General features: G+C 39.2%; 1 protein-coding gene and 1 long non-coding RNA gene across 4 annotated transcripts; one reads left to right on the forward strand and one right to left on the reverse strand.

The window, feature by feature from the left end:
• Window positions 1-16,555: 16,555 nt before the first annotated feature.
• LOC306835763 lies at window positions 16,556-99,180 on the reverse strand. Of its 3 annotated transcripts, XR_013780688.1 has the most exons (8): window positions 98,827-99,180; window positions 94,626-94,753; window positions 94,305-94,440; window positions 93,975-94,042; window positions 93,080-93,170; window positions 72,999-73,074; window positions 29,471-29,595; window positions 16,556-17,344 (listed from the first exon to the last, which is right to left on the reverse strand). It is a non-coding gene; the product is annotated as an uncharacterized lncRNA (long non-coding RNA). The 3 variants fall into 3 exon arrangements; XR_013780689.1 differs by having other exon boundaries at window positions 93,975-94,440; XR_013780690.1 differs by lacking the exons at window positions 16,556-17,344; window positions 29,471-29,595 and adding an exon at window positions 66,578-67,456 and having other exon boundaries at window positions 93,975-94,440.
• Window positions 99,181-105,598: 6,418 nt separating this feature from the next.
• LOC306836222 (uncharacterized protein) lies at window positions 105,599-109,549 on the forward strand. The gene is made up of 6 exons (XM_079363210.1): window positions 105,599-105,947; window positions 106,277-106,402; window positions 106,612-106,670; window positions 106,767-106,876; window positions 107,360-108,486; window positions 109,122-109,549. The coding sequence occupies exons 1-6, from the start codon at window positions 105,824-105,826 to the stop codon at window positions 109,232-109,234; spliced, it is 1,659 nt and encodes a 552-aa protein (XP_079219336.1). The 5' UTR covers window positions 105,599-105,823; the 3' UTR covers window positions 109,235-109,549.
• The last annotated feature ends 34,630 nt before the right edge of the window (window positions 109,550-144,179 follow it).

Genomic DNA, 144,179 nt, shown 5'->3' on the forward strand with positions numbered 1-144,179 from the left:
AAATTTGAACGCAAATACATTTGGAAATATTAAGAAAAGGGGAATAACAAAGGAGATTATTAAAATATTTTTGGATAAATTACACAGGAGTATTTGCCCAGTTAAGCTATTTGTGATCTAAATCTGTTTAAAAGTGCCTTAGAACTGGCTTAGGCTTATTAATTCAAATTAATGATTTTGTCCACAGATTCTGGGAGCTAAATTTAGCTATCATTGTGGAGATTTCAAAAATTACTTTTGAAATGTTCCTTCTCGGGGGGAAGAAAGATTTTGACTGTGTTAAACGTAGATTTGTTTTGAATTGATTTCCAATATAAGTCAAGGGTTAAAATTTATGGGCATTTTCAATTTGTTCAGGGTTGATGAGGGACCAGAAGTCTTACAGTTCTGCTGCATGGCTCAGCCATTAGCCACAACAAAGCTGTTGTGAATTTAGTAACATTTAAAGCCAAGCTCACATTGTGCTGTATAGAGGGTGGATGGAATGACCATACAATGGTCTACAATCACTTTGAGGCACTGCACTTTGTGTCTGTCTTTAGTTGATTTAAATGTCCAAGAACACTGTGTGCATTAGCGTGTATAGAGGGATTAGTCCTCTCTTCCCTGTCAACACTTACACACTGGTGTCTTTGGGACTTTTGAGGATGTGTGGAGACTCATGCTGTTTTGTCCTTTGCTCCATGTTCGAATGCAAAGCAAACACACTTAATCCTCCTGGATTCAGAGACTTGACACCAATTTGTCCCTGTAGGGGAGGGGCCTCTGTGTGAGTTCTCTCAACCAATAGTCCCCTCTTTGTACCCTGGGCAAGAACTTCCTGCTTCTCTATCTATTTACCTCAAAACATCTGGATGGACCAACTCTGTGGTGTTTTTTGCAGAAGACATTAACACCCAAAATTGCTGCTGAGTGGATAGATTTTGGTTGAAGTGGTTAGTCTACCATAAATGGTGATCTGCCTCGGGTTGATCATCTTGTTCTTCTATGGTTATGAGACTGTTTTGACAAAATCACTGTTTGATCATCTGAGATGTTGCTTTTCTATTGTTCCAAGATCCACGGTGATGAGTGTTCATCTACATTTTTGGAACTTCTTCCAGTGATATAAGAGTTGATTTGACTGGGAATAAAACTAATTCAAGATGAAAGTAATGTGGATATGGAAATGGGACTTGGCGCAGGAGGAAAACAAGTTTTGCCCTCAAACCTTGTTTTGTTCCAAAAGAGCTCTTATCACCTCCTTCAACTGTTTGTCACATTCTCACCACTTGACATGAGATAATGAGGCCAATTTCCATCACGTTTTGGAAAACATCTGGATGTAATGGTCCCATCTTTTCTCACAGTAAAATTCTGAAGAGAAATTAAAAAGATGTACAAATGGGTTACATATGCCAGTCGCCTGATGTTACTTAGAATAATTAATCCAACAGTACGACACTCTACTTCCTGTTTAAATGCAACTAATTTTGTTCGGTTGAAGACACATGAAGCTTTTAAAATCATTGTACAGTTGTTTGACCTGAACTGTCACCACGTTCCCTGAGGAGCCTCAGGAACTAATCTCACACCCTCAGGAGCTAAAAATCCCCATTTCACAATCCTTTTGGAGTTTTAATACTGTAGGTTAGAAAAAAGAAACAACACCTCCATGATATTTCTATATTTTTAACCAAAATGAGGTCTCTTAAGTACTAATGAATTGCACAGACTACACTTACTAAATGTGATATGGTAAAGAAGGCCTAATTCTTCTTCATCACACCGAGGAAGTTGACTAAACATTAACATACACACTACTCTCCAGCACACTATCTTGTGACATCATTATTACGCTTCAAGTAGGGCAATTTCAGGACCAGAGAGAACAGTCAGTATATCACATTTTAGGCCCTAACCTAGTAAAAAAAAAAAAAGTATAAAGAGGAGGCCATAAAACATAACGTAAACACAAAAATCCTCACATTTTTAAGTACTTATATCTCAAATATAGAGATTACATCAATCAAAGACGAACATTTATATATCTTTAAATATCCTTTTGGTATCATTTTTTTCACCAGTCTCATGATAGTCCTTTAACCAAATGCGTTTGTCAAATTCAATACATTTTCCTTATTTTCCTCTTTATCTCTTAAATTCTCCCACTATCCAAATATTGCTCCATTCAGTCTTGTGTGCAATGAATAGTAATAAATTCTTTCAAGGTGCTTTCAGATGGACTGTCGTAACTCATGTCTCCACTGGCGCTGAATCTGAACAAAGCGGACGGCGTGATGCAAGCATGCTGGAGATATATGCAGGGGGATTTATTGTAGTGTATTTCATCTGTGGCAATGCTGGGCCGGATCTGATGTCTGTTTTGCACTTGTGAAGTAGGACGTCCTGCAGAGAGGCAAATGGACAACACTGTTTACTGTCAGTGGGATGATAAACAGTACTAAGAAGCATGGAGTAAGGTTGCTTATTTTGTACCTCTAAAGTTGTGGATTCACGTTAGCTTGAATGCTAAACTCAAAACAGCACACGTTAAAATAAGTGAAGAGGAATGCACAGTTTAAGCAGTTCCCTTTTTTATGATTTACATATTTAATTTATTTCACTTTAATGTTATACAGTTACAGTTAGACAGTGTTCTAAGTTCAGAGAGCTTCATCTGTCAAGTATTATTGGAAGGCGTAACATTGTTTTCTTTATAACATGATCTTTGTTCTAGGAGGTTTGAATTGTATTAAATAAGGACAATAAAAACACTTTTCATTTAATACAAAGTGTATTTTCAGCATATTATTTTCTCAGATGGCGCCCTTTCAAGTTAACTTGACAAGAGGTCACGCCTATTGGTCACATATGTTGATGAAATTTATAAATCTGCTGCATGAGAAGATGAATCAGAGCTTTATGCTGTAACTGGTCACTGAAACACATCTGGGTGAAGTTGAGATCGAGAGAGAGAAAACGAGAGAAAAAGGTCATGGGGAGGCGAAACACATTCAAAAGCTGAATAGTTTGGCTCAAAATGTAGATTTTGGGGTTTGGTTATTAGTTGATCTATTAATGTGCATGCAGATTTAAATTAGATGTGGATGTAAAATTTATTATTTTTCTATTGTTTTCTTATTAAGAAGATGTTGATGATGTTATTTGTTTCCCTGCCGTGTTCGTGCTTTAAGTTCTTTAGCATGACTACATTTGCAACGCTGGCTGAGAGTACATACTGTAAGTAGAATAGTAACTAACTACCTTGCAAGTATTCATGTGGAAAATTTTTAAGATAAAATACGCAGGAACATTTTTTTTTTATCTAACTTACCTTTCTCCACCATTTGTGCTATTAACTTTTCATCTCTTCTTTCCTTAGAAGCAACAGGGAACCCGCGGGGTGATGCAGAGGACACAGTGTCTTGTAAAACATATGCACTTAATATTAGGGTCATAAAACTTGTAAAATTAAAAGCTATTTTTGAAAATAGAAAGAGAAATATTTATGCGTCTGGCTCTGGATAGAGGTCGTTTTATCTTGGGGCATGTGAGGGCCAGTCGGGGCACAGGTAACGACTGTCAACAGGCAAGGGATGGGGGTTGAAAGGTTTTGGGGGACTGCTTGCTCTCCATGTCGTACCAGATGTCCACATGTGCGACTGGGTTTCCCCTTTTCAGTCGGCCAGAGTAGCCAAAGTCAGAGTTTTGAAAGAGAGAGAGAGAGACAGAGAGAGAGCAAAGTCTGCTCTTAATTATGAAAAGAGAAGAAAAAAGTCAAGAATCTCAGAGTTTTAGTCTTTTGCTTACATTTAGACTCGAGTCACAGCGTTGCAGGAGTAGCTACTGACATACAGAGCAGCCTCCCTGATGACAAGGGGGAAAAAATGAGAGGTGAAAAAAAAATAAAAAAAACAATGTCCACCAGGTCGGGTTGATTGAAAAGCTGCAAAAAGCAATTATGATTGTGAGAATGTGCAGACCCCTCGTCTTAGCAGCCAGCAAACATCGTAAATCGTGTGGTGGCCCATGTTTACATTGTGCTGACCTCTACATGCCCTCTGGTGCTGGCTGGGCTCTCCGTGCCCTCAGCACTGCTAACATACATATACATGGAGGTTAGTTTATATTTATCATGAGCTGTATGTATGATTTTTGGGAGTTCCATGACTTTTCCATAAGTTGGCATTCAGCTGATTTTCTACATGTTTAAGACTCCATTCAGCTTTTGTTTAGTGCTCTTTTTATGCACTGCAGGTTTGCACTGGGGGTTAGGGGGGATTGCAATTTCATCTGTGCTGTATGTTTAACATGGAGCATATTTGACAAATAAAGAACCTTGAACCTTGAACCTTGTTTATCTTAAAGATGTAGACATATGATCTTTGGAAATATTTTTATCTTTGACATCTTTTTTTAGGACGTTGCTAACTTTTCATATCTGAGGCATGCAGTAAATACAGGTGTGATCAACTACCACCTTGGTCTTGCCAGAGGGCCATAAAGAAGCTCAGTCATCATTATGTCTTTCTACATTCATAGTGATTCAGAAACAGTGTAATACTGGTGTCTCAGTCTGTGAATCCTCATTGCATTACGATGTTGCAGAAGCACAACGTGAAATGGCAGAAGCTCCACATATACATACTAAGTCAGACATGTACACACCCGTAGCCTTGTTCCCTGCTGGCTCAGCCGATCAGCAGCATAAGTCGCCATGATATACCCATGTAAGAAGTGAACCAACTTTCCAACCCCAAATACTGCTTTGTAGTATTGGTGAAGTCGAGACTTCAGAGGCGAAAATATAATGCCTTTAAAAAGCAGCGTAAATAGGGGTTATGTTGCATTTTATAGCAATTGTATTTTTAATGCATTTGTCCAAATTACAAGTAGCCAGTGGTGTCTGGTTAACATATAGGAACTAAGTCGCTGTCCACCCACTCCACACATTAAGGGTTGGAGCCTTGATCGAATGATAAATCAAAAGCTTGCCCCTCAGTACTACAGTCATCAAGGATGACGAGCTAACTGATCAACATGATTATTGTTCAGTGTTTAAGAACACGTCTGATAGTCTAGGCCTGGGTTTGACCATGTGGGGTGGGATCATAGTATGCAAGAAAAAACATTAGCTGTCATCCACTTCATTGTTTTGTGTCCACTACTGAGGCCCAGCACTTAAGATGGGTGATGTACTGCAGATATGGGTTGACCAATGGATGAACAACCTTCCTTCCTTCAAGTCTCCAGGGCCCATACTCACAAACATACTAAGAATCCTATTAGAACTCCAAAATTAGCTTAAGAATTCCTAGGAAGGAATCCTTGCCGAGTATAGATTTAGGAACATTCTCAGAGCAACTCTGAGCAAGAAATGGACATAAACTTTTATCTTAGTTAAGAGGTGTGGACGTATGACACATTTTGTCAGAAGATAAAAAGACAAAAAGTCAATCATAGAATCTAGTCAGACATTGTGTAATTATAAACACTTCGAAATTAGCATCTGTTTGATAAATTGTAAGGCGTTCTTGAAAAGCTTCTGGCCTACAAGATGTTTGAAATAATATGCCCACTTGTGCAGCTGCCTCTTCACCTGCTGATCGTTACACCGCAGGTAAAGGGCCTTAATGAGTGGTTGGATGTACCTGTAGCGCTGACCACATGTAGAGAAACACAACGTCTCCCTTTGCACTGAAAAAGTCAGTGTTAGCGCAACTCTGAGTCAAAAATATTTTTTCTTCTAGTGTTTGAAGGACATTTCTAAATTTCTCTTCAGCTTGAGAAACTCTTAAGCCTGTTAGAAGTCTTTCTCGCTACTCCAGTCTTCACTTTCGGAGCTCTCTTAGGGCTAAGACATTTTTTTAATGATTTTTATCTTACAAGGAACTAGTTTGAATTTTAAGGTGCATTTCTTGCATTTCCTGATTCTAGACCAACTTTTAGTACTTAGTATGCTTTGTGGATACGGCCCCAGGGTTTCTCTGATGTCTTCAAGAAAGCTAAAAAGGAACATTTCAGGCTGGAATAGTGCAAAATGTGATCAACATCTGGTCATTTTCTGTTTGATAAGATCCCGCCTAATGATCACGTCTATTTTACACTGTAGCTGCTGACATGGTCTGTATCATTTATAAAATATGGAACGTTTATACTTTTAAAACTAACACGTAGAAGGACATGTATACATATGAGGTGGTCCAAGAAACATCAATGATTGTCACTTTCAGACAAGAGGCCTTTTGCCCAACCCTGTAATTTGTAATAAGTAAATGTTTATAACTTTGGTCAATTTTTAGTTGAATGTTGTAAGCTGAAAGTATTGTCTGACCATAACAGCAGAAAAGTGTTCAAGGTCAAGGCTCACTCTTTAAGTAATTAGAAATTCTGGTTTACACTCTGTTATTGAGAGAAATGCTTCTCTCTCTTGCATGGAGCGTGTCAGAGCTGTTTGGGTTCGGTGCCTTGCTCAAGGGCACCTCTTCAGTACTTGTGAAGTGAACTGGCATCTCTCCGGTTACCTGACCAACCCACTTACTTTGGTCTGCGCCAAGACTTGAAACAGCGACCCTCCTGTTCCTTACCCAAGTCCATACAGGCTTTTACATGATATTTGTGTCTCTAATGGAGTCGAGAAGTAAATCATTTGATCAACAGTTTTTCACCATCTCTGCTTTCGAGCCAGCACCCAATATGAAACACTTGGCTAACTAATGATGTTAGTGTTGAACAAAGAGGGAAAGGTGAGTTTTAGATTTTTTGTAAATCAGTGTTACAGAACAACTGCTGGGAAACTTGGTAGAAGCAAACAACCAAAACAATGACGTATCAATTACATTTTCTACTGACTCTGATTCACTAAAATAAGCATCATCATCTGGATTCAATTGAAGAATATTCTATTTGGTAACTAAACAGTTTAAATTACTTCCATATTGCATTATCATTTAGTGTGTTCAGTCTTAGTATTTCAATGATTTGTCTTTGTCTAGCCATCAGCTTAGTCCCATTGAGTTCAGAGATCTCCTTCTCAAGGGAGACCTGGCCAAAACTAGTAGCATCTTAAAAGTTCATATATATATGAATTTAAATTTGAATGTTTCATATATATATAGATAGATAGATAGATAGATAGATAGATAGATAGATAGATAGATAGATAGATAGATAGATAGATAGATAGATAGATAGATAGATAGATAGATAGATAGATAGATAGATAGATAATTTTTTTTGGACTTCACGGACCTAAAGCTTTAGTGGACGCTGCACACTCTAAGTCAGCCTTTGGTTTAAGTGTTTTAGGATAACTAGGCCAGTTTTTACTGGCCAACACATATTTTGACAAATCATTTTAAACTGCTTCATGGACACAAGACGTTTGAGTGTGTAAAGACTTTTTCCAGCCAAAGAGCATTTGAAAGAGTTGGAGCGGCATGTGTGCTGCAGTCATAAAGACACTCATTACTACCAGAAGGTCCAGACAAAAAGAGGACAATGTTTCAATATTTAAAAAGAAAGCAGCAGCTCTTTGAAGAAAATGAGCTAAGGAAAGTAGAATCCATTGTTGTTCTCCAAGAGAGTTGTCGCAGTAACAGCACTATTTTACATCTTCCCTTGGAGAGGGGTATGAACATTTATATCATCAGACTAGAACAGATGTCATAATTTTTTCTCCAGAAAAGCACAATAAATTTGATTAATTATGGCCCATTACTTGAGATTGACTATAATTTGGATATAGAGCTAAAATGCATTGAAATAACAACATATTTTACTTCTGGCTTTTTTGTAATTGACTTGTATTAAATTTGAATGTTTTGATCGATTTGATTCCTGCGTTGATTGAGATTATGTATTAATCGTTCTCATCCTCCAACAACACAATCTGTTATGTCTTTTGTTGACATAAATGCTCAATGTCGACATTGAAAAAGTTTGAACTTAAATTTAGATGTTATTAAAGAATATCATAAAGATCATGAATGAACGCTTTAAAATGTAGACGGGACACATTTGAAAGTGATGACATGTTAAACAGAATACACGCTGACCCAAACAGGATATTTTTTTGCAAGTGCTTCACTAAGCTTCTTAGTGTTTCTATCAAGATTTCTTAATTTATTGCTCTGATACAAACCACTGAAGAACTTTAGCAGCAACACACTGTATAGTCTATCTTTATATGTAGTTTACGGTTTGATATAGTCTTATCTTTCCTGTTAACTTAGTGTTTGTTGTTTGAACAATTAAAGTTTGAAGGAAACAAATAAAGTGTATTGTATGACATCACATCATTCCATACGGTATCTTACCGTATTGTATCTAGCATATCGTATTGTATAATTTATCATACTAGAGCCTTATATGTCGCTGATAGTCTTTGATTGGCCTTTAAAATAGAGTTGGAATAGATCAACTTTTGGTTGTTAAGCCAGAAACATTTATGAAATCATAAAGATAACAGTCCATCCGAACGATCTGAAACGTAATTTACTGTTTTGATGCAAGCAATTGATGAAGCAGCTAAGTAAGAGCACAAATGATAGTTTATCGGGTTATCGAATGAGAATGTGCAGTATAATTTACAATAATTAATTGTTGCATATTTTTAAACGTGTATCTGTGGTTTATAGTACTGTTTGTGCAGCATTTGATTCTTGACACCTCGTCTCAACCCTGGACAACCATTATGTTTTTCAAATATTAAATACATACAGCATTTCTACTTGAACCTCACACACACAAACACACACACACACACGCACACACACACACACACACACACACACACACACACACTCTAATAGAATGTACATGTTCTAAACATACACCTCTGCACACCTCAGCACGGCCAAAATGCACTAAAAATTTACGACCTTAACATTCCAGCAGGGTCAAGCAATTTATCAAATCCTGCACATTCTGGTTTCAATTACACAGCCGATTGTGGAGAGCGGTTGTTTTAGCAGGTTCATTTGGCCCAGTAGGGGAGGTCGAGTCATCCCTTGAACGCAACATGGGCATTACTTTATGGACAGACGCTCGTGCATGCTACAGATGGAGGAGAGAAATTGTTGAGCCGCTAGAATGTGAGCAGATGAGCCGTGGGTGTCATCCCACAACTGTCTCTCTTAATTTCATTTCTCCTCTTGTCTTCTTTCCTTTGTCCTCCTTCCAATCTCGCTCTATCATTCTGCATGTTCCTTCCCTCAGCCCCTCTCATCTGTCTGAAGCTTTACAATGATGAAAAGTCCTCCATCAGGTTTTTTGGCCCTCTCCCCCATTTATCCCTCTGTGAGCTTCTCTTTCTACGCCACCCTACTCTCTTTTCTCCCACGTCACCCTTCTCAATCAGACTTTTAGATCTCTTAGTCCCTTCCTCTGTTTCACACTCTCTCTCCCTCCATATCTGTCCTCTCCTCTCCTCTCCTCTCTTCTCTCTCTCTCTCTGTGGTGGAGTGGTGATAAATCCCTATTTTATTGCCGTAGAATTCCTCTCTCCCTGCAGGGCTGACAGCTCCCCACGTTCTAAGACAGTGCTAGGACCAAACCCAATCCTCCCTCCCTCCATCACTCCTTCTCTGCCTCCATCTGGCCCTGATTACTGAGAGAGTGGAAGGGTGGCGGGGTGGATTGGGGAGGGGGGGGGGGGGGGGTGGAGGGAGGCATCACACCATTACAGAGAGAGGGAAGGTACAAAAGGAAGGAGGGATGGTGGGAATAGAGGAAGAATTTGTTTGTGAGGAGAAGATCGAAGAAAATTGAGACTTGGAGAAGACAACTGAGGTCTTATTGGTTTGGATGACGAACTTTTTTGTTATTTTATGAGGAGATCAAGAAGTGTTAAAATGTGGATGTGTCAAGGACGACACATTTAGTATAGACCAAATTATGGGAGTGAACAGGAAATGTCAAAACAGAACTCAATAGATTATGCACAATGCAACGAGATGACAGCGCACATTGAAGCTGCAGGCTCAGTGCTTCCATGCAGTTTCTTCAAAATTGTTTTTTAAGCCTTTGATCATTAAGGTTTATAGTTTAATTCAGGGGGTGCCATTGTCATTTTGTTGCATTGCTCATCAGGATCATTACAATAAGGCTTTGTATTTACATTCGTATTTGAGATTTCAGAGGTCTCCAAATGATCCACGTCATGATCTGAAGGCCTGGTGGCGTTGAAAGGAGCAGAAGCTGGAGGGACAGAGTCTGAAAACTATTTCAAAACAATACTTGCAGGTTTTTTTTGTGCAGTGGCTTTAAGCAAAGAACTGAAAACGATACACTTTAAAAAAATGTCTTTATATAGTAAACAGATCAATAGAGAGAGGAACAGAGGTAGAAACAGGTGAAGGTGAGAAAGAACCAACGCCGTAAATCACCGGTGACAGCAAGCGGTAACAATTATCACGAGTTCAGCGAATGTCTTCGAAAAGTCAAACTCTCTGTATTCAAAGAGTGTCTCGAGTCCACATGAGATGCAACATATAGGATGATACGAATGCTGAGTGGAATTGTTCTGTTCTTTTCAAAGGTTTAGAATATCACATTGATGTTGAACATGCTTGTTTTTTTTTTTAAAGCCCCCACATGAAACTGTATGACTGATAAAAAAAATGTTTATTGTTCCAGTTGCATACGTCCAAGTTCCACAATAAAACACAGCTCTGAAAGTGCAGCTGAGTCCTGCAAATGTGATTCAAAAGTGATAATGGCCTTCATTTGGGGGAAAGTGGAGAAGAGATTTTGGAAGAGTTGGTGTGTGTGTGTGTGTGTGTGTGTGTGTGTGTGTGTGTGTGTGCGCATGTTGGCAGGCCGACTCGCTGCAGCAGGTGCCAGAGGAGTGTGTAATAAACACAACTGCTTTGGACAAGCTGGCCTCTCACATCAAATAATGTGTTTTGGCGATGTCCACCTCAGCTGCTCTCATGTTCAACACTCAGCAGCAGAGAAGCTCTCAAGAAAACACAACTAATTAATATCACAGTTTCTCACAGTGAGGCAGGGAGAAAGCCAGCAAACACAAGTCCAGGTTTAGTTTTGTGCTGGTTCTTTGGTTTCTGTATGATTTCTGGAAATAGGGAAATCGATTGGAGACTTCTATTGAAAAATGTGAAGTGCTGTCTCATGCCTCCCACAGGTAAAACCGAAGGAAGTTGAAGTTTTGATCCAAGTTTAGGAAGTTTAAAATCTTGATTTCAACACCAATTTCAAAACATAATTGGGTCCGATTATTGACACTACAGACAGGCAATGATGTTCTTTTGTGGAAAATTGAACCATCCATTGAAATTCAGAGATTCAGAGATATCTCCATGACTACAGGGAGGTAAACTTGTCCGCTGTTGCTTTTATTCTGCCATTTGTTACCACGACAGTGCTCCGTGTACCCAACATTACCTGACGCTCAGTGAAAACCAGATTCCAATCATCGTTTTGTTACTTTTGCCTCCAGTTATGAATTATTTGAGGTTGTAGGGTTTAAACAAAAGCAAATGGTGTTCTTCTTTCTGTCACTTCATATTGTTGTGTAGTTGTTGTATTTTGATTTATTGTATTGTATCCAATTGTATTTTATAATACTTCTTATTATAAAACAGTACCATAATGTTTTATATAATAATGTATTGCATCACATGCTTGTCAAAGTCTTTGGTCGTTGAAAATCACACGAGATAAACAAACACTTGATTTTTAAGCAAGGAAGATAAACATGTAATGATCAAATATCCTTCAAATACAACTGTATTAAATTCCCTCATCACAAAGAATCTAAATCATGTTTATGACTTTTAATGTTGACTGATCAATCAATCTAAATAATAATGACAAACACAAAAGTTGTATTTCAAAGCAGTACAATGCTTATGCTAACACCACAAATGAACTCACTAACATTATTGGAAATCCAAAAGACACTGTTGGCTAAGCTTTGAGCTTCATGTCAGATTATGAATCACCCCTACCACATCCACAAAAATAATCAGGATAATTTCTATTCATTATTACACCTCCATTTATCTGTGAGATGAGACGTGGGGAGGATGGGGTATAACTCTGAGGAATAACAATACCATTAAAAAGCCTGTGCGGCAAATATCAATCATTGTTGCCGTTAATGTCCCTGCAGCCTATTCAGATGGCCTCTCTCTTTTCCTAATGTCCACCCATCTGTGTGTGTGTGTGTGTGTGTGTGTGTGTGTGTGTGTGTGTAAAAGTGTGTGTGGTTGTTATATTCAAAGCCCTTTAATCAACAATCGCTGCATCTGGGCCAGATAATGAATGGAATTGTTTATAACCGTACTGCTGTACCGGGTGATAAATGCACAAGCGCCTAATGCTATCATTTGAATAAGAAATGAGATTGTGCTTTATTTTAATATCAAGGAGAGATCAGCTTAATATAAATTTCTTGGTGGAGTCGGGACGATGGTGGTGATGATGTTCCATTTTGTCAATCCGCCAAAAGATGAAGCCATGACAATGAAACTGTAGAGATGGAAAATTTAGTTATGAAGCAATTGTTTTTGATTCATGGCCTGTGACAGTAAGATATAAACATGGGGTGTTAAAAGCAATTCAAGTGGATTTATTAAGTTTTCTTTCTTTTTTTTTTTTTTTTTACAAAAAAACAACAACACAATGCTTAAGAGCATGACTCACACTGTGAAACTGTTCTCTGTTAAGAAAGCCTGGTGTATGTGCAAAAGCTCTCAAGGTGTTTATTTTTCCATTCTGACACATTGAGAGAAGTAGACCTGCTGTGTAACACAGGATCCTCTGTGCCCCTTCACATTTATCGTTGGATGAAAAGCAGGTTGAGCTGAAACATGAGCAACATGATGCAAGAGGTGTTTGAAAAAATATATCAAGTTTGCTTTCGAGGAAATATTGTATATGTTGATAGCAAAGCAAATTAGAAGAGTTTACTTCATGCTTATAGAGGTTTGAGTGCTACAGAAGAAACAGTCGAAATCAGCGCTCTTTGTTAAGGGACATGGCAACTGTTTGGTTGTATTTGTGTGGTAAAAAATAAACACACTTTTTTCTATCTGTGTTTTTAAAGAGCAACTATTCATAAGAATGATCCAGTTGGCCTCAAATTATAACACCAAAATGAATCAATAAAAAGTCAATCAATCTTAAAATGAGTAATGATGATTTTCAGATGCAATAACAATTAAGTTTTAATTTTAATTTTATTTTTTTCAAAACCGTGGGGACATACGCTATTCAAAAACAATGTAATCTGTAAACCTTGCAACAGTGTTCAGTGCCCACTATCTTTTTGGTAAATATTTCATCTGATGTTTAAAAGGTGCAAAAACTTTTTTAGGAAATAGGAATAAAGACCCACTCCTGAACAACTGAATCCATATCATATGGAGTAAAAAAAAAAAAAAAAAAAAAAACCTACTGCAGACAATTTCCTGGCACTATTTCCTCAGTGACATTATCCCTCTGGAATAGCAGAGGCGTAGTGTTACAACCCTCTGGTTTGCCACAGAGGAATACAGATAGAGAACAGCTCCCCGCTCACCACCCAGAGACTTGAGCTGTCCAAATCTTTGACAGTTTCTTTGCAGCTCCCAACACTTAAACTGTGAAAGATTCCAGCAACGGATAAGGATACACCAACCCACCCCCCACATAAACTCCATATCAGGCAGAATCATTGATAAAGACAGCCATTCAGGGATGACACTGATAGCTGCTCCAAAACCATTGGAAAAGTGATTTGCCTGCCATTTTAGCTGCTGTTGCCCTCTTTATGATGCACACGTGTGCAGGGAGGCAACGAGATTACTTATACTGAAGGAATTAGGTGGACTTTAAAGAGCCAGGAAATATTTCTCCATTTATGTTCATGGAATATTAAGTACTATTAATCTTTACATTATTAAGCTTTGAATATGTGTCTGTGAGTCCATTTTAGTCGTTGCATTTTAAGGAGGAAAAAAAAAGCTTTCATATAATGCCTTATCAATTTAAGATTCAAGAGGAAGTAAGAGGAATGACTGTTATCCTAAATCTGCAGAAATTCTTCATCCAACATTTAGTGGATTCGACATAGAGGAACTGATAAATATTGTTCGCTGATCAGGGATCAGATGTGAAATAAATATCTGTATATTGAAAGAGTTTGTTATTTTGTTACAGGCAAGTTAAAATTGACCTGAACATTAACTGGAGGTTAAGTAGACTGATAAAAACGCTGCTGCTGTAAAACATCATACAGAGAATTCTCCATTTTTCTTTTCTTTTTTTTTTTAAATAATAAAACTCTGTTTAAGTCTTCAGGTTTTCAGGGCCAGATCATGTTGTAATGTTGCTTCAATGTAGTAAACCTTACTGAAGTAATTTGTAATCTTATCAATGTAAAGCTAGACAGATTGGTGCACGTAAGGCTTATGAAAGAAGAACTTAAATAGGATTCAGTTTTTATGATTTCTTTGTAAAATGCTAAATATCCAAAAGGCAGTAGTTTGTAGAAAACGGAGGTCCAGAGAACCTTTCAGAAAGCTGCAATATTTCTTTTTTCAACTGCAAAAAGTTCCATGATGTCTTTAATTTACTGCATGTGAAGGCCAAGTCAGACAGAACGTGGAGACACTGCCTCTCCTCCTCAGTCTCCTTATGCTCCTGCATCCCTCCGCCCCACCTCGCCTCCATCCCCATCCTGGGTCTAAATGAGTGACGCCAGCTGGGGTCGGCCGGCTGATGCTGGGCCCTGCTAGGTGGCCTTGACAGCTGAATTATCCCACAGGCCACGGCAGCTGATTATCAGCGGAGAAGTCATCAGGGCCCCCCAACACCTTCAATCCCCAATCTCTCTCAACCCCCAACACCCTGTCCTCTTCCTTGTCCCCCCTCTGTCACCCCTTGTCAGGAAAGGGACGCCTGGGTTCTGGTCCTCTTGACAGGTAATCTCAACAGTAACAATTACAGCCATTACTGGTGTCATAAACAAGTGGGCGACCCCAAGCTGGGGCAATAACAAAGGCTTTATAATTCACCATGCAAGGCCATATAAATACATGCCAACAGGTAACAAGCAATCTAGCAGAGAGGATGAGGACTGCACTGAATGTGTGTGTGTGTTTGTGTGTGTGTGTGAAGGATGAAGGTGCAGGAAAAATCTGCACAGACACATCTGAATATAATCACATAAAGGATTTGAGTGTGTCACTGTATTTGATTGGGTGCAAGTCACCTCAGCTTGGTGTTTAAATGCAGCCATGTGCAGTGAAGCAGTTTTGTCAGTTTTTGATGGGCGCATTTTATCTTCAATGTCATCGATTTAGACCATGTTATTGATTAAGCAATAGAGGCAATACTTCACTGTAAATCTTTAATTATCAGAGAGACAGAGGACACTCAAAATACATTGAATATATGTCTACCTGTCATGAACATTGATGGAGCAGCAACATTTTAATTTAGAAGAAAAGATGTGCTATAATTCAATTGAAATAAAATCCAATCTGACAAAGAAGTAAAATGAAAGGATGTGTCAATATTTTACTGCGAGATTAGGCTTTATATAAAAACATTTGTATTTGTCATTTTAAAAAGTGTGTCTTATTCACATTAATATAATAAGATAATATAGATATCGTTTTTAAATTTAAATTTATTTGACACATCTATTCTTTTTATATATTCTTTTTTTTTTTTTTTTTTTTTTGCGCAAGCCGCTTGAGCTTATCTCACCATCTGAAGTTTGGGCCACATTGCTTCCTCTCCTCAGCAAAGCAAACAAGGCGCTGTGGCCTGGAGCGCTAAAATAATTTGAGAGTTCCTAATGAGGAGAGCTGAGCAGCAATTAACACGTGTCAAAGTCGACATCATCAGATGCCACTCTCATTTTCTCCCCAAGACTCGACGGGTTTTTTTTTTCTTCTCCTCCTCTCCTCCCGTTTCCTCTTGTTTATTCCTCCCCGAAGGCGCTGGTGGAAGCTGGTGGAGGTTTCCATTTCTGACGAGGCGGCTGGACGGTGGCGGGTTTAATGAGCTCACTGAAATTATCATGCCGGCGTCTCGTGTCGACCATTATTCGTTTTCTTTCTTTTCCCTTCTTTATTTAAGCGGCAGTCAGATGAGACAGGCCAGTTAACGGTGCATTTATCCAGCACGAGCGATGGTGCGAGCACAGAAAGGACAGAGGAGAGCACGCGCTGCGGAGAACAACGCCGATGCTGATGTGAATTCTACTCTTTTTAAAAAAAATATATAGTTATTTTTTTTAAAAGACAATAATTAGAAAAGGCGATTTTTTTTTGTTTCAGGGAAAACAAAAAGGGAGTGCTATTTATTTTGCACAAGTCCTGTTTCAGAACACAATTCCGACTAAATTTGATTAGAAACACAGTTTTTTTTCTAAATAATTAGTCATATAGTTTAAGCAATAGATTAATTCTGGCAATATATTCTTTGAAATGACTTGCATTTCGAATAATAAATAAAATTATTCAAAAACAATTGTTTTATTACTGTAACAAAATACATACACAAGACAAGGATGCAAAAAATAACTATTTAAGATACAAAAAGAATGTTCAATACAGCAGGATACTTCAGATTTTAAATCACACAAATGCATAATGTGAGCATCAAAGTGTAAATAACTTCCATTTAAACCTTGTTTTAAAAATGCTGACATGCATTTCATAACACAATTAAACTCACTCTCTTATAACTTGGCTTATTACAAACACTTGTTATTAAAAGCAATGCGTTTTGAGTTTAAATTTACATATGAAGCATCACCTTAAATCACTGTCAAATAATAAAAAAGGGCTCAAATAAAAGGCCACAAATGCTAATAGTTTGCTAAATCAAATTTTCCATATTTACTTTTTCCTAAAGATTTAAGACAATTAAAAGTTTGAATGTAAAAATTTACAGATGTGATACAACTCTAGATTATTTATCAGACAGTGTTTTTACCGAGATGGATTACAGAAAAATAATCTAGTACAAGCAGACAACATATCAACAACATGAAGCAGCATTATAAAACTCCTGTTTAGCTCACATGTTTATCACTTGTATTTCACTTAGATGGAACATTTAGAAAAAAGAAATTAGAATGAGAGGAAGAAAAAAGGAGGAGGAGGTGTTTGGTTGTCATTCTTCTGACCTGAGCCGCTCATCTTCGTCAGAGCTCAGCGTGAGCTCGGCCGGCGCTCGCCTCGCCTACCCAGGCTCCTTTTTGTGTGTGCATATCATTTGCATACATTTTGAGGCCTTGCTTAGATTACAGCCTTGTCTCGCAAATTCCCTCCTAGAATCCTGCTGGTCCCTCGCTGCCATGGGTCCAGTACCTGCGGTGGTGGCCGTTGATGATGGCGTGCTGTTGTCCAAAGGCAACCACAGAGGGGGTGAATATAGGGGGGAGGAAAGGCAAAGAATGGGCAACAGTTGCTGTGCAGAGAAAACAAAAGAGAAAGCAAAGCAGAGAAAGAAAAAACTGTAGACAAGAGCGAGAGAGAGACAGATAGAGAGAGAGAGAGAGGAGAGAGAGAGAGAGAGAGAGAGAGAGAGAGAGAGAGAGAGAGAGAGAGAGAGAGAGAGAGAGAGAGAGGGAGAGGATAAATGTCTCCTCTGTGTGTGGTGGAGCTCTCTCTCTCTCCCCCTCTGTGTATGTCTCCCTCTTTCTGAATCTTGAACCAGGCTCCATTTTGTGTTAAGCAGCTCCCTCTCATGACAGATCTGCGCTGGGTTCAGGGGCCAAAGTTGAGGACAGGGTCAGCTGTAACACAGCATGCAAGGGGACTCTGCAAAAACTCCCTCTCTCCCTCTCTCTCTCTCTCTCCTATTCTATCTTGAAAGTATGAGGATAAGCTTATTACAAATCCCATGAATACACGAAAAGAAACAATCCTTTTCAAGGGAATCAGGTTTAAAAAAAAAAAACTGCATCAGTCGGGTATGCTGCTTCAGGTATGATCCAAGAAGTCTGTTTGATTAATAGATGCATGAGTAAGAAGTGTGATCTGATGCCAAAACTCAACCAAAAAGCTTTTCAAAAGTTTAGAAAGTTAAAAGAAAAGCAATTATTTCAGGGATTGTAAAATACGCTTCAGAAACATAGTTGATGTTCCACTTAAATCTACTCTGAAGGTTTTCGTGCACTGTTTTGATAAGCGTGTATTCCAAAAGTTTTGCGTTGTGCTGTGTTTTTTATTTATTATAAAGCTCTAGTTTTTCTGCCAGAAGACTATCCGTTATGAAGAACCTCTGGATCCTAAACCCCACAGCATCAAAATACTGACTTCAATTTTAGGGACAAGAGTTGGACATTAGCAACAGCTAGACTCTCTGTGCAGCACATTGGCTTCATGCACTGTATTGAAACTATGTTTCCCTTACATAAATAAGTACTCAAATTCAATAAGTGAATACAAAGGCTGTATTGCATACGCTGCGAGAGATCGCAAAATGTCTGAACAGTATGAAACAAAGACGTATCTCTTTAGAACAAGTCAAAAATAATATCTAGCATGACAATGTTTTGAAATTGGACTAAAATAGTGGTAGTGTTCAGGGTAAAATGAAGAAACATGTTCTATAACTAGGACAGTTTAGTTTATTTATGTTTCTGCATATTATTATATTATTCTGCATATATTTATTAAAACATTCAAAGAAATGTTATCACCCCTAATCCTTTAAAAGTTTGGTATGCACCCATGGACAATGGAAGAAGAAATGTTGCTGAAGTCAGAATCTGGAGGAATTTACAGACATACTGCATGTATGTACTGCGAGCACAGGCATGCACATCCAGACTCACACTCACATGCAGAATGAGCCGAATAGAACAAAATACAAACATACAGAGAAACCACATCATTCAAACACATACCATCACCAGAGCAGGAAGTAAAACGGACAGAAAAGCGAGAAAGGGAAAAAATGATGAGGTCCAACTTCAACATCAAACAATAAACAGTCCATTAAGGCTGTGGGTGAAAGGTTTTTTTTTTGGGTGTGAGGCTGGGGGGCAGATATCAGGGAGAAGGGGGTGGAGGAATGATGAGAGTTTATTTAAAGCATGGTGACCCCGTGGCTGAAGGCTGCCTCGGTGCAGGGATGAATAAAACTTTAATGGCTCATAAAACACAGCAACCCCTTCTCCGAGGCCAGTTTCACAGGGTTTATCCCTTCCAGGCCGCCCAATCGGGTTGCTTGAATTTCAAAACACAGGAGCAGGGTGGGGGGGGGGGGGGGGGGGGGGGGGGGAGAGAAATTTCATTTTGGAAAATTAATAGCTTATTTCTTTGATTTTTAGAGATCAGAAGAAGTTGAAAGTGGGATAAGAAGCTCAATATCAGCCTCATGTTTGTTTGTTCTGTATAACGCACACAATATATATAAAAAAAAGGTATAACTAAGAAATTCCTGAATGCAATGCTGTTTGTCAGAAATCATTCCTGGACACAAACTTTAAAAAAAATGAAGTGGCTACTCAGGCCTAAAAGTTTTAAACCTGGCAGCATCCCTGTGAAGACACGCTCAGAATGCTGTCCATTGTTTCTTTGTTTGTTCCTGAGTCATTCTGTGATGGTGTTGGTAAGCTTTGGACAGTTTCACGAGACTTCAAGTCTTTATGCTTTGCTAGGCTAACAACGTCCTGACTCTAGGTTAGCAGCACATGCACGGCTACGAAACAGAATGATCTTCCAAAATTACCCAAGAAAGCAAAAATATTTCGTTAAAAAAAGCTAATAATTTCATTTAAAACATGCAAGGCAGAATTGGTGAGAAAAGAGGTACAGAAAATTATCAAGACTGATGGGAGAGGAGATGTTAAAGGTATTGAGAAAAGAGGAGAGTGTGTGCTATTTATCCTGGTAGTTTCACACAGACAAGTTACACACACACACACACACTTACAGTGCAGCCTTTAGCACAACACTGCAAAGGCACAAACTATCACCAGCGGTTTAATCACACTCATGTGAACTGTACTTTTTTCCAGGCACCATTTGCCTCTCTGGAAACGAGCCTGTGATAATCTGAAAGCTGGAGTGTCAATCCACACTGCTGTCACCTTAGGGTGCTGGGGTCTGTAAACTTGCAGCTCTTAACTTGTTCAACACCGAGCTATTTTCTTACCCAACACTTCACTCAATATGTGATGTTTGCCGAATTAAAGGAGTCTTTATACATATCCGTAAGAGTGTTGTTATTTTCATTTTCAGTGGCCAGTTTTGTCCGGACTGGATTGAACTCATGCCAGCTGTGGTCTAAAACATGTGGCATGCTGTAGATTGATGTTTTTACGTCACCATTTCCTAACAAAGCAATTTGAAAACATGTTAAAACATGTTCTTTATGTCCGTTTTTTTTTTTTCAAATCAATGTATGGAATGGAAGAAAAGATAAACACTGATGCAAGAGAGGGCAGAAGATGGGTTTGACTGACAAATAAGTGAGACACAATTTGTGGTTGCGTGATGTTAGGCCTTTTTTCAGACGCCATCACAAAAAGTGGAATACACATCTTCTTTCACAACAAGGTATTTAATGTGTGTATCTGTGTGCATGGGTGTCTTTGTGTGCTATAGCCCATGACCTTCCCTCTCTCGATCCCTCCCCTCCTTGTTGAACCCAGTGAGTGTCATTCTCAGGTCATGGGACTGTAAATATACACAGTTAGACCCCATAGTCATAAATCAGAGTGAGCAGCCTGAACTCCTACACAGACAGATAACACCAGGCAGACATAACACGCCTGTTGGAATAAATAATAGTAATAATAGCACATATTCCCTGCTTATAGAGATCCTATTTACACCAGTTCACTGTTACACACACAGAGTATGGAGTAAATTAAACACTATTAAAGGCTCTGAAACACACATGGACAGTATGAATATAACTGTAAAAAGGGTTAGCACTGTCACCCCCTGAAATGGGAAAATATTGACTATTATTGAGATCAAAATAACATTTTATATAAAAAAAAATAAACAAATACAGTATTTCATAAATCTCAGTTAATTAAGCCAATTATTTTATATCAAATGTGCATAAAGCCACAGACAAAAATACAAAATATGGGCAAAATAGTTTGAAATGAAGTTTTTCTTAGTTTGATTTTAAAATGCAGCTCAGACCCATGTAGAGCGAGTGCATGGACCATTTCATTTGGATTATTTGGACAAACATGCAGATCAATTTCAGTCTGGTTGAGTTTTTAATTTAGCAAAAGTTTAGATAAGAAAAACTTGCGAACCTGTGGTTTTAGCACTACACGTTTAAATATCATTACTACACTACTTGTTAAAATACAATGACCACCACCACCAACAAAACTCCTTTAACACTGAATACACCTTGTTTATCTGAAAGCGTCTCTTTAAACTACTGTTACATAGTAAACATTTTCTTTGAAGAGCTGCTAAATCAAAGCACAAAACGCTTAGATCCTGTATGTCATATTGGTGTTTCACATTTGGAAAAATAAAGAAAAAAAACCGTCCTGGACTTATGATCTCTGCTTATTCATAACGATTTTTCATATTCGTATTTTCATCAGTTCTTTGGTTGTGTTTTATTAGAAATATATACAGGGTGATTTATGACTTCTCTGAGAGTGTAAAAGCTGTTTTTATCTTCCTATCAGCTCTGTCAAGTCCATACACAAGTACTAATGTATTAACTCTTTGTAAAAGTCAACTCGATATTCAGTAAATTATAATGCCTGTATAATAAATATTTAGGTCACATAAATGTACTTGTCATTTCATCGATATGAATCATCATATATGTATCATACTGATATGACTCATACTGACAAATACAACATCTGGCTGATATTTAATGGTCATGATTAAAAAAGGTTAACAAAGCTTGTCATCAATGGCAGGTGTTAAGCAGAAGGGAAACTGCAACGTTTTAACAATAGCTGCTAAGATGTTAACCTCCTTTTAACTCTTTTCAAAGGTGCTTTTACAAGTCCGAAAGTATTCCTGCTTCACGTCACTTTAAGGAAACTCAACTCATTAAAAAAAACACCCACACACATACACTGCATAGTAATGCATCCACAAAATCATTCGTCTCACATGTAACCTTGTGCTGGTTTGTGTGCAGAACTTTGTAATACTGCTTTCTTCTTCTTCTTTTTTTTTTTGCTGGAAAGCTGCCAGCTTTTAACATGTGCAACCATACAATTCTTCACCCTGAAAAAAGAACTAAATAAATTATTATAGAGATTATATTGACCATGCTAAAGCGTGGTCAATGTAATCTCCCATTCTGTCCAGAAAATCGGCAAGACTCCTGCCATCCAGCCTTTAATGACAATGACAGAGTTCTTCTTGACCTCACCAGCGTTAGTTACCGCATGCTGGAGTTCCCATTACTAAATGACAAAAATAATACCATTCATTTTGTCATTTTTAATGGCTGCTGTAGATCAAAGGTGTGAAAGCGGAATACTATATGAATGTATTCTATATTCAACAATCTGGCAGCGGTTGAGACAAAATATCTTGAGGACTAAATCTAAACTTTACATCATCTCCTGATATCAAGGGGCCGTTAACTGCATCACATTTACATCATTACATCTGTGATCTCTGAGGCGCTTAATGTTTTTGCAGGCATTAACTCGTCATCAAAGTATCCAAAATCCTAGAGGGTTTGATCCCCCAGATCTCTGGAGGGTCCACGGACACACAGTCTACAATTATCTCTCTGTTATGTCAAGTGCGCTTGAGCCAAAAATTGCTCGCCTTGGATTGTTCAGAGCTATTGGGTTGCCGTGTGAAAATACAAGGACGATGACATCACTGCGCCACTTAGCTATAGCTAGCTACCACACACACACACACACACACACACACACACACACACACACACACACACACACACACACACACACACACACACACACACACACACACACACACACACACACACACACACACACACACACACACACACACACACACACACACACACACACACACACACACACACACACACACAGCATTTCTCTCTGAGTCTCTCCAATGAATCCTATTATCATTTTAAATGGAGGTGGTCTGGGAAATGCAGTGTCTTTGAAATGTTTCACTTAAATGGCACCAGGACAATCAAAAAGGATGAAGCAAAAGACTTCAGTTTCTTTATTAGAAAAAATACTTTGATATCTTGTAAAGAAACCAGATTTGGGTTTGTCTCTTTAACATTCTGGTTTATTCTTCACTACAGCTGCTGCTTCCGTATATATCATTCAAATACAAAAAAAAAGACCAAAAAAAAGGATGTGCTTTGGTGATGCAATCAGAATTGTCTGCCACTCTGAACAAAATAAGTTGGATTTTGTAGAAAAATACTCCGTAATTATTTCCCCTCAAAAATAATTTTCTAACACAAAAAAGCTCACCTGTGTCAGTGTAGGTCTCACCTGTCAGTTGCTGTTACAAATGTCTGATACTATCTGTCTGAAAAAAAGAAACAAAAACACGTATAGTAATTTAAGACATAATGAACATTTTTGAGTTAATACTGTAATCTGAGCGTAAAAGTGACAGTGAGAATAATAGAGATGGCCGTTTTGACATTAAAGCTTTATAATAAGTGATATAGTAACACCTTTTGTGTCATCAGAGCACGATATCAACTTAATTCAGATCACATTTGTGGAACAGAGTCCTTAAAACCTGTGAAATTTCATATATATATATATATTTTTTTTTTTAAAGGGTAAAATAGAGGAAATAAATACAGAGCTTGCACATTTGTTTAGATGATGCCATAAATTGAGTGTCTTGCCAAACTGGTCCATTTCTAGGAGTGTCATATATTTAATATAAAACTGACATGACCTTGTGTAAAACTAAAGAGGAAGCTAAACCAATGTTGTATCAAACCATCATTCATAATCTCTCAGAGCTCATTATTCATCCCTGCTCCCTCTGAGCACTGACAGTTCCCCTGCTCTTTAACTGCCACCATCAAACCACAGTGTCATAAAACAAACTCTGCACACAGACTCAGAAATAAATTACAAAGCAAATGCGAGTATCACATCAAACCAGTACAGCCTGAACATGATTATTAGAAATATGTTGTGTCACTGCTGCAGACACACAAAATACAGGGGGCAGGCCATAGACTACGCTGGATGCTTTAAATGCAGTTTTTGCATTTATGGTGATTTAACATGTTATTGAAAATATTCACAGTCAACACATGAGTGCTAAAGAATCGACTTGCAGTGAGGAAAGAGTAGGCTCTTTACTACATACGACCATCACGCCAGTCGCTCACCGGTCACGTAATACAAAGTTAATTAACCTCGTCCACTCACTGAGAATTTTCCAGAATATTACTTTTTTGATTTCTCATCCAGTAACGGTTCTTCATTTCTCATATCAATATTTGCATGATGAAAAATCTGTAAATATACAAAAGTAACAATGATTTACCCTCTGTATAAGTCAGGTCCAGTTCCTCTGGTTCAAAAGCTTCTGTCAACAATTTTTATACCACATGTACAAAGGAAAATCTCACAAGTACAATACAAATCAAAATATTCAGCTCAAAGTTATATAAAGGGCAAAGTAAAAAAAATAAATAGATGCAGCAACTGTTAAATATAAAGAGATGAGCATTTCTAAAGCACTTACAGGGACATGTCAACCCAGATATTTATATGTAAGCTAATGTTTCATACTTTGGGTCTTTACCTTGACTAACATTGTGATTCTTTGAGAGAATAATCTGAACACAGCATCTGGATATTTGCCATGCTCTTTGCTCACAATGCAGACTTACAGAGCTGGTCACTGGTCTCAGCTCTTTGTCACATTGTGGTTTAGGAACTTGAGACTCTGAATGTGATCTTTAACTGGCTCACACACTTTCACTCACACACTCACTCACTCACACACACACACACGCTTCTCGTCTTTGTGTCGGTCTGTGATAAAAAGCGAGGAGGTGGGGAGGGGACTGGTGGAGTGTGTCAGCTCCAGGAGTAGGCTTACTGTGCTGGGAGATGCACTGGCCCATTACACAAGACCTTTGACCCTAGTAGGCACCCTGAGGTGAAATGACGCGGGCCTGGTTTTACTCAGCTGGAACAAGGAGAGGCACAGGCTGACTGTGTGTGTTTTTAAGTAGTCGTGTATATGCATATATATATGTATATACATATGTTTGAATGTGTTCATACACTGATGGTTGAGTAGTGTTCAAACATCTCATCCCTCTCAAACACATACTCACACCAGACCGTGATCTGCAGGCAGACTGTGGCTATATGCAGATGTGTTGGGTGTCACATCTGCATGCATGAATTGTAAACACAGCCACCACCATCCAATTATAAGCAAGTGACTTTATAGAGGAGCTTTCTGCAGTAAGATTTTGTGAATGACAACAGACACTAACAAAATGTACTTTGTTTCATGAATGTTTTCAGAAAAGTAGAATGCAAAATATCCTTTTAGTTTGGTGGATGTTTTTGTGCAGTCATTTCCACTTCAGAAGTGCAGCATACACACAAGTCATATAATCCCAGTCGAGTCAATGTGTAGGCAACAAAATTAAAGAATATAATGACACAGGTGTGAATTTGAGTCAAACAAACTTTTTTTAATATGTTCTCTCACTTTTTACTAACTGACCCTGTTATTGTTGATTGTTCATTCTACTGACATCATTTGACGTTACTATATTGACCTAAAATCATAATAAAACAAGTTCTTGTCTATTCTCTGCATGCTGTTAAAGTAAAAATGACTTTTTGATCCACATGTTTGGTTGTGCTTTCTCCCTGATCTCTCTCTTTGGTTTTAACAGTCAAACACTTTGAGATATTCAAGTTTAGGGTTAGAATTGGGGCCGGACCCGTGAGATTTACAGAATTTGTACTATGTGGGACCCTGTCTTGAGGTCTGATATCCTTGCTAGAAGTCTTATTTGGGGAAAAACGGAAAGCACGATTAGTCATTCTGCGCTGCATTGATATGATGAGATATGTCGGTCACACACACACACACACACACACACACACACACACACACACACACACACACACACACACACACACACACACACACACACACACACACACACACACACACACACACACACAATATTTTGGAACCTTAATTAGCGAGGATTGTGTCCATCCTATGGGTGCACATGCCACTCACCCACGGTCTGTTTCTGACGAGTCAGTCTACATTGGCATGACCCCCCTTCCTCATTCTGTCCACTCCACTGCTCAATACACACCCACTCAAGCATGGACACCCTGCTAATTATGGCTTAATATATTGGTGTCAGTGCGGGATTTGTGTGTGTGTGTGTGTGTGTGTGTGTGTGTGTGTGTGTGTGTGTGTGTGTGTGTGTGTGTGTGTGTGTGTGTGTGTGTGTGTGTGTGTGTGTGTGTAGCAATCAAAGGTACATGACTTGATGGTTGACACTAACAGTCTGCTAAGAAAATAAAAAGTCTGCCATGTGCAAATGTTCTCAATTCATTACCATTAATTGGTCTGTTCTTGGCAGCAATTAAAGAAAGGATTATAAATTAGGACTGTGCAGTCTATTCAACCATTCATTTGATCCATGTAACAGTAGATACATCCAAAACATTTGTTTCACATTTTTAAAATGAAACAACTGGTTTAATTTTATTTTTAAAAGCCTTTAGCCGCCATGAATGGCTCAAGTTGCTTTACAAATTTATAATTTTTGAGTGAGGTTGAACTCATGAGAGATTATATATTCAAAAACCCTCGAAATTAAACATTTCTATAATCTAAACTTTTAGAGTGTAACCCTTCCAAATATGACCTCAAGATAAGTAAAAGAAAACACACAAATAAACAATAACTATGATATGATAATAGATAATCCACATTTGTTTTCTCTGAAACATATTTTCCATTAAGGCATCAGCAGTTAAAAAGATAGAAAACAGACTTAATATTTTGCTTTTAATCATTCAACACTAATAGTAGACCGCTATGTTTTGAAAACCCATCTGTCAACAGAGAAGGTTTTAAACCAGTTCATTTAGGCCACACCGTTTACTCATGGACTGTCATTACACATGCACATGCACACTGATAAATCTACTCTCTCCTCATATCACTTCGAAAGGCTGTATGTTCGAGACAAGAGACAAAATAAGGGTTGACATTCATATGTAAATATAAAGCAGGGTGAGCCTGTGTCCGCGGGCGCCAACACACCCCTTTGTTCGTCTTTAGTCAGATACAATCACCCAGAAACAATGAGCGCTGAGGGGGGGAGAGGGTACGTGACCAATGCTAACCCACCCTCCTGCCCATGGAGGGATCACACCAGGGGGGTCAGAAGACAGTGAGGAGGGTGAAAGGTCAGCAGCAGCACAAAACTAAGTTTGTGTGCATGTGCTTTTTGTTTTCCATTGTGGGAGAGTGTTTGTTTGTATGTTTCATTTCCTAGTGCTTACATCACTCGGTAAGAGATCCCATTACAACCCCTCAAACAAAAATGTGAATGAAACTACAACAATCAAACTTGATTAAATAGTTACAGCTATGCTAAACGTCTAACTGTGTATATTATGCATATCATGCACTCAGGAGAGGAAATACAGGGAAGATAACAGTTTGAAAACTAAAAAAAAAAACATACAAAAGCCTTTCTGTCCAATTTAATTAATGTAAAGGGGTATTTAAGTGAGTAGGAATTTTTCTCACACGGCGAAAATGGCCATGTTACAGCTCGATTATGAAAGTCATTAGGAGCGGCTCTAAACATCTCGCAGCAATTTAGAAAATACTCAAGGACGCATGAGGTAATGGATTCAGGGTGCCAACTGCCTTCAACATGACAGCTACGATTAAAAAGATTTCCACATACGGCACGTCCATGCACACACTGAAAATATACACTTTCTGCACATGTACACATAGGGATTCATGCAAATAAACACACATGTGCATATGACACATGTATATACACACAACTTCCAACTTCGCTCATCATGGTTCTGATCTGACCTCCCCTCCACACACACGCACACGCACACACACACACTCGAGATAACTCCTCTCACACACCCACACAGTCGTTTTAACCAGCATAAACAAGAATGACAAGTTGAGATTAATGGAGGGCCCAGCAGTGACAGACCAATTTAATTGTCAGCCATGATGGTGGTGAACTCCGCCAGTGTATTTACGCAAGGTTACCGCGGTGCCTTAAAATGTTGCTAATTGATCATGACCAATAAGTAATTTGAAAAACTGATAGTGTGTCCTTCCTGCGCACGTGGCAAAGGCAAGCACACACAATGTCAGCGGCACTAAGGAGGGGAGCGCAAACTTGAGGAATATTGAGTGAGAGGAGAGAGATTAGAGAAATACAGTATGTGATATTTTATTTCTAGAGTCTATAAATAGCAAGTGTTTCTTGTGGATGTGGTTGCAGCAGTAGGTCATGTAATTTGCTTGCTGTTGTGTTTTCTGTCTTGATGCATGACAAGTATGTGATTGTAATTGGGATTTTATACCCATATGGGAGAGAACTCAAGTGTCAGATTAGGACATTTGAAACGAATACAGGGGACACCCATGCATTGTATATGAATGGAAACACTGCGATATTGAACAAGTATAAAGCCTATCATTTTTTATACTTCTTTTATCCAAGAAGTCATGTGCAATGTACATTTGGAATACAAGTGGGATATGTTTTTTTAAAGGTGTATTAATCATTATGAATCTATTCATCAATACCTTCTTTTTACTGTTTTCCTCACTAGAATAAACTCTGATTGAATATAAAGCCTACCTTCATTGACGATCAATCAATCTTTAAACCTACAAAATGTTTCTTGCAAAACAGTTAATATATTTGGAAAATGTTCTACTGGTCGTTGCACAAGTTTAGGCAGTTACGTGTAAAGTTACTAAATATGTTAAATCAATTCGACTCCGCACGAAAAGTGAGAGAGTTATTTGGAAAAAGTGGGAATAATGACAGAGAGAGAAAAAATGGTTGATGGAGTTTTTGTGGTTGGGTTCTTGAAGTTAGATCTACTGTTTGTTGCTTTACAAATAGACAGCTTGATCACAGTGTAAATACTTTTGTCCATTTGTTCAGTGGTTTATTTTATTTCATGTGAGTTTCTTGACAGTATTCCTGCCACTGACTTGCTGTGTACAGTAGACTATCTCTTATTTTATTTCAATGTTCATCACTTTGCACAAAACATGGCTCCTTTTTCACATTTGTATTCCTACTTGGCAATAAACTCAATTCCCATTCTGTTTCTAAAAAAGTAAACATACACATTCATGGTAAAACTACCTATTACAGGTAAACAATTACATATTCTAAGTAAATAAAGATTGAGTGAATTTCAAACCAAATTAATATTTTTGACTGTAATAATTTTTTTTTCCCAACATTTCTAACTCATCCGCTCAGTCATCTTCAATGTTACCTCACTAACTGCTCTGATCCAAGCTTGCTTCCTTGGAGGTTTTTCTGGGTTATTCTAACCACTGAGAGCTGACGGCGGCCTTGGCTCCCTGTCTTCACTTCACGTCCTCTGCTGGCAGCCTGAGGCCCGGCTCACTGTGAAGGAATGTGTGAGAGAAAGACAGTGTAAATAAATACTGTAGGCTCGAACTGTGACACCACAGCAGAGGAGACCCCTGTGCTGTGAGGGGATTTTAAAAAAGTGATCTTGGCAGCTTGAGAGCAAGCTGAGAACCATTCTAGCCACCTGTTTTATGTGTAAAAATCATTTTATGCACCAAACACATCAATTGCGTGATTCATAATTGGCACCTGATATACATTTGAAAAGAAAAACACAGTTTTTTGTTTACTTTCGATTTATGGAAAAATGTGGGTTAACTGCAGTTTATGCTTAAATATACACCTGCACACGTGCTTACAAATTACTGGAACTAGTTTTCTTACTGGAAATCTTTGCCTATGTGACAGATAAAACAGATTAACAATTATGGGTCTGCTCTGATTCACAAATGGGATTTTTTATTTGAAATTCAGAAGTGCTAGGAAGTTAACTTATGAGCTAAATAGGTAAAGTCTTTGCACATTTGTTTTTCATATTTAACACATAACAAGACCTGTTAAGGTTACTGACCCATGCTGTGTTTGAACGGTAACATCCGAAAGCAACAAGACATCAAGCTAATGTCCTTACAGCGTTTTCCAGGTCATAAGCCACCAAAAAATAACATCGCGGATACTGGCGGCCAGAATGAGTTTCGCACCCTCCAAAATACAGTTTCGGAGGGTGCGCAGCCTTAGAGATACTGTGAGGAGCTCAGACAACATGAAAAATGGATGGATGGATATTGCCAATTGTATTGTTGTAACCAATACCTTCCTTCAGCGTGAAATAGTGTTTTCAGAAGTTGTCAAAGTTTACAGACTTATATTTAAGCATATGGCGACTAAAATGAACACAAGAAAGACAATTATTTTTGCCAAAAGAGACCTGTGTAATAACTACCATATTTACTAAATAAAGACTCAGAAAAAGAAACAGGATTTGACAGTTGATATCAAGGGACTTAAGAAGTCGTGGTTGACCAATTTTAGATGTTTTGACCAAAGTTTTAAATGTCTTGAAATGTTTTAGAGCATCCTCGCAAAGTCATGTCCGTCATCTGTGAGTGAGTATGTAAAATAGGGCAGGATACGTTTCCTCATTATACACTGTAAGATATTGATTGAACAGAATCAGAACAATTAAAGGAAAGGAAATTAAAGTGTAACTCTAGGAACCTGTTTATCCTACCATATGATAAAAACATACACTCCAATATTGAAAAGGTTATCGTGGCAGCAGAAATATTTTTTACTGGTGATATATGACTGCAAAAGGCTTAAACTAAATGAAGTAAAAATAAGGATATGTGTATTTCGGCTGGACATCATAGTTTGCGCATCAGTCCCTTATGCCCATATAAGGTCATGAATGCTGAAGCAATAGACAGGCAGTTAAATGGGAACTACTCTTTAAAGCCCTGTTTTTCAGACTGTTTATGATGTAAATGACAACTTCCAGTGTAAATCAAATGTCCCACTCTGCATGCAGCATGATTTCAGTAAAACATTTAAAGTTACATCTCCAAATTCTGTGTTTTGTTTGGGTTTTTACCTATATGACTTCTAAGCGAAACTGCTGATGGGTTTATATTAAGAAAAGAGAGAAGGTGTTACACCGTAAAAGTCGATCACAGATGAGTAAAATAATACCTCGCTGCTATTGCAGTACCTTTTTTGGGACTTTAGAAAAAAAAACCAGGGTCAAGTACGAGACAGGCAGACATTCCGATGTTGATTTTAAGCATGAGCTCACATAAAGCATCCTTGGAGCTGTTGGAGCAGAAGTGAATATAGCGATTTGAGCCAAATAACTGCACTGAGATACCTAATGATATATGGTCGCTCTCCTCCATGTGCACTATGTTTGATTCCACAAAGGGCTTTATGGCTGAAAGGACAAGGGTTCAACCATCTGACAGCCATCACATCCCCATGCTTGGAAAGGAAAGACTGAGTCTGAACTGAGGCACACATATCATAATGTACTTTTGACTGGTGCAAGAGGCCAAAGAGTATGGTAGTTTGAACAAACAGGTTCTATTGTTATTAGATCACTTTGATTGCAAAGTGATGACTTTGAAGAAAAAAGTAACTTTTCTTCACAACAGCAGCTCCCCACCAACAAAAAGCACACTTAAGGTGTGGTTGCACCTTTAGATGTCATGCATGTTGATTAATTAAACTGGCGACACATTCAGTTCCAAACAGCTGATACTCATCACCTTATTGTGCCACTCAGTAAACATCTTTGCTGATAGTTGGCATTTAAAACTCTGTGACATTTCTGATATTCCAGCAGCAAATGCGCATCGCTTACATTTGTATGCACCGCTAAAAACATGTGCTCAAGTTTTCCCAAGTTGTCTCGAGGCCCTGCTGTAAGTGTAAAGCCTAATGATAGCTAGGGGGCTGGGTGTGTGTACGCCTGTGTAGAAGGGGGGAAAAGGTGTCCACCCTTTCACTTGCTGAGCTGATACGAACCTCTGCAGACACCTACGGCTGCGATGGAGGGTGTGACCTCACCCCTGACATAGGAGTCCGCACCTGTCACACACATTAACACTTTGTGCATGCAAACACACAAAGATGTGCATGTTATAATGAGTACTGCACAAAGGCAGAAACAAAAGGCGCTTTCATCTACACACACATATGCACAAACACATCCTCCCTGGCCTCGTCTGCCACCTACAGCTCTCCTGTCGGCAGCCGGCTGGCGAGCACAGTGGGCAGCGTCAGATAAGGAGGTACACACAGGCTCTGTTTCAGAGGGAAGGAGTGTAACAACAGAAGAAAACAGAGAGCTGATTAGAGTCTCGTAAGTTAATAAAACATTAGGACATCTATAATGAGAGAGGCAGGGAATTAGTGCATGTCTTAGTTAAGCAGAGGAATGTACCGTAATAAGAGCTGCTGAGGAATCCTTTAAAGCCTGAACACACAATGAAGGAAAGTGTAAGTAATAGAGATGGATGAAACATTGTAAAAAAAAAAAAAGTGTTTGTCCAAAGTAAACAGAGTGCATTTAACATAGAAGTAAGAATGAGTCAGAGTTGTGCGCTACTAAACGGATCACAAATGGTCCATAGAGCATATCCAGTAAAAAGTGGCCCAGAATCACGTCTTAACATAACATGGCAACATTGAGCAAACGCTGAAATACATTTTCGAAAGTAATCTGTTTCACATTGTCTCTCATTGCTATTAGTGTGTCCTTTCCACGTTGCCAATAATAATCAGTTGTATCTCCAGCCGAGAAAAAGTAACAGACGCTGAGAGGTGAAAAGTGAAAAAGATAGATGAGCCAAAAGCAATTCACTCTCCATAGCTCTCTTGATGATCCAAAATAAGCACTTGACCAAAACTAACATCATAGACTGGAGTTATATTTATGGCGCAGATAAAATATTTATGTAGTGACTCATAAAGTCTGGTCCTGGAAAACAGCGGCAGAAGTACAAGACACTGCAAGATTTTTGGCAATTAAAATGTTTTTTTTTTAAGCAGGACATGATATTACACACGTGTTTTATATTTTGTCACATAAGATTAAACATACTGTAACACTGCAACCATCATTGTGTCTTTGTTTTTTTTCCCCTTTTTCTATTCCTCTGTTTGTGAATATCCAATAACCAAAATGCTTAACACCACTTGACTTGGTTTATTTGTGTTTGTTTTGTGTGTGGCTCTGTAAGTTACTGATTAATCAAGGATAAGAGAAAGAAATACATCAGAGAACATACTGACTAGCAACAAAAAGAGGGGGATGTTGAGTCTATGCAAGACATAAAAAAGCTAAAAATTTAGACAAAATAATGGCAAAGTTGTATATTCAGATTATGGATGACAGTGTTGACTAATGTTTCTTCCATTATTTATTTCCAATGCAAGAACAGTGTTTTTTTTCTCATACTTACTTTGGGGGGGTTGATGTCACATGAGGCGAACTCATTGGCCAGATTTTAAAGGGGTCAAACTATTACAAATCTGGAAGAACTGTATCTAATTTTAAAACCCTCTACAGAAAGATGGACAAAAATGTTGACGTGTAAAATATTGCATTCATTCGATATCCTTCATTCCTAAATGGATTGTGAGAATAATTTATTTCTGTGGTTGAAAGTGAGATCGCGAAAAAAACATCTTGTATCAAGTCTTCATTGTCTTTCCCTGCTCAATGAAACAGCACTACAGCACTGCTTTAAAACCTGATCTTTAGTAAATAATGAATTGTAGCACTATCGAATACAGCAAGGTGGGTCAACCTCTGCAACCCAGACTAAACACTGGCCAAGATGCAAGGATGAGTTATGTCTTTTCCAGTCTATTGTTTCATTATTTTGAATGAAAAGCAGCTAATTAGAGCTAAATAAATCATGGCGGGCTATCAGTAGCTGGAGGGCCGGTATTTGGTGTCTGATGGTAAGATCCAAGACACAACAAGGTCCGGACTAAAGTTAATAATGGAAAGCTTTGGGTTCAAGTGCTCATAGTGCACAACAGATATCCAACTACATGGCTAACAGCAAGTTTAGCTTTTGTTTGTGCTCCCTAGCATGAAAATGAGACACAAATAGCCATACTTTTAGAGAGTTTGATTTGTTATGTCTATATCAGCAGACGTTTACTTTAAGTTTTTGCTAAGGCCGTTTGGCATGTAATCTTGATTCTATCAAAGTCTCTCATGGGGAAAACCCTTTTCTGTTCTATTATATATTCTTTATAAAACTAAAATCCATATGGAAAAAGCGTTTTTTTCAGGCAGGCCAAAGCAGCCTTAAAAATATCCCGACTTCAACAACATACTGTACTAAACATTTGGGTAGGTTTGAGATTCAAATGTGTTAACATTATTAAGCCTTTTACATTGCCGTAATATAGAATCTGCATTAAAAGCACATTTCAAGGATAAATCTGCAATGTAACCCAGGATCTTCTGAAGTAGGGATCAGACTGATACTGTTCCCCGTGTTTAAAATGCAGCACAAAATGTGACAAAATGCCACCAGGATCCACAGGGGCGTTATGGAAATGGGGAAAGAATCAGGTCATGTTTGATATTATGCACAGTATGTGCAGGGGGGACTAGGGGACAGAAAAGAGCATTAATGCAACTATTAAGGGACTCTTTTCCCAGTCTGATTTATTAAACATCTACAGATCTCACACTTGAAGTGAATCCCCCCCTGGAGGTTAAATTCTAATGTGATATTAGTAGAACTGGGACAATGGCAGCTGATTACCATGAAGCCATGTTCTCCATGTGTAAACACTTTTCAAGATACAAACTCTGATGTTGTTTCACAGCATGGGCTGTGAGAAGATCTCTCAAGAGTGCAGCCGTTCTTTGAATGTGTTCGTACAGCTTGCAAATTTGTTTGTAAGAGCGGAGACTGAGTTTGCAGCTTTAGTAAAGTGAGGAACGAGCTACACTAAGCAGATACAGAGATAAGAGATCAAGAGCAGGCTACACTGGTCACCCAACGGACTTTAATGCCTATACATGTGTTTAAGATGCATCATACTTTAGTTCCTTAAGTAGGTAAAGCATTTCAAGTAACACACACTGTGGCAAAATATTTGTATTTTTCATGTACGCCTGTTACTCGCCGTGTCTAAATATGGACTTGAACTTTCGCAAAGCAGTGTGAACCACATTTTCCCAACCTCTCGTCACCTTTGGAGTGAAAAGTTTATCACCTAGGAGACACATCCACAATCAACACATCCGACATTCTTACTATCTCCAAACCCAACTCAAAGGGTGAAAATAAAAACACACTGTTTGTGACTCAAGTTAACACCTTGGATGAGCCCCTTCAGTGAGGGTTCAACTGAATTTACCAAACATCTGTTGTTATTGTGATGTGTAGAGGAGCAGTACAGTGCTAAAGATTTTGGCCAAAGTAAGCAGAATTTGTATAAAGCTGGATATACAACTTAAAGTTCCAATGATCAATATTCATTACATCAACATTTATTAACTATAATCGAGTCACTTTGTCACTGTTTTGTTTTTTCTGCATAGTTTAATGGTTTATGGGTTCACCCTCCAGCCTCTTATCAATTATATTTTGAAATGCAAAATCAGATCTGCCTAAACTACTGTCTTTTTGCTGGAGTGAGTTTAGCTGGGCTTGTTTTAACATAGCCACCAAGATGTCCTGCATTGGTGTGTGGACTAACACTGAGGGCCATAGTCTGGCGTTCATTGCTGTTGCTACCTAAGTTTTCTTTAGCCAGAAGTGTCCATGTTTAAAGTAAATGGTAGATCTGAAGATGACAAGAGGATAGACAATGCAAAGTTGTGGACTCAAACTAACCATATCTTAGTTAGCAAGTGTAGCTGTAAGTCGGTGGTTCGACTGAGGCTGCAGTGCTGCTTCAGATACATGTCTGAACAACATGTATTGACCATTTCTGGATGCGCTAATCATATCTATACATTTACTACAAATCTTAAAGTGTCACACAGATCTTAAAAACGCTGTGTATAGGGGTTTTTAATGAGAGAAACGTGACGCTACAGGGTGAATCCATACACAATGTCAATGCTTCATTCTTAAAGGTCCCATATTATGCCCCTTTTAGACTTCATAAATCTATGTTATGTGCCTACCAAAGTACATTAACAATCGCTAATGTTAAAAAAAAGTGTCTGTTTTCATGTACTGCCGCTGCATGCAGGCTCTCTCATCTACCTGTTTTTCTAATTCTCAGAATCCCTCACAAAGAGACAAAAATTCCACTTTAGGCCACTGCTGTAAAACACCGCAGCAACAGGTAGAGACGTTTTCTCCATGTGTGCGTGACAGTTTTTGCTATTAGAAAGAACATACAGGTTTAAGGTACTTCAGCAATGGCTTCACTATTAGAATTAAGAAGCTATGTCAACTTCTTTTTCTCAGTCAAGGGTTTAAACCTCAATATAGTAGTCATGCAGGTACAGTACCGATTATAGCCTAATTTTTTATCAGATAATTAATTTCCTTTGTTGGGGCCGCAGTCGCTCAGTCTGTAGGGACTTGGGTGGGAACTGGAGGGTCGCCGGTTCAAGTAGCATGGACCAAGCATGGACCAAGTCCGGAAACTGGTTTGGTAGCTGGAGAGGTGCCAGTCCACTTCCTGAGCACTGCCGAGGAGCCCCTGAGCAAGGCACCGAACCCCAAAACTGCTCTGGAGTGCTCGCTGTGGGCAGCCCCCTCACTCTGAGACCTCTCCATTAATGCATGTCACTAGGACCCTATTTGTGCACGAGTGTGTATCTCGGCCTATGTGTGTGTTCATTAGAAAGAGTGTAAACCGAATTTCCCCATGTGGGATTATGGATGGATGGATGGACGGACGGACGGACGGACGGACGGACAGACTTTATTATTCCAGAGGGAAATTCAATTTTGTTAGCTTTACAAATAAACACATCTATTGTGTTTGTTTTCTCTCTACTCAAACCAGCATATGTGGGATCTTTTCTCACTGCTTTCTCAGACATACACTTTGAAAAAGAAACTTTCGTTAAGACTGACAGTGTCTCTAAACCATGTAACAGTCACCAAAAACATTTCTCTTCAGCCTACACCCTACGCCTCTCTCAGCATAGTTTAAACTAAACAGATACAAAGACCAGACACCACCTTCTGTCTGCGTACTCAATTTCTATGTTAGAGGGTGGTAGTGGAATCAATGACCATCTCCAAGTGTGGTACTGACAGCCAAATGTCGGCTCGCTCTATTGCAAGCCCTTCTACCACTGCTTAATTTATTACGTTTAGATTAAATCCGCTGAAATTCAATATTTTAATTGAATGTTTAGAGCCTGAGTGTTCAGTGATAAATTTCCATTGGCTCTCTGTGCTCCACTATCATGTTCCTCGGCCTAATTACATTTGCATAAATGATGTTCTTCATTATTATCTCGGGTGAGGTAGGCACTGGAGGGGTGAAAGAAGGATCTGAGCAGTGTGAGAGGCTAAGGGCGTGCAGGAAGGACAAGGGCCTCAATGATCTGAGGATACATGTCTCTCCGGTGAGGAGAGTGAGAGTGGTAGGTTTTTAGGAAGCAAGCTTTGGAAATATCAAGTCTCAGTCCTTGAGCAAGTGACGTGAACGGCAACAGTTCGTCTCAGAGGAATCAAAGCTTGTTAAAGCAAATCAGTCTGTGACCTATTGCTCGAGATCAATGAAAAATAAATGTATCTCATCTTGATAATGTCAGGCAAAGACAGTGCACTTTATTATGTGTTGACCTTTACCTGCAGTTCATTTATCATGATTACAGACAGAAGACTTCAATAACTGCTGCTTGTTCTGACTTAAAGAAAGCCACAAAGTTGCAAAACTTCCATTTGTAAAACTGATCAATATTTATGTGTGAATTTAGATTTACTTTTATTGTAAATGCTGTAATGCTTAATTATAGTCCAAACAATCAAACGTTTACTTCCCAACACTGCAGCTGTTCAAGAATTTTATTTTTATAATTTTATTTTCAATAAATTTTAACCAACAGATTCATTGTATAGTTCATTCTCACTGCTATGGGTCGCACTTTCAAGCAAAAAAAATCATCTTAAAAACATACTGTGCCTACCAAACCCACACAGACAGAGCAGCTATAGCCAGCGTCTGAACACTATTAAATTTTTAGCAACCCAAAAGCCAAGATATTTTCCCTGGAGTGAGTGAAGACAAACATGGCGCTAAAAGTTGGATAAACATGGAACTTACATTTGTCAGGTGGGTAAACACAGGACTTCAGCTGGATGCTAACATTTCTTCATGTTTGATTTATGTGTAGCTGGCAGAGTGTTAACTGCTAACTGCTAACAAGCTGTCTTCTGTTGGCTTTTTTGTATGACTTTAAGCAGCAACAAAACAGAACAGTAACAACAAGCGAAACCCTGCAGAAGCACACCTTATGTAGTCTCCCAGTAAAATTTGAATTGGACAATGCCACCAGTGGGGGAGCCCAATACTGACATATGGTCTATACATGTAACCCTGCCAAAACTGTTTTAGTTGACATTTAAGGATTCAGTTTTAGTTTACAAAAAGAACAGATGATTAGAAAACAAGTCAACCATGCAAAAAACAACTTAAGGTAAATACATTCAATAAAACAAAACAAAACAAACAGCCTCCTGTCCCCACCCTCCACAAAAATGGTACAACCAGGAAGTAGAAACTGACAAAATCCTCAGCAGATCATTCATCTCAACACTCCAGTCCATTGGGTGGCAGTAATGGAATTTGAAGCTGGTTCACCAACAACCACTAAAATTAAAGGAAGAAGAAGAAGAAGAAGAAAAAGACCATTCAGTCAAACAGATTTTTCATTATTGCCTTCAACTGCATGAAACTCTCTTGTTGGCCAAACAAACAGGGCTCATGAAGATGTGATGGATAAACTACACAGGGACTCTGTTAGTCTGCCTACTGATGGCAGTGTGTAAGATGATCACTGGTAACAGTAACACCACTTGTGGTTGCATGTACACAGCGCTTCAGAGCTCTAAAGTAGGTGTCAACTACTAATGCAGGCATGACGTGAGAACATGTTTAAAAGGAAGAAGAGATGCTGGAAGATAGAAAAGGATTCCCTGCTTTCAGGATCAACCCGTGGATAGGTTGTTAAGAATCTTTGGATGTCATGCTGTTACATCCTAATGTTTAATGAAAAGATTTATGATGTTACTGTATGGTCTCAGCATGATTTTATGCACAGATGTTTCATTATAACAGGAAAAAAGTTATTACTTTCTTTCCAGATTGGAAAAAATAGAGACTCAAACTGGTTACATTCTGATTTGCAAGCTATATTTTGAATGAGACATGTTCTGAAATGTATTCTGAGCATAAAGACTTTAGCGAAGGTTTAAGGTTTTAACGAGCCAGATTTTTCAGGATGACATCAGCTTAGGATCTTGTTTTTGTAACGTCTGCGGCTCTTATATTAAAAGCCTGCTCACATTTTCACCCACAGGACTTCTCAAGTGGAATACGTTGGCTTCAGTTTCGAAGGCCAGATCCTGTTAAGGAACTTTGAGGTTTTCTTCTCTTCTTTTTTTTTTTTGTGTTGCAGTAATCACCGCCGTAATATCTCATTTTTTGAATCACTTCTATCTGCCTTGCTCAAGTGCTTTTACTTTTCCCTCTCTGTCTTACTCCTCTTTGCCGCCCCTGCTGAGAAGAGTAAGTGAGAAAAATGATAAAATCATATTTTGTGGGAGAGGGGGCTGGGCAGGACAGACAGGGGCTCTTAAAACAACACTGGGTACATCGTCAAAAAGCAATTCTGGCGCTTAGGTTACAGCCACTGACGGGCCGTTACACAGCACCCCATGGCGTGGGGCTCTTGGTTAAAATATGAGCGGGCTGAGCGGACCTCCTTATAGTGATTGAGTAGGATTCCCCGCTGTTCAAAGAGAGCTGCAGGTTAGAGCCCAGAAAAATTCACTGCCCTCTGCTCTGCTGGACTGGATAAACCTGTCTTGGAGATTCCCCCCAAAAACAATGCAAGTGATACTGTCTCATATGCTCCCACTACAACTGTCTATCTTTCATTAAACTAAAGGGCTAAACGTTAAATTAAACACACACTAGAGAACAAATATGTGTGCTCATTCAGCTCCACTTTGATTTCGTTGATTCCAAACCCCTTTTCCAGATGGAGATCTTCTCCTCCAGTGAAAGGAAGGCCTGGCTTTCTCATTCCTGAACAACAGTGGGGAAACTGATAGCCTAATCTGTCCGCTCAGGGAAGCTCCTGTCGCTGCTAAACCTTTGTTTGAATTAAAACCCAGAGAAGGTGGAGAGGCCCTGAGGGCCCTAGCGCTGTCTGAAAAGTCTGGAATAGAGTTACCAGAATACCTTGTCTCTTGAGGCAGACCCTCACCGTGACCCCTAACCAACCCAGGGATGGTCCCATGTTGGTCCATACAGGTGAGGAATAAACAGAGTGCTTCATGACAGCGAGACGGCAGGTGGTGTCGTTATTAAAAGGGCCATTCAGAGGGGTATCAGGAGGTTAAGTGTCCTGCAAAAGTTACCTATTCTTCCACACTAACGCCCCAACACTTCACAGACTTTTTCCTCTAACTCGTTCCATCTTTAAGTCGCAGATACTACTTTGATACAACCCTGTAATTTGATTGCATTATGTTTTATCCCTTTTTCTCCTTCATCACGACAGACTTCAAAGCCGAGCCTTGTGACAGGCGGTTACACTGCAGGCTGTCACTGGCCGACTTCAAACACTGCTCTATAATGCTACATTGTCACAACTAGCTACCTGGGCCCCCAGTTATGACGTGAAGACGATAGGCGCTCTCTGACCTCAAAGTGCCTGCTTATAATAACAAAGATTTTTTTTCTTTTCGTTTTCAAGTCTCTCAAGTTTCAAGTTGAATGCTTGCTTGAATTAGCTATCAGTGTACAATAGATATTGTATGAAGTATTCTACAGTAGCTGTATGAGAATAAGTCTGAGTGGTGGAAGATTACATACAGGATCTTTTCCTTGATATACAAATAACAATATTAACAAATAAAAAGCGTATAGCAAATAAGTAAAGCACGACAAATCTTTGTCTCTTTGACCTAATGTCACAGCTCTGGGAAAAGTTATACATTTTATTCTGTTTTCCTGATGTTTCATGTCTTATGTTTAACTTTGGTTACTCACTTTGTGTCTTGTGACTGATCCTTCCTGCCCCTCCCAGTGTCTCCTGCGCTGTTAATTACTTGATGTGTCTCACCTCTGGGTTTAACATTACTCAAAGTTGTTTTAGGAAAATTATCACAACGCTAACTTCCATGATCTGTGTCCCTTTTCTTTTTTTTTACTTACAGGGTTTTATAGGCCTAATTATTTATCGTATTAAATCAACATCAAATAACAGCAAAGCAACTCCACAAATGTGATACAAGAATGTATAAAAGCAATGTTCACCTTCTTCACACACACAAAAGGAAAAATAAGAAAGAAAAGGAATACACAGACAGTAACTAATAAGTCAAATCAATATAGAAACCAAATGCAGATTGTCTCCACATTTCTCCTCCAACACATGGTTAGTTTTTGTGAACGCTCGGATTCGCGAGTCGCGGGAAAAGTTGCGGCTGCAAGGAATTGTGGGGAGGCACTTTCTCATCTCCTCTCGTAAAGGATGGTCCAGTGTTTCCGATGCTAAAGGAGGTTATAAAGGAAGCATGAACCTACCATTCCTTAACTTTTAGAAAATTTGAACCGTTCTTATCATGTCTGTCACTTAAATGCTTCCTTGGTTAAGTTAAAAAGGCTAGTGAAAGGAGATCAGAGGGACAATCCGAACGCATCATCTGTGTTTCCCTCCCTCTGTGCCAGGTCTTCTCGTCCCTTGGTCGCATCTTACTTTAAATATATTTTAGATTTCCATTGATCAGTTACATGAGTTTAACATTGCAAAAATACCACTTACAAAAAACTGCTTTAAAAACAAAAAGAATTGTAGTACATATTTGATATGATTTGGGATTGATTTGTTTTAACCAAACTTTTAACATCAGATGGCTTAGTATTTTTTATTTTTTTTTAGCAAATTAAGTACTTCTATCGGAGTGAAATAATACATGTTTACTTTTACTTAATCAGTAAACTGCAGTACTTGTACAGCTTCTTGAAAACCTTTCCAATAAAACATCACTGCTCATCAAATCCTTTTTTCGCTGATGCTGCGGCTCTTTAAACTGTGTGAATTACGACAGTCTGCCTCTGATCATTTTGTTTAGTAGGTCATTCATATTCAGTATTTAGGGCCAAATGAAGACGCACATGTGGACATTTCTCACAATGTCTTAGCCTCTTCTTCACCCAATCTTATATCTTCTTCCGCCTCAACAAAACTTTCCCCTGTCACGGCATATTAAAAGTGGTTTACATGTGCATGTCCAATGCGATGAATATGGATGTGACCTCTTTCTTTGGCGCCTGGCCGCCCGTCTGCCCTCTCGCCAACTCCCCCTTTTAACCCCCCAAGGCACAAGACACCACTTCTCAATGAGCACAGCATGCACAGGAGACACAGCCTCACCCCCGCAAACACACACTAAGGAATGACACTCATAATCATAGGCACACATGAATGCATATATATACATACATGCATGCACACACACAGGAAGAGCCAACTCTCTCTCTGCTGCGTCTCTCTCCACTGACCTTTCACAATGTGTTTTACATAAAAATAAAAGAAGGAAGGGGGAGGAAAGGCCTGAAGACTGAGGAGAAGGAAGATGCTGAGTTATAATTCATGTTTTTGACACCTTAAATGAAATAAAGGCCTCCACTCGATATCTTTATATGTGAGAGTTCAGGACTTATACACATGTCGATCACTGTTTTTGTACATGTAGGCAGGTATCTGTGCATGTGTTGGTCTATGAATCTGATGATGTGTGCGTGTGTGTGTTTCATTCTTAAAAATGAAATGAATGGTGTATTTTTTACAATAAGAATTCAAATAAAAACTTTTTGATTACAATACAAAATAAAATGAGATTGAATTTTCAGGACTTTTGGGACATAACATTTGTTAACATATATCCACATAAACCTAGGAGTTTTCCTTTTTTTTTCATTTACGCGTCTTCTTTACTTTTTTGTATTTTTAGTACAAGGGAGATGGACTGAAGTCCACACACAGTATGTACATGTTAACATGCGTTTCACTTGGCTGTATTAAGTTGTTGCTATACTTTGTTTAACGTTTTAAGTCACATTTAACATTCACAATGATTATGAAGTTTGTCTTATTGGATTTATTTCTTTAGGCATTACAGTTTACTTCTTTAACCACCACATGGTAACACCACGGCAATAAACAGGATTCCTCTGATTTTATGACGTAAACATTTCTTGTGCATCATCATGGAGCTCAGCGTACGTTCAGACAGGAAGACTGGTGTTTTTTCTTTCATTCATTCCCCTCCTCATTCATTCTCAAACTACTCACCATACTACTTCCTCTATCTCTCTTTCTGGTGATAAGCTGACTATGGGCATTTATCATTTTCATAATTAACCAACCAGACTCTGCCTCAACATTTCTCAACCAATCACCCTAATGTCATCAATTGCTAAAAAACAGTCTCTCTCTCCCACAGCCATTCTGTCATTTCAGTGCAACCGCTGTAATCCTCCTCCGTCCCAGTCACCTCCATCCAGCTTAGCAGAGTAAAGATTCAGGCTGTAGCCCACACCTCATCACAGCCACCAATGTCTAGACTCCACGGGGGGTATCCTATCCTGCTTCAGCCTCATTACCCATCAGTACATGAAGTCATCACAAGGTCTAGCCCTTTAAAAGACTTTGCACATTAACAAAATTGTTTCCAAAATTGTTTCACGATTCATTGTTAATAAATAATTTCTCATTCTCAATTAAGTCTCTCCTGATTGAACCGATTACTTTCTTTGTTACTTTTGATATTCAGCTGTTTAATTACTCGTTGGCTTGAACAAACACATTTAACAACAGAGCTATAAACAAGACTTCACTGATTGAAAGTCACTATGAAAACAATATGGTATATTAGACCGCACAAAAAGTCGCCCTTAACCACAGTAGAGAACAATCCTTTATGATTTTTTTATTTTTTCAAAAGACCAGATTTGGTAACTGTAATTGGTGTTCGGTTATCTTAATTAGACACTATGAAGGTGATGCTGGCTTTGGTAATTAGCACACTGGAGAAACGTTCAGGCTAATCAGCTCAGGCTCCTCACTGGCACGTAAAGATGTGATGCTGGCACATAGTGGCACACCCACTACACTGAGGGGGGAGGGGGGTTAAACAGTTGTTTTAAGATCAGAGACAAATCCCTTGTGTTCAACTAAGACCAGGGAGTATATATGAATATATATACACACACATAGGTTAGACTGGTTAGAATACACAGACACGCTATTACGGTATTTCTCTTCTTTCTCAGTGTAACTCATGAATCATAGAAAATTAAACACAATCACAAATACAGAGAACAGATACTCAGATACTATATGATAAACATATATATTTTGAACATGAGTAATTTCAATTTTCATTTTATGGTTTTCTGTTTCGCAGAGAGAAGGAGATTCCACTCAATGTTTCTGGATTAATCAGTGTGGTTGGGGTTTGCAAAACTGACATAACAAAAAACGGGTTAATAATTGAGATTTAAGAAAAAATGAAAAGTAAAATAAATTTGCTTATTTGAGTTTAAGTTTGATTGTGTACATCTGAATATAATGTTGATTTCTAAAATTGAGTCTTGCAACAGAAAACAACAAGTTTAAGGCAGCCACTTTAATTCCCAAGCTGTGTTTACGTTAATTGTTTAATCTTACTGATTCAAAAGTTTGTTTTGAAAGTTAAAAGTTACATTTTCTCAGTGGTACTTTCCCAGATAAAATCTCCCCATTTCTAAAATTCCAAATTTCCTTGAAGAAGAATAAGAAGGATGTTGGGCAGGAGGAAGGAGGAGGGTAAATTACACATTGCCGCTATTAATGTCCTTGAACTCCGGTCTTTCCCAAGCTTGATGAACAATATCTCCTCTGTGTGGGTTCGTGACACGGCAGAAGAGCAAAGACGCTCAGAGTGCTGTGGCACCACTAGACCCACACAGCAGCATGGCGGGTGTCTGGGGTTGAGTCATGAGTCAAGCACGTCTTGTCAATCGATGAATGTCTGTATACAAAACAGAGGGGGTTTATGATTACTCATGTGAGGGAGGGGGGTATTCTGGGGCAGGATGTGGTTGAAGTGGACAAGGGCAAATGAGGCCCTTCTTACAATTTCTTTCATTCGATTTCTCTTTAAAAACCCATAAAATGCAGAAATAAATAGAAATACTTCTAAACCTGGGCAGGTTGCACATTAGTAACAGATATATTGATGCAGCATTCTCATATTTGCATGGATAGATGAATGCAAATGCACACGCAAAGACATAAACAGATGCACACACACTTACACACACAAAACCATTGATTTCAAGAATAATTTGTCAGTGCTGGTTTCCCTCCCAGGCACCATTTCTAAGTTATGAACGAAGCAGGGAAACTTCAGAACCCAAATTCCTTTGGCCACGATTTGTTTTCTTTCCCATTGATCATCAAGCAGCTGATGATTGATTCTCAGAATAGCCAACATGGCCACAATGTTTTCTTAGCATTTCAGGCATGCAGACAGAAGGGGTGATGCAGGAAGGGAGACTAAGATTGAGAAAGAGAAGGCAAAATGGAAAGGAAAGTGCAAGAGAAGAAAGGTTGTGAGAGAGGTTTCCAACCCAGAAACATGGGCTTGATAGGGTTGTGGTTGTTATGGGGGATGACATTTGACTAATACAGTTTTTGGTGGACCCAAAAGGAAAATCATTGAAGTGAATATTGAGTAGTTTGAAATGGCATTAAAAATCTACAAGAAGCCAATATGGCCACTAAATCTTCATAAAAAATTCTAAAATACTGGCTGCAAAATGTTAGTGTTTCAAAAACGTCAAAGTTATACAATGTTATCGCATATGTTTATGATAATGTACAGGCCTTCTAAGGAGGTGTCTCCAGAGTAGCTCTGTGAAGATTTGATCATCTTTGTCATACATATAATACTTTTAAGTCATGGTCTCTATTACAAAGTGTGTGTTGTTATGATGTTTCAGTTTGGATTTATTTTGAAAATGTAAAATACACAAACGAAAAAAGAATTTTCTATAACAACCCAGTGTAACCTTCTTTAAAGAAGACATGTATTTGCCATAACTTTTCCATGCCACATTCAACTTAACTTTGAGAGATCACTGTGGATCTGCTTTTCTCTTCATTGTGTTTGAATAACAATGCTGTGCATTTTTTTCTGGCAAGATTTAATTACACAATGATTCTGTCCTCTGATCCTCTTTCATCCCTAAATCATCAATAAAAATACAAACTGATGTCTGTCTCTAGCTAACTAGCCTTGGGGACACTTGAAACAAGGCATCCGCCTGTTAGCTTAAATACTAGTGCTAGCAATGGTAGAAAATGGATTGACTATAACTGTTAGCTTCTTTACTTATCACACATTTAAACATTAATATGACAGTGACGGATAACTGTTTGTTAAACAGTTAAAATCTCAACAAAAAATCGATCAGATGTATTAGGTAGACTGGCTAGATATTAGCGGCTTGGTTGCTGATAAAACATCCATAGTTTTTCAGTTTTTGTGTCGCTGATTTGAAGAGAACTATAAGGCCTTGTTTGGTCTTGAAAGATCTGAAACACAATTTAGGGCGTGAATGTAACATTAGAGAAATGATATGGGATAAATGTTGAATTTCCTGCATTTGTTTTTTAGTCATTTCCTGATCCTATTCATTCTTAGCACCAGAGTCACCATCTTCCTTCCTCAATCTCTCCATCCCCTCTTTAATAAATGAGCATTGGTGGTAATTGCCCAGTCTTGGACGACATCATTACTCATTCAGATGTCCAATAATGCTGCAGACACACACATGCAAATACACACCAGCACAGGATGAAGGCTCAGTCTGCTCATGCAGATCCATATCATTGATCTCTCACCCCCTCCCATACTCCATTTTTCATATTCAATGAGTGACTTGTAGATTTGGCTGCTCGATACAGATATGTCTCAATTAAGAGCAGTCGAGGCTCTGTATTGACGAATCTAGACGGGCTGAGGAACGAAGCAGCAATAAAGGCAACGGTCAAAAAATACAACCTGATATTCTTATGGATATCTCAAGTAGTTTTTTATAAAAATTCAAGTATTTTCTTCAAAAGATTCCAAGTAATCAGTTTCTCAAACAAACAATGCATGCAATTTATTGTTTGTCAGCTTCAAAAGTAGTCTTTCAAATGGACTGTAACAAAATTAGTTGTTGGAACAAATATTATACATGCTATTTCTTTTCCTATCTTCACTTCCCTGTTGCACAGTTTTGCAATGAATTTCCTTTTTTGAAAATACAGATGAATAAGAGAAAAAAGAAATGATGGCTAACACAACAGCCTCCTGACAGAGCTAATTATACAGTAGGTCCATATCAAAATGTAATTGGGCATTTGTGATTGCATTTATACATAAAAACCTAATGCAATTCCTCCAGGGGCTCCTTCACAGACTCACTTTAGAAAAATGCCCTACATTGGCAACCAGTCAACCGCTCAGAGGTGAAGCGGTCAAAGGTCAAAGCCACAACTTCCAGACAAAAATAGACTTGCTAAATCTGGATTCTGAAGGGCGCATAGTTAGCAAAAGTGAGTCCCAGTGTAGCCCACTGAACTCAAGCAGCTGATGAGATGTGGTTTCCTCGGTCTCTGCTGTCAAACTCCCCACAGCACCTGAGGGAAAACAGAGCAGCCTGGGAAAAGAGAAAGTGGGCCAGTGATTGTGTGTTTAAGTACTGATACACTACAGAGTGAGTGTAAATGGAATAGTGTTCAGTGTGCGTGAAAGTTTGTTTTCGCAACATTATTTTGTAATCGTTGTTTTTTTAAATCCAAAGACAGATAATTCCCAACTGTCTCAGAAGAATAACTCTGGTTACGTCTATTTTAAGCATTTATAATACTCAAATAAATTCAAACAAACAATTACAGATTAAGTACAATACAAAAAGAAGTGTTGAAAAAGAAACTGCAAGGACTGCAGATATATTAAATAAATGTACTCTTTCACTAATTAACATAGACCATGAATTTAAAATGTGCACTCCAATTGAATTCCAATCGACTGCATTGATCACATTCCTGTAGAATCAGGTTAAATTATGTTATTACAATAGAGTGGCAAGTTTTTACTTTGAACACAACTTTAATTAATCAGTATAATTAAATAATGTCAACACTTTGATGTAAAGAGCTGTCATTTTAAATAGGCACCTTCATTTCATAAAAAGTCATCAAATTGTTGTATTTTGCAAAAATCGTATAATCCTCATTAAAGTCAAACAATATGTATGGACAGATGGTGGGTTATGAGGAAGTGGAATATGTGAAGTGACACAAGCAAGAAAGAAGCAGCACAACACATCAGCTTTTTCCCATTTATCTTCCAGTTTCCCCTCTTTCTTAGACACATGCAGAATCCAGACCAGGATGGAAAGAACGAAGTAAAGAAAAGCCAGTCTTCATCCAAACCCTCCAGCCATACATAAAGGGACCGCAAGTTGAGTAAAATCAAGGAATGTGCCTTCTTTTTATGGGGGGGACGGAGAGAGTAACTGCACTCTGCTTCATAAAAAGAATGTATACACATATAACAGTACATCTCAGCACAACTTGTAAATCTGTGAGCTGGGGTTGTGAAAGGGCCAGGATGAAAGACCTGATTGGCTTATTCTGACTCATTTTCTGGAGTTATTTTTGCCTGTATAGAGCGAGGTTTCTATCAGACACCGTCTGCTGAATGTTAATTTAGAGTGTTAGTCTGTGAAGAAAGGGAGTGTAGCTTGACACTGGACAGGCACCTGTGTGATAGCACAGCTAAATTAAATTGTGTATGTCTACAGTCAAAAGTTACACAGTGTCGTCTTTCTCTTCAACGATTAACTCTTGGAATGACTTGAGTTCATTGATGCATACAGTATTTGAAACGACTGGGTTTTCGGCTCAAATATGATTCTGCAAAATTTGAGTCTGTATCACTTTGCAGCTTGATTATTAAAGGAACCACAGGGCTACGCCAAGCAGCATATTTTCCATAGTTATCCATAACAACTGCTGTGGGTTGGATATCAAGTTATGTCACCATCGTTTTTGGTTATGTAATTAAATTAGATGAGGTATATGCAAACTTTTTGTCAGCTAAAGTCAGCTGAAGCTCAGCTCACAGTCCAGAAAGCCTTACTGAAAAGTGATGGAAAGATCCTCATTTTAAAGTACAATGGCTTTCACTCAGGGCTAATTCACAAGCACAGCGTCAAAAGCGCCAATTGTGCTGCAGAGCAGACAGTCTCTCTGTGTGGCAATGATGGTCAAGTGAATTCAAATGACCTATTATACAGACATTGGGGGTAAAAGTATCCCCTTGCTTTGCAAATAAGCATCATTGCAAAAAAAGTGTCTAAATTGCAACACAAGCAGTTTGAGTCAAGCAAAAAAAAGTAACTGGAGTAACTGAGCCAAAGTTTTTAAAACACAGACAAACGTTCTGGTAATCAGTAAAGCAGCCTGTGCATGAAAAAAAATGGCTGTACCTTTTTGAAAGTCTGTCAATATCAAGTTGACATTAGAGGCTGATAAATCCATCAGGGAGTCAAGGACTATTTTGAAGTTGCTCTTGCTTGGTCAATTCAGAAAGGAAGCTTTATTTGACACAGGTAAACTTCTTAATTTTTTCAAATCAGTGTTTTTTGTCGTTACAGGGATTGGGTTTGTTTTTGAGAAGACAAGGGCTCTGAGGATAATTTGATGTCCTGTAAAAACCTTGTGATTGATGATCTTATGGAGGCTCAGCTCAAATACCCTCCTGGGTCAAAGATTGTTGGGGAAGAACACATTTTCAAGGTGAACATTCAAAAAGTAGATCTGTTTGATTCCATGCCCAGGAAACCTCTGCGTTTCCCTGTAATGAACAATATTAAGACACCGTTTGTACACCGCAAAGACTCAACTCTTAGCAAGTGTAAACAACATCTCATTGCACTTATTGTGAGCAACATTCACTCAAAAAGTCAAAAACTTAAAATTTAATTTATAAAAAGCAAAGAATGAGGTCCTGAATTACTTTTAATAAATAGAAAATATCTGTCAGTGCAGTAAGCACATTTTACTTTAATGTCCATAAGATGGACATAATAAATTGTTATTTGTAATTTAGAAGACTTTATCTTTTAAGTAAGATGTTTATTCGAACAACTCAGGTTAATACGGCTTATAAATAGTGTAATGAGATATTTTTTGTTTAGAAACTACACTCATATACTTGCTAAAATTTTAGTTTGTACAGTTTAGATTTTCAGCCCTGCAGCTGCCTCTGAACAACATAAAATAAAAGTCATCAGCCTTCAAGGGCAGTCTAGAGCTTAAAGAGGCAATAAGAACACTTTGATTTTTCCCCAAAATATCCGTCATCACATGTATTATAGTTCAAAAAATGAAGCAATCAGACATGACATCGACTACAGTTCTTCATCCTGACCAATCTTCACACATCCTCACTTCAGTCCCTCTTTCCTATTCTTCCTCTTTCCAATCTCTTCTCTTCTTTTTCTCTCTTTTTTACAGGCTTCAGGAATGTGATGTCTCCTTAGTGATTTATAAACATACACATAATAAATGGGCAGCTGTAGTTTAAGCGGTGATGAAGCATTCTCTCTCTGGGACACAGCACCGGCCTGTATGTGATTTAAAGGGCTGACATTTATGACTAGCAGGCCTATTATTCAGAGTGACTGTCTGTGTACAGAGCAGCGTTTTACAGCGGCTACACAGAGCTGAGCCCAAAACTAAGTGTGTATCTGACACAGGCTGAACATGAAGTGAAAATACTACAGTAACATATCACGTGGTTTAAGAGTAGGGGGGCGGCAATAGCTCAGTTCGGGACTTGGGTTGGGAACTGGGAGGTTGCTGGTTCAAATCCCGATGACGATCTGGTAGCTCGAGAGGTGCCAGATCACCTGCGCCCTTGAGCAAGGCACCGAACCCCCACCAGCTCTAGTGGGGGCAGCCGCTGCACTCTGACATCTCTCCATCAATGTATGTCCCCAGTTTGTGCATTATGTGTGATTCAGGCCTGTGTGTGTGAGATGCCTGTCTCTAAAATAGCAGAGATCAAACCACAATTTCCCCCTCAGGAATTAATGAAGTATTTAAAATTAAAAAAAAATGATAATAATAATAATAATAATAATAAATGTTGCCAATCTTTCAGCAACCTTATGTTTTGCAATGGACAATAGTTTCACAGACAGATTTCAAAACAATATAACCAAATAAATGCATTAAATTAAATCAATGGATTCCTGCTTGATTGATGTGGTACATACTGTACATAGTTTCATGTATAACAGTTTACATCAGGTTAGTTTCAGCTGCTTATTTAATCACTAACTGGCAGCTCTGCTGTGCTGTTCCAGTTTATTGTTTTGCATCCTGCATTAATGTTTTCTATTTGATTGTGGTGCAAAGAACGTCCAAATTATCCCTTTAAGAGTTAACTGCACTGCTTTGTTTTCACATAACCCATAACCTGTCCGCCTGCCACCAACGTGCAGCCGATTGCAATTGACGACTTGGTGGCCAACATCACTATCTGTCCAAGATAATAGATGACAATAATGGGAAACTGTCCCTAAGCACTCATTTGGAGTCTTCCTGCCCATTTACTGATACCCTTCATATTTAATTCCCCTCCTATAGCCCGGAAAACAGACACTTTAAGTCCATCTAGAGGGAGCACATTTACTATAAAAGGCCAGCTGAATCCTCGGCTCACGTTTCCTCCTAACTGTGGCAGGACATAAACCTTCAAGCCAGACCTCATTTTCTCGGCGCCATCTCCGGGACACTGCTACGAAAAAAATCAATAAGACAGCACACAATCCTCTTAACTTTGGAAGCCATTGTGAAAATGTCTTTGTTGAAAGAAAAGGGAGAATATTTTTCTACTTTCTGCCTTGTTTTTTCTGTGTCACCCTGATATTTAACTTACGGTAAGGAGTCTAGGCACTCACTTGTTGCTAAATTAGCATCCAGCTATGTGTTCTGCTCTTATTTTCTTGACGCAGTTCTATGGCAGAAGCACTCTGTTGTTGTGCATTATGGCCGCTGTAACTCAATTCCTCCAGCTGAGCAAGGAGAAATAATTTAATCGTCTTGTAGAGATAAAGATCCCTGGAGTAGGGTGGAGAGCTCTGCTCCGCCTGTATCAAGTTACACCACCGAGATCAGCGAGTAGCATGTAGCGTTTAGCTGGTAGCTACACTGAATCAAGGCTTACTGTGATTCACATAGTCAATAAAGCAGGTTGGCTTATTGCATCATTCGGTTCACAATGGTGAAACTGTCACAACATAACACAAGGGCTTTCATGAAGAGTGCCTTCCAGACTTGAGTGCTTTACTGAGTCTGTGTGATAAGGTCTGACACATTACACAAGGTTTGAACATTTCTTTGGGGGAATCGTCATAAAAAAAATGGCTTCAAGACTCACAAGCACAACAATAGTCAACCATGATAAAATATGAAGGGATATGCATACAAACAGATTAGCTAAAATCGAGGTCAGAAACCATGGGATACAAAGATTTTTGTAAAGAAATATGATTATAACAATAGATAGAATTTGAAATTCCTCTGTGACTTTCTATTGCCATTAAGAATTTAAAGGTAGCAAACATTACTGAACAGATACTGTAAATACCACCATTAGACATATAGCTGTCGTGGAAAGATCCATGTGTTCGACTTTCGAAGGAATAATCAAAGTTTTAACACTTCGGTGTAACCCTTAGTTGTCACATTGTGTTGATGAAATGTGTTGTTACAGTGTGTTGTTTCAATGCTTTCCCGCGACACACATTTTGAAATACCCTTGCATGGAACATGACAAATTTTGAACTTGGAAAAAGCTTATTTATATATGAGTCTGTGCATCTTTGAGTGTGTGAGTGTGTGTCTGCACAACATTTTTTTCCACAACAGACTACCTTCAATCTCTTGCACACAGCATCTGTTGCCTTCTGCAATATATCAATCTGACAGCAGGGACTCAGATAGAGGCTCAGGGTGGGAGAGGTCGTCTTAGTTGCCTTGTGTGATGGACAGACCAAATCTAGGATCCCCAAACGGAAGAAACGTCACATTTACTTCATCCAGTCATGACATACGTACATGACCCCTACCTTTTGACATACGATGTCTGTTACTGCAACACATCAACATTATTATGCATTTTTTATCCTGTAGCTTTGTTCTGATTTTAACAGATTATTTCCATGATTCATTAATAAGCTGTGTTAACTCTATAAGCTCTAATAACTTGTTATGTTACGCTTACATTTGACTGGAAATTGCACATTTCAAATCCTGCCTTGTGTCATCTCTATTTGTGTGCAGACACTCTATGCACCATGCAGCAGTCACAGTATACTAGAAACATCACTCCCCCCTCCTATTGGCTCGAGGTGAATTATCTGTCGAATACCCTGTGGCGCTCTGACATCAGCCCATTCTGACTCCGCTGCGGAAAAAACACTACGGGTCTGGCAGGAGAAACTCCAGGTGATGTCCGAGCGAAGTATGTGCCTGTTTGCACATATACAGCTCCCCCGGGAATTTGTGAAAAAGTGTGAAAGCCCTGTTTAACAGAAAGCCCTGTTTAACAGAAGCTACTTCTTCCATGTACTGGCGCGTGATGGTGCTATTCTTTCAACCAAAATAAATAACAATGCAACCAGGAAAATGATAATGAATTAAAATGAATAATTGAATAATGACTTTGAATTAAAAAGGCAGTGTGATTGATGACTGAGGAAAGCAGAAAAAAGTGTTTGTGTCACTTTTTTAGAGCTAGGAAATGTTCCCAGACGCACATACAGTATGTCCACATAAATAAAGTAAATCATACAAAAACAATCATGCAAACACACACGCACATCGCACATGTAGCATCGATCCAAAATCGTTTTCAGCGTCTTAGAAAATACCCTTGACGGCCGGAGGGAAAATTTCGAGAGAGAAAGTGTTTTTTGCATGCTTATATGATGTATCCACATTTTGTGTGTTTACTGTACCCAGGCCCACATCCTCTAAATGAGCTCCATGCAATATTAAAGAATGCAATAGTCTGCAAGGGACAACACATTTGGAGCACCATTGGTGACTGACCTTCCAAGGGCACCATGGGAAATAAAAGGACCGGGCATGCAATTGTTACACAGGCCATTAGATATTGTTTCCCCTACGTAACCTATCCATCATTTACCCCACAACATGTTAATTCTCCTCCACACGTTGAACCATCCACAGGGGAAACCTATACAACCAGAGGGGACATATTGACCATATTACCATGGTGACCATTCTCACTTCACAATCTCATCAAACTCTGGGTGTGTTTTGCAGTAAATTGTCACTGCTCAGTGCATTGATGCAAGAGCTTACACAGGGATTTGGGGTCTAATTAATGACTCAATAAACACTGATGAGCAAAGTGCAACAATCTCAAGCAGGACATCAGCAAAACCTTTTCTGCTGGATATCTTCAAAGCTACTTTATACAGCGTCTGTTCTGATTAGCCACCCATCTTTATTTGCGTCATACCCCAAATGGGATGCACAAAATATGGCAGCCATGAGACTGATTTCTAAAATAACGTTCAGAGTCCCCTGAAAGAGTCTGAGTGGGTAGATAAAGTCATTGTAATGGTATGAAAGTGAAACAAGTATGCAAGTTGAGCTGCTTAATGGTCTATTCGGGCAAGTTTTAGATTCACAAGGCAGTCATTTCATTTCAAGTCTCTAGTCTGTGGCAGCTGTTCTAAGCTTAAGTCACAAGTTCTTGAGACTATGTACAGGACAAGTCACACACGAAGTACAAGTCAACATGTACAATGTTGCAGGTCCTTTAGGTTTATATCATTACTGTCTCATTTAACATCTACGAACACATGTGTTCTTTCAAATGCCATATAATTTTATTTTAAAGGTGAGTTGTCTTGCAAGGATGTTTTGGAGGAATAGTTAATCAAAGCTGAAATCTTTTTTTGTAACTACAATTTGGCTTGGGTTAAACAGTGCAACTTATTGCTCACGTCTAAAGTCTGACAAACTATTTTTCCAACTTTTCAATCTCGTACATTATTAAGGGATTTCATGTTGGAAACCATGAGCCATTTGTTCTTGTTCTTCCCATGGTACACAGTCTGATAAGCAGCCTGAGGAACAAGATTACTTTTTTTCAGTTAGAGTTGTATAAGGTATTACCTTTAACCACAAATGTCTGTTTATTTATTAATAAAACTATAAATCACCATCAGATGATAGTCAATGGGTTTCAGTATGGCCAATGAGTTTCACCTGTTTTGGATGGATGAATGTTGTTCAAGAGGGTAGAAGTGAGCAATGCCAACGAGTGGGGAAGAAAAAGAAGAGGTGGAGGGCAAGTGTACAGTCCAGCTCTGTCTTTTATAGCCCCATTCCAGTAGATGAGGAGCATCAATCTTTACCTCGCCACTGGGATAAAGCCTGGCTGCTGCTATCAGCAGAGCTGCTATAAAACACACACACACACACACCCACGCACATGCACACACGCACACACACACAGACACTAATACATACTGTACATCCATACCTGCAGAGAGATAGGAAAACAACAACTTAAAACAAGCTCGCAGTCCATATTTTGGTCTATTTTAAACATCCATAAAAATCTACTTATTCTCCAAAAAACATATGTTGATTCAATTTTTTTTTCATTTGCTGAGCTAAACCAAATATTGTGAAAAAAAATAAACAAGTGATGCTTAAATCTGCACATAAAATTTTCACACCATGTGTATTAATCCAGACACACTTTGACACTTGGTAGCCTTGGAACAAGACTACTTTTGTTTTTTTTTCAGCTTGAGGAGAGCTGTTTAGAAAGAGTTCAAGCTTATAGATAACGGTCAGACCAACTGTAGTCTTTAATCTAATATGACATACAGTAACTCTTAACTAACTTGACGCTATTTTGTCAATAACCAAGATGGCTTCTGCTTATGTTACGCTCCAATCTGCTATCAAGTCAGTTTTAGAGGATATAAATTAAACAGAAAAATGGTGATTGCGTGCCTTAAGCTTTCTCAAACTAAAAATCTTTGATAATGTCTAGCTTAATGCCAAATATTGGCTTTGATGTAGTGGCTTTTTCAATCGGTAAAGCTTCTTGGAAATCCAAAATGAACTGAGTCTAAATGGTTTCATGTTTGCAAATGGGTTTGTATAGGTCAGACTGACAACTGTGCTAATCCTTTGGAAAAAAAATGCTGTTACAAATGTACTGTACAAATACATTATCTGTTGAAGACAGGGTTACTCTGTCTCCCCTACAGATATATAAGCATGAATGGTCATGTGTTAATTTAATGTGCAAAGTACAAGACAAGGAGATGTAATAATGTATGTGCATGCTGGCAGCGCCCAAATACAAAGGAAATATTTCAGTTACGTATAAATGAACTTCTTAACTTCAAGGAAGAGAAACGTTTTCAGAAAATACTTTAGCAGTGTCATTTTGCAGAGCACCAAATCAAGAACATACATGTCTCATTTTCATCATATGCCATAAGTCATGAAGTGAATTAAAATGGTAGAAAGTTTGATATTGTGTGTGTGTGTGTGTGTGTGTGTGTGTGTGTGTGTGTGTGTGTGTGTGTGTGTGTGGTGGGGTGCAGGGGTGTGGGGGGAGGACACAGCAAAATAGAAAATGTTTTGAATTATACATTCCTGTCATCAGTGACAAATTGAGAGAAGGATTTGTCATAAATCATATACATGCTGCGCTGCCTACCCAGAGAATTGCTTGGTGAGCATGCAGCCTAAGATTTAGGAGTATGCTGTTGCCTCGTCTAGAGCCTCAGCCTGCAGCCACACCTTGACCAGGTACAGAAATTGCATGAGGTTCATGTTATTTTCCAATGCATCTCAGCTGACGGTGTAAGGATGAAACAACTGTTTGTGCTTAAGTATTGCCGTGTTCCTATTTTCACACCACATGTACTTTTTTGGGTATGTTTTCAAAACATGCAATGTATGATCTTAACTATAAAGACTTAAGTAGCAACAATAAAATTAATGCTTTTGTATTTTTTTTTACTGTGTTGTTTGCTGTTTTCATAAGATTTATGAATTGTATCTCAGCTTACAAGTTGTGTAAACTCTATTTTGCAAATGAAAAGATACATAAACTAGAATGCACTCATGGTCAGTTTAACACAAGGTATCAGTGATGACACAAACACGAAAGTCTTAGCATTAGAGAGTCTGAGGATCTCGAGTTCCCAGCACCCAGAGGTCCACACTGAACGTCTGTTGTCAATAAATAAATCACAGATGAAGTCAGACCCTTATATTTACACAGTGCTTAAAACTCACGAGCCAAGGCGCTTAAACGAACCTAACCATAACAAATGTGTGCAACGCTTTCCCACACACTGGTACTCACAAGGCACACACGTGTCCACGGATGAACGCTGAGCTAATTTTAGAAAACATGCAGTCATAGAGATTTACGGAAAGCACAGCGTAGGCACACAGAATTCAAACATTTTCCCCAAAACTTAATTTCTTCTCCAATGTATCTTCCCCATTTGCATTAAACAACAATTCAAAATATTATAACAAACAATCAGTGAATTATTCCACAAACACCAAAACATGTGTTGTTTTTTTTGTATTGTTTACTTTACGTAAAAAAAACAGCCAATAACAAGCGGGCAAGGTTACACTAATGTCAGCACAGTATACCATCCTGGGAGAAAGAATATTTTGGGCTGTAAACACATACAAACAGGGAGTCATTCAATTCAACACCAACATTATGTTCCACTGCTTAAGTTAAACAACAAGAATACAGCAGTGAGTTGTAGTTTATGTTTCTTCTTCCCTGGCGCGTTTATTGTGAAATGCTATTGAACGACATGAAGGTACTTCCAGAGTGCCGCTGCAGTAAATAGGGTATTCTTTTTTTTATTTTTTAAATGCTATTATTTGTAGTTAGTAGTTAATATAGACAAAATGGGCAAGTTTTGCCATTATTAGAAAAACAGCTGAAGAGAAAAATGTTGGGAGGAGAGTTTGGGGATGACATGCAACAAGGGTCAAGAACGCATTTGAACCCACCGCTGCTCTGAAGAGGACTGTAGTATCTGTACATGGGTTACACGACGTACCTGCAATAGGGGATTCGCAAAGCTTAAATCCAGTGACTGAAAATAATGCAAACGAGTGGGAACCCCTCTTTCCCTGGAAGTTGTTAAAGCAATGTTGTGCACACACTTATTGGCCTATTCAAACACTGACATTAGAGCAACACTAAAGAAAACAGTTGCCTGAATAGAATCATATTAAACCTGTGATTTAATGACACGTTAGATTACTTCTGGTAGAAAAAAAAAAAAAAACCTTGCACAGATCTCAGGTTAAAGATCCAAGTTGTGATTGTTTTTAAGTTTGATCAAACATAGTTTTTAAAAAATAAAAGTCATTTAAAAGAAAGAACTGCTGCTCATTGTGTCAAACATTTCCAGGCTGAATTTGATGGAAAATGTATCGACTTCAATATCGCAAAGAGCTTCAAATTAACATCCATGGATAAATAACTAATGCCAACTGTGAATCCTTCCAACTCAATCTCTGCTCCAAGCTACATCTGAGAGAACTGTCTCAGTAACCATCATCGGGAAAATCCAAATATTTTGTTTTGAGCCTCACTAATATCAACGTCTTTACTCCACCCCTAATGGCATTTATATTGATTGTCTTCTTAATGGCTGCCCATATATTTGACGGTGCTCATTTAAAGTAGAAGTGAGTAAGAGCTGTCTGAGGGAAGGCTATAAAGCCGCATGTGTGTGTATGTTTCTGTGAATGTGTGTATGTTTTCTATCATTGGGTGTATGGAAGATGGGGAGAGAAGAAGGAGAATGGAGAGGAATGGATAGAGTTCATAATTTTACAGAGGACAAGAGAGCACGGGGGAAAAGAGAATACGTTGAATAAAGGTGGAGTGGAAAGGGGAGACTTAAGGTAAAGGGGGGGTTAAGGGATAACCAATAAAAAACACAATTTCCATACCTAACAAAATTTGTAGTAAAGCATTTCTGCAAACGCAACCCATTTCAGTGACACACACTCATACATCACCTCTGTGCTTTTACAAACAAACCCCCTCTCTCTGTCCCCACCTTCATCTCTCTCCCTCCATCCCTCTCAGGTCATCAGCGAGTGAAACCACAACAAAGGGGGGCTGTTGCCGCGGTGACCTTGGCTGTGACATCATGTGGCGGCAGAAAGAAATGAAGCCATTAGGCCGAGGCAGCGCTTGCCCATAAATCAGACTGTTTCCAATAAGCTGCCTTAATGGTCATCCATCACCCCGCCAGCCAGCACCCTCCGCACCCAACAGCCCGGGGAACAGCCACAGGGATTCAGGGGAGGGGGTAATAAAGGGGGAGAGAGAGGAGAAACAGCCCGGGTAAAAAATCTTAGGGATATGGAAGGAGAGAGAGAGAGCAGAAGTATCAATGTGGGAAAAATGGGAAGGTGAGGAACTAAGAACAGAGAAGAGTTGTTGGGGTAAAGAGGGAGTGAGAGAGATAAGAGGATGAGAGATGCAGGGGTAGAAAAAAAAAGGGGGGGGGGGGCGGGGTCTAGAAAGGACAGTTGAAGGAATAGATAAGGGGGCAGAGGGATAAAAGGAGTAGAATGACAGTGCAGAGAAAAGGAAAGATTTGGAAGAAACAGAGGAGGGGAGAGCAAAGAGATTCGAAAGAAAAAGAGAAAGATTAAAGTTAATCAAAAAATATTTGGCATTGCAATGACAGATGAGAAAAGTGAAAGAGTGAAGAGAGGAAATATATCTGCTTTATTTCCACCTAAATGTACAAAATCTGATGAATTGAATCAGATGTCCAGATGCTTCATAGTCCCACACTGCCAGCCTGGGTGTGAAGCATTAGCTTTTCCGCGGGCAGCGATTCATAAATAACAGGTTCTGCCTACAGTATATGCAATCTTATTAACACACGTGAATGTCAATATTGGGCAATTGTGTAACATCTTCATACATTCCATGACAACATGTTCAATGCAAGTTGTTATTACTGTCTGAAATTCCTGCTTTCTACAACAAATATGTAGATATGCTTACAGTACATTTCTACATTTAATGAGCATGAGATATGGGAAACAAAAAACTGCAATAAATGCAATAAAATAGAAAGGCACATTGACAAAAGAAAACAAGTATTAGCAGCATTTTCTAATTTATGCAACATCAGTATATAAATGATATCAATTCAAATTATGTGTACATTCACAAAAAAGAGGAAGGGTTTTTAACTATGGTTCTGATTTGAGACTATTAAAATAAGATTATGTTCTATGTATGACATTTCTTTTCATCTTCAATACACAGATATAGTTAAAAATATGTTTTAGTGAGTGCTTAACATACCTTCCAATAAAGACTGTCTGAAGAAAAAAAAAAAAGGAATTTCCTGTCCCCATGTGGGAAACATTACATTTTGTGAAAGCATGTCCTTCAGATCATTGGCCTGGTGGGATAATCCTTAACATTTTACCTATATTGCACTCTGTTTTAACTAACTGTTTAAAATCTGTTAACGCATGTGTAAAAAACTAGCCTAGAAAACCAACTGAGTTCTTTTCCATCAATCTTAAAATTGTGTTTCTGTCATAATGGACTTAATTTGCTTCTTAAAACTTCTTCTTACCTCAGAGTGCTTTTTTTTCTAAGTCACATATTCCATTCATTTACATAATAGGTGCTTCATCTGTCAGTATTTTATAAATTGCAACATTTGAAACATTGGCTAATATTCACTTGGCGATCATGAAAAATGACATCAGTGAGACCCATATAAAAAGCCCTGTGAACAGAAGTGTATCACATGAACACATCCTTGTTCTGTGGAAACATCTACGTGTGCCAAACCCAAAACTCCCAGTAGCTAACCATGGCAGCAGGAATTACTCCACACACTCCTAGTAGTCATGTCATCAGGAACCCGGTATAACCGGCCCTGTTTGTATCCAACACCACACTGGCCTCGTGCTGAAAGGTTCTGTGTAAGTTATGTCGTTTACACACTGCAATTGTGGTTCAGGATCCTTACTTTGCCTTTCTAGTTTTTCTTTCTTTTTTTGCTGCTATCTTGTCTCTAAGCCAGTCCTTCTTCTCTAGATATCTGACTCTCTCTTGCTTTGTCTACATGTAATCCACCTTTTCCAATACTCTCCCCACTCAATCCTTCTTTGCCCTTCTTGATGTGTGTATGTGTATTTATGTGTTTGACCATATTCCCCATGAAAACGAGAGCCCATTTTGGCCAAAATCAACTCACCCCAGGAGTCACTTACAGCCGTTGCTCTTATGAGCTCTGTGAAAGCAAGCTGAAAAATTATGTGTGTGGCGCGGCTCTCCTCTTAGGTTTCCCCAGGAACAGCAGCCAAATTGTTTTTGCTAGGCACTACGAGGAGCATTATCCATCATTTTGAATGAGCTCCTTAATTGGGATTATAGGAGCAAAAGTGCAAAAATTGACTCTGAGAGTGATAGCATTACAAGTGGGTCTTTCAGATGAAATAAGAGGGTGAGTGTGTACTGTAAGCTAATGTTTTGGCACATGTTTGCTCAACACTGTGTAGCTCAGAGTGTGTATGTGCACACAGAGGGTGCCATGTTCTTCAGCAAATGTATTTGAAAATATATGAATTCATGTCCTAATGTTTTTGCGAGTAGATGTGGCTTTTATAAATTCTTAGCTGATACAAATTCACCAATGGAATATTAGAATTAAACTAGGTGGCTGATAATAATAATAATAAATAATAATAATACATTTTATGTAAAAGTTTATTTTTTTTTGGATCTTCCTTTGGCAATTACTACTTACAATAAATGACACGTACCTCTAAAGCATCAAAAGGACAACTTCTCAAATAACTATCAGCAAATCACAGAGCTTTATCAAATCAGCAATCATTTCTTAAATGGAAACCTCAGTTCTGTCATTATGAATAATGCAATTATTTCATCAAAATTCTTATGGCAAATGATCCGACCTGCATCAATACATATATATATATGTATAATATATATACATATTTATAATTGTCTTACGGCAAAGAATTGGACACACATGACATTTCCATCATTTATACTAAGGCAATAAGTCAGAATGACAAAAACCTTTGTGGAAGTGATCCAGTTAGGCTCTTCATTACAAAAAAACGAATGGACTTCTGCCAGCCAATCAGAGCAACAAATTCTATGTGGCCATTATTGAAACAGATTTTTTCTCGCTGGGAATTTTGCCTATGGTTATGTATGAAGCTAGAGTGTGTCTGACCTCTGACAATTAATGTGTTTGGCTGCAAGAGCAAAGTTGTAGAGTGTGTGTACAAAGCAGGCAGGCAGACAAACATAAGCCCAAGAGTTGCTATTTTATTCATGGTGGGTAAACTCTGCTCTGCATCTCAATATCTGGCCATGCAGTGTTCGCACAATTTCTTTGACTTTCTGTTTAAAGGCTGCTTAGTCCAAATCTGAGCACTTGCCATGCAAGAGAAATCTAATGTTTGGTTTCTGAAGTGTATGACTTCATATTTTTTAGACTGAAAAAATGAACTTATTCTTATTAAAGTTTGTTAACAATTGTTGAGTGAACTAACAATAAACCGGTAAGAAGTGTCCCCTCCCGCACAGGGATAGAGGTAATTTCTTCCCATCTATATGTGGAAATGAATGAGCTCTAATAAGAAGAGGCCGGAGCTCTGTGCAGGCGTAGGGTTGCAGACAGCTTATCTCCACAATTAGACTCAAAACAATTGCAAACTACATAAGCAGGCAAGTATGTGTTTGTACGTTGATATCATGTGTGTGAATTGAACCTTTAGACGAAGCAGATATTATTGATGCACAATCCATAGTGAGATTAGTGGTACTGCAGCTCTTTAAAATCCCAGCTTTATGAAAATAATTTCTTTAACATGTGCATCTTTTATTGGGCATTAAAATAAAGATAAATTATATTGATTACCCATTGGGGGAATTTGATGTAAAAAACAAAACAAAAAAACAACAACATATAGTTCAGTAGATTCTGAAATACTTTTACATGTGTGTCTATAGCCTATAGGGGGTTCAGTGAACCGCCTGAACCCCCACCACCCGGCCTATGCAGAAACAGTTTTAAGTAGCTAAAGGACTTAATGCTTGGGATTGCTCAGAATTAATTAATTGGTTTTGCTTTCCCCCCAAAATAATCTCCTAATCCACTGTTCAACAATCTGAGTAATAGTTTTAATGCAAGTTATAAATCGGCATTGGCATTTATAACGAGAATAGACAGAACACTAATAGCCAATGTGAGACCTGAGTTAAGTCATAACTGGAACTGAAACATTTTCAAAAAAAGGGCAAAGCACTGTATCCACAAAAACAGATGTGATTATTTATAAAGCTGCAAACTTCTGTTCAAACTTGGTGAAAACCTTCATCTATTTTACTATTGGAGTATCTGTCATGCTAAAATAGATTTGTACAGTGATGCAAAACCATCAGATGTGGACTTATTCTTCTTTTTTCTATCAACCACATATTTTCCTTTCAGTTATCTTTCATGGAACCAGTCTACAGTTATTATCCCTCTGACACCATCTCAGACACAGATACACACACACACACACACACACACACACAACACACACACACACACACACACAACACACACACACACACACACACACACACAGGGGACCTCATGGCCCTACTCTGCTGGTACAGAGCCCCATATGCTCTAACTCCTGTTGTTATTGTTGTTGTTTGGCTTCCCGGCTCATTTGACGTGTGGACCCATGACAGTGTCCAGGACCCCTTCCAAGACTTGCATGGTGCCCCTTTGTGTGTGTGTAAATGTGAATGTGTTTGCATGTATGTGTGTGTGTCAGTCAGTCTGTTGTTGTGGTACATTTTGCATGTTGATGTATTTTTGTCAAGAATATATATTTATGTTACTTTTTGGATTAAGTGTGTGTAATGTTTTTTTTTTTCCTTAAATGATCTATGTTGTTGTTGTGTGTGTGTGTGTGTGTGTGTGTGTGTGTGTGTGTGTGTGTGTGTGTGTGTGTGTGTGTGTGTGTGTGTGTGTGTGTGTGTGTATGTGTGTGTATGTTTGTGTTTAACTGTCTTTCTGGAGACCTTGATTATGACCTTCAAAGCGAGGACATTTTTGGAGACTGAACATGCTTTAGTCTTCTCCTCTTCAAGGGGAAGTTAAAGACGTTTAAAACTTGGTTGTAGGGTTAGGGTTGGAATGAGGTGTGAGTAAGGTTAGCTTTACGGAGGGCTGTGTTTTCACATAATTGTGTGTCTATGTGAAATATCAACGACAACAAAAAAAATCCACCTTTACTTAAGCCTCCCATGTTGCTTCCATTTGACTTTCTGATGTGCACACACAGAGTATACGATATATTAGAAACCTATGTCCCCAATATAGTCTTTTCAAATGCAAATGACACTGTCCAACAGTCACACTGACACTGATTAACCAAAACAGTTATGCCTTAAGTGAATGCATTGGAAGATAGTAAAGAATTTTTTGAATGTCCAGTGAAATGAATGTTGAACTATGTCATGTTACACACAATTTGATCGAAGATGTGCAACATTCTGTCTTGCTAACCGTTTCTCAGTATTTTCATTGGGAAACATTATGGGAACAAAGTCTAATAAGACATAAATAGAACAAGGGCGTCTTCACACTGACCTTAAAACAAGCTGTACTACTGTTTGAAATTCTCCTGTATGTAAATACAGTGAGGGTGGGTCTGTGTTTCATGTGATTTTTGGACATCTGTCCACTGAGTACACCTCCCACATAGCCGCTCTATATTCTGATGACCTACAAGGACACATTATCTCCACTTAGCCCTTCGCCACTTGGCAACTGCGAGAACCATAACAACCAGTCATATATGTCTTACAGCCTTTGCAATATGAAGCAAACACACTTTGGTCTGTGTAGGCTATTCGCATATTCTGGTGGTGTAAAGCTTCGCCCTTTCCAAGGCCTCCACCTTTTTAAGGCTTTGGTTTTCATCACTGTAGAAATGTATTCAGGGAAACATTTATCAGAGAGCTGCCTGCCACTGGAGACTTTATTGGTGGCCATTTTACTGGTCTGTTCAGGGAAAACAGGAAAAGGGAACTTCACTGTAAGAGAATGACATTTACATGTATATTTACATTTATTCACAGCTGTTGTTGAATGGAAGCAACCCCAAGCGACTGAGCGGCAAGACTAGAAAGGTCAGATCCTGATGCATACATTACAGATTTATTAGCTTGGCTGCAGTGTTAGCATACAGGCATAGAGTCCGTCAACTTTTGGCAGCCTTTATAAAAGGGAAATGTTAAGGCTCTGAAACTTTGTTTTTGTTTATCTATGGCATAACAGGGAGATTTCTTTGTTTCTTGAAAATAACAATTCATTTAGCAGACAGTTTAACTCAGCACAAGCAAGGATCTTGAAAGGAGGAAACAATGCCAATAAATGTAAACAAATGACCAATTGACAGACATGTTTAATGGGCTTCTCAATCAACAGAAAAAAAATTGGGGGGGGGGGGGGGGGGGGCAAATTAAGGAGCAGAAAAGCTCATTTAAAATATATATATATATATATCAACACAACCAAAATGGAATCCACCATTTTGCTAAACTAAGCAAAGCTTTCACTGAAGGAAAAAAAAGGTCTGCCTTGTATAGATAGAAATACAGTTGATGTAGATTCTTCTCTCCTCATGATAAAGACACAAATGTGAAAGATGCAAACATTTATTGGCAGCCCCAAAAGACCTAAGTCACATTTTAGTCTTTTCTTAACATATAAGTCGTTGTTGAGCAAAGAAACACCTGCTGTGTTTTAATCTGAGATGCTCATTTCCCTCATTTAATGTGTTAGATTACATAATTATGTCTTTCCGACAAAGAACTGCAGCTGTGACCGTTCTCTGTTAATTACATTAGCGAACACATTTTTTACATTTAAATAATTTTCCCAAATAACATCTCATCTCTAGAGATGTGCATGGCTATGATTCAATTACAGCAAAAAAAGCGAAAAATAACAAAAGAGGTAGATTACGCAGTTGGCAATTTTTTTTATATTCTAAATATCTAGAACCCAGTTTTTTTCTTTTTCTCAATGAACATCACCTTCTGGATGTCAATGTGCCTGCACACCAAGAGTCACTTGTGATATCTGTGCAGAAACACCTCTGACAGAATGATAAATGACACGTATTCATGAACACATACATATCCATGCACATAAATACTATAAACACATCATCTTTTATGCCCACAACAATATGCATACAAAACACTTTCACCAGGTTCCCCTTATAAAATTATTTTGGCTGGGTGCAGAAGTGGCCGTAGAAACCACAGCCTCTCCCCACCCTCACCTTCATGTCCCTCTCAGGTGCCAAAATGGCATCCATAAATCAAAGAGCTAGATGTAATCTGCAGTGTCCAGAATGCAAGGGGCGAGGCTGCAGAGCATTATGCGACTGGTTCTCCATTGTCATTCAGACGCAGGCAGCAGCACGGAGAGCCTTGCCTGCACCTGATAAGGGTCCGCTCAGAGTGAGCCATAAATCACAGAGAGTGCCAACGGTTACTCCACTGATTTCACACACTGAAAGAGAGAGGGAGTGTGTGAGAGGCAGAAAGAGAGGGGAAGAATTGTGCACAAATAGTAAGGAGAAGGGGGTTTCTAATATGAGTGGAATAGACCGTTCATGTGAGCAAATAGAAGAAAGAGAACACTTTAGAGAAAGAAAGAGGAGAAGGGAACAGGATTAAAGACAGATGTTGTGGGAAGGAGGGAATATAAGGGAAAAGAGAAAAGAGGGAGGGAAAGAGGGAGTGAGGGGATGATGGATCTGCAATTTACTCCCCTATCTCATCTGGCAAGAAGTTTCTCCACACAAAAGGCCTGACCTTCAGGAAATAAACACCTCGCTCTCCCAGAAAGCCCTGCTGATACCTGTGCTGCATGTCAATGCCATCGCCGGCTACAAGGGCAGAAATAAAACGAATACAGAGAATTAGGAAAATTAACTTTTTTTCCATAAAAGCCCATGGAACACAAAACAAATCAATGCTTTGAATGCGTATCATTATTGTATTTTTTTTTTACTCTTTTGACATTTGGTTTTCTGGTGGTATGGTTGTCATATCAGCTTGTGAACATTGGCATCCAATAGATATTGTTTCATGGACCATAATAATTCTGCCAAATTAAACAATACAATATGCAAACCAAAGATATCAAAGAAGATGTCATCAAAAATCCCTGGTAAAACTATTGTCTTCAAATCTAACAGTTGTTAACACATATTCAAATATGATCATTGATTTAAAGACATATTGAGTCTTGAACAGGAAACAGACAATAAAGTTTTAGTTACAATTTCTATAGCTGTCAGAAGGCTTTGTACTGTATGCTACTGACAAAAATATTGTCTATAAATGCTTTTAAAAATACTTTTCTTTCTAATTATCATTGACAAAGTACGGTCTAAGAGCTTTGGCGTCATAGTCAATATGCTAGAGCCAAAAAAATCCAACATAGGTATTTTTCCTTATTTCATTGTTATGCCATCACTTAAACAAAAACCTTTAAACAATAAACCAGTAATAAAATAAAACCAGTAATAAGTTTGCTTTTTTATGCCAAACTCATAACCAAATCTCAAAAAGAGCATAGACTCTGGTGAAAAGGTTTAACAATAATCTTCACAAATTCTAACTTCCAATAGTATACTGGAACAAATCTGAGAAATTCATTCGGCTCCGAGCTTCCTTTCCTTCAACTCTCACATCTCGATTTCAGTCTTTGTGTCAAACCCTAATCACTCTACCCCCATCGCTCCACCTCGAGTGGCAGCTCTCACTCTCACCATCGCCTCTATTCAATCATCCCCTTATTCCTTATTCATATGCTAAAACCCTATAGCAGAGCCCCTTTGGCCAAGCACACAGTGAGATAGATGTTAACATGTGTAATCCCCCATTAACGCATACGAGACGAGTCCTCCGCGGACACCCGCTCTCCCTCTGGGATTAGCCCTCTGAGAGCGGAGGGGCTGATGGGTAATGGTTCAGAGAAGCTCATCTCACAATGAAAAGGCAGCGTCCTTCCTGCCTCTCCTTCCCCTCCACCCCTGGAGTTTGGGCACAGATCACTGAGGGTAAGTGTGTTTGCTTGAAGGATTAAGCTAATTGTGAGGAGTGAAAGTATTTATGCAGCACTCGTTCATTTTTACACAAAGCACTGCAGTGGCTACTTTAAATGCGCTATAACAACAAAAACAGAAAAAAATGCGACATGTTTGAGACTGTAGCTAAACTATGTACATTCTTTAATAGAGGCCTGCATTATTTATATCATCAAAGTAGGGGTAACTCTAGAAACAACTTTATCCCCGAATAGTTGTATCTATAAGCGGTTTTCACATAGGCTCCTGAAAATGTCTAGATAGTTTCTTGGGGGCTAATCTGTAAATTCTTCTGACCTGGCTGTTCACATATGCCTTCACAGCAGGAGAACATCCTTGTTAGACAGGAGGTAAGAAGTGGGGGAAAACAAAACAAAAAAAAAAAAAACGCTAAAGCAAAAAAGTCCACTATAATGAGAATATTACACAAATATATTTATTAATCAAGTATTTCCCAAGCCACGAGTTGTATCAGTTTAGGTTTTTTTTTTTTTTAACTTATTTACAGTCTGTTGCAAACTGCATCCATTCTGTAGGTTCTGCTTATGCATTCATCCATAGTTCCATTTTCTTCCACTTATCCGAGGTCGGGTTGCGGTGGCTCCTCCTGGCCAACACACACCAGGAACATGTTTGACTTTGTAACACATATCCCACTTTGGTAAAACAGGTTCCGGATGGCTGTTCCCAGACTTCCGAACAACACTGAAGAGGGGTGTTAGCCAAAACAGCCCAACAATGTCCAGTGCCTTGAGCATCTCAGGGCGAATCTCATCTACACCTGGTATCTTGTGACTAAGGTGTCTAACTGCCACGGTGACTTCTGCCAAGGAAAGTAGTCAGGCTTGCAACAGACGCTACCTCCTCTTCAAAGGATGTGTTGTCTGGGTTCAGGAGTTCCTCAAAGTATTCCTTCCACTACCCAACAATGTCCCCAGTACAGGTCAGCAGTTTTCCAACCCTTCTAATAACAAGTCTGGGGTAAGCCCAACTTTCTCTTCTTTAGCCGTCAGACAGTTTGCCAAAACTTCCTTAAGTCCAACTAAAAGTCCTTCTTCAGACATTCCAGAACTCCTCCTAAATACCTGGTTTTTGCTTCTGCAACCATTGAAGCCACAACCCTCCGAGCCACCTGATACCCGTCAGCTGCTTCCAGAAACCCCTGGGCTAACCACGTCTATAAGGCCTCCTTCTTCACCTTGAATGCTTCCTTCACCAATGGTGTCCACCAGAGGATTTTTAGGTTGCTACCATGATGGTCCCATGTGAGTGTTGAAGCCCCCACTAGAGTTATCCACAGGTGGAACCACTTCCACCTGTGGACACAAACAGTCAAAGCTGGTCAAAGCTGGTCAAAGAAGCCTGTGTAACTGATGTTGGGTGCATATTCACCCACAAAAGTTAGAGCCTTCCTGTCTAAAATCTGAAGTCTCAGAAAAGTGACCCTCTCAATCACCAGGAAAAACCGCAACATAGCAGCTCTCAATCAGGGGCTTTTGAGTATCCTCACACCTGTCAGGTGGCTCTAACCCTGGGAAACTCCAGAATAGACAGTCCTGCCCCTCTCTAGGAGTTTGGTTCCAGAACCAGTGCTGTCTTTTGAGGTGGAAACAACTACAGTATATCTAGCTGGTAGAGCTCCACCTCTCTCACCAGCTTTGACTCCTTTCCCACCAGAGAGGTGACGTTCCACATCCTGAGAAGTAGTCCGTGCTGCCAGGGATTAGCATGCACAGGCATCTGGCAATGCCCGCCACCTGGCTTAGCATGCACCTAACCCCCATGCTTTGCCCTGTAGGTGGTGGGCCTACAGAATCCTTATGAACTAAATACTGTTCATCTAAAATAATAGAGTTAAATAAGAGACTTAATTTCCCTGCTTGTTAAATGCACTGGAACAGAAACATTTTAAATCTTAATCTATTACACAAAAATAAAACTTACACTTTAATTACAAGGCATACACTAGGATAATTGGTAACACAGAATATGTGTTGTTGTGTTTTAGGGATGAAGTTACTGAACATGACATCACCAAAATAGTGTTGTCCAAAAACTTGTTAATTGCTGTTTACTTTCATTGCAAGCCAAGTTCTTCACACACGAGAGCCTGCACATCATCGTCACTCAGGAAGCGTTCAGCCCAACAAGAAGTTACATCATGTCTGTGGACGGAGATGATGTTTTCAGTTTGCCTGTCTCTGAATGGAACCTGCTAGCACACCTCATTGGGTTTCACATTATGTACCCTAATCCGGCCAAAGACTATCAAAGGAAACATTAGCTGGAAGACCTTGAAAAGTTTTGTGACATTGTAGAGCGCTGCTCCTCTTGGACTGGCTTCAAAGCACAGGCCTGTTTCTGAAAGGAGGTGCTGATTTTCTGGCTGACGGGTCACTTTTGTCCTGCCTAACGGAACTCAACTTTTCTCATGGTGGATAAAGTTTAAATAGTATTTTTCAGTAAATACATTTCAGAGTTAATATGGCTTAATGTAACAACACTCAGCAACTAGTTTTAATTTGCAATTGGGAAGTGGTTTGGGGAGGATAATTTAACATTGTAATTTAATTCTTCTTCTACATCCAGAAAAAGCTCTAAAACATTTTTTTAAGTGGTAGAAAATAGCTTGAATCCGTCCTTGAGTGCTCCCAAATCCATCCAGAATGACATCAGCAAAAAAATTAAAGTCTGAGGGTGTTACTCCCATATACTGCCAAATTCCTTTCCTCCCTCTCTTTATCCTTCCTTTACTCTCTCTGGAAATCTGAAATTAGCTGAAACATGAGCACAATTACAAGAAGGCCTTGCATAAAGACTGGGGGACTAGGAAAATAAACTGATCAAAGACCCCTGAACAAATCTGGTTTACTTTACAAAGCCTCCTCTGAACTCCTGCCAGCATTTCTCCTCGTCTGTATAATTCCTCCCTGAGCAGTTTCATGTTTACACCTTGAAAATTGTTGGATGATCAAGGAGGGAAGAGACGCTGATGCATTCCCTTCTTTTGTTCTGCCAGAGGATGCTCGGCTGAGCATCACACCTCAAAAGTAACATTAGAAATATCTAATTGGGTAAAAATATGCAGGTCATCCTTTTGAAGTTTTTTTTCCCATCCTTTTTGTGGTGTGCAGTTCCCGCTCCAATTTACAGTAAATCTGTGGGAAAAAAATCCTGGAAAGCTATCTTCTTTGGTGTCTGTGATTTGAGACTCGAGCCAGGGTTTTTCTTTTTTTTTTTCAGCAGCTATGGCCATTGAGGCATTTAATAGCTTTTCTCATTACTGCATTTTCCAAACAGTGTGTGAGGGGCAGTGGTGCATGGTTGAATTATTCAGGGGTAATAGGGATATCCACACAGGGCTGATATGTTATACTGCATTGCTGTAAGGGGTCCTGTGAGGGACATCAGAGGACTGCCATGTCAGATTGTAAACCAGCTTTTACAACATACTGAGAAATGAAAAAAAAAACAATAAAGAGCTCTAGATAAAAGCTTTATTTTACAAAACAGAAGCTAGAGAGAGCAAACCGGGCCTCTTTGTCTGTTTAGTCTAGTTCACTGGAAAGAGCATGCCCAAATATTGTAAGTAAGCTTTGCAGCAGATAAAAGTAAGTAGCCAATAGATTTGACACATACTTTTAGTTCTGAGAAGGTCAGAAGAGATCATTACATATTTCAGAATTGCTGCTAATGTTGCATTTCTCTTTCAAACCCTTTTAGGCTTTTTGCTACATATTTGACACAGTTCAGGGTTTCATACTGCAATTCTTGAAAGATTTGGGTTAGAATTTTATTTTTCATAGCGTCATCATTGGACCAGAATTACAATATAACACATACAAATACATTAAGAACTTCCTGTCTGAAATTCAGAAAGCATATTCATGCTTCCAATAGGATCTCTAATTTAAACACTTCCTGAGCTTTCCTGTTCAACAATCAGGCCAAATAATCTCCTCTGAATATAATATATAATTAAATTGTATAATTGCATTTGTGCTTTTTGAATGCTACTTGAGCTTTCCTGTTCCATCTTCAGACCCATTACCAACTTTGTGTACAACAACATCATACCATAATAGCTGGTTTTATATGCTTGTTATACTGTATATGCAAAGCAAACAGTTAAAGTTTAAGATGTTGTTTTTGGCGTGTCTCAATGTAATGGAACATGAATAGCCTGCAGACACATGTTGCATTGAGGTGTTTGAATTATGGTGGCAGCATATGGCTTCAATGCATCACAGTACCTACAGTGTGCACCATATGTGGTTGTATTGTATGCTCTGTGTATACAGCCTCAGAGCTTAATGGCTATAACAATTATACATACCTCCTCTGATCTTGTATCACAGATGACTTGGTTTCACTCCAGCATGATTCAATCAGCTGCAGTGTGTCTGCCGTCTCTGAAAAGATAGATTATGCCATTACTGCTCTGAACTGAGGCACTGTGCGCTCAGAAAACAGTAAAGCTACGCTGGTCTTTAAAGGAAATGTCACTAATTACCCACTTTTGTTTAGGATAATATTGTTAGGTCATTCATCATGCAAACTGTGCCACTGCTGCAGAAAAGCCCTGTTTTTTCCCTCTTATGGCACTAGATATAGGATATTCTGCATCAAATTCCTTAAACTGAGATTTCACTTTACACTGAGATGTGCACCGTCTGTAACATTCAACAGGCTTGCTGACTTGCACACATTAAGTGTTTTAACCTACTTTTCCTTTCAACACAGTGATATCTTATAGGCAGCTGTTAAATCGCTAAATCCTTTAAAATAAGATACAGTATAATTGAAAGTTAAATCGGCATTTCAACATGAGCGTTTGGGATTTTTTTAACAATTGCTACGTGTTTACAACTATTCATTCATAAATGCTTAATTTTAAATCACTTTAAAATCTATTGCCATATTTCCCTTCCCCTCAGTGGTTATGGAAATCTCCCTTGGCTTGGACTAATTTTTTTTCACACCCCTACTCATTTCATTTTGATGCTAGCGTGTGATGGAAGCCCAGCATGACAGCGCTCACATTTCCAATAAGGTTGGCACAATGTGGCTCTTGACTATTAATATCCAACAATGCCATGGCCACAGTAGTGGCATCTGTCTTCTTGGGCCTCTCCTCCCCCCGTCCTCCACCTCTCTCTACTTTGCTGCCGATCTCACGCTCCTTACCTTTTCTTATCCTATACCTTCCTCTCTTCCAACTGTTCAGATGTACTGTGCAGTCTTGCAGTAGGACACACAGTTTGGTGAAAGGTAGTTGAACTGTTGCCAGTTGCAACATGCTGCTTTGGCTAATAAAAGCTCTGAGAAGTAAATTGCAGAGTATCTTCCTTCAGAGTAAGAGCAGCTGGGAATCTTAAAAAATCTTAAACCGAGGGAACTTAGACAAAATATCACCTATTGAAGATGTCAACAGAATACATGATGTGCAAGCTATTGAAAATAGTTTTGTATTTTATCTCTCTGGGTCAATCATTTCGTTTCTATTTCTTAATAATTGCTAAAACTGCCCATGCTATCTGCTCAGTTTTCAAGCTCAATACATTACTATTTTCCAAAGAGGAAAACATCAACATTAAAAAATCATGACACTCAAAAAAAGCAAAACTGACAAAAATTTAAATGTATCAGTGCTTGGAAATATAATTGTAGTCTACATCTAGACAAGGCCTCCATTAGCTTTTCCAACTAACAAACAATCTTTAAAAAAAGGTAATCATCAGCAGTGTTTTATGTTTCAGCCAGCACTCAATACAAATGCTAGCAAGGACTTGGTTTGCATTTATTATCAGAAACATTTTGGACAACTGTCCGGCTGCTCGTGGCACTCGCATTTCATTACTTTCACTTGTGCTTTAATTGATCTTTATTTCCCATGACTATGATCATAATTAAACACCAGAAAGCTGTTCAAGCTAGCAGCCATCTGCCAGTTTGGTTGATGGGCACCATCAGTGTGGGTATATGGGTACAAGGCCACTGTGGTTCTCTCTGCCAAGACCAACGCCAAAAAACGCCTCCATTAATGTGTCATGAAGCCAGCCATATTGTTTTTGTGTTCATGTCAAAAGCAGTGCCACTACATTGTTGTGAATATCTAGCCTTTTCGAAAATTGAAAGTCTGAATATATCTAAGTGTGTCATTTCTTTTCCAATAAAACATAAAGCGAGAGAAAGGAAATTGTGATGAGAGGGGTTTTTCATGTACAGGCTTGAATGAAATAAATACAAGTGCTCCTATGGATTCCTGCTGAAAGTATAGTTTGGCTTCTCAATGAAACAATAAATACACTAAATACCCAATTAAAGTGGCATACAGGTTATTCAGGTCTTTACAGTGTGTTACAATGGCCAATATCTTCAGAATTTGAACTTCCTTTTTTATGCGCCAAAGTATCAGATTATGTTGGTTATTGTTTTAAGACTTTAAACATGGACTGGACACAAGGAAGACTTCATTATTGGGCACAATAATCGCCTTCAACTCTTGACCCCTCAATTAAATGGGTTTAGGTTGTAAGAGTCCAAGGTTAGGCGAGCCTAATTTCAAGAACAGGGCTGTAAAGCCAACATGTGGCTTGAGTAGAGTTGAGGTGGTCGATTTCACCCCCCGGAAAGCGTAAGCAATCCATCAAGGCTGGTTACTTTGCAGGATTTCTATACAACATCGAAAGCATCTGAAAAGAGCATGTGATGAGATAAGGTATGGTAACGTAAACAAGTAGGATATAAAACTACCACCAATTTCAACTCCTTACTTCAACTTGATGAAAAAGGGTTGGACATGGATCAAGGATATCAATAGTCATCAAGTCAAGAGGCCATATTCTCATAATGAAAAAAGAAGGCATTAAAAACTTCTACTTTACATTTTGATTTTCTTCGGATTATGTCCCTGCGTTAGATTTATACTCATTCTGATTTTTATTATCGGCGCTCTACGCAGCTCAAATCGAGTTATGAACTTAATCAATCTGTGCTCTCCTCCATTGACTGTTTTATGATTGGCCGAGGTTGCCAGGTTTTATTGACCCGATAACCTTAGATGAAAATGGCTGTCCGTATTTGACTGGGAGTGGGAGAAATGGGCAGGGCAGAAATATAGAGCTGCACGAATACATCTCCTCTCAGTAGCACCTTCTAGTTAAACGCATCATAAATGAGAGCTGACATGAACTAATTTCTTCCGGTGCGTTCTCTGATCCCTTCACAATCGCTGGCTGACAGTGAAGAGCAGTCCATAAAGACAGTCATATTGGATAGCTGCTGTGTAAATCTGAGCTGGGGGTGAAGAGGGAGACCCTGCATGAAGAGTGATGGATGAGGTAAGGATCCATGCCCTTTCTCACTCTCCATCTCTGTGGCCTATTCCATCTCCTTCCACGGGGATGAGGAGAGACATGCCTGCATTCCTGACCTCCATAAGGAAACAAGGCACTGTTGCTACAGCTGCATGCTGAGCTGAACCTCACCCTTGGGGAGCCAGCACGGCTCGGCAGCAGGTTTTGGGAGTCACTCTCTCTTGGCTGACACATCATTGAGCAGTCGCTCCATTTGTGGAAATGAAGAGGTTGAGGTACGGAAAGGTTTTAGCGACTGATGATGAAACAAACACCTCAGTGGAGAGAAATGTAGACTAATAAATCTATGAATACAATCTATCTCCGTCTTGTCTGAGGGTCATTTAAGTTGGAAGTAACTCATTCGAAACGTTGGCTAAAACACAGCAGTATAAACTGACATGCTCTATTTAAATGGTCCCAAACCTTTTTTTGGTTAAGAGTCCCCGCTCCTTTAAGAGAGGCTGAGCTCCCCCAAGACCCAGACAAAAAAAAGATTGTTTTCATCCCTACTAAATAGGCCAGTACACAGTTGTTTTTAACAAAATACTTGTCTGCAAACTATCAAGTTACTCTGATTTCATGATTTTAGTTAAATTATCTGCTCATCAATATATTTTTGTGTTGCACTGCTATGCAGAACTGCACCGTCAACTCAGGTCAAAGTGATGGATCAAACTGAAGTCAAAAATCAGACAATACATGTATGTAGCCTTCTATTCATCGTTAATGTATACAAGCTAGATGCATTGATTAAATTAAGCAAAGTTTGCATGAAAGCTGATTAATCCTTATGCCACCTGTATTATTCACATCATACATTTTCTTTAATCTATATAACAATTCTGTTTATCAAGATGTATGCTTTTAATCGATTAAACGTGAATAATCATTTGGGATTAGTAACAATGAGAAAGTAATATTAAATAAAAGCCAAGATAACTGCTTTTATAATGGTGGACTTCATCGCTTGTCTTTTCAAATCACTATGAAGGCCTTACAGCACTTTCAACTTGGGAAATAAATGTAAAGGTTGGATGACTGAAGGGTTTAGCTGGTTCGGAAAATCAAATATCATACCAGAGTCTGCATCAAGTCACACACCACTTTTATTTATTGCATAACCACACCTATAACACTACCATATATGATTAGCCCTTGTCAACTAACCATTCTCTGCTTGTCCTGTGCATATGCTGTGGTAAGACAATTTGACATTTGGGAACAAATGCTTCAAGTTTTCCCAAGAATTTTCTGGAATCATGCAGAATACATTAAACGGAAGGTTAAACCATCTGGTCTAAACTTTGTTCCAATCAAACAACATTGTAGTGTTGTGCTCAAATGACCTGTATCACAGGGAAATACAGTGCATTAAAAATGTACTTTACTTCACTTTAATTTCTGTATTTTAGACACAAGTTCAAAGCAAAGATTACACATGAAATGATAAGATGTAAAGACGCCTAAACAAACATCTGCAGTTTTCAGACAATACAGTCACATGTAGGAGATATTAAGAGTTTAAGCTCTTACTAACTATGCTTAATGAAGACAGTGACAAGTCTCACGGTATTCATGCTGCACTGCTGCCACCCCTGTGTGGTCCCTTCAGCATTAACACATATGGCTTTCCTTAGATCATTGCTTCCATTAAGTCATTAAGCCTGGGCCTAAGCGAGGCCTGCTAGTTAGTCACATTAAAGAGTTAACACTTTCTGTCTCCACAACCTGATGGGCTGACACGTCTGCCGTGGCGACTGACACATAGTTCCATCCACATAATTAGGAAAATTGCTCTTAACAGGTCCACCGTTTAGTAATGGTCTCATTTCTTCCATCTCGCTCTGACGAGAGTAAACTGGAAGAAGATGTCCCCATTAACTCTTTGCATCGAGACTAAACCCCTTCTGTGTCCATTCAACATGTCCTGATCCGCCACTGCCTCCCCAACACACACATTTGTAATGGTCTTAATGAGCCAAGCCGTGGCCTGTTCCCTTACAGATCTTTAACATATTTCAGAGTCCTTTGATCGAACTTCAATAATTTCAGACTTTTTCGGGGGAGGTCATGCTGAATGTGAGGAGGGGAGAGGGCAATTTGTGAAGAATGAATGTTGGTGAGATGATTCGGTAGAGAATAACAGGCCAAGCTTTCATCCCAACACCCCCCTCCCAGCGAGCACCCAGCCCTCCGTCCCTTCATCTCATCCCCCCCCCCCCCCCCCCCATCCCCCCCCACCCCACCACTTCTCTGACCAAATTAAATTGAAACCAGATGGAGCAAGGCCTGGACTGTGCGTTGTGTCAGATTGTCATGGCGCATTAACCATGATTTCACATTGAGACGGTCTGCCTGGCCAGAAAAAAAAAAAAAGCGACGAGAGAGAGCGCGGGAGAGAGGGAGAAAGAGAGAGGGATGTAGATGGACAGAAGAGGTGCTAAGAAGAGAGAGAGAAGAGACGAGAGAGAAGGGTGGGGGTGGGGGACTGATGAATATGGTCCTGCTGCCAACAGATCAATCCCACTGATCACACAGCTGGCACAGGCTGATGATATGAACACCAAATGACAGAGAGACGGGCCTAATACAGGGAGGCTCAGGATGGTGCCATACCTTTACAGACAGGATTTAACATAAATCTGAATCCAAATCCAATAATCATTTCATGAATATCCACATGATGCACGGGAAAGTCAATTTCCTTTGTAAAGTTTACATTTTGCTCCACCTGCTTGCACCTTCAACTGAGATTATTTTCGGAGATGAAGCTGTATCATGGTTGTCAAGACAAGCGGTCTCCATTGTGTGGATTCAAGCAGTGGCATGGACTGAATGAATGAAAACTAATTCCATAAGGAAAGCCAGGAAAGGTGTAAGTGATCGAATAAGTGGACCACGATCGGACTAAAGATGTAAACAGAAATATATACAGTAAAGAACAGATATGAACAACTATTGTGCAGTAACTGGAAATAAATATATTTATATACAGAGCTATGTGCAAGTAAAACAACAGACTAAATATATACTAAAAGGATGAATACTGATGGATAAAGCGACCGTAGTGCAATGATCGATAAGATAAGAAACTGATATCAAATAGAAAAAAGTGGAGTAGTGCATTAAAACCAAGAAAAGACAGTCAAGATGCAGCATAAGGAAAAAAACAAAAAACAAAAAATGAGGTCATGACCAAGTTCGACTTAACCTTTTAGTAATCAGAAAGATGAAGATTTCCCAGTATGGAGCGATTCAATTCCATCGTATGGATCAAGCTAGACGGGGAAGCAGTCAAATGTGTAAGAACATGTTGTATTTGATCTGGCAGATCTGGTCCCTCTCTTGTTCAGAGACATCTTCATGCAATTTCATTCAGGTCACACCTATCAAAATCACAAAGAGGACTGACAGCATATATATATTTGCTAGTTGTCCTTCAAATTGTGTTCATTTTAACAAACTATGTCTGCAGGCTTTATTATATTATATATATATATATATATATATATATATATATATATATATATATATATATATATATATATATGAATAAATATAAATATAATCGAACATAAATGTATAAACATATACACACACAGATCTGCCAGATCTTGATGGAGTCAGTAGAGTATCCCTTTATGTTAATCTTTGAGTTAAAACAAATTCATTTACCTAAAATGTACCATATACACTTCCATTGTTCACTCTTCTAAGAAACATTTCCCACCATTACTTTTAACTTCACTTTCATTTTCCTCGAACTTTCATCAACACTTACACGAGTGTACTCCTGGTCTCAACTAGAGTGAAACATTCATCTTAAATCTGCCACCCAAGGATCAACACTCCACTTAACCTCTCAGGAGATGGAATTACAAGTTTGACTTCAACCAGCAATATCATCTCATTGCAGGTGTCATTACCCTAGCTTATAATTGACAGAAGCATTAACATGTCATTAACACATAAGCTTAGACTTATATTTGAACCTTTTAATGAGGCTATCATTCAACATTAATAGATTAGTTATCATTGGTAATGACTGAGGTGTCTTTGCCTGTCCCCACAGGTCGTCGTACAGAAATCTCAGCGTAACGTTTTTGGTTGGGGTGTGGGGGGTTCTCCGACAGGAAATGAGAGGGGAGGTTGTTCAGGGCAAACATAGAGAGACAAGAGTGGGTACTAGCGTCAATACTGAGGTCTTTAGGTGGAAGATAATGAATGAGGAAGGCCATTCCGGTGCACAGTAGGCTGAGGAAGGTTTAATCAAATAAGTCGGACAGAGACTGAAAGTTTTGTCCTTGTGCCGTTCACAATATGACACCGGTTCTGACAAAATGGTTGAGTGCACGATTCTAAGACCAGCTGTCACTTCATCTAAGTTATTTTATGAATTGAGAGATTTATGAGATTTTATGTTTTGTATTGCATGGTTTAGTATCCTGTCCTCAAAAAAATGTTTAGTTATGTTCTATACATACACATTGAAAATTACTGGCTTTCTGTTTCTACATCTGCAGAGTTTTGCAAGGCTCAGGGATGAAAAAAAATAAAAAGCTAAGTATGGCAAATACATACACACTCTTTGCCAGTCTGCATGCACAGACACAGATGATCTGTGCACATGGATTATAACTATACTTTTGGTTTTGCGAATTGTCGTCTACAGTTTTGCAAACACATTTTTTTTTTTCTTACCTGAGCATTCAGAGGCTCCATACACGTCCCGAACACTCCTTTAATATTTTTGGCAATTAGACTTTCAGGTAATAAATATCAGATAGCAGTATAGCACATTGAAAGTGTATAAAGATACCAGTAAGACTTGTTTTTTTCCACGTTCTAATTTAAAATCACTCTGATGTTGCCCTTCAATGAGCATTTGTATTGTAAGTAAATGTGCAGATAAGCTAACCTGCTACGTAAGCCTTAAACTACAAACACACACACACACACACACACACAAACACACAAACACACACACAACCCTCCTGTGCCACTTACTAATCACGGTGAGCTAAAGTCCTCACTTGTTTACATCGAGCCTTGAATTAAAGACCACAATTAATCTCCCAGAATGCCTCCTCTCACCTCAGCCGCAGCCCATGATTGATTAATTCTGGCTCTGACGTGTCAGCGGCTGAACCTGGCTAGAGTTTCACCAACACGAGAGCTTGGTTTTTGAATGGGCTCTGTCCTTTCAGTGACGGACTTCATGCACCCCATCCCCCAAATCACCACACTTCTCTGATGTGAAAACCAGGTAGCTCCATACCCTCCCATCCAACTCTTTGGCCTCCTGTCTTTCCTCCTTTGCTCCCATTTCTCAGTCCTAGAGGACCTGGTGATGGATTGTATTTTGCTCCTCAGAAACACATTGTTTTCTTTAGCACAGCAGGGTATTCTATTTGCGAAGGTCTGGCCAGGGAAGTATTGTCGATATCTATCACTGCAGAGGTGCCTCTGGTAAGTACGTCTCTTCCTTTAAGAGGGGGAGCAGCCTTGTCCCAACAGAGATCCAGAAAAAAAAACACTGAGAAAAAACTTCAATATAAGATGCTTAAACAGTTTGTTTAAAGAGAGACTTTGGTTAAATTGTCATTTTGGAGAAGTTTTTGTAACCTTGTTTGTGAGATTTAGCAAATGAAAGAATCTGAGAACATTTAAAGAAGGTTTGTAAACAAATTACACTGTGAGAATTGAATTTTAAATATTTTTTATCAAGTAAATGAGACTGGAAATAAGACAAATGTGATGAAAAAGAGAGGGTTTATGCACAGCACTTGGACCATGAAGGCAAACAAACCACAACGTCATACTAGTTAAACAAATGGTCTTAAGCTCATGTGAACCAAACAACTCACACAAACAAAAGGAGCTTATAGTTTATATGAAAAAAGAAAAGTAATTTCTTTGTGCACCCATGCATTTGATGATGTTGAAGAACAAAAATACAAGCTGCATTCAATCATTATCAGTTAATTAAGGGACAACAAAGATATACTCACAACCCCTTTTAGACTTCTAGCATCCGAATGTCTTTTGTAACTAAAGCTCATTTATGTTTCTCGCACGTTACCACATCACAATCACCCAAATGGATTATTTTCCAAGACAGATTACATACTCTTAGTCTCCTTTTAGCACCTCCATGTGAAAGTCAAACACACGGCTTTTCCTGACATGGCTACAGATGACAACCTTGAACCCATAAGCGTACACGGGGCAGTCAGTTGAAATGGTTTGAAAAGCGGGCTGCCTCATGGCGTTCTCAATGCGGCGTTCACCTCAGGAGAAACTGAATACATATACAGAGGTCCTGATATGTTTCACATGCTGTCGTCCGAGGGGAACCAGGGGGTATTTGTAACGGAGCTATTTCAACAGAGCGATGATGTACACAGTCCAGCGATGTTGAAATAGATTGGAGATGATGTGAACCGCAAACAGCACCTGAATGCTTTGAGGCAAGTTCATTTGAAATGTAAAATAAATAAATAAAAAATTGTGCATCCTAGATTTTGTCTTTAATCATGAGGAGAAAAAAAGTGTTGTTGTAATCCAAGATATCCCTGATTGGTATTAAATATCACAAGTGTCATACACACTCTCTTCAACACACACACACACACACACATGCACACACAAAGGGGGAGGCCTGGGGTTCCTGTGTGACCAGCAGACGAGGGAGCTGAACTTGTGACCCCTCCCTGGGGCGTGAGGCCCCGGGGGTTGCAGTATCACAAAGTTGATCCACTCCAGCCAGCCTGCCTGGCTTGGCTTGGCTCGAGCTCACCGCCCACCCACTCCCACAGCTCCCACAGCTGGCACGTAACACATAGCCCTCAGTGTGCAGCACAGAGCATTACAGCAGCGCTCGAGATGTGATGCAACATTTACTCTGGGGATTTTGTATGATCCTTGAAAATAATAAGTGTATTAAAGATGAACAATCTAAGGGGAGGATCTGAAGCTAAATTTGCTGCTTAACTTTTTTTTTTTTTAGTTACTAAAAATGTTGTATTGAAGGAACCTTCACAGTTTGTTAGCTTTCTTTTATGCTAAAAAGCATCAAGTTGAACCATTCCAATCATTGTTGGAAAAACATAAAAACTAAAATTACCTTCGGTGTATGCAAGACACAGCATCAGGAGTATAAATAGCAATATTCATTTTTTTGGTTACCTGCTGATGATTTGCAATAAATGCAGAAATTGAATTTTTTATATCTATTTTTTTCCCCTCATATGATAGAAATATAAATGAATAAAATAACAAACACTTATAGCAGAAGCTGCTGAGCTCACTGACGAAGTATCACCGATAGACAGCTGAAGCATGACTCAGCAAATTTCTGTCATTATAATTGTTAATGTAGTTTATCTCTTACTCGTTTTAATAGTTTATCTCAATGTGCAGACTACCGTTTAAAATAAGTCCAAATAACTGCATAAATACATCACCTAATGAAAATCACATGAGCTGCATGTATAGACACTGCATTGTATAGCAACCATGAACACAAATCCACTCCCTAAATAAATCCACATTTAAAGGTAGTAGGCCTACTTCTAACATTCGTCTTATTTAACATAAGTTGATGACAAAGCTTAAGGTGTATAAGAATTATTGGCCTGGCTGATAAAAACATGACAGGCAGCAATACCTGTCAATGAATAAAATTCTACATATTTTCAAGAAAATTAGGATTTACTTTGGAGGAAAAGGAAACATCAAGAAAGATATTTTAAAACCATAATTTACACGAAAATCCAACACTTCTTCTTTTATATAGAAAGATGCCTAATTTAAGCATTACATTTACTTTGTGAGCATGTTATGTACGTCTGTAACTGTGTTGCTTTAAAGATTATTATTAATTAGTTTCTATAGCTTTACTACAACAGTTTCAATTATAAGCTACATAAATCTTGTCTTTTATCTTTTTTATTAAATCTCATAAAGTGTCCTTGGTTAAAATAATTCAGACTGCAGAGGTGTTAAACTATCTGAACTCTCCACTGTGTAATAATTAGAATGTTAATTAGGGAATTATTGGTGGAACAGCAATCCTATTTTAATAATTAAGGCATTTCAGATGAATAATTATTATTTCATAATTAATGTAATCTTTCACTTGTGAATATGTGACCTGATATTTCAACCTATTATCGTATGTAGTCTGCGCAATACAGGAAACACTACCCATCGGTTCATTTTAGTGTCTCATAAAACTATTTGATAATGAATGGGGTAAACAGTGGAAAATTAACCAATTATGGTGAAGAACAGGAAGTTTGAATGAAAAGGAAAATTAAAACGTAAAAAATTTTCATAATCACAGATCAAATTATTAAAATGTTAATTAACAAGATAATTTACCTCTTTTTATTCAGATAAAAACAACGTCTTCCTGTTTATTAGATGTGAAACAATAAAATACAGTGTTGTTTTAACTTTCCTTCCATCTTGTTAACTTAGCAAAACCGTGTAAAAACATAAACAACAACTGCAGTCAGTTTACAATCTGACTCCCCAACAAGCTTGATGTCTCCAGATTCCCAGAACCAGAAAGAAGCTGTGGACCACAAGCCTCATTCACAGAGGATGAAGAGGAGAGGAAGGAGAGGGAGGAGTGTGTGTGTGTGTGTGTGTGTGTGTGTGTGTGGGGGGGGGGGGGGTGTTTAACACATGGTTATCAGGGTGTCAGCACCCCCTGCTGGCTCTGGCTGCATGACCCGGACATCTGCCCACCCCTCATCCTGCAAGCTAACCCCAACCCAACCACCCAATGTTTCTGTGCTTTCCTTGGCTTTGTCTGTTCAGCGGTGTTGAATCCTGCGTCAAAAATGAACTATTTTACAAATCACCACCGTAATGCATACAGGCTGTTGATAATTACAGAAAGGACATGTGCCCATCTCCCTATTTCAAGAGTGTCTATGCATCCAGACATGTACATCAGTTCAATAACCCAGGTCGAATCCTACCTTCACCTTGTAGTATAAAATGGCGTGTTCTTCCATCTATAACATTTCCTTTTTTATATGAGAATAGATGATGAGTAATCTGGACTCTGTTTTACGTCTCGGATAAGGTCATGTTCAAGATAAGTCTTTTATTAATTCAGCTCTAGTTCACATACACACAGATGCCTTTCATCATTACAGCCTGCATGGGTTATAAAACTAACAGATTATAAGAGATGGGGTTTATAAATATCAATATCCCACTAAAATCCCCTCATTGTTGATTTCATTTTACTGGCTCTCATAAGTGGGAAATGAGTTACAGAAGACAGCCATAAACAGCAAAATAATGTCTGCTGTTGGAGACAAAACGACTTGTGTGTGATGAGGGCAATTGGAAAACTAAACAACAACATAATTGTGTTATTACTTAAAAAAAAACTTGAGACTCATTTATAAGTCCACGCCGATCTCTAAAGTTTCCCACAGGCTCAACTTTATAAAAGTGTGCAAGAACTGGTTCAGCATGTAAAGCCAGCTTTTAACTTCCCAAACAAATACAAGGGAGAAGAGAACCATCCTCACCCACATTGAATACATCCAAATGTTTCGATTTCCATCCAAATGTTATGTGATAAGAATCCACATCTGAAAAAAGTCATATCCAGGTAAAATTAATATCCACTACCTTTAAAATCTTCATAAATGCACTGCAGCTCCCCCACTGTTACGAAGCTCAGTAGCTTAACTCAGAAGCTCATAAGAACATTGTTTGTTTTTGCTTTTTCTACCAAGTCTTAATTTGCCCTGAAAACAAAACGGTCCTTCTTGAGAACAGACGTGTGAGAAACTGATGATGTTTATCTGAAGGCTATTTTCAAGTCAAAGTCCATATTTGTGTACAGTCCTAGTGATGCAGCAAGACGGAGTCCACTTAAAATAGACGGAGACAGACCATCAGTCACAGAGGAGGGGAATCACCAAACGCTCTGTACACAAACACAGGTGTTTTTAGGTATACACTAGATGATTGTCAAAACTCTGAATGTACTGTACAGACTGCCTGGCAACCGATCACCACTCCAGGGTTATTTTTGTTCACACATTAGAAAAAAGCAAGCAACACTTTTCTGATGCTTAAAAGAGCATTTGGCGCAATCATGCCACAATGTAAGGTTGTATAACACCTTGAAAAAAACTTGACACCGTTTAGCAAAACTCGAGATTTTAGCTTAAACATTTTACACATTGAAATCTGAATCGATAAAACCCAAACAACTAGGAAAAAATAATGATGTGCCTATAAAGCATGAGCTTCTAATCTGTATGGGGAGGGGTTGTCTAAATTAGAGCAAACTCCAGATAACACTACCACTCTCCTTTAATTTGAACAAAGACTCTCACTTCCAAATTGTCCACCGACTCTTCTTCCTCAGTGGGAATATTTACCAACCACAGGAATATCAAGGTCTCATACCAAACCAAGGATTGTGAAAACAAAGACGAGAACAGCACATTACCATAACACCGCCATCTCCCATGTGGACGTTCGGGAGAAGGGTGACACTACGTGGGGCTCTGGGTCTTGTCGTTAGCCAGCAACGAGCTGCTCTCTCTAGGTTATCAGACTTCTCCTCTGACCCCCCGGTGGAGCAGCAGGGCTGTTCTGTTGTTTCATTATCACAGAGGTTCACGCAGCACGGAGAGGCGCCATCATTATCCATCAGGCTTAATGAGACTATCTGGCTGCCGTAAAAGGTCAGGCAATTACTGTTGGTGCAGTTTTCAGCCTGGAGACGCAAATAGGTTGGAGAGGGATAGTACACATAGATTCTCACACAGACAAACAAATATGCATAAAGGTTTTCAGCAGGTTGTTTTTCTCATGTAGTTCCAACATTTTAATGTATTTGTATCAGTAACACTTTAAGGTATACCTACATGAAGACTTTTTTAAATGTTTTATTTTCCCCTTCTTTTTATCTTTTCAATGTTAATTTTGCTGATTAGTGGATTGGTAAAATAATGGGAGCAACTCACTGCTGACTTTTCAGTCATTTGGATCATGTACACTATATGACAAGTCTGTAATTGGACCACACGTCTGACCTTTGACCTGTGGCATATGACATCACCTAAAGGTATTTTTGTCTCATTTTGAACCACAAGGAGCCGAAGCTTTAAACAACATGGTCTTAAAACTGACTGAAGAAACGCAACCTGCAATCATCATCAATGGAGATAAATGTAAATGTCATTCTACAAGGTGTCAGATTTAATTGATTGTGTTTCATAACTCAGTTTAAAAAAGAAAAGTATTTTTGTTCGTTTCCTTCAGATGTATTTGAACTATTTCTGCTGAGAAAGACGTATAGCTCTGATTTGTTGCTGTAAACAAGCGGCAGAAGATGACTTTATTAAAGATCCAATCCGTTTCATGTGAAAGGTGTTTTTTTGGAAACTAACAGGAGGTTGTCTAAGGAGACAGTTACCTCTCTGTTCAATGACAGTCTTTGGTGCCTGATCAAAATGATCACGATGTGTACTCTGGAAAAGGCTAAAAGGGCTCTTTGACTGTCCAACTGTTCCAAATGTCAGATATGGACATTAATGCTCTACTGGAATCAAATAAAAAAACTTTATTTTTCCAGTACATCGCAATGAGACCGAAGACATTGTGCTTTAATTTATCACACTTTGAAGCCCTGACTTAAGCCTTACTCAATGTGCTCACGCAAGCCACTTGGCATTCTCGGAGATTAGCGTAGAGGAATATAAGAGCTTCCATTACAGAACTAGATTTGTTGAAATGACCCTCGTCTCTATTACCTCTATTTCAGTGTGCAATAATTTCATTCCAACTGATGTCCCAGCTATGACAAGATACCTGTTGAGAAATGTTTTAAAAAATATATACCCTCTTCCACTCGTCGCCTTATCTTGGCTCCAGAGCCACAGGCGATCCTGGGACAGGTTTATGCTCCTCTCATCCAGAGCTTGAGCCACTGGTTACAGTGTTTTAACGGCTGGATTAATGGGGTGGCAAGAGGGGCCATAAATTGATAATATAACCACTGAACATACTTGCCAAGACAATTAAGATAATACAACTGGAAATAGAGGCCTCATGAATCGCCATGCTTAAGAGCATGGCTGCCTTACTATGATGCGCGCCCTTGAGGCCTTGGGTTGGAAATAGGCGTCTGTGTTCTTCCAGATGAGAGCAGCGATTAACTTCTAACAATCACTCGTGACTCCAGGAGATTTCAATACATTTAAAATATATATTTTTTTGAAAACGTGATAAATTCAGCAAATTGTTGCACATTTAAGAGTAAGAAGTGATATTCAAGTGCCAGGTATTATTGGTCTTTATGTTTCCATGAATTTAAATCAAAAAGCTTTTTTTTTTTTAAAAACCCGACAGTAAAAAGTCCTTTCAGACACCATCTACAGTTATATATCTAGTAGACTGTATTACACGGGAGATTGACATTTCAATGCTACGTTATTGAGTTGACTGTCCAAAGGTCAACGGCCTTGTCTGTCATTAACTCAGCAGCTATTTAAGATTGAGAGCTTACATGCTGAATGATCTGAACACAATTTTGTTGTAATCTTCCGTCATCTCCATCACGTTTAATATAGACTGGAATTACATGACACATGAGGTTTTGACAACCTTGCAATGCAGAATGAAAAGTGAATTACTATACTATATTGCTATAGAAAGAGCAGTTTCCATGGTAACTTTATTAATATTTATTTTTGTTAAACTTGAATAAAAGATCAGTCTGCTGCATTTTAACCACAGTCAGTGACATTTCATGTGACAAATCCAATTTGAAAGTATTCTTTCAAGATGGTTACTCGAAACCTTTAAAAGCCATGTCGTTCTTCATGCTCCCGTCTCCATCAACCACCATCCCACTGCATAACGAGCACGCGGCGACAGGCGGATAACAAAAACAAAGGCATAATAAGAAAGTGAAAGATGATGCCGAGCGGTTGTAATGAAGATGAAAAGACTTGCTCTGATGCCTAATGAAGATACATGCCCGTGTTTTCTCAGACACAGTACTAATTACAAGCTGGGGCTCCATTAATAGCTCATGAAATATTAAGTTCCATTATCTAATAAAATGCTTCAAAAACTAACACAGGCCCACAGGATCATTCTAAAGCAGGTACAGGGATAAAGCTTGAGGGCTGTTTTATCACAGGGAGCAGAAACAATGAAATGTGCCTCTTTATGATTACAACTTAACATCGATCAAGAATGACTCTATGTGATTTCTACAAAAAAAAAAAAAAACATATATTTGCAAGTCTGAGGTGTTAATAATACTGTAAGGATATTGACTTTACGTCTTGGAGCGGAGTTTTCTTTACCACTCCTCCCTATATTTGCTTTCTAGTTTACAATTTGAAAGTGAAAGTCCCAAACAGAATACACAAATAGTGTAAAGTAACTGAAATACATTGTTTTCACACAACCTGTCTTTCTTTCCTCTTTTCATTGCCTGAAGCTTAACCGAAGATACCCGGCACTGCTACTCATTCTTTGCTTTCAGTCTGCTCCTTTAACCAAAGACAACACAGATACATCTTCTTGTCTTGCGCCTTTAAATCCAAGAACAAGGAAAAAACTGAGAGAATTGAGGAATTAAAAATGACTGGTGGGCCTGTAATGATCTTGGGACTTGGCGTTATTGGTAAATTATAATGAATGGCCATAAAGAATGGTTTCGCTTGGGCCCCTCCAGCTCCAAGGCCCCTGCAAATGAGAAAGAAAAAGACCCGTTGTCGGTGAGTATGTGCAGCCCTGCCAAGCGGCCGATTGATTTTCTTATTTTCGTGCCGGCAGCCTTGCTCTGCGGAATGAGTTTTAATTCTGGCAGTGCATGATTAAGTCTGCTTGTGCTTAACGCCCGCCTGCTCAACTGGAAAAGTGGATGCGGTAGTAAAAGCGAGAAAGAAAGTGAAGGTTGTGATAGTGAGGAATGTGTTGGTTTGCTTTAGCGAGGCTTTATGTTTGTGTCTCACTAGTTGTCTGTCTGTGTACTTTTAGAAATGTGTGTGTGTGTGTGTGTGTGTGTGTGTTTGTGTGGGTGGTTGGAGCTGCGGTTGTTCGGAGGCCCTGAATGGCACCTGTCAGGCCCTTGATTAACGAGGCCCTCTGCCCTTCAATTCCCCAGCCTGTCACTCAGAGAGGATGCATTAATCTTCATCGCCCGCTTGTCAGGTCAGGGCCAGTCCAAGACACCCACCAGTGTGTGTCCGTATGTTTGTGCTTTAATGCTTGTCTATATGCGTGTTAGGGAGATGGTTGCATGTGTTTTAGTGTGTCTACGTGCATGTTTAATGCTTTGCTTGTGTGTGTGCGAGATTAAACGTAAGTGTGTGTTTGAGCGCGCGTGTAAGATGGAGGAAGCGGAAGAAGGTGGGGGAGATGTTCAGAGTCTAATAACATCAGTCTGGACTTGAGTACAATGACAGGACGACAAGGTTAAAGAGCAATAAGGAAACTCTAAGACACCAAAAATGCTTAGAATTAATGTTTGGCCCATCAACAGTAGGGATTTGCATAATTTATTAAGAATCACAAGAGCATGTGCACTCTGTAACACCCACGTCATTCCCTTGTGTGAGAGGTGAGAAGGAAAGCTGGGGTTGATGGGGGGTAGGCTACTCATCACAAGTAAGAGTGTGTGTGTGTGTGTGTGTGTGTGTGTGTGTGTGTGTGTGTGTGTGAAGAGACAGATGGAGAGTGGAGCTGCCACTCCTGCCAGCCGACACTCGCACCCACCCAACCAGCCAACCGTCACCCCACCCGGAACTCACAATACAATAAGTACGACCAATCAGACGAGCCGAGCGCCACGCGCGCCAACCAATCAAAGAGCCAGCGGTTCAATTAGAGGATAATGAAGGGACATTCATCATTCAATTAGGCATCTGTCAGCGCGCCACAGAGGGGGGGGTCGGGGGGGGCTTGAAGATGATAGAAAACAGTAGAGGGGAGGAACGCAAAGGAAGTAAATGGGGGAAAAAAAGGTTGAAACTAAGATGCAGATAAAGGTAGAAATAGAATGAATGTGAGACAACACTAACTTAACCTTCGTCTTGTGTTAGGGTCGGCACCGACCCGTTTTAGTTTTTAAATGCATAAAAGAACCACGTAACTTTTTTTTTTTGCATCAAGGCTTTTTGACTTTGTCAGGAATCTCTATTTCAACAAAATCAAACATTTATTTTGGTTTTCACTAGATTGTAAAATGCTCTGGTTAAAATTATGACCTTGGTGTTGTTAGGGTCGGTTTTGACCCAGTTATAAAAATAAGATTATAAAGCAATAATTAGAGCCAAAATTGAACACACATTGACAGCCAGCTCCTCTCCCAATCATGTGAGCTTTAGGGGATTCTCATTTTACCTTGTTATCCAGTACAAAAACAAAACAAACAACGACAGGCATTTCCAGACATGTGAGGTCAATTCAGTATAGAGTTGGTGACTTGCAGAGTGCACATCTCCAATTTGCAGCATGCAAAAATGAAAAAAAGATTTACAGTGAAAGAAGTTCTGGATAATATTTTTGCTGAAAATGAGGGAGTGGACACAGAGCAGCATAGTGATACGGATGAACAGGTTTCTGAGGAGAAAGACAATGTGGAGTATCATCCAGAAGACACAGACACATCTGATGAGTCTGATGAGGAGGTCACCGGTGGTGAAGCGACTCCCGCTGAAAGATTCAAGTCCAAAAGTGGTGAGATCTGTTGGAGCTCATTACATCATGATTTACATGGCAGGGTAGCTGCTGCAAATGTCATCAAAATGACCCCTGGAATCTCAAGGTTTGCTGTGACGAGAGTCACTGACATCAAGACATGTTTTGAGCTATTTATGCCATTGTCACTAAAAAGAGTCATCATTGCTATGACAAACCTTGAAGGAAAAAAAGTCCATGGCGACATGTGGAAAGACATGGATGAGGAATACCTGGATGCTTATATTGGTGTTCTTTTTTTTGCTGGAGTGTACAGATCCTGCAATAAGGCCACTGATAGTCTCTGGGATGCATCGACAGGTAGAAATATTTTCCAGGCAACAATGTCACTTCAGACCTTTCATATGATATCAAGAGTCCTCAGATTTGACAACCAGAGCAAGATCTGACATGCTTGCCCCCATCAGGGATGTCTGGGACACATGAGTGCAGCTTCTTCCACTGATGTTCAACCCAGGGCCATAGGTGTTGTGTTTTACAACATCCTCGATGTATCTGCCTATAATGCATTTGTGTTGTGGACCCACATCCACCAAGTAATGGAAAAATAATAGTAAATATACATGGGTCGAAATTGACCCGTAACACCATAGATGTTACTATAGTTAAAATTATTAAAATGAAAAAATAAATAAAACAAATTTATTTAAGAGATGTGTTCTAATACCCCTCAGTAATAGTCAGGTAACACAACAACCTTTTATTTATTTATACAATTCTCTTGAGGTTCATTTTACCATTTTTTTAAATTGAAATCGAGGGGTATACTGACAAAAAAAAGGCCCAATGGCCCACACCAAAAATATTAAAACCAATATTTTCATGGATAAGGAAGCCTAACAAGGTAACCAAGAGATGAGAAACAAATTGGATGTTAGATAATTGTTTTCAGTGTATTTTACAGCTGATTTAAGACATGGGTCAAAACCGACCCGTTAACATAAGAGATGGTAACAGAAAGCTAACACAAGACGAGGGTTAAAGAAAGTGTGGGGGAGATAGTATGGTGATGGAGAGATGAAGAGAAAGAGAGGACATGGCTTAGGCTACAGGGAAAGACAACAAGGCGGCAATGCAAAATATTCATAATGGTAATATCAGAGGCTGTTATGACTACCAGCCAGCTCTGGTGTAATAAGGAGCTGAAAGGAAAAAACACATCAGGACATCAAGAGCCAAATGGGGGAGATTATTTGCTGCTGTGCATCAAAAAGTTTTCTGTAATCAGCCTCGAAAAACTTTTTTTTCCCTTTTTTTTTTAACCTTTTACCCTGATTTATTGTGAACTTACCCTGCAGACTTCCTTTCTGACGAAGCCGAGACATTCGCAACCTGATGGCCTCTTAAGTTGTCCGTATTTCATGTGACAGGCTTTAGTCAATCTGATGACATAATAAAGACGATGATCAATTATCTTAATTAGAACAACATCACTAATCTCAGACTTTCTGGACTTTTATTGACTTAGTTTAATCTTGTGTTTTTGGAGCTGTGAAGGACAATGTTTCTTAAAGGATTTTATTATGATTATTAGCAATAATTATTATGAAGTATCTTAAAGCAGAAAATGAAAATCCTATTCTAACAGTTTCCATTATATCAATATAGTCCTTCATTAAAGAGCTGTTAAAGAGGGAGATTGGGGTTGGATCTTTTTGAGTCACCTCTATCAACTCTACTATATAAAATCCTGCCTCACACTTCAAAACTTCAATACATTAGAGTCGTTACAAACATGCTCATCACGTTGTCTTTCTTGTCTTTCATCTGTCCTTATCCTTCTCTCTCTCTGTCACTACAGTATCTCTCTCTCCCTCTCCCATGCCAGCTGTCTCCAAACCTCTGCGGCCCTCCCTCCCTGCCTCATTTCTCATACCCTCCCTCTCTCTCTCTCTCTCGACCCAGTCCCTAACCAAGCAGGAAAATGATCCCTAGTAAATAATATATCAAGATAAATGATAATTGCCCCGATTTTTTGTGCCTTTCCCGTCACTTAATGAGCGCCATAAATTAGCAATGAACACAGCTGACAGCGTTTGTCAGAACACGGTCGATGCAAATGCGCCTTGGCATCCCGGTGGTTAAAACTTCTACTGTGCGTTTCTTCCGCCTTAAGACGCCTCCTTTAATTTAAATGATGAAGTGTGTCAAAGTTCATGCGACAGTTCTTCGCTGAGTTCACTTACTCCTTGTATGTTGAAGTAGCATAGAATCTACCGTTAACTTCTATAGTGGCTCCATTGAGGATGCGGGCCTGAAATAGCCAAGACAAGGAGGTGCAGTTTGTGTTGAGAAGGTCAGAAGAAGAAAGATACGTTGTGTTTTCTGTTCGGAAATAGAGAAAAGGTCCAAAATTTAAAATGCTGCTTAATCTTTTCTTAAGATAATATTTGCCTTTATTTGAGGAAATAAAACAGTTCCAGAAAAGTTCCTCATTATAGTTCATCTGTCCTAATTACTAAACATTTCTGAAAAAATATCTGTAATATTATGTCACTGAAAGCACACATACACACAGGCATATACTGTACGGTAATTGCAAATTGGCCATGGGTGAGCTCCCGTGTTTTAGCCTTGTCCCTCAGACATCAAACGGGGGCCTTGGCCACAGATCGCACATGCAGGCATCCCCAGAGGCCGCCTGATTGAAACCTGGCAACAGAACCAAACAGCTGCTTGAAACAAAAGACATCTGCATATTTCAGATTTGTTTTTCATAAATTAACACCACAACCTGCCAAAAATCTGGGCAGGGGAGTCCATCGACTTGTGTATAATTAGATAAAGTTTACAAGCTTTGAAAGTTGGAAATTAGCATGAGGTAAAGGGGTACTCACAGGGGACAGGGATAGGGAACAGGGCTTACAGGCATGTTGCTGCTTTTGGTGTCACAGGGAGGTGGGTGGTGGGGTGTAGGTAGAGGTAGAGGTTCAGGGGAAACATACAAACACAACTCCTCAAGTGTCTGTAAAAGCCAGGACAGTAGCTTGGTTTCAGTCTTCAGCAACATGCTAACTGCCGATGATGCTGCCAATTACAAAATGCCTTTTTTTAACTATGCCTTTGACGTCAATACTCCTACTGTGAGTTTGTGTTTAAACGCATGTGCACGTCTGTTTAGCTCTGATAGGGTTCCGTGCCTTGCCTTTACGGGGTCTGATAGTGAGCTGCTTCGCTTGTAAAAACCCCTTCAATTATTCAGTGAAGTCAAGTCTCCCCTTTATCTGCCGTTTGTCTCTTGGTGCGTCGAGGACCAGAGGGAGAGAGCGTGCAAGAGTAGAAGTAGAAGGATGGAGAGAAGAAAGGTGGGGGGTAGAGGGATGGATGGATAGGAATGGATGCCTCCTCAAAAGCATTGCTGCCTAATTACTGGCTCATTTAGATCAGCAACCACAGTTATAAATAACCAAACAGCTGGCGCGATGGAACCAGACAACACCAAAGACGGAAACACAGCACAATAACAGAGTCAGCTGAAATGAGTGCTGGAATGATAATAGTGTCTGTGGTGCAGGAAAAGGGACTGATGTGTCTCAACATAGATGTGGTGTTTACTATCCAAAAACCCTCAAATTGTAATGAGGGAAGCCTGAGGTTCAATTATAAGAATAGATAGGCTAAAGCTTAGTCCCAAAAGTCATCTAAAAATGTTATCCTCATACAAAAAATGGGAACATATTAAAGTCTTGCCATTTTTCTAAAAATGCCCCCCTAAAACAGATAGCACAACACTGTAGAAGTCATCTTCATTAAAGAAGTTAAATTCACCAATTCGATTATATTGACTTTATCTCGTGATGGGAAATCCAGGTTTTTCAGTGTTCCGGATCATTTTGCTTTGTTTATTGATCCCAAACAGCTCTTTATTTGGTACCATTTTGGCTTTATTAAATCAGCCAAATTTAGCAATGTTTTGATATGTGTGTATGGATGTTACTGAAATTATTCATCGTATAATAATAACGCTGAACCGTATAACTCTACTTTACATGATGCTTGCTATTAAAACCAAGCAATATGTGTGCCTGTCGCCAACTGATGTGGAGAAAGATCATCTGTTCATTAAATGGAGTATTATTTAAAAACTAAAAAAGTGGGGGAAAGAAAGTGGTTCTCATACAGGAGCTGGCTCTCATCATTTCAATCAAAGAGCTGCAGCGCTGGTGACCTACACATCACAATATTGGATACTACTGTCATGTTTGAAGAGTTAGCATGAAAGGAAAATTTGCAGCAAACCTTAAGACCGAAGTAACATAAATATTAGTTGCAGGTAATAATTCTATGACACCTCTCCTTTGGGTCAAGTTACCTTCTGTCGAATAATTGTGTCTGCATTTCTTACATTTCCTCAGACCAGGCTGAGAAAAGGGAATCAGTAGAAGATAATAAAAAAAACTGTTTGAACAAACTGTTGTGTGTATCAATAGGAAAATATATTGCCTCATTTCTCTACTTGTTTCTAAGCTTGCACAGAATGTAGGGATGCTTCTTCTGTTAAGTGATTACACAGACAACTTGGAAGTGATATAATTACCTCAAACATGGCAACCCTAGTGGTGGAGTTTGTGGAAGTGATAATACACGGCAATTACCAGTTTCTAAGGCTGAACAATCTGGAAAGAATGTATAAGATAAAAGCATGAAAACAACCCCGGCAGTGCTTTTACATATACGGCATGGTGTTTAGCCAATGGCTGTAAACATTAAAGAAATGGTAATTAGATAAATGCTGTATCCCTTCCAGAGTACACGTCTGTTTTCTTCTAAGACCTAATGTGTGGAAGCTCTCAAAAGAAAAGGATTCAACAATGGGAAGACTAAAATCCTGTAAAAATGACTGTAGACCGTCATAATTAGATTTTGATTGTAATTAAAAGTGTATTATTTTCACATTAGGACAATCTAAAATTATTCACAATTGCTCAATTTAGACTAAAAATACTACTAAGTATTCACTTCACAACATTTATAAATATCGAACGATGTCGGGTAAGTTTTGACTTTTTGCCTTTAATTCATGAAAATGAATTAAAGTCTCTCTGGGAACAACCGGTGGCAAATGTATGACCTTGTTTTTTTTTTACTTTTACAAGGGAAACACAACCATGAACTCTCTGCGAACATCAGGGAAACGTTGGGTTTCAAAAGGTATTCATTCAGTCGGCACTCTTTTACAAAAAAAAAAAAAAAAAAAAAGCCTGTGATACGGTGGATCTGCTTTGGTCGTTGTCTCTTGACGGACTTTTTGGCAGCAGATGACGGCCCCTCGGTTCAACATGAGGAGACTAAAAGACTATGGCTCTCTGTTAGCAAACAATGAGCAGGTTTCTGTTTCAGCAGAGTGAAAGAGCAGAGCTAGAAAGGTGATCTTCTCGTCCCAGAGCGCACTCGCTTGAATGAGAATCTAATGGATATATGCGGTTTTCAGTTTAATATTAAAGATATTCAATATTGCTGTATATTATATTTAAATGTCGTGCTTTACTTGACTGTCTAGAAAAAGAAATGGGAGCAGGTGTGTGAAATTAAGATATCAATGTGCCACATTTATCTTTATGTTCATTTTTCAGGTTCTCTGAATCGACACGTTTTAAAACCCTCCAGAGAATGATTTTGTTCGATTTACAGTACTTTCTCTCAAAAGCGTCAATGTCATTTCCTATACCAGTGTAACTAATTTTCAACACCTCCAGAGTGATGGAACAACTCTGGGAATAGGAGATGTTAGTTGTAGGCAGTCCCTCCTGAACTCACGGTGAGGGGTGTTCGCCATATGCTCTCCGGGTTCCTTTAGGGAAAAAGGCTCAAAGGATTAAAGTGAGCGCAGCAGCAACGGCCCTCCATCAGTGTGTTCAAAGCTTCCATATGAAAATGACTGTGTACAAGACTTCTGCTGAGGCCAAATTTAGATCAAAGGCAAACCCCGGGCAGGAGGGGAACAGAGGGAGGATGGAGGCGGGGTTGGTTTGGGGGAAAGACGAGGAGTTGTGCATGAAATGGAAGTTTGTGAAATGTGATGAGCAAAGCTGTGTGTGCATGGGAATGTTGATCATAATAAATGAGGGAAATGTGTCAATTTATTTTCCCCTTTTACTCTGAGGACGTCAATAACAAATTGGAGCGGTTAACTTGTGATGTGACTTCCAGCTCGGTGAAATCAAGTCTTGTCATGTTGTGGTTTTTTTTTTTTTTTCCAGAGCACCAAACTTGCACTATTACAGCACACACTTTGGACAGGATTGAATTAAAGAACAAGGCCTGAAGCCAAAGCGTTCGATTTTTTGAGTTACACAATATTTGTTGTCTCAAGTTTTCAAAAAAAAAAAAAAAAAAGCTTGACGCGTCTGTTAGCTGATGCTTTATAACCCTCGTTGTATGACCCATTTTCTCTAATGTTCATGCAGTCACATTGTGACTTTGATATATATATATATTTTTTTTTTCAATCTAACACTGACCGTTTTCTGCTATTCTGCATGACACTTTCCACTCAAACTGTGCGTGTGTGGAAATAGGTTCACGTGTCACAGGTCTTTTCAAACATTTTGAGAATCACCGGCTTGTCTCATTACCTTCATCTTTTCTTTTTCACTTGCCGTTCAACAGCCACTAGAAAAACCCAATCAAACACTTGTTCAGAAAAGCCGATGAAAATGTTTTCAACAACTGGCTACGTGCTGAATTCACTGTGTTATACCATTCTCAGATATAAAGCAGACCCCTGCAGAAATATTTAGATGGAAATGTTATTGCCTGCGCCTTAAAACAATATATTTGATCATAAATCAAAATGTTAAAGCTCCCGGTCTTACTGGTGGGACATGTTCTAATACTGATATATGAGAGGCTCAGTCGGCTCCACTCTTCGTATCTTTCTTCCACCTCTTTGGCTTCAGCTCACTCACCCCAGCCCTCCTCCTCCTCCTCCCCATCATCTTTTCCTCTCTCTGCTCCTTGCTTCCTGCCTCTCCAGAGAGGAGGTCACATGCTGCAGACCTACTCTGTGCCATCTGGCTGACTTCCTGTCATCCTTACCCCAGGAGAGAGTGGCTCTGCGGGGTGTGCGACTGGAGAAATACCCCCTATCCCCTTCTCCTCTTCTTCCTCCTCCTCCTCCTCCAGGCCCCCTCACACCTGAGCAGGAAGGGTGAGAAAACACACGGGGCGAAAAAAAAACAGAGAGGGAGCAAGACAAAGAATAAAGCGGGAAGGAAAAAGAAATGAGGGAAAACTTGTGCACAAATGTCTTTATGCTGGTATGAGGAAAAAGTGATTAATCAAATAGAATTCCAAACCATGTGGTTTGAGATGAGAAAAGATCTAATGCTTTGATAATTACATCAAATTTAACCAAAACCCCAAAAACAGAGGGGGTACATTTTAGGCCATTATTTGATAATCAAACAAAGGGAAGTAGCAGTGCCCTCTTTTCCTTTAATCAGAGAGGACCATGTATGTTAGCATGATTTTTCTATGCGCTACAATATGAAAACTGAGAAACATCATTAGAGCAATTGTTAAATTTCCATCAAGGTCCTTTTCATGAAAGCAGACCCAACTTTATTTTGCACTCTCTCACCTCTTTCTCACACATCTCCCATCAAACACAAGAACATTAGAACTGCTCAAAAGAGCACACATGCCAGATTAATCATACTTCTGTCCCACCCACGGTCTTGCATATTCATATAAATATAACGTGACTGCCGCTCACGTCTGAATTTATTGGTTTTCCTCCTCTGCAAATTAGGGGGCCTCCAATTGATGAATATTTTAGCACATGTGCACTCTGCGGGACATTTATCATCAGCTTTGCTATTATAAATAGAATAAATGAGCAGTCAAAGTAGGCTGCTGCTACACTGTGCTGAACACCGCCACACCGCCCCCTCTGCGCTCTCTTGCTCTCGCCTTCCTCCATGACTGCTGTGGCGTCGAAATTCTGCAAAATGGCTTCCTATATTGTTGCCATCGATGTCACATTTTGAATACCGTAGTTGAGAATATATAAATAAGGTTATCTCATAATACAGTACATTTCAGGTTGAGACGTGACGTGCAGAGATGTTTAACAGAAAGTTCTTGCATCTATCATCTGCAACACCTAAAGCAGAGCTGCAGCGGAGGCAAGTTAAGTTGAATCTATGTTAAGTGAAGCCCTAAGGGGGTCGAGACAGAGGTTAATTGGATATACTAAAATTATGTTATTTCATTACAGACATTGGGTTTGGGAGGTTATAGCTTAATAAAAAAAGAGGAAATTGTTTAAATAAAGATATTGTCTAACTGTGAGATTCCCCACTCTTGTTGTTAGGCCATTCTGTGCCTCCTGCATGGCGCTCTCTTGAGATTTTGAAAGTTTTGATCAGTTCTGAAAGTGTTCAGTGGGAAAATCTGAGGTCAAGGTTATTCTTCTGTGAAAATCCAGTTCGCATTTTGTATTTCTAGCCGAGCAGTTTTGTTATCACAATATTAACACTTCCAATAAAAACCATCACAAAAGTCTGAATTTATCGCAACAATATAAATGAAAAAAAAAACAATAGTTTTTCACTCAGCATTTCAATATCTGACCTATTCAATTGAGGCCTGAGTAAGTAGTTAGAAGAAGCTCAAGCTAGCAGTTAGCTAACCTCAGATAAACAGGTTAACTGTTTATTTTATTTCTTTATTATTCAGGTGAAACAGAGACTAATATTGTGAAAAACAAGAACCACAGATAAGCATCTATAGCTCATATATACACTCTAAGTTTTGTTTATTTATTGCACTTCATCTCGATATCGCAATATTGAATTCATTGCACATTTCCCCACATCATGCAGGCCTAACTCCAATCTTCATAAAAGATCACTTTGATCCCCTTTTTTAACAGAGCCAATCAAAACAACGTTGTTTGTTGTCTTCAGTAAATGTTTGACTTGTTCAGAATCTGGATATTATACCAGTGTTGGCCCAACACATAAAGGCAAATCAAAATGTGTCCACAAGTGTCCTGCTTTGATGTTCTCCTCTCATACCCCTCTTCTTCATCTCAACCATCCATCGCTGATTTAGAGCACAGTTGGACGCCCTTTAGCACTTCCTTTTTCGCCCCATGTGACCAAAAAGGGCTGCTGGGATTCTTTCAGACGGAGGCCAAAACCACCTTAGGCTGCATCTGAGCAGTGCTGAAGCCCACTGATGTGACACTGCAGAAGCAGGCATTGTTTCAAATGCTTTCATTCACAGTCCCAGTCATTGGCAGACACTGTGAAATGGGTGAAATCCCAGCTTGGTAGAAACTGGCACAGAAACTCAGCATCCTGGAACCTTTCCACTTCAGAGAGCTCTGCCACATGCTAACTGTCATCCACAAGGCACTGCTAGCCCAAAGGGGGGTCTGGCAGAAATGGTGAGGTTGAGGGAGAACAGGGGAGTTGACAAGAGTGTGGTATAAATATTAGGATATAACCGTCACATAACATGGATGAAAACATGGACTCCTTGGAGAAACAGCACCAGGGGCCATGAGAGGTGATCTTTATTTATGCAGACGATACTCTGATTTAGCGTCAGATTCTCCCGCTCGTCTTCCTGGCATCTTCCCAGCGTGAACCATCCCTTGGATCCACAGCCCCCCTACTTCACACACACACCCCCAACACACACACGCACACAAATACACACACATACAGACTTCTTGTCCTCACTGCTGTCTACACCTGGTAGATCCCCTGGCAAGTTTGCTCCTCCTTCATAAACACTAGCAGCTGCTCGGGCAATTAGCCATTAGCTCTTTACTTTTTGCTATAATACCCGGTACTCAGAAATCTCCACAATTAGCTCCTTAATTGCTTCTAAACAACCCAGGCGTAACCAATAACTAGAGGAAGGCGGTAGGTAGTTTGGTGAAGAGAAAGGCTTCTGGGAGAGAATCAAGCTAGCTTGGAGAATTCAAGCTAAATGTTCTTCCTCTCCCCTCCATATGCAGCCTTTGGCGATAGTTTTTTTTCTGCCGTGACGCGGCTTGGAAAAGGCTTGTGTAGGAGGAGGAAAGACGGAGCGGGTAAAAACACAAGGCAGCGAGGGCTGATGCCTCATATTCAAATTGAAAGTGACACATCCATGCCCTTTATTCTGTGGTCTAACTATCACTTCAGAGAAATGCTAACATTCAGTGTGACAGAGGGTGTTACGGTGACTTTTAGACGGGCAGGAGACGGCGCCCCCCCAGGCGTGGATTTGCGTGGCAGCGTGATATGACACAGCTCGCTTGACAGAGCAATGGGGATACCCTGAAGATTAGCTGAATGCATTAAAAGGAGGCATGAAATGTAGCTAACTGTTGATGAAATCACTGCTACATCCAAAATGGCAGTTCCAGTTAACCTGTTTTACATTGACGACAGCTACGCCACTAACATAACAATGGCCTTTAGGCTTAAATGTGCATCACAGCAGACATGCTTATCTAGGGACAGACATGGGTGAATGACAAAGCTTTCTATGAAATGTAATTGTGCTGTGTGCTTGAAGATGTTTATTGCTATATAAGTGAAAGGCACAATGTTTTCTGAAGAAAATATATATTAAAACAAAATTAAACAACCAAGTTTGATCAAAGTGCTTTACAGAGAAAACATGTAAACACGAGAATAAATTCGACATTAAACATGTCATAAGATTTATTTTTTAAGCAAACTTACAAAATATTAAGTGATTTTACTTTGTAGGCTCTAGATATATAAGGGATTGGTTCTTATGTGTGTGGTGTCAAAAATGAAAAAAAAAAATATTTACATTGTATATTAAAAGAACATTGCATGATAATGTATATATTGAACATGTCTTTGTAGATTAAAAACACAAAAAGAAAGAATGTAACTCAGATCACATAGGCAGTACTGTTACTGTTTGTTTGACTTTTTTTGGCTATGCTGTGAAATTTAGACGTTATTCTTTCAATGTTGACCACACATTTATTTTTTTTATTTTTTTGGCATTTTAAATCAGTTGGGGGTGATCAGGGTCTCTGAAACTTTCCCTGCATTATTACATGAGGGAGAAATTGCCCAAAGCTTTCCACAGCTGGCCCACCACTGCATGCTTTAACTATTGGCAGTCGCTAAATATTTGCTGATGTTTTGATTAAATAAGAATTATCCTTTAACCAGAGGAGTGCAGGCTCAAACTCTGGTCTGTTCTAAACAGTTTCTGGCATTCAATCACAGAAACACAGCTGATTGGCTTCCCCAAATCTACACACTGATAAAGGACTTCCAAATGAAAACAATCACTGCAGAATCAGGCGTAATCAAGCCTCGTCATTCACAGCAACATGTGTGTGTGTGTGTTCCTGTGTTTGTGATTGCTTTCTACTAAATAATCTCTCTGCATCTAGTCTTCTCAAACACACACACACACACACACACAATCACATCACACAAACAATACCAAGGAGGTATACAAGCACCATCTAGTGCTTTATCCTGGAAATTGCTCTGCAGAATGGAAGAATTGTGATGATTAATGCTCAGACTTTTTAATATTTCATACTTTTTAGTCATTAAAGTGATGTTCATATCCAAATATTAAATAATGTCATTTTGAATAATAGAAAGGCATGTATTAAAACAAATTATTTTAACTTAAAGCTGGTCACGTTCCAAAAATTCCCTTGTTTTTCTAGACCGTGACCCGGCTGGAAAATTACATGATTGTGTTTTCGACGGTAAGGAGGATAAATGTCTAAATTGCAAATCAGCACCATACAAAAGTAATTAAATGATAATCTCTCCCCAATTCACTGTTCAACTTTTAGTTTAATTTCATGAAGATTAAGTTTAATATGTATGAAGAAAATCAAAAAGCCTTTCTTGGACGTCAGGATGTTTTTCTTCAGTGGAAAGTCTGAAAACACTAAATACGGAGAAGCAACTCGCATCTCGTGCCTCCTTTCCTCAGCATCCACAGATAAGAGGAGGGTGACAGTGGAAACATGGAAAGGTTTCAAAACCATAAGAGCTTATCTGGAATCCCTAGCCAACCCCGAACTGAAGCAAATATTTACCTCTGTACAGGGGTACACGAACCACTGCACCCCAAGTTCATTTTATTTAATTTTCCGTATCGTGCCAGATCACAGGTGAACTCGTTTAAGGCTAGAACAGGACAGCTGCCATTAAAAGAAACTCGTGAAAACCAAGATTCCTTTAAGTGTTTGTGTCGGTGTCTGCCCCCCCCCCTAAAAAAAGCTGTAAACCTCTGGTAAAACACTGATCTGACTGCACCTGATTTTTTTTTTTTTTATTCTGACTGAGACCAAAACATACACTATACAGAAAAAGTTTTATACAAGTGTCTGCAGCAGGACTGAAATACTTGACTCTCAAATCTACAAATGCATATCAGGGCTAACAACACTTTTAGTACTGGAGAGAAAACAAATAAAAAGATGGCTGAAGTCAGACAGCATTTAAACTACTCAAAGATGGATGTGCTAATTCAGTAAAAGAAGGTCAGGTTCTGACCCGTCAGGCACCTCAGCTTAAAAAAAGACCTGCTGACATAGCGTGACGTATAAATAGCTTCTTTGACCTTTAATCTAAAGGTTTTAAAGCAACTACGACTTCAGATTAGATTAGAAAAGACAATATCCTTGATTTGCAGTGAAGACGGTGACATTTGACCGAGACTTTTAACAACTGTCTCAATGACCTGGGATAAAAGCCTTTTCCTAAGGGGGCGCCGATAGTCTGACGGTTAGGTTGCGCCTCCCATGTACAGAGGCCATAGTCCTCATCGCAGCAGCCATGGGTTTGAATCCGACCTCGGACCTTTCCTGCATGTCGTCCCCCAATCTCTCCTCCCAGCATTTCCTGTTTCTCTACAGCCGTCCTATCTCATAAATAAGAAATGTCCAACTATATCTTTAAAAAAGCTTTCCTCGAAGAGGTACGTTCGGCTTTTGTTTTGTTTTTCTTGAATGTGTGATATTCTTTATGAATCTAATGGGTAAAGTTTGAAACTGGAGGCCTTCTAAGGAGGACTATAGTGTCTCGCTGACTCTGCCCACCTTACCTTGTAAGATATTTATGTCCAAGAATATTATTCATTGACATTCTTCCCGCTCGATTGGAAAGAAAACGAACAGCAAGTTAAATCAGCATCTGACAAAGTAAGTGTGCTGGTGGAAGCTTGAAGCCTAAACTTAACACACTTAAAACACAGAAAGGACTTCTACGTGAAGGAGGGCACATCTTGTTTCCAGCTGTAAAGCTTTTGAAATTAAATATATATTTGTATATTCATGTTTCAACATTTTGTGATTGTTGAGGAGGAGCAGATGCATTTCTTAAATCCGATGACTTTTTTGTGTGGAAAAATCAGACACATGATATTCCAAACACAGTGTTTTGCTTTCAAATGTCGTCAGCCATGTCAACATCATGAAAACTAAACTAAATGAAAATCTTATGGTAGCAAGTAATAACAGACACTGTATTAATAAGGCACAAAGTCAAAGAGAAAACTGATGTGGTGGCAGAAAATAATTTACAAAGGGGCATCTTTACTGACTTTGAAGGAAGCAATCATGGCAGTTTCTGTGCACTTAAAATGCTTTACCTTGTGTCTATATATATATATATATAGACACAAGGTAAAGCATATATATATATATATATAAAACTAGCGTAACTGGCGGATGTGTTTAATATAATTAATTGCATCACAATTGGGGTTTTTTAAGACATGGACGTGATGTAACTATCATTCAGACTCACATGTCATACCTTTAACAGCTTTACATGCAAGCGGAGTCATTTTTTGCCTGCTGGAAATCCTGCAAGGCACCCGTAGTTTGATGACGTCATGACCAAACATGGCGGCTTGCTTGAAGTGATACGGGCAGAAATACAAAAGAAAACGTTTGTGAAAAATCTGAACTAAACATTAACCAGGTGGCATTAGTCACGCTTCTCGGACCTGGAGCTCTCGCTTACTATCATGTTGAGCAGACGTGGCGCCGTCGCTGCTGTGTTATGGAACGATGCACGAGCCTGCTCCGAGCACACCTGAGTTCAGCGAGCTGTGGAGGAATGTTTCCAAACTTTGTCATAGCAAAACACAAGACAGGAAAACAGTAACACAAATGCCATCACCCCGGCATCAAGGTGAGTAATGGATTTAATCCGACAACGATCCTCAGCAGAGCACCTATGGGTGACAAACAGATCAGAAACACTCAGTCCTGTCTGCACACTTTGGGGGAGGGGCGGTGGACAATTTACCAACACACGCGCAGACTTTGTTGTTACTTTCACACATTTCTTCCTTCAATATTACTGTGGTTTTAAACACGGACAGTGTAGAAATGTGTACTGCTTTTTGAATAGGATTGCATTGTAATGCCTCTGTTGCTTCATGACATCACGTTTATCAGAGCATTAAGATGTGAATGTTTTCAGTTGAACTGTTTTCATTGGTCCTTTCATTTGCACAGATTTGCAGAGTCCACAGCGCAAAGGATACAGCAAATTTAGCGGCTTAAATAATGGGGACTCTCCAGGTGATGTGGAACCATCGCAAGACATTTTCTGGGATCCCACATCTCCCACTCCAGCTAATGGTAAAATATGATGGTACCCTACACACTAAAATGCTATTTATTTGAGTGACAACATGCGTTTTGTACTTCATTTCAAAAACAAATGAAATGTTCCTATTATCATTGATTTGTAAAGAATGAAATTGCAACATGGGTCATTTTTGTCAAGTTATTTACCTTGTCTCGAATGTCATCAGTGGAATATTAACTTGTGTGTGTTTGTCTGTCAGGGCTTAGGAACAACAGGGTGGTTGAAATATCTGACATTGTAAACCGACTTGCTCCAAAGGTCAGTATTTGTCTTCACAAACGTTAGGCTAACACCTGATTAACTTTCTCAGATCATATTATGGACGGGTTGTTTTTGTTCTTTCTGCTCATGCAGGATGTGAAACGGAAAGGGACCGAGTCTCCTCTGCTGCAGTGGATAGGTGACAGTGCTGTCCCTTGCACGCCAGACGTTCCAAGGCCAAGAATGAGGAAGAGGTCATCCCGGTGTGTAATCAATACATTGACTCAGACACTTTCTTTGGAGGCTTGGTTTCATTCATTGCAAAGTTAGTTTGTTGCTTTTATTGTCTCCTTTAAGAGAAATTTGCTTTGGACAAAAGAAAATGTCACATATAGCACAACATAAACGTCTGTATACATGTAACATAAACTTCCTAACAGCACAGAATATGCACACTACTTCGTTTGCCCTTTTTGCACACGCCCCTTCTATTGCACATATACCCATATAACCTCATTCATTCTATTGCACTGATTTTGCATTTCCCTATACCATTGATTTTATTGCACAATCCCTTTACGAATCTCTCACTCACACACATACACACACACATAAAGAGACAAACAAAAGGCCAACAATATATACAAATTCAGAGGTTTCTTCTTTTCTACAAGTCTGAGTAGTTGCATGTATTTCAGTCTTTAGATTGTTAACGCTCTTCCGGGTGAATTGTTGTGTCTCTGCAGGCAGAGCAGTGTGGAGGACCTCATGAAACTGGCACGGCAGTTTGACGAAAACATGCAACAAGACAGGGAGACTTCAGAGCAGCCTCACACTGACAACAATAACCTCACTAAATGCGTGGACAAAACTGGTCTGACCTCAAAACCTCCGAATGTGAAGGAGCTTAAGTGTACGTCCTCATCGGAACAGGCAGAGGCAGAGCTGCATGCTCTGTTCGACTGCTCCACTCAGAAAGTGAGCGGCCGGCTTAGCCAAGGCTCCTCAGTATCGGCTTGTTCACAGGAAGTGAGAAAACAACCTGTGGCTTCAGCTTCAGCACAACCCAAACAGATAGAGCTGAAGACATCGTCGAAGTCCGTCCTTGCTGCACAACCTGCTGGAGGAAAGGAATCGTGTGGCTTTAGGGATGACTTTGACGACGACTGGGAGAATGATGACCTCCTGAATGACTCATTTGTGCTCGAGATAACACAGAATCCTGATCAGCTACTGAACAACAACCCTAAAACCAGCCTGCAGTCTAAGACTACCACTGCTCAGTTCACCTCTGTCTGTAACCCTCCTGCAGCTGATCATGATGATGAGAAGGTGTGTCCTGCTGCAAACTCTGTAAGGAACATTACAGACAGGCATTGGGATGACGGGGACGACGATGATTTGCTCTTCCAGATATGTGACAGTGTGGAGAGGATCTCCAATAGTCAGCCAGAGCAAGTGAGGCCCAGGGGTGAACGAGACAAATGTGACAATAGTGCAGACAGACAGAGAACAAACACCAGACCTCTGCCCATAGACGCAACCTGGTCCACAAACACCAGTGCCAACAGAAAGTCTCCATGTCCATTTGTTCGTTCTAACTCATTGCCAGGGAGTAGCTGTCATGCTGTGAACTACCGAGGGTGGGACTTTCCAATGAAAGGCGCAAACAACAAACCAGGGATGTCGCAGAGCCTCCCAGGAAGCCGCATGGGTCGGGGCACATTTAGTAACTGCATGAATTCCTCTGGAACTTTCCAGACTGGGAACGCCAGTTCACACACAGTGACAGCCGGGGCATCACAGAACTCTAAGTCCCATCACACCGCCTTCAAGAGAAATCTGTCTGATTCAGCCGTTCTGACCAACAAAGGTAAGCTGTCTCAATTGTGATATCTGCATGCCGTGGGCCATATTGAAGTGTGTAAAATAAAATTGAAAAAATGTCATCCAGATGATTGCCTGTATCAAGAGAAGAATAATAGTATCCTGGGTTCCTTTTTTGTACTCGGTACATCTTTGCAGTTTTTTTTACTTCTGTCAACTGTCCTCAGCACTTTACTGTAAGACAGGATATTGAAGTGAAAAGTCTTAAATAAAACAGATGTCCCATGTTGTTCTTCTAATCACAGTCAGTTCAGTGCTTGTACACATGAACAATCCCCCCCCAAAGCAAGCAAGTAAATAAAGCACCATGGCTTTAATTTATAATGTTGTCAGCTGTCCAAACCTCTGGAAGCTCCTCTGACAATTAATTGCAGACTGCTCTCAACATGTTTTTTTTTTTTTGTTTGGTTGTTTTTTTTTTGTTCCACATCAGAATGAGCCTCTGCTGGTCCTACTTATGGTAGCGACATCTTTATGCTGACAAATTCCAAACTTGGTGGTTTAAGGTCAAAGCAATGACTTTACCATCTCCCTCTTTTCTCATCAGGTCGGTGCAAGTGTTTTATTGGATGCAAATCCTTGCAAACCATATTTTGTTTTTGGTCTTTTTTCCTACTTTAGTGTTTGTCACAAGCCAGATGACAGCGAAGTGCTCTGCAGCTGAGATCGAGAGGAAGAAACAAGAAGCCCTGGCTCGGAGGCGACTGCGGATGCAGAACACTCAGAAGCCATAGAGGGGCTTCGTCATGACTGAAGGGATATTATTTCACTGTCACAAATCTTTACACAACTCCTCATTCCAGAGCAGTGTTTTATATAATGGTGTCCAAGAGGATATCGTTTTAGTGTTAAAAGTTCAGTATTTGATCATCTGGTTTGGACCAATGACATTGACTTTCTGCACAGAGTGGAGCTTATGTCTGTGAAGAACACATGAATGTCACAAGGTTGCTGGATCTTTTTTGCTGCTGATGTGTAAAAAAAGTAAAATCATAAGGACATTTTTTTGTAGTTGTACCATCTTTAATTTAAATAAACACGTTTACATTCACTGGTTTGTTTTTATGCCTTTCATTTAAAGTTATCAGTTCCAAGTCAGTGTTACGTTTTAGTGCAATGCCACAGTGTTGCTCTCCATTAGAAATCTATAGTAAACGCATGCAGGATATTTTTTTTTTAGGTTTTTAAGACTGGGCATGTGCCAAAACTTCTATAAATGCACACTTAAAATATTTGACAGTTCTCATAAAGTTATAATCCAAATAACTTTATTTAGTTGAAGAGTTGAGAAAGTTTTGTAGCACAGCATTATCAGGTGTTAAAGTACTCATTTACCTTCTGAGAAGATGGTAGTAGGTTCTTTGTGTGAAACTGTAAAGACTGTCTTTTAGTCTTTCTCTGTAGACAGTTCATGGTATTAACCATGTTATGTGCCTTTTGCTTAACAAACTGTAAAATCACAGCCATAGTTATGATTCCGTCTGGGTTCAAACCAGGGTATTTTAACTTTACCGCATTCTCCTGGAAGCTTCCATATGTTGTGTTAAAAAGAGACCTCATCTAGACTTCAGTGCCTTAGTGTCATAATCTGTTTTATGTCTGTGATCTCACAACAACATGAGGTATGTGGAATCCTCCTCATGTATCCTTTATGATTGGTCTGCAAACAAACTTTCAAAACGAACAAACTGCAAACTTTCTTTGTGGTTTAAATAATTACATTATTAGTTGTTCAATGTTTTCACATGCTCTCATGACAAGCCCAAAAAAATCAACTTTTGTAATGATACTTAAATTTGGGTGCTGCTTAAAGGTATTAAAATGCACCTTTCAAAAAACAAACCAAAAAAAAGACGTTTCTGAGTTTACAGACTGCTTCTTTACTGCTCTTTTTGGCATCTATTTCTTGTAGCCTGTGTTTATTTTAGGACTGCTGACAGGTTGTGCTGATATGACGGGCCCATTTCACAAACTGAAGTTTTTGTTTTCAACAAGTTGCTGCCTGTGAAGAAGACCATTGTGAAGGTGCCATAGCCTCAGTGTGGAGCACATTATTGTTATGAGACATGAGAGATTAATTTAATATGAGGGCTGATTTATCCTGTGGCCTCTTCTTACTCTACTCACCTGCTGTATGTGAGTGAGGGGAGAACAATGTTCCTCTTTGTCATCCCAAGTGAATTCCTCACTGTTCATCCCTCAACCCATGCCTGGCCATTACAAGCCCGTGAGATCCCAACCAGGTGTGTGTGTGTATGTGTATGTGAGAAGGGTGGTCTTCTGCAGGTGTGTATATTGAAGTATTTATCCCATTCTTAGCACGTAATTTTCCCCATCTTCCACCCTGCTCTACCTGTCCCCCCGTCCCCCCCCCACCCCCACCCCCATTCGACTGTAAATCAGATGGCTGTGCAATTTGGCAACAGCATAAAAGGGCCCTGGTTTTTATGAGTATGATTATGGTTATGATGATGACTAGTATTTATTTCAACTATCTGATGAAACCCTGGGCTAAAGCTAACAGGTGTCGAGCAGGCACAATATCGTGCTCGCTGAAGGATCCCTGTAATGTCGCCATAGAGAGCGAAATATCGCTGTGCAAAACAGAAGAATGGGCTGTTTCAGCGCCCACTCGTCATGCTGTACACGGAGCAATTTCTGATTATTGGATGGGAGTGGAGCTCCACAACGTCCTCTTTGTAGAGAGAGAATGATTTATGGCTGTTAGTCAGGCATAAGGCAGTAATTGCTGCAGTGACGATTATGTTACCATGGCACCTGTTTAAACTGTCTATTCTTATGTGAATGTTTTCATTTTTGGAAGAGGGGAATTTGCAGTTTGAAACTGATGTGTGGAGACATTAATAGGAGTTCAGAAAGGGTCTGGGATGGTGTGGTAACAATTAAGGGAGAAAGGATAGCATGTGATGGACAGATACGTGGTTAGCTATCTGATATCTTGGGGAAAGTTTGTTAGAAACTAAAACAACCGACGCTTATTTTCTTCAAGCTGCAAATCAGAGGCAGTCTATTTAGCAAGTATGGAGAGTACAGAGTACACAGAAATGTAGTGATAATACAGATATGAACATAATCTGATATTCTATACCTGCATGTTCCTGCCTTCTGTACATTTACACATGATAGCCTAATGAAACACAATGGCTTCACATGCCATACAATACAAACACACATTTTATGTTACACTTCAGTGGACACACGTTACTCTACTTTTACACATTGTATAACAAGTTATGAAAGGCACAGCACACTCCAGGAGTCACTTAGTTGTGTGTGTGTTGAGCCTGATCTTTGCGCTCCTTTGTTGTTGAAGTCTGTGCCCTGATTTTCTCTGGGGGTAAAGTCAATAAGCAAAGGTCTTCCCATCATTATGTTGTGAATATGCCTTCATGAAATATTCATCCCTTGAGGGTGACTCTGTGTTAACTTAGTATCTGTTGAAAGAGATTAATTAAAACTACAAAAACCACTGAGGTATAGAAAAAAGCTCAACGTAAAAAGTAGTGGCATCAAATGGATGATTTAAATATATTACAGCAGTAATCTGTATTTGTGGTTGGGTTGTAGTTCTCCCAAATTTTAATCAGCTATTAAATTACTATCCAACACAATGTACAATATACTGTAAAAATAACAAAGGCAAAAAAAAAAAAAAAAAGTGTACAATAAATGATTCAGGTCAAAAACGGATAAAATGAAAGTTGATGTTGTAATGTTACCCATAAAGTCTGAACAAAAACAAGATGCAACCTCATTGAAAACAAGATAAACACTGTTAGACAAAGAAAGCCACAAGATATGATTGAAAGCTTCAGAATAAAAGTTGTTGGATCTTAAATTAAGACATTCTTGTCTCACATAAGCCTTTAGCTAAACTTGGCGAAAAACATTGTTTAAAGAGTTCATATACTGCCAGCTGGTACTACGTGATGTTTTTTTTTTCTGTGACTGTGTGATTTTATTTTTTTACTTAAAGGCCGGAGGTCAACAGAAGAGCAGTAGTGGCAGCAGAAGCTTGATCCCATTCCTGCCAGCGTTACCTCACTCCTGTCACTCTTTTGTTTGATCATCTGTGTGGAGGGTTGCCATATTATTGACAGTGCCAAACTAATAAAAGCAAAAAAAGAAAGTTGACTATGAAACCCTCTGGCAGCAACTGCGCTCCAGCGCTGACATGATAATCAAGTACTATGCTGGAGGAAAAAAACATCACTCTACATTTTAACTTGCTTTCATTCTTTATCTCATCTGTCATTTGGCTAAACTAATACAGTGAGCAATCCTATTTAGGGATAGTCGGTCTTCTTCCTGAAGGTCTCATTTGCTTTTCTAGGTCATAAAGAGGCATCTCAATTAATTTCATTTTTTTTTCATAACCAGTTAAATTTTCTCACAGTTTCTCTAATTCAACACTTATCTTACTTCAAGCTGTTTCAGGCAGCAACAAAAACAACCAATGAAACTGCTAAAAACAAGTAAACTACATCAGGAAAAAATGCCCCTACTTCTTAATATTTTGTCACTTTGGCAAACTTGTAAATGAGGTCATACTGTTGTTGGAATCAGATCGAGACGACAACAGTCATACCCTTTTTGCAACTTTTCCTTTCCTCCTTTCAACACTCGTCCAAGTATGGAGCTGAAGTGGCGGAAGTGAGTAATGAGACCTGGAGGTATACTTGTGTGCTGGGTTACCGATGCATTTGCAGTAGATTAATATCAGCCAAAATTTTCCAAGGGCATCCACTGTTCCACAGAGTCGACTCCAAGAACAGCAAACATAAATTAAACGTCTTTTGAAATATGACCTGAGGAAACTATTGCCTCTTTAACCTGAGTGCAGAGCAGCCATTGGAGATAACATTGCTAATCGCTTTCCAATGCTGCAGGAAGGCTAAACACAGATATATCTCATATACATCAGGTTGTTTTTCCACTTGTTTTTACTCATATGCTATCTCTTTCACTCATCTGTTTGTATATCACTCTGTCAGTCTTGCACACACACGCACACATGTAGAGGATGAGTTGAGCAGCGCTGTGGCAGCAGCCTGTCAGCAGTGTAAATGACCTGTGAAGAGTTTCACAGTGCGTGTCATTAGGCAGCTTTAGATTTGTTTCAACAGGGCTTTACCTGAGGGCTCCATTCATGGGCCCCCAGGTATGACCACCCTCCCCACTTGGGGGGAAGTTAAAGGGGGAGTTGGCAAATTCCCCCCCTCCTGCTATGGTGGACAGCCCACAAGCAAGACAGGGCAATGCCTAAGTATAGAGTTCAAGGTTTAGACTGCTGCAAAGAAAACATTGTCATCATTTAGATCTTTCTGTTTGTTCCTCTGAAACTATTTCAACTTCTGCACTTTTTTGATTCCATGAAAAAAAACGTTGATTTCTCAGAAACTTTATAATGTGATTACTAGACATTGAATAATGTAGAATAGATTATTTAGTTTAAGTTGTTTTTACAGAAATACTTTTTAAGTGTTTTTGTCTCTAAACGTGCCATAGTGTTATTGTTATAACCAATTACATTTGTAACCTTCAAACTCCTACTTTTTATGTGAAAAAGTTCAATTGTAATTATTTTGACTGGGTTTTTTTTGTACCCTGAGGCACACCTTGAAGTTATTTCGTATACTTGACACTCATGCCCAAGCAATTTATAGCTAGTTCATCCCATCTTTTTTCAGGAAAGTCATGTCTAGGTCAAAGTCTACCAGATGTCATAGAGGAGTAAGGTGGTGTCTACCAAAGTCTTGTTGTTTTTTTATATAAATCATAGCTTCGGAATGGAGGGAGTAACAAGAAAAAAAACACCTCTTGTTAAGGATTTATTAGCACGCTGAAAGCTTTGCAATGAAGTCAACTTTCTATGTATACAGTGCCTCCCTGGATTTTTCTTTTTTACATCTTCCTTACCCAAACGGAGCCCTTATTGATATCTCTGAATCGTCACACTTTATTAAGCATGCTGATAAGGGTCTGCAGACTTAACTGTGTTTTCACAAGCGAGACTCTCTTGCGCACAGCCAAAAAATATCCATGTTGCCACATTCCTCAGGCCTACATCTGCCAACACCTTTGCGCTACAATGGCTTTGGCCCTTTTCTTCCCCAGCTCGTAATAGTCAGCGTGGGCTGTAATGGTCTGTTGACAGGTTTAGGCTGAGGTAATTTTGTTGGTGGGCTTTACAGTGAGGTGCAAAATCTTCCCCTGAGGAAAAAAAAATGGAGCAGCAGAAGCCGAGAGGCTAGCTTTTAGTTTGGCAAAATGCATTTTTGTTTTGTTGTCAGGATAAATATTAGAGATAAACAAGGTTAAAATCAGTTCCATATGAGGAGCATTAAATGAGCTTTTCTTTAATAAGTCAGAGGCCATTAAAGGAGTGGTTGTTGCTTTGTTGTAAAGTAAGAGGCTCAATATGGTGTTAGTAGGGTGCTAAAACGTTAAGTGGTGCTCGCATCTATGAGCTGTGCACTTTTGAGTTAAAATGGACCCCGCAGTGCAGAGACACACTTCATTAAATGAAGCAGGACTGAATAAAGAGAGGCCAGCTGAGTGGAACTCCAGCTGCTGAGCTAACACACACACACACACACACACACACACACACATACAGATGCATTGTAAAACACCATGGAAAATGCAAGGGAAAGCAAGACTGTGGAGGCCAAGGAGTTCCCTTAGAAATGTGCAAATCAGATCTACCAAACACACACACACATGACAACCCACAAGCACCTGCCAGCTAACCATCTCTTCGGGGAGGGAGGTCCCAGGGCTGTCCAGTGAACCACACAACCACCTCACACACATAAACACACACATACAAGCACATTGGTTGTGCCTGTGCCTGCATGCTGATGGTGAGTCACAAATAAGGGTCTGTCATTGTGCTGTTGGATCATCTACTTCTCATTGAAGATGTCGGCAAGAGGAAAGAGAGATTGCATTGCAGACGAACAATCTCATGTGTTTCTACTGTTCGCAAAGTTTTTCATCCAAAAATGTTTTGAAATCATATCGCCCGTTCTGAATAAAACACTACCATATTGTTGTAAAACTGCAAACTGCAAGTTGCAGACCCCGCAGTCTTTCAAAACAAAATTCAATGACCGCCTCACGCAACCTTTTCTGAGCTTTGAAATACTTCTTTGCAAAACCCTACCATGCACCAGATGTTTCACGCAGTAAAAGTCCTTTTGATCTGTATATTCTTAAGCAATGTTTTATTTTTTAATACAGTGTTCCTACAATTTCAGTCCCAATCTTGACCCTAAAATATGCCTGAGCTTTACATGTATAACCCTGTAAAGACACCAGCATTGGCAAAAATCTTAACCGTGAGCTAACTGTCATCTGTCCTTTCTTTTGAGATCATCGTCTTTTGTGGAAAAACAAGACAAACACAACCTTGTTTAGGAGCCAGAGCTTGGTCCAGGTCCAGAGCTCAGTGCTGTCTACTCCTATAGTGATAATCCTTTCTTTCATGGCTCCGATAAATTTGATAGAAGAGGTGTAAAGATGGACAGAAGATCAACACCCTCACACAAGTTATAAGATGATCGTTCTTTGTTATGTTCCCTAATAAACATCCTTTCCACATCTTACGCTCACAAACACCATGTATGCCAAGTAGAAAGCAAAAGGGGGGTAATGCCAGAACACAGCAAACCACTGTTTTGCTGCACAGGTTTCTCCTCAAAGGCAAATTGGGAGTCCCCAGTCAAATTACTCGAGCTGTTTCCAAATGCAAATATGTGTTATCAAATCAACAAAGCAACTAAAGATGCAAATCGAGAGATCGGAGCTACTCATTTAACATCTGTTGGGAGGAAAAAGAAATGAAACATTTCCATCAAGGCTTTGCCCTGGGTTTTCTCCACTGAGAGCGCAGAGAACAGATTTGTATGTTTTTGTTTGAACATTCGGTTTTGAAAGTCTTCACAAGGAACCGGGGCTCTCGAGGCAGCGTGGGAATTCACAGCACGTTAAGTTTCTGAAACAGGCCTGTTTTTGTTGTGTTAGCTTGTCAACAAGTTTGCAGTATGTACAGAGAGACTGGTAAACAGAAGAGACAACTTAGCTATAATGAATGGTTTATACAGACAATCGGCCCCAGAATGAAAATTGACATTAAATGTCCAGGTAAGGCTGAAGTGGCGGCAGTAGCTCAGTCTGTAGGGACTTGGGTTGGGAACCGGAGGGTCGCCGGTTCAAGTCCCGGCACGGACCAAGTCCGGAAATTGGTCTGGTAGCTGGAGAGGTGCCAGTCCACTTCCTGAGCACTGCCGAGGTGCCCTTGAGCAAGGCACCGAACCCCAACAACCGCTCTGGGGCGCCCTCTGTGGGCAGCCCCCTCACTCTGAGACCTCTCCATTAAATGCAGAGTGAAAACCGAATTTCCCCTCGCGGGATTAATAAAGTATATGAAAAAAAAAAAAAAGTGTAAAGGGGTATGCTATTTTTTAAGTAATTCAGACTTCAGACATTACAAATATGTCAAATTAATGTTCACTATATTAAAGGGTTAGTACTTGAGGGCAATTGCATCAAAAGCAGGTGCAAGTAGGTTTTTCTTTGGAATTATTGAGGGTAATTCTGTCATATATAGAGGATTTGCGCAACAACATTTAAGTCTGCTTCTAATATTGCTTGGTCAAGCTGAAGTGTCATCCGCAGTCTCATTTTATCAAGTTTGATGGCATTTTCTCTCTGTGAAAACACTGTGCACTTCCATGTGACAGTCACCTTTCTTTGATCCTTAAACACCCACACTCTAGTAGTTCCAACAGGAGCTACGGAGTCCTTCATTTTTTCATGTCATGTCATTTGTTTTACGTCTGGAAAACCTCTGGAAAAGGTTTGTCAAGGTCAAATGAAGCCTAGCTGGCAGAATTCTTACCTAATTTGTTAAGGCATACTTTCAAAGACTATTTGTTTGTTTAGTTTGCTTAGTCAGGCAATCAAGCAATTTATGAAAATGTTGGTTAAAATCCCATTCCCCATACTACACTTCCAGGACTTAAAGTTTAATATTAGAATGTAAAATGTCTGCCTTTATAACATCGGTCTCTTTGCAGTATTATTGCAAAGAAAATTACATTCACCTATATGGTCCGATATTGACATCGACCAAATACAAAATCATACCATCTCTATAGTGTCAGATGTTTTAACATTTGGTCAGGGTCAGTTATTCAAAAGCAATTTAAGACATTTAATTCATTGTGTAGTTTACATAGTTTAAAGTAGACTCTTAGCTATGTCTGTTTCCTACTCAAAATATTTTGAGCTGGAATCTTTGGGTCACTTTATTTGTTGTTGTTGTGGTTGTTGTTTCACAGTAGCATTCATGTTGACATTGCCTTTTTGAAAAACATTTGATTCCAATCCTTTATTAGGGTTGTATGTCTAGTTGCAAATGCTATATAAATAAAGATTGATTGATTGATTGATTGATATTATAAATAAGCTGTGCATTGTTACATTTGCCTGTCTATTGTAAACTGTGATAAATTGAAGTAACATCCTGAAAATAATTATGCTGTATTTAATAAACAATTAGATTGTTAAATCATTTAGAATTACAGTATATTGCTGGCCTCTTTGCTGCCAGTAGAAATACAGAAATATACTATAATTCAGATTACAGCTCACTACTGTAAAGTTCTTTACAGTATGAACACTGTCAAATTACAGTATATTGCTGGGGACTCTGCTGCCAGCTCTTTACTGTTATATGTAGAATTACAGAAGTATACCATTTGTTTTGTTTACAGCCAACTACTGTAAAGTCATTTTACAGTATTCATACTGTAATAGTAAAGAGGTCTGCTTCCAGCTCTTTACTGTTATTGTACACGGAAATTATTTACAGTGTAGCAACCTCTACCATCAGGGAATGAATATGTGTGACACAATCTAAAAGCACTTTGAGTTGTCTGAAGTGCTCTACAAGCCCAATTCCATTTACTTTTTTTAAAAACGTATTAATTCATTAACTAGTTTGAGACTTGATTGAAAATACAGAGAGGTCTGCAATAAATCCAACATAGTCATGAATCACTTGTGGCCCTCCAGCATTGATGACACATGAGGAGAGTCAGGATTATTTATGGAGAGCTTTCTCTGGGATTATTGGGAAGATTTTTGTTTCCCTGCATTTTTATTTTGGCCCCATCTTTTGGCAGTAATCATCCTATCTGTGTTGTTTCTCCACCTGACATCTTGTCCTTAGATTTGATGCTGAAAGAGATATTTCAACGCTGTTTGTTCTTCTGTCTGCTCAAAATATCTACGGCAGACAAGTTCCTACTTTTTTTGTTTACTCTAAACAAACTGCTGTTGCTACCAGGGACATGGAAGGCCTCGTTTTAAGTGCAACAGAAAAGAGAGGAAAGGACCACCATAGACTGAAAATGTTGTGCATTGAATACTTTATGAAGATGGCCTAAAAAACTACAAAATAGTATTTCATGATTTCAATCCATCAGAATGTTACAACTTTGCTTTTTTTATGTAGAGCAAGCAGTTAGTGAAAACTATGTGCATTGAATTTATATTTAATTATATATTTAGATTTCAGTTTTATACAGAGGCCTAGTTCTTTCTCATTCAAACACACTGCTCCAAAACAGATCGCCAAGCCACCCCAACATTGGTTTTGTCCATCAATAGAGTCAAAACATGCCTGTCCCCTGTCACACATGCCACCTTGACACATAAACCCTGTTTACAAGCTGCTACTAACCCCCCCACATACACACACACTGCACAAAACCGCCCACACACAACCCACACTAAAGGTTACCATGCCGGGATTTTAATCTACATGTGAAATGTGCTCTCCTATGCTTCTTCTTCTGTCTCGTCAGCAATCTGGCTATTGCCCCGTGATTCAGAGAGCCTCACTTTATTGATTGAATGGCTTTAAGTCTGGAACTCACACACTGGAAAATATACGTTCATGCACGTACACACACACTGGTGACTTTGTTGCAAATGGAGGGAGAGAGAGGGATGAGTGTCAGGCCTAGCGTGATGGGCGAACATCAATCATTGCTTGTCAGCCTCGCCTTTTTTTCTCCACCCCCATCCCCCCTCTGCCTCCTCTCACTTTTCTTCTGCTTCACTGATCAGCCTTTGTTTTGAATGGCGGTGTGTGTGTGTGTGTGTGTGTGTGTGTGTGTGTGTGTGTGTTGGGAGAATGCGGTCTGACCACATGTACAAAGCACTGGCTCCTTGCAGGTGTTATCGTTCTCAGCTGCCGATTACATTTGTGTCGTTCATCTTTAGTTAAACTGAATTGTAGCTGTAACTTCAGAACATCTGCTTTACCAGATAACAAAATATATTGGCATAGAAATGTATTTCTTCTTTGAACAGCTTTTTTAAATTAAATTAAATTAATACATTTGTTTGCAAGCTTCTTGGCCTCTTAGTCACTCCCTCGCTGCAATAGCTCACTAGACAGTCAAACAGCAAGCCTATAAGAGCTAGCCTTTGAGATGGCTGCAACAAGCTAGCTACCAGTAAGTTACTGAATGGACATGTATAGTCTACTTGTGCTTCAGAGCCCTTTACACTTCATTTCATATTCACTTCTTTCCACCACATTCACACACTGATTGCAGAGGGCGATATGTAAAGTGCCCATCAGTATTTACCAATCCTATTTAAACACAGATGTTGATACCGACAAGGAGCAATTTGGGGATCAGTGCTTTGCCCAAGAACAGTTTAACTTGTGGACTTCAGGGGCTGGGGATCAGACTGCCAACCTTTTAAGTAAAAGATGGAGTCCTCTGCAAATGAGCCACAGCTAGCCAGCAGCTAAAACAATTCAAGATGTCTTTGATTTCCACCTATATTTGACTCTATGAAATGTAGTGTGATAAGTAATGCAAAAAAGAAACCTATATAAATAAACCTGAATGTATAAGGTTAAAAGGGATGTCTTCAATGTATGTCATCGTGAATATTAAGAGCTTTTACTTGGAGGCGGGGAGGGGGGCAGGATTGGTATATGTATGACTTTGTTTAATTCCTGTACTATGAGTAAATAACCTTCTGTGCCTAGCATTTTAAAGAAACCAGAGGATAAAAAGACATCCGGAACTAATAGACTTTCCAAAGAGCTGAGCTCAGAATATGACGATTTATGAATCGACCCAGGACAAGTGCTGCGTCTGTTTGTCAGAGAAACATATTTCTTCTTTTCCCTTTTTGGAAATATGGATTTGGCTGTCCACCAATCACTGGGAGCATGTTCTCTTCATGTTCTGCCAAAAACTGCAGCATGCTTCTCTTTCACCACTTGTCCTTCTGACTCTATTTGTTATTATGCTTTGTTTTGTGTGGAGAAAGCCCCAGTGTGTCTTATTTGTAATGGGTGCCAGGGGCTGGGGGAGATGTGTTTTCAATTACCACTTGGTAGAATGACTGATGGTAAGACAATCAAGCGCAGATCACTGTGTGTGTGTGTGTGTGTGTGTGTGTGTGTGTGTGTGTGTGTGTGTGTGTGTGTGTGTGTGTGTGTGTGGCTATGTTTTTGTGTGCCAGCTTGTATGCACAAACTGCTTTGTACATGTTTGTGTGGGCATGCAAGCATCTGTGTTTTATGTGATTTGTGCTCGGATTTTTCCCATATTCTGCTTTTGTTCAGCATTGTGGGGTCAGCTTGGAATTTGCCATAACTGTTAGGAAAATAATGGGATATTAAAACCAAAGGCTGGAATTCTTTAAGCCAAAAAACAAAGAAAATCAATGCTTTTACTTTTATCTATTACATTGCCAGCTTTTCTCTGGGATTGCCCCCAAATCATTTTATAGTTCTTTTGTCTTCTTCCAGAATCTCTTCCAATACCAAACTCAGACTAAAACTGATCATCATAAGTCGTGTCTTGTCCTTGGAAGACGTAAACTACATGCACAAGATTTCACATGACTTGCACCAGGCAGAATAAACCCTCTATTTAATATTGACTTTAAATGATTCAATCCAGGTAGTTCCAAAGACTTAAATTGTACAAATTCTTTGGCGAGTTTAGACGTCCGTTTTCCCCTGTGACTGTGGCGAATGTGGCAAACTAAAGACATTTTTGAAGGGATTCTAAACAACATGTATATTACGAGGTACATTTTCTTGTGTCTCTCGTTTATGTCGTGTATTTATGGACATGAAGAGCGTGTCCCTCAGTCTCCGTTTCCCTCTGTTTTATAGAGCCCTGGAGTCTGCTGTTGACTGAAAAGTCCAGGAGACAGATGGAGCCTATGAATGATTAAACACAGGTGATGTAGTTCACAGCCAACCAGTCACAACTCCGAGGTAATAGGTAATGTGTGAATAATGAATCCTCTCTATGATTTTTTTAAGAACTTTGTCTGAAAACATGTTTAAATTACACTTTTTATTCTAATATTTAAGACCATGATGGAATTTCTGCTAGTTGCTGTATGGTTTGTTACTTTCCCGAATTTCTGATTCAGGAGTATTAACCCACAATAAAATGCATCAAACTGAATATGAAACAGACACGACCATGTGCACACACTCACATATAAACACACATACACACACAGACAGAGTGATAGAGAAAGGACATATTAGAGCAGTGTATTGTATATTTATGAGGCCACGTAATGCAGTACATTTACTCCATATTCATTTGAAATATTAAAGACCTTTCTCTTTGCTCTCTGGCATGCAATGACACAATGCAAAAGCACAATTTTTGGAGAGGAAAACTGAATAAACTATGAATGTAGTTCATATTGTGGAGCAAAATGAAGTTTTTGATTCAGAAATGGAAGCAAATTGAAGATTTATTCATCAGGAGAATTGCCTAAGTTTGTGTCTTTGCAAAAAATCAAAAGAAACATTTAAAAACGTGTATTTGACATGCCATCAACTATTATGTGACTACAACAATTTAGAAAATCAATCAATTAAGCTGGAAAATTTTAATCCATGGTTCACATTCTGCAATCGGTTCTCCATCTTTCCTCTAGAATTACAACAGTGACCTCTAGTGAAGCTACGTCCTGCGAGAGAGGCTCCTTGTGCAGCAGCATAAGCCTGCACCACACAGGAAATATTAAGTGCGCTATGTACCTCAGTGACAGAGAAATTAATTGCACTCATTCTACTCTTTTTAATTACTCACTGGATGCTGCATTGTTAGTGGGAGAGCAGAGTGACATTTTGAAACTGGCTGCTCTGTTCAGAAGCTGAAGGTGAATGTGTTGCAGCTTGACATGAGTCAGAGTAGGATTTCCAAATAATGTTCTGTGTTTGTTTTACTCAACTTGCAAAACCAGATAGGTGGATTTCAACACCGGCAATGACTACCAGGAACTCAAGACACCATTTTGAAGGTATTAAAATACTACAGCACACTGCTCAGTGATAAAAAAGTACTTCATGGCCTGTGTTTGTGCTGTACAGAATATCTAACTTTGAGGCTATTTAATATCAATATATATTATTTTAAATTAATAAAAGGTGAGATGGAAGTATGAATGTGTTGTGATATTGTATCTTAACAAGTCTGTATTGAACATGCAAACACACACACCCTGCCTAAACGTCAAGTCTGTTGTATAACAACTGGTACATTATTTCCGAAAGTTTTTTTTGTGTAAAAGTCCAGTGTGAAAACCTGAATTCACTTCAAGATAAATGGTCATATCTTACGTTATACCTGGTGTCATTACTGTAATACACACATGTATAAATGCATACTGCAGGCACCTGCACACAATAAGGCAGGCATACCAACAACACCCATGTGACAACAAATGCCCCCAACAAATGTCAACCAAACCCAAATCACTGTATCTCTCTCTCTCTCTCTCTCTCTCTCTCTCTCTCTCTCTCTCTCTCTCTCTCTCTCTCTCTCTCTCACTCACACACACACACACACACACACACACACACACACACACACACACACACACTTTTCCTCCACTAGCAAGGCCCTTTAGCCTCAGGCTCTGCACAATGAAATTTTCATGCAGCCATATGGAGGAGTATTGGTGATAGAGATTTACTGTCAGGGCTACACGTCTCGCTGGAGAAAACAAGGAAGCCTGAACATATTGGCTTCTGTAAATCAGGAGGAGAGGAGAGGAGGATTTCAGAGCTCTTGGATGTTATGCTGTGCAATAGAGATCCTGGCAGGATAGACGCCTTTCTTGTGCGTGTGTCAAAGTTCAGCTAAGCAGGTACAGGATCTAAACAGTGCCAGTGCTGACCCCTATTCTCTGTTGTAGTATTATGAAGGAAATGGAGGAAATGGAGCTCAGAGGCTTTAAATTGACCGTGAACTTTAGAAAAACAACCGCTGTGAGAGGAAAGGTCACTGTTATTGGAAGACAAAGAACGCTGAATGATTCCATGTTTGCAGTGATGCCATTCATTGTATTTGGCTCAGTGTGTGTGTGTGTGTGTGTGTGTGTGTGTGTGTGTGTGTGTTTGTGTTTGTGTGTGTGTGTAGGTGTGTGTGTGTGTGTGTGTGTGTGTGTTTGTGTGTGTGTGTAGGTGTGTGTGTGTGTGTGTGTTACATTGTGTAGGCAAAACTGCATTGTATGCACAGAAACAGTAATCAGGAGTGTGACTTACAAACATACAGGAAAAGAAATCAAACACAGGTTGTTGGCACAGTCAGATTACTTGTTAGCAAAGTTTAATTTAAAGGTAATAATTTAATAATTCAGCATTTTAGTAAATGTCCTTATACTTCACTCTGTTTGTGAGAATAAGATACAATAAACAAGAGTCCCATGTCCCTGTGTTTTGAAGCATGACATGAGGCTGGAGGTGATTGTGATTGTTGCATGTCAATGTTTTAATCTGTACATGAAAGTAAACATCCTTTTTTCGTTTATATAGAAATGTAATTTCTTGTTTTCTTAGAGAATTTTGATTGTAATAAACCATGTTAACAAAAAATATCAGAATCAGAAGGATTAGTCACATAATGAACATTGTTATATTCTAATATATACAAGGTGTGCCAAAATAAGATAAAGAGGGCACAATCATAGCTCAATTCACGTCATATTTTAAACATGTTTTTTAAATTGATGAGATTCTCAACAAAATGGCCGTTTTGTTTACAGGGAGTGTTCCTTTGATCCCGACCCACCGCCTTCCTCCCATGTTTCAACACAAATGCTCCAAGACTGATTAGCAAGCAGCACAGATGTGAACCAGATTATCTGTTTCATGGGCACATAGGCATCTTCTCTGACCGCTTTGACAGGATTATAGTTTATAATGACTGAGTTTAGGACTAATAGATACACAACTACAAGACACGAGGTCAGTGTTGACAACGTGATTAAGCATTAATAATGTTGATGTTTGAAAATCTAATTTTGCCAAACTCAGAGTACACAGAGCCTCACACTCCCCTCTAGATCTTTCGCACCCTCCCCTATAAGAGGGGCCTGAACCCATATTGGAAACTAATGTCTTATATCATTAATTCCTTTCCTAGTTTAAGTTGACGGGTCTCCATATTCAATACTACACGGGACAGTCTCTCACTTTCTCTCTCAGAGCTGAACCTGAATCAGAGCCAGAGTCAGGAGAGCAGTGTAAACATCCAGGTCTCTGCTCAGGGCCTGACGGTCCAGACCCCCCCCCCCCCCCCCCAAGCCCTCAACCTCAGCCAGCACATTTCCCCCGCGTCACTCAAAGACTACAACAATCCCGTCTTTGTCGGCCGGTGATTGATGACACACAGGAATTTCATTCAAGACCGCCCCTTGTTTTTCAGGTTACCGTGACGACCAGGTGAAAACAGAGCACATCGGGGATATTGAGTTTCCCAACCTTGATCACAGGGGACGAGGTAAGAGGGAGAGCAAAAAGCAGAAGCTACATTGGAGAGGTCACTGTGGGAGTTAAACAAACAGCCATAGTTGTTATCTCAGAAGATAAGCGCTGGGAATTATCTTGCTGATTGTTCACAGGTCCAGTCAATGCTGAGCTCACCGTGCGACTGTCCACACAGGTGACGTAAAATGGAACATTGATGCCTTATGCTTCCTTTTTTTAGTTGTAATTTTACTTAAGTCAACAGGGGACATAAAGTTCTTTTTCAGGCTCGTTTGTTTAAGGTTTAACCATTTCCTTGTCGATAATGCTTAAACAGTTTGCATCAGATTTACATGAGCAAAGCACACAGTGAAAGCCAAGCACACACACATCATACACCCCCCACACATACAAATCCACACATTCGCACACAATCTTGTTCGCACATACATTCACATGACGCACACTCATTTTATGGATATAGCTTGTTGGTAAAGTGCACCATTAAGAGAGACGAGCGCCTGAGCATAACAAAGCTCTGATGCAATATTCATGCTTTCTCATTCTGGCCTAATGCTGTTTTCCTCCATTCCAAAGCAATGGATTTGCACATAACATGTTTCAATGAAAAATCTTGAAGTGTATGTGGAGGAGAATTTCTTTCTCGAAGCACTTGATCACTTTATTTCTCAGAAGCTAATTAAGAATGTGTTTGTCCAGATAGTCGTCTGATAGACATGAGCACGTTAAGCTTAAGAGGTCAAAAGTACAGAGAGTGGTTTAAGTGGTCAGTTGGCTCTCTCATGGGCCTTTTACCAGAGATGGAAACAATAGGAATCAAACTTTTAAAAGCATTTCAAGAGCTTGCTGTAAAAGTACGTATGGATTTACTTAAGTTAAGCAGTTAAAGATCAAAGTCCCTTTAATGACCGAGACAAAAAGCAAGGGAGCTGACCAAATGTGGACAGCAAGCAAGCCCGAAAGCCTGAAAAGCCGTAGAAACTTAATTCTATGAAGCAAGTTCAAATTCTAAACTAATTCTAGGTGAGCATGCACATACTTGTGCATAGTCATGTAAACTCAAATAAAGTGTTGCAATTACATGATAACTTCATTGCAAATAAAACACCTTGGCTCACAAAAACACAAAAGGGGTCATATAACACAACAATCTCTTTGAAATATGACATTTAAGTTCTTGCTCAAGAAAACTTGAGCTGAGCAAACACTCGTTATGATTGCATCTTCAGTCTTCATGTTAAAGGATGACTTTCCTTCTTTAAAAAAAAGATATGCCAAAAAGGGAAGCTGAATATGACATTACTAGATAAATGTTTCTTATTTTGGTTTCCTGTTTTGTACAGATTTCGAGAGATGACACAGAGAGTTGACACAAAGAGGTGATTACAAAGAGGAGTAACCTTGGCATTCACACAAAATCAAAATAAATTGATTCTGTCTGCGATCTAGCAAGACAAAGAAGAAGGGAAAAAAAGCCATCAACCTGTCAAACTCTCCTCCAACCTCACAGAAACAAAGGCCTTTTGGTGACATAAATTTGCAGCCAATAAAGCAATCGAGCATATTTTAGCCTTCATCTGCCATGCAATAAATTCATATGTTTAAAAAAATATCGTCATCCAAGCTCCATCTAGGTATAAATAATTTACATTGGCTACTCCATTATGTGGCTACATTAAGCCTCTCTCTCTAACCCACACACTCAGAGCGTCATATACTGTAGTGCATGTGCATACACACAGACATCTGCATGCACATAATAAACTTTATTCATACTTATAAAGCACATTAATAAAAACATGTATAAATACAGTACACACACGTACATACAAAAGAAATAAATGCACTCTGAGTGATTCAGGCGTTCAACAAAGATCTTACCATGAGACATTTCATTACGCACACGCGCACACACACACACACACACACACACACACACACACACACACACACACACACACCTAACAGTGTACTTTTGTCAGGATCATCTGTAGTGTACACACTGCAACCTATTATATTATTCCAGAAACCCCATAGCGTCATTATCGACTTCATTCCAGGACACATTAAAGGACACTAGTCCTTTATCTTAAGTTAGTTATTATCAGCTGTTTGTTTGAGGCACAAACCACAGGCAGCACAGAGGGAGATGTGAGGAAGCGAGGTTTGGCAGCCCACAACTGATGATGACAGCTTAACGGCTTCCAATTTGAACAGAACCATCAATTATGGCTCACTGTAGGTTAAAAGAAGAGAAAATCAAACCGTCTATGTAGCAGTCAAATGGTTAATTAGCCCCACTGACACAGGTGAACTTAATACCTTGTCTGCTTTTACTGTAGCTACAGTGGGATTTCTGTGATCTTCTTTTGTGTATGGTCTATCATTATTGCAAAAATGTGTCCATTTTGATTGGCACAGAGACCTGTTTTGAAGCATCTATTTATTACAGCAGTATATTCCTTCAACTTTCTCAATATCATTAGATAAAGATCAGATTCCAATAGAATGGCCAAGAGGAGCTTCTTCACAATTTAAAGTGCCTTCTCTCTTGTTTTTGGATGATTGTCTGAGTATTAAATTGTAGTGACATTAGTTAAAGACATTTGTTGCACAACAAAACTAAGGTTTAATCATTTCATCCATTAAAACATTTTCTAGCCTTTTAAAAAAATGATGAAATAACTATGAAGATTTCCTCATTTTTTAAAGAGGGCAAAAACTTTTGAGAGTAGCCCTAAAGTAAGTGATTAACTTTCTTCCCTTCTGTTGCAGGCCCAGCATGCCTTCAATTTCAATAGTGCTGGCAGTGTGATATATTACGCTACGTTCTCATTATGACCACCTAGGGTTTTCCAACAGCTTGTACGGTCTGCAGTGAGTCTGCTCTCCCGTAGCGCTCTGACGGTCGGGCACTGCTGCTAGCTAGCGCCAGGTGTGAGAAGAAACTAGAGCTCCCTGTCCCCCTTCCTGCACTACCACATGGATCTCAGAGCCAGAATCACTTTGTTTTCATCAGGTACGAATGCATCAGGAACCGAGCTGGGCTTATTTACAGGCACCTGTGTTGGAAATGAGAACACAAACTTTACAAGCCTGGCTTCTCTCCTGATACTACTGTACAAAAGAAATTCTTTGGAACAGCCAATAAATCAACAAAGAAACATTTACAGCTCTATTCAGACTGCTGCTTCATATTAATGCCCATGTGACATTATGCCTTCTATAAACATGTGACTGAGGCATAGTGGGGCACCAAGTGATCCTCTCTGTACCGTCTTCGGTAGAGGCGTTACACCGTTAACCCTAACCCTGCCCATCAGATCAGAGTGTGTGTTTGTGCATGTCTGACTTTGTGAGTATCTGGAGCTCTGTGCGTCCACAACGCTGTAATGTAACGTGAATTCACAGACTGGGACAAGATTATTAGCCTACGCCATCACGGTATCAATATGAATGTACAAAGACGTCAAGATGGCTGGGCTGAGTATGGGCACTTTTTTAGAAACGATATGAAAAAGTGCTTGAAGTTGAAGAAAAGTTGCCCTAAACTAAAACAACGTTTTCCGAAGCTTTCCAACTAGAGTCTGTTGTGCACAGCTATTTAAGTAAAAGTCCTGACCAATCTAACAGCCCTAACTTCCTTCTTTTGTTACATCACTTTCTCAGTAATTACACTAGGTGACTGGGAGCACATCTATTCATGATGCAGATGACAGAGTATGGCTGTGTAATGAAAATGCATAGGGATGCCAACAGCTTCATAGTTTGAAGCATATTGGCCAATAACTAAGAAGCCAAGTTGGGAGCTTAAACAGGCTAGATCTATGGTGGATGATAAGGACAATCGGCCTACAACGGTATGTACATTACAAGCAAAAAAAAGTGAGGCAAATTAAGGAACAATGACTGAATGACTGAGACACATAAATGCTACACGATCAAAAAGAATTCAGAAAACAGCTACATACAGAAACACTTCATATCCAGCTCTCATGTACTATGTCTCAACAGTGGCAGGTTTGTTGCTCTTGCAGGCCAGCCAATTGAACAGACACATTTGAAGACACTATTGGTAGGCAAAACTCTGCTCAATTCAATTTTGAGTCTTGTCTTAAAAAATATAGATTCTTAACTGCACCATATATACACTGCAAGTGCCCTAATGACCCTATTTTAGAAATAATGAGAGGGCTGTGTGTGCTTTGGGTGTCAGAGAAAATTCCTTCACATTTATAACGCTTGACTATGAAAGAATTTGAGGGTAATCAGGGAAAGAGAGACAGCATTTAGAAGACACCAAAGGTTGCAGGGGAGCTGTCGCCTCAGTCCAAAGCATCACCCCATGAAACATGCACGCAATCAACAAGGTCATAGCTTTTACGCCATTTTCCAGCCAAACTAATCCATCAGGAGGAAACTGGATCCAGGGGGGGGGGCCTCAATTCTGGCTCTGCACTGACCAAAAAACCCGCACAGAACGCTCCATCAGCAGCATGCTAACAATAACAGGGCTACAGAGCAGCAATACGATACACGATAAGCTTCCTCCTAGCAGCTCTTGGACTGGTTTCAATAATTTTTTGTTGTTTTCACTCTTTTTTTTTCTGCACCCCCTGTTTCCATAACGAAAGGCATTACCTCAGCTGCGGTGAGGTGATGACTGAGACGTCAAGGTCTGTAACATTAACGTGACATGGCGTAAAAATTTCTAAATGAAAACCGAGGAATGGCAGTTTGCAGGCTGTAACATTTCACCATGAAACCCAGATCCCATTAATGTGGTCTTTTGTTTTTGGAACAAAGAAAGCGGCTCATTTGATCTCCATCTCTCTCTCTCATTCGCCTTAACTGGGTGGAAATCAATTATGTGCAGTAATGCAGACCCGTTGCTTCAGCTATTGGACATTTTTAAGGGCTGCATCTCCATGTGGTTTCCATGGCAAAAAGTGTAGTTGCTGATGATGGATTTTAAAATATGATTGTGGCTTGTCATTTTTTCTTGCACGCGATGAGAGTGTCTTTTTTCATCATACATTGTAGATGTTCTTGTTTTAAAAATGGAAGCTTTCATGCAAAAAAAGGAAATCTGTTCTATCTTTGTCCAACATCCTTCAAGTTTAATTAAATTCCCTTATTCGATGCAGTACTCTTATCAATTTCCTCTTTTCCTCTGTCACTCTCAGGACAGCTTTATTCCCCTCTTCGACAACCTCACATAATAAATTTGTTCCATCTACCTGTAATGTTTATTCTTTGTAAGGGTGCACCCTGTGACAAACCAATAAAAAAATAAACTAGATATACAATTCGCTGAAAGCCACATGGAGGATGATCACAACATTCCAGCACCACTTCCCTCGCCTTTCCACATGCAGTCTATCCTCTTTTTCTCGACATGGGAAATGGCTGAGCCCTTAAATCAGCCGGACTCAGTCAGAAGTAGAGAAGCTGCTGTATCCAATGCCCCTGGCTAACCCTCTTTAAATAAGATGTCTGGATGTGTTATGGGGGCTATTGTTTCCTATAAACATCTAGCACCGGGGCAATAACAATCGCATCAGGCCAAATGAAGTTATCTGAGAATGGAATTAAACTCGGTGTGACCCTGCTGTCTTCTCGGCTCACAGGCCCTCCATTAATAATGCCTAATCTAATCAAGGAGGTAAGATGGATGGATGGGAGTCCTGTTTGTGTGCCAGTGCACATGTGTTTGTGTGTGTGTGCATGAGAGTGTACGCAGGGGGGTTTGATGTCTACACATAAACCTGTGTCTTCACTTTCATGCATGTGTCTGTGGGCGCTTGAGTTTCTTCGCTATGTTCAAGCTTGTGTGTCTGCAGCTTTTTCTGGATGTGCACGTGACTTTTGCGTGTGTGTGTGTGTGTGTGTGTGTGTGTGTGTGTGTGTGTGTGTGTGTGTGTTAGAGAAGAACAGAGCCAATGCTAGGCCCCATGCCAGACCAGTATTGGTCTATTCTAGCCCCATCCAGACCCACGCCTGCTGCATCGGGCTAATGAACACAAACAGAAAACAGAGAAGGGAAAAGGGGGATACTATGCATGTGTTCGTGTGTTTGAGTTTTTAACATGTATGCCCGAACAGGGTGGGAGAAAGTTTTTGGAGGAAACAGGGGCTAAGAAGTAAAGCAGAAGATTAGAGCGAGTACAAAGAACAGAGGATGGTAGACAGAAAGAGTACCAGGGAAAGAGGACAAGCACATGGTTTCATTCTCTTTTTCACTCACTCTTGGCAAATACATGCCCTTGTAACTGATAGACAAATAACCCCACTGTGACTGATAAAGCCTGGTTACAGATTCTCCATCTGTAACCAGGCTTTAGGGGGGTGTAGGGAAAAAAAGAGGAAGTACAGAAAAAGAGGGTGTAGCGGAACAGACAGGAAAGAAAAATTAAAGTGAGAGGGTGAGATGACGGGAGGAAACCAGGAGGGGCAAAGACAGAGAAGGAGGTAGGGAATTGTGAGGAATGCAGTGAACTTAGTGGAATGAGCTTGTTGAAAAAAAAAGCAGTAGGAAAAGAGAGGACTGGGCAGAGAAAGATGGAAGGAATTACAGTTTATGTGGCAGACATCCTCTCACTGTGAGGACAAGTGGAATCATTTGCTGTGTTGCCTGTGATTTATTGTTTTAGCATTTAAGTCCCAAAGGTGTGTTTTATCCAAATATTCACTAATAAATGAAATATACAAACATAAAAGCATATGACTTTGAAATCTGCAAATCCATACGGATGTAAAGAGAAATGACACCTTGCTTACATCAAATGTGAACTGATGCTGTAAATCATGGTTTGGTAGTTACGATTTAGACAGTTCTTACACTAATGCAACAATATTGAATGGCACTTGAATGTGCCTGTTGAGCTTTACTAACTTGTGGCGACGGGCTTTAAATTCAAACAATTCCCAAGTACATGAAATCAAAACCAGAAGAAAATCGTTTTATAGTTTCTTGTTGTTTGAAAACTTCTTTGGCCTGCACAGAGAACTGACTTCAACTCCAGCCAGGACCTCTGGGGTGAAGTTGGAACCAGCTGAGGGCAAAGCCTTGCACCAAACATCCCTTCCTCACTGAAAGGTAAAGCTAATATGGCTGAATAGGATCAAATCCCGGCATTTTGCATTACCAAAGTTATTACAAAATGTACAAAAAAAAAGCCCATAACATGTTTGATGTGTTGTGAAAACGTAAGGATCTGTTGAGCTTTCAGCTCAAACATAACATGATCAAAAAGACAAGCTCAAGTCTTGTTATCTTTTAGATGCTGAACAATCTCGAGGCACAGCATTTGAGTATGTTTAAAGAAACTCTACTTCTCAAAAATGCCACTATGATGACACAGCACATTCCTGAAAGATTAAAAAAAGGTCTCTGAACAAGGTTGAGCAACAATGGTGACACACAAAAGAGTGGGACTGTGTCTTTTCAATATAATACAATAATTACATCACGGGAGAGAATAAATGGCTGGAGATGACAAAATATTTTTAAGGGACACTTAAAAAATATACAAACAGGAAGTCTGAAAAGGGACAGAGAGAGTAGATTCGAGAGCAAATTAAGAGTAGAGAAAGGAGAGAAACAGGGAGGGGTTAAAACTCTCTTTCAGACTTCTTTTTAATCTGCCTCCTGCTCTATAGATGAAGAGAAAGATGACGTTTCCCAACATCCAAAAGAACCAGACTTGAGAATTGCTAAATGAGAGCCAGACCTTGCTCAAATAGTTTTTGCAAACACTATCGATGGTTTGTTTTGACCCACTGAGAGCCAGATGGCTAGATTTACCACAAAAGACAAATGGAGAAAGGATTGAAATATTTACACACAAAACATGCAATGCTTCCCATAAATCAGTTTACGGTAAACAAAGAAGTTCAAACAGAAGACAAAATGCTTTTGAAGGAGGTGACATACATTGTTGAAGTAACAGCCATTAAATGAAGGGATTTGTAAGAAAAAGACTTCAGACGTGTCATATACAAACTATGGTGACCGAGCCGGTACATTATAAACTGTACTTTGTGAATATTGTTCATGGAGTTTGGCAGTCTTAGAAACTTCATGGAATGCATTATCTTTCTCTTGCAACAAGTTTTTTTCCCACTGAAATATGAATTGTTTACATCATCATTATACCAAAAAGGATTCTTATTCCAGAAAATTAGCAACTGCTTCCTAACATTGCGTCTCAACAAAAGTGTTGATCAGTGGATGTAGAGTGAAACAGACATTTTATATAATACACACTGATTGAGATGAAGGTCATTGTGGTTTACCAATTAGACTAAACATACACGCTTAACCTTCTCTAAGTTAAATTGTCATTCTTTATATTTTGCGTCAAATTGAGTTGATCTTGTTTGTGTTTCATTCCTTCTTATGGTACACATTTATTGTACAATCTCTTGCATTCTTCACTCTACATCTGCACTCTACATCTGCAGTCAGGACCTCGAAATAGTGCTCAATAGTGCCTCTAGTGGTCAAAAATTCCACAGGCTACAGATATTTGCAGAGTTCACGTTTGGGTGTTTCATTTCTTTAGCTGAATCTAGATGAACAAGAGATGCAGATTTTTACATGCCACTTTTTGTACGTCATTTTTTCACACATTTTACAAGCTATAAAAATGAGCTCAAAGAACTCAGACACTATCCAGTGAAATGTGTATGTGTATGTTGTTAATGATGCCACGTAATGTTGGTCCTTTACTGATCCCTATATTTTACTGAGAGTCCTTTTTAAACCACCACAACATCCCTGAATGTGGTGGAAGACATATTTGTCCAAATGATTTCAATGTGGGAACAGGTTGATGAGAAGGTTTCAACAGCAAGTCCATGTGTTGCATGATTTTGTATCACGCATCATGATTATGTGATCATGATGCATGTGGGTTGAATATTGTTTGAGGAAGTGATGGCATAACAACAATGTATGTGTTTTAGAGAAGAGAGCAGAATCATGTGTGTGTGTGTATATACTAAAATTCCAGGTGTAAATAGTCCACCTACAGAACATCAGATCCAGACACAATCTGGATTCAAGATTTTGTATTTTAGGTCAAATGAATGCCTCCAACTTTGATTTTGTTTATCTCCCTGAGAGGCTATACTCACTTGAGATGTTCACTTTCCATGCTCTCCTTTCTGTTTCTATCTTTCCCCCTCTTTATATCTGTGAGGTCTTATTTCAATATCATCCTATCTTTTATATTTTATTTTATTAAACGTTGCTGTAGTATTAACTCAACAACTTTGTGTTGCGAGTCCTGGATGATGGACATTTCTCTATATCGAAGAAAAAACATAACTTCTCTCTTTCTAAAAACTCACCGTGTGTGATCCTCTGAATTGGATGTTTTTAGGATGCTCACTTATCATTAATCAGCATTTGTCATAAAGTCAAACAGCTGTTACGTTGTGAGCAACTGTAACTTCAAAATAGTAACACAGTGGGACCTCCATGTAGCTTCACAATATGCACATGCTGATAGAGCATGTGCATTGGTCATACCATGAATCAGATGAGTTGACAGAGTAGCTTACCTGGCTTTACCATAGACTGCACTCATCCTCTTCTCCCCTCTCCTTCTCCTGATATAAACAACTCTCCAATTTACAGCCAATAATATCTTGATTCAATCACCTGATTGATTTTAGACTTGTGTCCCACTAATAAATCTCAACTCGTCTTCTCTTATTGAGTCCTCTATCGGATCTCCACACTCCGCACAGGAACACATACATCCATATATATATGTTGTCTAATGGGATTAGAAAATCAAAGGCTGTCTTTCTGTCTCAGTATATCTGCAGGGCCTGGTGATAGATCTGGCAGTGCTTATATCTGGTGTAGGAAGGAGGAGGCGGCGGCCAACAACATCAAGAAGGGAAGGAAGCCGAGTTAAGAGGAAGAAGATTAATAAAGTGGAGGAAAATTAAAGTATACGAGCAGCAGATACAGAAAGATAATCAGGTTGGCCGTTGCTTTTTATCTGGTCAGCAGCAGAAAGACAGAAATAGTGAACAACAGGAGATAGGATCATAAAATGTTTTGCTCTAAGAAAGGCTTTAATCTGCTGTGACTCTCTTTGCAAATCACTGCAAAAGATGCATCAATTTAATGACTCATACAGGAACTGAAACGTTTCATTGTGCATTATGGTTTCAGACATGTACCATCTCAGCAGTTGCACAAGTTGTTTATACACGTGGACAAGAAGAAGCATTTGTGCAGCTGTTTTCATTGGGCCGTCAAAAGCTTTCTAAACAGTTGTTCAGGTTCTCATTAGACACTGTAGTATTGTGTTTGACTCCATGGCTGGTAAATATTGACAAAAATACATCTTTGTTATATTCTGGTTGTCAAAGCAGGAAACATCTTCTCAAAATGTTGACCACCAAACGGTGTTCCACAAGGATAATTTCTAGGGCTCTTCTTGTTTACAGTTTTTAATTATCACTTGTCTCTCCTGTTATTGACTCTTTATATGCTGATGATGCTATTCAGACGAATGCGACTGAAAGTGTGCTAACAAATGTCTCTATCAACAATTTTCATTTTATCATATGTCAAATATACTTATTATGTACTATTTAATGAAAGCTGGACATAGAGGCATTCATTAGGACACATAACGTCCGACAACCACAGACGCAATTAGCAAAAAGTCACCAGTTAACATGGCCATTCTTTAAACCGTAACACCAGGAAGGACTTATTAGTGTTCTGTGAGCTATAAAATTGTCACAATTTCCCAAACCTTCTGCTTTTAATATCTCCGTTTTACTTTTTTTTACTTACTGAAAATGTGTCTAAGAACTTTGCTGAAAAGTCTTTTGGGTTTGAAAAAATCCTCCCAAGCAGCTCAAGAGAAGGGAACAACAGCAGAGAAAATAATTGTATAAAAAAAAGTATAAAGCTGCCTTTATAATTGCAAATTCACGTAATGTTGTCTAGATTAAGAAAAACGTATTGTCACAAGGACAAATGTAGCCCGTCTTAAAACAGTGCTGTGCATTTCACAGATACATGCAAAAATGCAACCATAACCATAGGCTGAGTCAATGTGTTGTCAAACACATACACACATACACACACACACTCATTGAGACCAGTGTAATCACATCACAGTATACATCTGTGCACACGTTTGCAGATCTTCTAACTGCACCTTGTGCCCCCCTCCATTAATATAATGAAATTCTACGACAAACTTTGCCTTTCAAACTAATTAATTAAGATGCTATTATTTAGCCATTGAGAGGTTAACGACCATCATTAGCAACAAAGGCTACATCCACCATCATCAGCCAAACTTGGTTATTTGGTCCATTTTGGTTATTTACTGAGCCTGAGATTGATGGCTGCTGATACTACTATTGACGCTAATTAGCTTTTAAAACATAACACACTCCATCAGCGCTCAGGACCTGCACAGCAACCAGAGAACAATCCCATCAGCTGTCCCTCTTGTTTTGAAATAGGGGACACACCGAAGGAAAAAGGATGAAGGCAAGACATTATGTACTATGCGTTGTATATATAAATCATACTTCCAAACATAATACCTTACTTTCCATGTTAATATTATTATAAAAGTCTTTAAAAAACTTAATTAGATGTCTGTTCTTTAAACAACTTATTTTACATTGTCAATTCGTCGATATGATTTTCAAAAAAAAAAAAAATTACAAATCAAGACAAGACAAATTAATCATATATAAACGATTGTCATATTGTTACTTTGTTTCTATCACTGCTTTGTAAGGTGACCTTGCTGTATTATTATAATTATAACAGTCCAGTGAAAAACTTCCAATGCTGCTAGTTTGAAGTTATGTTTGAAAGTACATAACATCTGGTTGTAAAAGAAAGGCTTTTTTACAGATCATTTTACACCCCAAAACGATTAATCCATCACAGTGCACGTTGTTGATGCTGAGGTTCTATCCAAAGATTCTGCACCGCACATCGAGCAACGCAGCTAATCTACTACAGCAACAACAGTAATCTCTGTTTCTGCAGGCATATTTAATGGACAATAACATTTTCATTCCCCGTCTTTTACTCTTCACAAAGTCTAATTAATGGCCGGGCGTCATGATGTCATCGAAGGAACAACAGGGGTCGGGTGGATGTTACACAAGGCCCTATCGGATCTGCTGATTGGAGGACCTTGGAGCCATGGCCAATTGCAGCGCTGGTTGAAAACACAGAGGGCCCCAGATGAATAATGGCCTTCACAGTAAAGGGCACTCAGATGACATTGTGGGGATAACAGAACTTATTGTCAAGCGTTTACACTGCGGGCGATTTACAGTTGCTCCATAAATGTTTATTAGCTTTTCCTCTATTTATAACTTCTGAACATCATGATGACTACGCCCTTGTGTCTCTGCACTTTTATGATCCGGGTGAACATACCGAGACGGGCAGCACTGAGGGATCTTTGTGTTATGTGCATACGTGTTTGTGTGTGTGTGTCCATAGGATTAATAGCACCTCTAGTATATCTGTGTGCATGTATGTATTTTTACAGGACTCCTCTGTAAATGCTTTTTTATCTAACACACACGCACGCACGCACGCACGCACGCACGCACGCACGCACGCACGCACGCACGCACGCACGCACGCACACACACACACACACACACACACACACACACACACACACACACACACACACACACACACACACACACACACACACACACACACACACACACACACACACACACACGCGACTTCTCTCACTCTCACACATGCAGCTGTTCTTTAAAGGAATGTGATTTAAGATGGATGTCCATGACAGGCTGTTATCTGCAAGTGTGTAAATCAGCACAAATTTACATCAGGAGGAAGTAGACGTTGTAAAACAAGCTAAAAGTCAGTGCCAGAGGGCACAGTTTCTAAAAGGAGGAAAAAAACATTAAAAAAATATTTACATATGGTGTTTGTTTTTAATTTAATTCCTTATATTTTAAGTTTGTTTTATATACTTGTGCCCAAAAGAATTCTACTCGACCAGTAGTGTTGTTGATGTATCAATGGACTATTAAAAGTCTGTTTTGTGAAAATTTATCTTTCAGGGTCATGGTAGATAAGTGGTTAGGGTGCACACCCTATGAAACAGAGCCTGTAGTTTTAAATACGACCTGCATGTCACTCACCACTCTCTCTGTCCATGGATATATGTCTCTATCCAATGACAAAAATAAATCTTAAAAAATATATATTTTATACTGGATTTTACTCTCTCAATTTTGCCATCTCTGCCATTAAAGAATGTTAAATTCCATTGTTTTATTCCCCCTTATGTGTTCTAACACATATGTCAAAGATAGATAGTAGAGGGCCATATAGTTGGAAAACAAAATTAAACACCACAGGGGACATAATATGTAATAAATCAATTTAAAAGATCGAGTGCACAGTTTCTATATAGACATCTACAGACAGAGACATCTGGCAATAAATATGGTCGTTAGTAATTCCATTACACAATACATCTATAACAGATTTACAGTGTTAAAAGTCCTTGTATTTCTTATTTTGAATGACGATGTGTTAGGCAGCACCACTTACACTAGCTACTGTTGCACATGTCTTGATAAGCCTTTCACCAAAAGTTTCAGAAGACTCACTTTGACCATAATTATTCAGTGTGTGAAATATGTGGTTATGAACAATTAGAGGGTTATGCCTGTTCGCTAAATGCATACAAATTAGACAGTGAAGGAATAAAAATATGTATTATATGTATTGAGAAGCTAGGCATACTGTCAGTGTTAGAGGACAAACCTGAATGACCCCAAAGTACAAGGAACAGGAAATTAATTAAGGTATTTTATTAAGGGAAAATGTGCTTTCCAATGGTGAATAATTTCCCAATTAAGTAAATGTACCAGGTGTGTTGGAATAAAAAAAACACAAAAATACTTATTTATGAAAATATTCTTCAGCCAAGTTTTTTACTGAAAAGGAAAATGATGAAAACTTTAATGAGCAATCTTTGTATCATTAATGCGTTTCATGATTTGGCAAAAATAATCACAAACTCGCCGATCATCACTCAATACTTCCAGGCCACCGTAAAATGTTGGATGCCAAGACCATCTTTAAACTTGAAGAAGTTCAAGTCTCCTAATCCAAAATGAGAAACATCTTTAATAAACTTGAAGATGTTTGAGGCGGATTCACATACATGTTCAAGCATCTGAGAACTTCAACATAGAATTAAAAAAAATGTTATATCACATGTAACGTAAATAATTTTGTTAAGGATAGGGTAAAATGTTCCTGCAGCTGATGCCCCCCTTCTACTTGTCATGCAGAAGGTACAAATTGAGCTAGCTGTGCTATCCTCCCTGGCTGCCTGCCTGCAGACGTTAATCATTGGCTCAGGCTTTTAAGTGTGGGCCAACTGTGGTCATCTGTGACAGCAGAGGTGTAACTTTATGAAATAATTACTTCACATGCCTTCAGAGTATGTAGAGGGCTGAAAATAAACAGCACTAGGGGAGAGGTGGGGGAGGAAAGGTAGAACCAAAAGATATCAGTGAATGAAATGCAAACGTTCTCTCTCTCTCTCTCTCTCTCTCTCTCTCTCTCTCTCTCTCTCTCTCTCTCTCTCTCTCTCTCTCTCTCTCTCGGACAGTGATTTATGGGAGATGTACATGACATGGCAGCAACTCAAAAGATATTCCTCTCTCTTCTCCCACACCGTCTATCTCTCTCTATCTCTCCGTCCCCTCCCTTGATCCTTTCGCAGCTGTTCTAGCCCTAGCTCACTTGCTGCACCTGCCCCAAAAAGGCCTTCAACGAGGCTAGCATGAATACTCCATGAATAATGGAGAGGTAAGTTTAGAGAAACTTAAACTATTAAAAGCAGAGATTCACAATAATGAAAATCTTGGTCCGGTTTTCCCCTTGCTTCTTATTATCGTCTGACTTTCACCAATCCCAGAGAGGAGATTCCTATAATTTACAGCATCACCCTTTTAACCTGAGTCACATGATTTCTCTGTGCTTGTACAGTCTGTGCAGACATTGTGTAGTTCTATCTCCAGCGGCTGGGCTTTTTGGCTGATTTATGTGACTGTGAAGCCGGTAAAAATCATCACTGACTCCTCGTCCCAGACAGGAAATCAAAGATAGAGCAGACAGCATTATCAGAGGAGCAGCCTGACCTGGATTCAGAGCACTCAGAACCTTCATGGCAGACAGCTGCTTTCAACACAGGCCAGGCCTGACCCTGAGGTCAAAATTCACAGATGTGAAATAGACTCTAAGCGACAATATCTGCATTAACACACGAGGCTAAAATGACAAACTGAGTTTATAGCTCCTATTAATGTGTTTTTCATCATAGGGAACCATTGAGAATACATGTAGTTTTGAATTTCTATTTTAATATATATACATATGCAGGTTTTGATTTTTGCATGCAGGTTTTTGCATGCAGGTTTTGATTTTTGATCAAAAGCTCATACCTGAGAAAGAATGTAGTATGACATGATATTCACTTTGTTGGCTTCTGTAACTCAGACAAGTTTTCGGAATCTTTTTCTTCATACCACAGTAATTGCAAATCAAATGCTAACTGACTTAATCTGTATTTAAATAGTGACCTAGGAAGCCTCTGATACAACAGGTACACTATATGTTATCCCAGCATAGAGGTGTTGCTTTTTTCTCATTAAAATTAAGTAGTTCCTAAAGACCTTGCATTGTTTTTGTATTTCTTCTATAATCACTGTTTTTAAATCCTACATGTGTTGGGTAAGGTAGGAGGCAAAAACAAACAATTCTACTGTTTTATTTCTAAACAGCTATTTATTAAATTCAAGTCTAACTGCGCCATAGGAAGTATGGGCACTCTGTCATCTGTATTCAAGTGAAGACAGCTTTCCACAAGTTGTTTTAAGCTTTTATTAATAAACAATACTTTATCCCGCTTTCCTTTAAGATTCAAATGAACTGCACTGATTTAACAGGAAACAAGCTGAAGTTTTCTGTTCTCTAGTTTCCCTTGGTTTTTCCAAGGACCCATTTTCTACTCCGTTTTGTTAAAAAGGAACGTCTAATAAAGGTTTGAATCAAAGCAAACACTTAACAATGGTCAACAAATAACAAAATACATAATATACATACGAATGAATTGCAGTCTGTTAACAAAACTAACATTTGGTGAAAAACAAAAATAAACTATAATAGCGCTGTACTTTTTTTTTTTTTTTTTTAACTATTGGTCCCCGTTCACCGGAAAGGGTTCTCCCTGGTGTCCCTTTAATGAATGCTCAGTTACTATGAGTGAAAGGACTGAAGCTGATAGTTATGTATATCAAGGTTTTTTGCAGCACGATGAAGGTGATGATGATTGCATGCCTTTCTGCACTTTGGCTGCATTAGCTCAGACACTCATGCAACATATTACTGTACGGTGCATGAGTGTGTCAGTTCAATATGTGTGTGTACGTCTGTGAGTGTACTCCAGTATGTGGTCAATACGTGTTTGTGTATGCAAATTTGCCTGAGTGCTCATGTATCTTCATGAAGAATGTCCCTCTAATTCTCGTTAGAGCCCTAATTCAGCCGTGAGCTGACAGACTGCCTCATCCGACCACCGTGTGCACTAAAGTGACTGAGGGAAGATAAATGCACAGTACCCAGATTAAAGTGACAAATATACTCTGCATGCAAAGTGGCAAAGGTAAATTGTGTTACTAAATGCGAGCGGAGACAGTTTCTGTGACTGCAGCACCCGGACTCTCTGTGATAAACGACGGATAAGTGCTAAAGTCGAAACCACTAAATTTCACATGGCCCTCTGACCACTTATTTCCCTCCAAAAACATCAGAGGCAAAGCAAAGCGGAGGTTGTAAATCAAGTAAATGCACTGATATGCAGAAAAGTATGACACTTTAAATGAGCCCTAATGTTTTTTTTCTTGGCTGTATGTGAACACATCTGTCGTTGGGACTATTTAAGGGTGCAAGTTGAAATGTGAAGGGAGCTATGTTGACAGGTCAGGCAGCACTTGCGTTGAGAGAAAATAATCAAACATTGTCAATAAATGATTGTCCAGAGAATTAAGACATCCATCCCTTTATCAAAGTCCTCTGATGTGCTTTATCACTGACATGTATGTCACTCAGTTAAATGTAATGAGGTCCAAACATGCTTCCCCCAACAGTTGTCTTCATATCCACATATTAGAGTATGGCAGGCATGTCGTCACCTACATGATACTTGTTCCAGTAGCAATACAGTTCAAACCATACACCCAAGGCATGTCTGCATGTTGCCCTCTCACATGACAAGTCATGAAATGAACTGCCATGCAACATTTGACACTGAGATGAAACAGGAGCGACAGGAGAGGTAACAGGAGAAGAAGATGCCGTAGTAGCAGTTTAGTTTTTGTAAATAAATAATGAAATAATAATGAATATAATTTGTAACAGAATGTTGTTGAACAATCTAAAACAATTCGTAAAGACTGGTTAAAAATTAAAGGGATACTTCACCCATTTGCTTGAAGCTTTGTATCATTAGAAACATGGTAGGAGTGTTGAATGGTCGTGAATCCAACCCTCATTTTGCCCTGAGACGATCCCTTTAAGCAAAATATCCAGACGAGCGGCAAAATTTCTTGATCATACGCTTCCCATTCTGCCACGCGATGACTTCTTTATGTCACACCTTCCTTCTGTAAGAAATCCCTACATCTTGTAAAATGCACATTTGTTACAAAGACAGCCTGGTTTACCTTTTAGTGGAGCTTTAGTTCCTATTTGATATCAGGCAACTTTTAACGCTTGACCTAATTAAAACAATAGAGGTGCTAATCAGAAATACAACCTTACAATGGTTTGCTCTGGAAACCAATGAAGTTACAGTTTATGTCCATCAGTTTTCTGTGTACAGTGAAACTGTGTCCTGGTTAGGACTCAAATAGCTTCATTACACAAAAAACATACAACAGGAGAAGGACAAGAGAAAATGGGGGGTTTTGCACTCAATGTCTCACTAGCTCTTTCTTCTATTCTGAGGTGCATGTTCTCGTCACTGGAGGCCCAATCCCAATCTCCACACTCATATAGTGAGAAACACGCTCCTGCCTGCGTGTGACTCCGTCTGTAACATTCCTAGTGGACTCACCCAGCTTTTAATCAATTTAAGGATGTGATTGCTCCAACTCCCCACAAAAAAAAACGTTTTGTATATAGAAGTCGCATTGCAAAGCTTCAAAAAGTTCAATTATATAAAACACATGTACTTGACAGATAAAGTTTACCTCTATGTTACAACATCATGTTTGTGGTTGTTTTTCTGTCAAACATTAACAGGATCAATATTAATGTATTTTCTGATCTATATGAGTTTTCTGAATACACATAAAAAACTGTGATGTAAGAAACACAAATACATGGTGGTGCTGGGTTATTCTTCTATAATAATAATTCATTACCACAACTTGTGATGTCATGACAGTGTGTCCCATTCCTCATTTTTATATCATCTCAGCCCTGGCAGCGTTGCACACTCACTTACTACACACCTGGTGGAGATTGATATGGGGCCATATTAATATGGAAAGCCATGTAGTGCGTGTTTGAAATATTGAGATCACAGTGACCTTGACCTTTTTGCCCCCAAAATCTACTATGTTTACATACAAGTGTAAATTGGTGGCAAATACAATCTGTCCCCGGCATTGCTGAGGTGTGTTCACAAGAATGCATTAGACATTAAGTTAGCAGGATTTTTTTGACC

This window comes from Symphodus melops (genome assembly GCF_947650265.1).
Source record: "Symphodus melops genome assembly, chromosome: 15".
NCBI classification, from domain to species: domain Eukaryota; kingdom Metazoa; phylum Chordata; class Actinopteri; order Labriformes; family Labridae; genus Symphodus; species Symphodus melops.

Coding starts and splice junctions, on each gene's coding strand:
- LOC306836222 (XM_079363210.1), top strand. CDS start 105,824: ATGCACGAGCCTGCTCCGAGCACACCTGAGTTCAGCGAGCTGTGGAGG. Junction 106,403..106,611: donor ATCTCCCACTCCAGCTAATG/GTAAAATATGAT, acceptor TTTGTCTGTCAG/GGCTTAGGAACAACAGGGTG. Junction 106,877..107,359: donor ATGAGGAAGAGGTCATCCCG/GTGTGTAATCAA, acceptor GTGTCTCTGCAG/GCAGAGCAGTGTGGAGGACC.